This window comes from Vicugna pacos, chromosome 20, assembly GCF_048564905.1.
Source record: "Vicugna pacos chromosome 20, VicPac4, whole genome shotgun sequence".
Classification (NCBI taxonomy): Eukaryota; Metazoa; Chordata; class Mammalia; order Artiodactyla; family Camelidae; genus Vicugna; species Vicugna pacos.
Window position 1 is genome coordinate 34,885,199 of NC_133006.1, and position 144,179 is coordinate 35,029,377.

Genomic DNA, 144,179 nt, shown 5'->3' on the forward strand with positions numbered 1-144,179 from the left:
ATGGAGTGTATCCGGCCATGGCCACTGGTGGGTTCTGACCTGGAGGAGCTGGGAAGGAGCCAGCATTGGTCAAAACTTTGTGTGCAAGCAGCAGAAATCGACTCAGGCACGTGTAAACACCAAAAGACATTTACTGTAAATATACAGGAGCATCAGAACAAGCCGGAGAGCAGAAATGTTGGCAGATCTTAGGGAGGGTTTAAATCAGACTGCGGCACTGTCCAGACCCTCCATGTGTCATCTCTGCCCCTGTGCTGACGTCAGCCCCATTCTCCTCTCTCCTCTCTGCAGACTGACTTATGCTGCATCTCTGGTCCAAGCAGCAGAATTTTAGCTGCCCCGTGGGGATCCAGAGTTTTTAGGTGATAGTGCCAGTGAAAAGTCCCCCAAAAAAGGAACCTTTGTGTATTAGGCAAATACCCCAATAGATGTCCCCTAGGCTTATACCCCCAATTTCCCCTTATTTATGTCTTAAATTCCACTATTAGTAAATCTTTTTTTTGTCAGACATCCTTTTTCAGGCATATTTAATACAGTGTTAAACAATTTAAAAGTAAATTGTTGGGGAAAAAAACAAAAAAAATGTATAATCTATCATCTAGTGGTAATGTTATAAATATCTGGTGTACAGTCATCTGTCCTCAGTTCTCTGTGTGTGTGTCTGTATATGTTTATTAACAACATGGCTACAATGTTATACATATATTGTTTCATAACTTGCTTTTCCCACTTAATTATCAGGGTATCACCTTGCCATCAGCATTTGTTCTGAAATAGAATTTTTAATATTTGTGTGGTCTTCCTTCCCATGGCAGTGCCACAAGTTAACCAATTGTCTATGTTTTAGACACTGTTTGGGCGTCCCTCTAGTCCATAAGCCAACCCAGGGAATTAACTGCCTTTGCTCCAAAGCTCTGATGTAGCTTTGACTCTGTCCGTCTGGTCAACATTTATCAGCCTAGAGTGGACCCAGCATCCAAGCTCAGCCAGGAAGATTCTCTCTCCTGGGAATTTGGAACTGGGGACTACAGATTCCCAGTTTTTTAGTGAGGTTATGCACACTTTTTGGTAGTTCTGGGGCAGCCACAACTTGCCATGGGGAAGGAGAAGCAGAAATAAACAGTTGACTAAGATACAGATGAAAAAAAAAGCAGGGGCAAGCGATGAAAGGAAAGTAACTTCATGAGTTCTCTGTGATCTTTTCATTTCCAGGTTTTAGTCTGGTAGCGGGTTGAATAGAGCCATCCATTTCATATTTCTGTCCTCTTGGAAGCTCAGAATATAGTCTTAAGAGAGTTGCAAAGTCATTAGTTAAGGATCTCAAGATGAAATTATTTTTCAATTTAAGGTGGGCCCTTAATCCAATGGGCTGCATCCTTATAAGAGGTGGGGCACAGGGACAGAGGAAAAGCCATGCGAGAACGAAAGCAAAGATCAGAGTGACGCTGCCACAAGCAAAGGGACACCTACACCTTGGGGCCACCAGAAGCTTCTGGAAAGACAAGCAGTGATTTTCCACTGGAGCCTCTGAAGGGAGCAAGGCCCTACTGACACCTTGATTGCAGAACTCCAGAACTGTGAAAGAGTCAGTCTCTCTTGCTGTAAGTCACCTGGCTTGTGGCGCTTTGTGAAGGAAGCCCAGGACGCTAGTACCAGCCCCTGCCCGAGGACCAGCTGCACTGTTGGTCTTTGACTCAGGCAAGAGGGGGCCCCCGTCTTGAACGCCTTGAGGTCCCTTCTTCTAACTCATGGGGGCTCAGGGATGTGCCCATCTGAAACCCAGACTTTCTTCTTCTGAGTCATAGTCAAGAAAACCAGGATCCCCGAGTTCCCAGCCCAAATGGCCCAAATGGCCCGAATGGCCCCGCCTGCTTGAGGGCCTCTGCGGGCCCGTTCCCTGGGTCTGTCCTCTAAAGGCATTTCCGCTTGCTGGCAAGAGCACCCCTAGGTCCAAAGACTAGATAGGGTGGTGGTTTGCAAGGGGTGAAGATGGACTTGAATGGCTGGGCTGGTGAGTCCAACCTGTGTGATGGTCAGCAAGGTCCCTCACGATGTAGGGCAGACCTGGAGGTGGACAGAGAAAAAGGGCTGGTCAGGCCAGGGGGCCGGGCCATGGGCCTGGCTCTCCACGGGCTGCATTTTCTGGCCCCAAACTCTGAGAAGTCTGCTGCTCCAGACTGTCCCGAAGGTACAGTCGGCAAGGTAGGAAGTCGGAACATTACACTTAACTGTTCAACACGACGTGGACAGCTTGGTGTATAACCATTAACCATTTAGTCATCCGGAACGTGGGCCTTCATTCGTCCTCTTGCCCCAAGCTACACATGTCAAAGGCAGGGCTGCCCAGTTATGCTCCTAAATTCGGTCCCATGCGACATGTTTATCCTTGTATCCCCAGCCCTTCCCCTTTGCTTAGGCTGGCTCGTCCTGGCTTCTGTTTCACTTATTTTTTTTTTTTTAATTTTGGTGACTCTCAGATGTGACCATTGTAAATTACACTACAGTGAATCCAAATGCATACATCTTTGTGCATGTCCTCAATTGGTATTAAGATAAAGTCCTGGAAAGGAAATGACTAAATCAGGGGGTGCTGAGATTAAGACTTTAATAAACCAAATTCTTCCCTACAGGCAGTGTAAGAGAGAATGCTGCTTCTCTCATCCCTGCCAATGATTAAAAGATATCTCCCAAGGTTCTTTTTTATCCTTTAACTTCAAATGCATTGAATTTTTAGTGAAAATAAGTTAGTTTGATTAATCTTCTGCTCAGTAGAACATTCTAGAAAATATTAGACTGGGCTTGGGGCTATGCAAGACTTGCTAAAAAGGTTTAAAAGGTGTGGACAGGTGTTCACAGGTGGCAGTACTGAGAGCAGCAAAGACAAACATCCCTCCTCTTCCAGCTTTGCTCGGGGCCAGCAGTGGCCTTCCACCTTGAGGATGTCAGAGTTCACACTCTTACCTGTTACTGCAGATACTTTTCAAACAGCATTTTGGAGGAAGAATTCCAGTGTCTGCTATATGGCCCCTTGTATATCTTATTTTTATTTCCTGGAGAGGTGGAAGGGGTATTGGTGGTAAAATGCTGGAAGGGTACCAATATCTTTCTGCTTCAGAACGTCAGAAGCGGCCCCGCCCGTCTTGTCACCCCATCACGAGGAAAAGAGTGATGACAGCACGAGGACCACGCGGCTCGTGGGAACAGCTGATGGGTGATGTGGGGAGAGGAGAGGGACTTTTTTGTTTTAAAGGAGTTGACAAAGGCTCTAACAGCATACAGGTCAGAAGGGGAAGGAGTCCTTATTTCAAGACCAGGAAGAGTTGAAAACCAAAGACATTAATCACTAAGTCCTTTCTGGGCAGTTAAGTTAAAACTCACCCTTATATTCTTCCTAAATTCTCTCTCTCTCGCTCTCACACACACACGCACGCGCACTCACACACACAGAGTCTCACACACACACACACACACACACACAAATGGACTGCACACAATTCTTCAGCCTCAGCCTGTGGAAACAAAATCAATATTGTGTTGCACATAAAGCACCTGTTTAATTTAAAATTGCGTTTTATACTCCATTTACCCCGCTGGAGTAGCCCACAGTCAGTCACTTCTCTCTGGCCATTTCCAGGCCGCGGCTCACCTTGCATTGCTCCCCTTGTCAGTGTTAACCTTGTGAAGGCGGCTTTGAAGCAGACAAGAAAAGCTCCAAGCGGGAGACGGTGCCCTGAGACCCCAGGTGGAAAAAGGAGCACGCGTACGCGCACACACACACACACACACACTCTTGGCTCTAGGCTGCCACATATTCTTTAGTGTTTTTTGTTCTCCCCGTTCATTGTAGCGGTTCTGTGTTGGGCACGTGGGTGATGATGTGAAAACTGCAGACATAAAACCCAAGGGATGCCCACGGAGCGTGTTCTCTGCCTCAGGGGCCTAGGTCTCACCTGCGAGATCGTCTGACCCTCGGTCCACTGAGTCAGTGCTCGCGTGGTGCCTCACGGCGTAATTCCCTCTTCGTGGAAGGAGAGGAACCCTTCAACACGACAGTAATTACCCGGAGCTAAAGCAGGCATTACAAACACCTGTCCTGTCCGGGGCATCCGTGTACTGATGGTTCAGAGGTTTCTAAAAGAGCTTGTTCATAGTTACTGCTTGTGGTGGCAACAAACCCAGCCCATAAATGCGTGTGGGTAAGAAATTTAAATTTCTTTCACTCTATTTCTATTCAGAGTCTCCACGTGTCCAGGTGCTTGGGACTAGTCTCGATCAGTTCAGGGTCCCTCCTTTCTTCATGTAAAGTCCAGGGTGACAGTGTCCTACCAAGATGCCAGGCAGGGTGTGGGTCCCCTGTATTCACACTGGTATCCACAGAGGTGCCCACTGCTGCCCTGGTCCCCAGATCCATCCACACAGTTGGCTGCATCCTCCATGTGACTCCGTTGTTCTGTCTTCTCTTCTTCTCAGGCTCTTCCACTCCCGCTCACGCAGAGGCGCTGAGAGCTCTGGGAGACTCCAGCTGCCCCCGGCCTCCCCCAGGTCCATGGGGCTCTGTGGCTGCTCCCTCCCCCCTCTAGAGGCTGCAGAGCATGCCATCTAGAGCCCCCGGCACAGCCCTCTGTACTCCAGTGTCTGCCTTCCCTGCAAGGCTCCCCGAGAGTGAGGCAGAGTCCCTCTCCTGTCCCTCGTCCCCTGAGGCTCCGGGCTCGCCTAGTAGATGCAGGGCCTTTTCTCAGTGACCCCATCTCTCTCCTCTGACTCTCCGCTTACCTCCAGCTTGGGGAATCCTTTCAGAACTACAGAAGCTGTCGCAGGCACTGTGAGCCTTGGCCAGATCACAGGGATCCTTCCCTTGTCCCTTGGTGCCCACCTGCTGGCTCTGTTTGCATTTGCTTTTAACATCCTGCCCTCGTGACCCTCTTCTTAGCCCCCCCTGGGGCTGTTGGAACCTCTATGCCTGAGCCTTAGCTCAGAGAGCCTGAGGGGTCTAGGAGTTTCTATCCAAACCTCCCTCGCCCAGGGTGGTCTCTAGCCAAAGACAAAGACAGTATCTCTGAGGCAGAACTCACGCTGTGGGAGCAGCCTGAGACCAGTGATCTCAGCAGTCAGGGCAGAAGGAGTGAGAGATCTCTGGGGCGTCTCCTGTAAGGGCACCGATCCCACTCTCACCACCTAATCACCTTCCAAAGGCCCCGCCTCCCAATACCATCACCCTGGGGATTCGGATTTCAACATACAAATTTGGGGAGGACACAGACATTCAGCCTACAGCACCAGCGGTGCCATGCTGGGCTAACGGCCCCATTTCTCTGCACCTCGGTCTTCTCACCTGTAAAACAGGGATGGTAACAGTACCCATTTTACTGGGTTGTAATGAAAATCAAAGGACATAAAGCCATGCTTTGAATCACGCCCCGCACACAGAACATTTCCAGTAAACGCCAGCTATTTTAGAAAGCATACACGGTCTCTGCATTGTTTCTGAGGCCAAGACTTGAAGTTCAGAGGCCTGGAAGACACTCCACGCTTCACCTGTGTCATTGCTTCTTGAGATGAGGAGCAGTCCAGCATGGAAGCAACAGGCAACGGGAAGCAGAGGCGGGCGAAAGGGGAGACACTGGTTAACATTGTCCTGCCGTGTATACTTAGAACCTTTCCTCTTGAAATGCATGGACTGTAGAAAAAGCCATCTAATTAGCCTGAGATAAGCTTTTTTTTTTTTTCAAATCAGAAGTCATAATGTTCAATGATCGTTTTTCAGGTTTTGAACGTGGTTTCTCTTGTGCTGTTTAGTTAAACTGAGAGTTCAACCAGCCCAAGTCTGAACTGGATCACAAGGAAAAGACACCATCAGATTAATCAAAACAGTGCAGAAATCGTTTACCTGGTGGGGGGGCGGGGAGGAGAAAGCAGGGGTTAGTTCTCTGTTCATTTCTACGTGACAATGAATCTTCCCCCAGACAAGGGGCTTTCTGGGACTCTGCAGACAGCAATTAGGTAGACTTCTCCTCCCACGGCAGGTGTGCATACAACGCTTAGACCTGGACTCACAAGAAACCTTTCCTCTCTGGTATAAAGCAACAGCGATGGAAATTCTCTGCTGATTGAAAACCAGATCTGAGACCCTCACCCGCCAGAACCTTCTTAGTTGTGAGAACCATCCAGTTCCACAACCAGCATCTTTGGGGCTGGGGGGACACCTTATTGACAAGGGCGTTAGGAGGAGAGCGGCTTGGATTCGGAATGAAATATTTATAATCCCTCCCCGGAGGCCGTGAGCTCAGCACCAGGAGCCCACGGGCTTTGGCCCTCCGGACCTATTTTTCTCATTCTCCCCTGGCAGGATAAAAATCTAAACTGTGCTTAAGAAACGGTGTTAACTGTGTTAGTTGACTGAATCTGGCATTTATAATGCAATTTAGCAAAGCTTTATATTGACAGCATGACATTTTTAAAGGGCCCTTTCTGATTAACAAGGTTCAGAATCGCTCCCTTGATTATGCGCGCAGAGCGAGGCTGAAACGCTGCAGGCTGTGGAAGGGGGACGGGGCTCCTCAGCCTCATCCTGCTCTGTTCCCCGTTTTGAGGGAGGATGGGGCTGGGGCTCCTTTTTTTTTTTTTTTTTTAAGGGCCGAAGAAAATGTTCTCTCGCTTTTCGGGGACTTTCTGTAAGAACAAGGCCTCCGTGGGTCAAGGGACGGCTGCAGATGTGTTTTTGGTGTCTGGAATGAATAAAGCTAAGATGTCCAGCCAGAGGCGGGCGGGAGGGAGACACAAGGCTCACCTTCCAAAGAGCGAAATGAGAGAGCGCTTAACGTATCTCAGCTCCACCCCGAGTCCCGTTCCCGTTATGGTATCTCCTGAATCTCCCCTAATCATCCAACAAACACCTATGGATCTCACAGAGGAAGGAAGGGAGACATGTGAGTGATCTTCTACAAATGCCACCCAGAGAGGGATATAAATGGTCCTGGCTGGTTCCCAGCAGAGCCAGACGTAAGTGTCCTCTCTCTTGAAGATGATGATCTTAGCAACCATCTGCGGAGCATCCACCTGCATGCCAAATGCCATGCTAAGAGCGATACCTTTTTTTTTTTAATTGTGGTCAAATATAAACCCCACAGAATCTTCATTTTTGCGTACATTTTTCAGGGCACAGGTCAATGGCATTTTACTACATTCACCCTGTTGTGCACCCGTCCCCATCTGTCTCCAGCACTCCTTTCATTTTGCAAAACTGAAACATCACACTCATTACATAGTAACTCCCCATCCTCCACCCCCCAGCCCCTGGCAAATACCGTTTTACTTTGTTTCTATCAGTTTGAATACTCTAAGGACCTTGTGTAAGTGGAATCATACAGTATGTGTCCTCTGGTGACTGGCTTATTTCTCTCAGCATAACATCCTCAAGGTTCATTTATGTTCTAGTGTGTGTCAGAATGACCTTCCTTTTTAAGCCTTTTTAAGGCTGGATAATACCCCATTGGATGGACATACCACATTTTATTTATCCATTCATCCACTGACGGATATCTGGTTCATTTCCACCTTTTGAGTATTGCAAATAACACTGCTGTGAGTATGGATGTACAAGTTTGTGCCATCTAGCTTACTTCTGATTCCCAGGATGATGCTGGAGCAGAATTATTGTCCCCATTTTCAGGTGGTAAAACTGATGCTCAGAGAAGTGACCTCCCTAAGACCCTTCTCCTAGTGAGTGGTGATGCTGAGATGTGAAGCCATATCCATCTGCCATCCTCCCCACCTCCACCCCCTGGTTCAGTTCAGCCCATGTGTTATGTCCACCAAGCATCTGTACTTCTGTTAGACAGTAAGTGTCCTTCAGGACAGTCTCTCTTCTTCATCATCAGTTGTGACATGTTTTCCTATTTATGGTGAGAATCCAGGAATAGATACTCAGAGTTCAGAGATACTGGATGCCCCCTCCTCCACATCACACAGGGAGGAACTGAGCAGTCGGAGAATTCCAGAGACAGGTCCTGTGTGTGCTGGTACCCTGAAATGCATCTCAGCAGAGGACTGAGAGAGGGCTCATCCTCGAAGCCACGAGTCAGTCCACTTGAGGTCCAGAGGGGAGAGACCAGACCCAGGAGGTGATGCAGGTACCTAATTCTCAGCCACTGCACCACACGCCACCAGCGGTGGGGAAAGGGTTATGGAGAGCCAGCCCCGGGTGTCCTAGGATACCTAGGCTCACACGTCAGTCTCTCTGGACCTTGGACTCTTCGCTGATATTTCAAGAAAAGCTATTTTTAACCTAAACGGAGAGTTTAACATGTCTGATTACTTGTGGGCGACTCCCAAATGATCTGCTTTGCAGAATCGGGCTTGCATAGGTTTTGTTTGAACAAAGGAAGAAGGAGGTTAGCGGGTGCCTAAGGGATGGAGAACTGGCTGAGTATGGGAGCCGCTGCTTCCCAGGTGACAGGAGAGGGGAGGGAAGGAGGCTCCACTCTGGTACCCCAAGTCCCCGCCAGTGGGAGCACTGGGCAATGGGGGCATTTTCCTGGGAGCCTGGGGCAGCAGCCATGGGGAGGGATCCTCAGGCCACTTTGGGGGCAGAGGATCACTCCGTCACTAAAGGGGGTAACTGGAGAGGCAGGAGACGGCAGGTGCTGGGTGAGACTGTTCGTGCCGCTGCAGGAGTGAGAGTGAGGTGGACGAAAGCCAGAGAGTTCAGGGCTCTTGCGCTGTTCCTTTGGGATCCTGGGTCCCCACTGTGGTTCAGCCTTTACAAATCAGATGACCTTTGCGATTCCTCCCACATCTAACATGCTATGACTCTAAGCAATATTAACAGTGCTCCACAGAGGAAAACCAAGAGTAAGGCAGGAAGTCAGTGAGAGCACATACTGTAAACACTGTGACGTCAGTCCTTGAAAACGAGTGTTTTACAACGCGTTGTTGCTGACGGAGCCGGGACACATGGCTTCGTGCTGCTGATTCCAGGACTAATGTGAGAGCCCTGGGCCCAGGCGCCGTATCTGAGCTCAGCCACCTCTCCCCATCCTGTCATCCTGATGCCTGGTACCCGATCCCCCAGGCACCAGAGCGCTCGTGTCAGAGCAGCGCCTGGCAGCATGTCACAATGAAAGGACCCATCAGCATTTCCATTCTAAATACCGCCTCTGGAAGGATTTATTATTGGTCCATGAAAATAAACTGAAGTCCTACTGGAAGACAGGACTTTGGCATGTAAGCAATTTGTTGGAGGGGTTTGATTTTGGAGTGTGTGTGTGTGTGTGTGTGTGTGTGTGTGTGTGTGTGTGATGTCAGACAAGGTTCAAATTTATTCTGATTTATTTGTAAGCTAACAGAAAACACCGTCAAAGGAAGAGTTGACAGCATACATTTCCCACCCCCCAGAAACAATAGCAAATGACATTCAAACAGCACAGCTGGACACCTTTCCACTTCCCAAACATCAAAGCCACCGCTCTCTCTGGCTCAGCCCCAATGAACTAACCAGTTGATTAAGTGACAAAGCTGCAGGCACATGGAACAGCCCAGGCACTCCCTCTGGGAGGGTTCCTGGGGTGGGCTAATGGCTCCTGGCTCTGCAGAGAGCGCGGCACCCGAACAGCCAGGCCACTGTTGCAGAAGCCTCCTCAGATACTCCTGCCAGCCGTAGCCCCTTCCTCCTGCCGGACTGGGGCGGGGGGCCCAGACCCAAACCGTACACCATCTCCAACACAGGAGCACAGGCTTCTACTGTCTGTGTCCCCAAGGGATTTCACTGAGGGAGAGGTCTGGACTGGCCATGGTTTTTTAAATTTGTTTTCAAAACTGAAAAATGTGACTTTCCTGATGCAGAGCTGGGAAGAGACTTCCACCAGGAACTTGCACAGACTGCTCCTTTCTTAGCCTCAGTTGGCAGGACCGAGAGCGGAGATGAGAAAGGAAGAAATCCCACCAGAAATGATGCCAGAGGATTGTCCATAGGCAGCTTGGTGAGGGGCTAACAGCTGACAGTCCTTTCTACGGGCAGGCACCCAGTCCTGTTCTCAGGGCTCCTGTGTATTAACTGGTGAGGCCCGACCAAAGCCTGGCGTGCCGGGAAGCACCACCACCCACTTCCGCTGAAAAGGAGCCTGAGGCCCTGAGAGGCGGAGTGGCTCGCCCCCAGATACACAGAAAGCACGGCGGGGAGCAGGTGTTCGAACTCAGGCAACTGACACCCACGCTCCATGCCAGCGAGCCCTGGCCTGCTCTGCTTTCGTGGCCACAGAGATGCCCAGAACCAGTGGCAGCCTGAGCAGATTGTACATGAGAAGCTAGCCTGACCCTTAGCTCTTTCCCTTGAAAATTAAACTGTCACTGACTTCGGCACTAAATGGAAGCGTGTGCATGTTGTTGGTGGGTGTGAGTGTGTGCACGTGTGACGGCCCGAGGGCAGGAGCCACGTGCCTGCCTGTATGTACCTCACGCTTAACACTGGCCGTTAGGACTGCAGAGAAAGGACGTCGGGGAGGACGCTCCGGTCCAGAAGTACGAGCTGACCTGTCCACAGCACACCACACCCGGCTTACTGGCAGCACTGCAGGGCCCGGTACCCAGCTCTCTGACCCCAGCCCAGGCTCTCCCGACTACAGACAAGCGCAGGTGCACCTCTGACAAGAGAAAGGTGGAGGCAGAGCTTGTCTGCATGTTAGGGAGGACCAGATGAGACCAGCCCGGGAAGGAATGAGCCTTAACTGACACTCTCTGGAGTTGGGAGTATCCAGTTTTCCAGCAAATTCTAATCCTCACAGAGGAAACACACTTGTTACTTTTGGCAGATGGAGGAGCATAAAGGAGGGGTCATGCTTCACTTGACTTGAGCCCCCATCATTACCTAGGATGGACCACCCATCCTCCTGCAGAGGTCCCTGTTTTTCACATAACAAACATTTTTGTTTTTAAAAGAGGTCTAATTAGGAGAAAATGACATCAACAAATATTGCCCGGGAAGTGCTCCAGGGCCGCCTAGAAGTCCCGCTCCTTCCCAGCTCCTTGGAGCCCAAGGATGAATACCCACTCCCACCCTAACCCAGGGATGAGCCTAGACAGGGAGCAGAGAAGCTTCTGGGCCTCAGCACCCAAGTCGCCAGCGGCAAAGCCCTCCTTCAGTTGGTGCTGGTGTGGATGAGACATGAGGGGTGCAAACCCGTGCTGGGCTTTCCAGAGTCCCTCACCAGCCCCCTTTCCCAGAGAGACCCGAAATCCAGGCTCCCACGGGGCAGAGGTCTTTACCTGTTCAGGTCATTGACGTCTATTGGCTCCCAGAAAAGCACCTGGCAGATGGTGAGTCCTTAAAAATATGAGCTAAATAGTTACCGACCGAAGGGATACTTCAAGGGCAGAACAGCTTCAGACACAGCCGACTTCAGATCTGATTGCCAGCAGTGAGCGTCTAGAAATTCACTTATCCTTCTCCACCCGGAGGACCTGGAGTCGGGAGGACCTGGCTCACTCCCTTGCGGGGAGGAATGTACCCTGATGCCGGTGATCTTGAAGCACCACGCGCCTTCGACCCCCACGCAGAACAGGAAGCCCACATGTCCGTGACTCTTGGCCCCAGCCAGAGTTGCTCAAGGAGATCACGTTCTTGTGATGAAACAGTTCATCTTCCAATCTAGTGGCCCTTGTGACAAATGATCCTCACTGGAAAGACCCTGTCCTCATCACTGCTGACCTTATAACTGGACATCACCTCCCCTCTCAGCTCTTCTGCCCTCTTTCCAGTGTGGGTGGTTCAAGGCCAGAGTCACCAAGGGGAACCAGGCTTCCCCTCGGTGGGGATCGCTTAGCTAAGTCATGGACTCTAAATCTGCAAAGCAGTTTGGTCAACTGTATACCAACAGGACATCCCACTTCCAAAAATATCTTGCCTTACAAGGTCAACTTACTCCCACTGTATCAACATTCACAATCTGTTCGCCCTAGTGTGGCTTCGAGAGAACTTGTATCAGTATAAATATTACTTTAGCTTTTAATTGCTAATTATATCAACATAAACTTAATTTATAGTGATAATCACAGCCATAATGTGCTGCTGCCAAACATCACCACTGACGCTTTGAGGCATCGTGTAAACTCAGCCATTAGCAATCACGTAAATGCTCCCATTACTCATTATGATACTGGCTAAAGAACTTCTCTAATTGACTTCTTCCCAAAGTCCACAGTAGGTAAGAACCGAAGACTAGACAACGTGGGTCAATTTATTACAACAAAGTCGTTTCTTACAACAGCCTGCGCTGGCAGATACGAGACTGCAAAGGAGGACCTCGGTCTGGCGCAAACACGGTCTCGGTTTTAAACTTAGCTCGGGTCTCATTATATCAGCTGAATCATAACATTCTCACTCAGACAAGTGCCTGAGTGCGCTGCTTCTACCTGCCTGTGTCAATATAAAAAGGGAAGTTTACTGCATCCTGTAAATTCATACCGCTTTTTTAATTTAAGAGGTTCAAAGTGCTTTACTAATTTCAAATATTGCTCCCTTTTTGGCGGCAGTTTAGTGGACATTTGTTTACGCCTCCTAAAAGTTTTTATACCACTTTCCCATCTTGAGGCTACAATACCCCAGTTTTGCTTGGGGAACTTACCCACCCAACACACTCAGCTGATACTGTCCTCATGAAGAGGACTCCATCTCAGGAGGGAAGCATGTGATCTAGGATTGTCCAATCAGCACATTCACCCACCCCCTGTCCACAGTGATTGGCCCGGGTGTGAGCACAGGGCCCGTGTCTGGCCAGGGAGGGCCAACGAGACAAGTGTAGCAAGTACCATTTCTCTTCCCTCCATTCGGTATGAGGCTCAGAAGAAGGCACTGAGGGCTTACAGCCTCGACCTGCTGACCCCAAGGGAGATGCTGTCTGAGAAAGAAGCAGCCTACTGAGAACACAGCTAAAACACCGAGAGTGGGAGGGAAACAAGCGCCCGTGACATGTGAGCTCCTGCATCACTGTGTGTCTGAAACCAGCCCTTTCCCTGCACTTTTCAGTTACACGAGTTGAGACTCCCTTTTCAGCTTAACCCAGTTTACCATCACTTGCAGCCAAAGCAATCCTACTTGGTTCAGGCAGCAGGTGGACATGGGGTATGATTTTATATGTTTCTAAGATGAAGAAATGGGAGCATAAAGAAAAAATGTCCAGTCAGTAATGAAGCTGTATAAACGAAACACAGACGGGTGAGCAGATCCAAAATATTCCAGAACCCAACGCACCCTGTAGATACAAAAGTTTTAACAAGATTCAAAAATCAGAAGCCAGAGTCGCAAGCCAAAACACCTGTGTCTTTTCCTTTTCACGTATTTCTGATTCTCCAGTTGTTTCGGTGCTAAAGCAAGCAAAATCTCTGGGGAGACAAACAGAAGCTTCAGGAGAGATGTAGGGAATTCAAGTGGCAAGAGGGGAGTGATTTGGGGTCAGTGAAATGATCAATTCTAAACCCAGGGAAGTTGGTGGGAGACTGAAGTAAAATTTGAGAAGCCCAGATATGTAAGATCGTCTTGCACTTGGGAAGCCTGGTTCCGTGTGCAGGGCCGAGCCAGTGTGAGGAAAATCAAATCCTCGGGGCTTTTGAAGATGCAGTTTTTCATCTCGGAATCCATATTCCTAGCACCCCACCTACTGCTCTCTGCCGTGCCGGAGCATGTTATCTGTCAGGGTCCCCCCAATTAGCACTTTGAATGCAATCACAACATTGGAGAGCGTGCCCTCATCTGCCAGGGGCGGGCTGGTTTCTGCAATTAAGCTGAAGTTCAGGTTTTGGCTAATAACAGGAGGGGAATGTGACAGTGAACGGAATGCTCACTCATTAACTCATGCTAATGGGCATGTAACCACCCAGCCACCAGCCCGCCAGCGTGAGAGCCAGGCGCTCGGTGTCACTCTGATCTCAGAGCATTCGCAGGTCTGTTTCAAAACATGACTGAGGTCTGGCGGTGATCTAATCGGGAGCGGTTTGAAGGGAAGAGAAAAGGATGATCTTGTTTTAAGTGCCAGTCTTAGTCTCAATATTTTATGAAATAGTCATTAATTTTCAATACAAAGCTGATGGTGCTATTATGAGGCCCACATGTTTATGCAGGAAACGTTGCCCGGATATCCCTGAGAGTTCAGTGAACGCAGGGGAAAACCATTATCTCTTATTTATGTAAGGCAAATGGTAATTACCACACCAGTCCAAGTTGTCTGAGAAGACAGGTCACTGGAAAGAAGAGGGCGGACTGAGCATGACACTGGGACAAAGAAAGTGCAGGGAATGAAGCCATTGTGTTCCCTGAAGAAACTCTAGAATCCCTTCCTCACTCATTCCTTGAGCACAGGTGTATGGAGTGTGCCCCTACTACGCGCCAGCCACTCCCACAGGCGTGTCCAGTAGTCCAGAAAGCAGGAGAACGCAGCGCAGGGGCAGAGTCCCTGCGTAGCCTGTGTGAGGCCCTGGGTTCAGTTCCCAGCACCTCCACCTGAAAAAGGAAAATGCCCATCCGTCCGTGGGGGGAAACACACGAAGATGGCGCATGGGTAAGACCGTTGTTGCCACGACTACAGGATGAACAGCTTAAAACACATTCTCTAAACACAGCGCGTCATCTGTCCCGAACGACAGTGTCTGTGAAAACCCATGGAGCGGTGTGAAGGGCCTGGCAGGTCTGCAGCGTGATGGGGGTCATCTGTCACGGGGGTCACGGGCTGGGGCTCCATTGCAGCCGCTGCAGATGTGCCCCTAAATGGATGCTTCCATTTTAACTATTAATAAGATGCAGACTAGTCCCACTTCCCTCTAGAGCACCATCTATTCAAAATTAATTTATTAAAAATGCATCCTAGTCATTAGTGCTAAGCAGATTTATGAAAAGCAGATCATTTAGGGTACATAAACGCGTGGGCCCTGGAGTTTCTAGCTGTGCCACATTTTCTATCCTTTATGCAGAATCCTGGCCCTGTGTGTTGATATCTGTCGACCACCACTTTGGAGGTTATTTATTTCTGCTGGTCCATTTCTTATGGTGACGCAGCTTTCCAGCATCTTCTGACAGGTGGTAGCTGACGCCAATCTGTATTAACTTCAGTTTATGCTGAAAATATCCCACTGAGTGAAGGCAATGTTCGGATTATGGTCTGGGTGTGTGTTGCCTGCAAGGGATAGTCTTAAATCTTCTCTTCCTTTTGAAATGAGGAGCATTTTGGCTCTTAATTTTCTGACTTGCACTTTTACTATTTTCTTTGCCTTTTTTTAAACTGTCAGCTGATTTAGTGACGGCTGGTAACATCGGTGACAAAATACATATTTTAAAGAAAGACCTTTAATAAGAACTCAGGTAAAATCTTACGTAGGTTTTCTCCGTTAGCCATTTTATCAGTGGGGGTCTGGATTGTGCTGGTAGAATAGAGAAGAAAAAACCTTTTTATTTTAAAGCCATAATCATAAAAAGAGTTAAGTTAAGGGGGCTAGCCCTTCAGGAAAATTGCACTTTCCTTGACATTGTATAATTTCAGTATTAAGAAGCATTTTAATACTTAAGATACTTAAGAAGTATCTTTAGTACTCAGAAGTATTAAGACACATGTAAGCCAGTTTCTAATTTTCAAAAGAAAATTAGGTTCATCTATTCGTCACTGAATTTCCGGGCTGAAAAGAGGTCACAGAAAGCACTTGGCCTGTCTGACAGCTGAGCATCCTGAGGACTAAGGAGTGAAACACGTGGCTCAGGGTCCCATAGCTGCAGTGGTACGTCCTGTGCACACACCCAGATCTTTCCAGTATACCAGCCTCCTAGCTCCCTGCTTACCATTCTTCGTGAGTCTAAACTTTCTATTGCCTTATCTTACTGCTTATCAATGGAGAAGAGAGAAATGCCGAGTTTTAGAGTTGGAAAGACTTATATACTGACAGACATCACGTAAGTATTTAGCCAGCCCCTGCTCTGCATCAGGCATTACACTGGATGCTGTGGAAGCTAACGTCAGTCATTCCCTGCTTTAAGTTTTCATAATTTGGGGAGTGTGTGTACGTGCGTGCATGTGTGTGTGTGTGTGTGTGTGTGTGTGTGTGTGTGCTAGTGTTGATGCCGGGGTGGGTGTAGGGGTCGGGAGGGACAGTTACCAGAGAAAAAAAGCAATCTTGTCATTTGCACTGTGTTATAAGGAATATGATACCAAGTCTGTCCGGGGGTAGGAGGGAGCCCGGGAGAGTAAGCACTCCGCCTGTGGTCTGCAACCCAGGCTTCAAAACCAGAGAGTCTTATTTTTAAAAAGCACAGCTTCCAGAGCACACCCCAGGGCCACTGAATTGGAATTTCCAGACCTGGAGACCCAAAGTTGCATTTTTAAAGTGCTTTCTACCTTGTTGTGCTGATCAGCCCAGTTTGCGGAGCATTGTTCTATTCTACCCAGGGGGACGGGGGCTGGTCAGGATTGACTTAGGAGAGCAGCATCTCTGGCACTAAAATTTCCCAGCTGGAGAAGGACTTTCCAGGCAGTCAGGGAGGGTGTAGCTCAGTCCAGAGTTCTTCGGACGGCCATTCTCTCCACCAGGCCATCTCTGACTTCCCAGATGGAACAAAAGCTGACAGGTCACTGTACCCACCACCGAGGTACTCAAGCTGCCCATTCCTTTGGGGAACACAGCAGTAGCAAACTGCAGCCTTTTGGAGCAGAGCTCCTGAGACCAAGGTGCGGGGGTGGGCAGTAGCTCCCTAAAATACTGGAGATCTCACTGGAATTAGAAACAGATCTCCCTGGAACCCACCCCAATTCCAATACAGTTGTTTGCATTCCATTGCTCATTCATGAGAAAATAAAGGACAAGAAATGAGTTTTCCCTAAACTTACTTAGTTTTTGAAACTCTGAGTAGGAGGATCTCTGCTACTTAGAGTATGCAAAGTAATACTTAATAACATTTTAAAGTATCCTTAATTGGAGAAATAAAAAGTTGTCAACCACATGTCAGTCCTTGAAATTTACAAAAGGTTTTACTGGTCTCTGAAACCCGGAAGTCTGGGAACAGTCACTCTATGTCTTCTAAATAGAAGCCTTTTTTTTTTTTTTTAACTCCGCTCTTTCATACACTCTTACATATATTCAATTCACACCACAGATAACCCTGAACCTTTTTAATTTGCTCCTTTTGGGGGGGGGTGCTAGCTTAACAAATTGTTACTCCTGTTCAGCTTATTTCATTCACTATATTGTCCTTCCTGAAATCAACCTGAATGCAGGCATATTTAAAATAACTTATTTAAACTTGCGTTAGAAACATCACCTAACCCCTAAAATCACTAAACAGAATTTTAAAGCGACTACAATTTTTTCCCACTCCTGGAGGGAGAAGGCTGTTATTCCTTCTCCCCAAACCAGTTTGCTCTGGGAGAGCTGCTGCTTCCCTTTTTTTTTTTTTTTTCCAGTCGTAATATTTGATGTCATTCCCTGCTCCAGAATTGCAGATCAGCCAGCAGAAGTACTTGTCTCCCTTGTGGCTAGGGGGCTCAATTTATGTGGAGATGAATAAGATTTATGGTGTGTAATAAACATTAGTAAAACGTGACAAAAGAGTGAAGATTTAAAGACACTTACTAATTTAAGATGACATTTTAAACATTCTCAGCCTTTCAAGCAATACATACTTCAGGTCTTTATACAGGTTTCCAGGCAGAATGCCTATTAGGAAATGAAAATCATCTGTGTACTTCTTCTCCCTCTTTGCGCGGTCCCCCACTTCATTTATCGCTCCCCAGTAGCGATCCTATCCATCAGTCTTTAGCGGTGCCTTTATGCTCAGCACCTAGATGTTAAACAAATTAGAATCTTAATATATGAAGTGTGACTATGAGGTCTAAAAGGAAATAGGGAAGAAAAATATTTGAAAGAAAAAAAAAAAAGGCTGGCCATGACTTAAGTCCTGGATGCCCTGTTAGATGTCCAAGTTTTAAAGGACTGAAATTGACAGAGTGCCAGTCTTTTGGAAAATGCTGCCAGGGCCCTTTTCCCTCTTACATGGGAAATTATACAAGTAAATCTACCTAGAAAACATGTCATGGATTTGGAAAGTTGGGGCTTGGCCAATTTTCACACATCTGGTTTGTCGGGCAGTCTCTGCTCATCAGCTAATAAGGACTTACGTGAACCCAGCTTATAGTCCAGGGCCAGCCTCTCCATCCACATTTGATCTCACCTGGACGCCGGCCTTCCGCTCTGGCCTGGCCCTCTCCATTCAGGGCCTCTTTTATTTCCAACACAAAATGGTCTCGTGTTGTTAAATGGTCTCTAATTTTTCTAATAGTCGACAGTAGAGTTTCTTGCTGGTTTTCAGTAACACGCTTTATTTTGCCTCCCTAATTTGCTCTCAGTTGAATCTGATTACATTTACTTGGGCAAAAGGGAGGGGCCATGGCTACCCAGAAAGCCATGGACTTGCAGTCGTCCTAATGATCTCATGGGGTGTTGTGTGTAATGCAAACCCCAGGTCCCCTCCACTCTGTGCAGATGCCAGTCTTGGTGACTGACACGTACTTAAGCACTCAGGGCTGTTTTCCAGTGTGTGATTTACTCTCCCCCTTTAATTACCCTGGAGATGGTGAGCCAAGAACATTAGAGGCTTGGTTTTTAGGGCAAAGAGTATTCCCTGGAGCAGGTCACAAGCAGCACCTTGGCTAATTCAGGGAGGAACTCCATACAGGTTCCAGGATGGCCCATCTCTGCATTTCTAGTAATTTCGAAAATAGAGACCTAGGAGAGGAGTTGCGGTAGTGAATTACGGTCAGCTACAGAAGAGAATTTAACTTACTCCAAGGTAGCCCATAATGTTCAACAGCCCATATTACAGGCAGCTATTTTCCTCTCTTCTCCAACAGCGGCATCCAGGACCCCACACATGGAGGGGCACAGGTGGTTCCCCCTCTTGCATTTGCTCCAGGGGCTGCCCAGGTCCCCCTCACACCTTTGCGGATAAATGAAAGTCTTGATGCCATCACTAGGTTCCTGTCATCAGCGCAGGCACTGTTCAAACTTGGGGACACAAGAAATAGTGTTTGCAATGATGATTTATTATAGCTGGGGGCTTTCACACACCCAAACACTTGCATCTTTTATATTAAGTGAGTTTTTTTTTTCACCTTTATAGATGCTACCTCTTACCAATGACCCTCATGTGGATCCATGCCTGGAATGATTTTTCCACCAGTGGGCCACGAGTTGTAGTTTGCCAGGCCTGCCTTCTTTTCGGAGCAGAAAGAGCCTTCCAACTTCATCATGGTCCCGCTCTCACATGTGAGCTAACCATGCCCGGAGAAGGCCTTTTCCTTGAAAATGGTAATTTCCATATATTAGAGATAGTTCTGTGCTATGATCTAGTACAATCTGGTATGTATGGGTTGCAAACAAAGCAACTGTTTTCCTTGAAGAAAACTTCAGCAGTTATAGGTGCTAGGGCTCGCCTCCCCTGTTGCCAAGCTCTCCAAACGGTCCTCATCCCTTGACACCCTCATCGGTACCTGGAGGCAGTGTGGCACGGTGGTTTTCAGCATCAGAAGGCAGGTTGTACGACCTTAAGAGAATCACTTAATATCTCTGGATCCATAAAATGGTGAGAGCATTAGGTCAGACAGTCTCCCAAGTTATTTTTGGTACTAAAAATCGGTGATTCAACACTAACAATGGTTGGCAGGCAACTCCGTACACGCTGTTCAGCGAACAGTATCTGTTTATCTCGGTGTTTGGGAAATTTCCCTCTGTTTTTCAAACCCTGCCCATCTTTACTCAATGACTCTTCGTTATGCATTTCTGACTGCTTTTTTCTTCCATTCATTCATGAGGTTGACTGGCTTCTTTTGCTTTTCTCTCAAAGCAAATGAAGCTATTCAAGCTTGTCCTTAAGCGGAGGTGCAAAAACTAGATCCTCAAAGCAAACATAATAAGGGCTATTGAGACGGAATTGTGAAAATCAACACTCAGATTAATAGACGCAATTTAACTAAACAAGCAGGGCTATTATGGAAATTCCCCAGAAACCAGGGTCTCTAAAGCTCAGGCAGAACCAGACTATGGACTGATGGGTTGGGCCCCTGGCCCCACGTCTAACTGCTGCCTGAAATGGTGACCTCCTCCGTGTATTTAGGAGTAAAATGCTATCATGTTAAACAGGCAAACAAAAACACCAAAGTGGAGGGCAGAGAGGAATGAAATAGGAATGGTAGCATGTTGATAATTATTGAAACAAGGTAAGGAGGAGGAACACATGGGGTCATTATTCTCTTTTTTTACTTTTCTGTATATTAAAATTTTTCCAATATAAAAAGTTAAAGAAATGTCAGCCCTGTAGCTGGTCTTACTCTGGAACTAAGAGGTTGCAGAAAGAAGGGTAGAAGGCTCTAGAAATCCATCTGGCTGAAGTCCCTGAAGGCACCCACGAGGGAGGATGCTGAGTATCCATCATTCAGCCATTAACACCTTTGAGAGTTCCATAACAGTCCCATAATGATTTTACTAACATCCCTGCTCCTCCTCAGAGAAATGCAATCATTGTCACAGCATACCCAAAGGTGGACCATAACCTTGATGAAATTAATTAGACAAAGCCCAGGAAATTCTTTTCTTCTGCTTCATATACGTTTGTTTGACCTCACCTTCTCCCACCAGGCAATAGTTTGTGGTATATTTATACAATGGAATGCTACTCAGCCATAAAAAAGGAATAAAATGATGCCATTTGCAGCAACATGGATGGACCTGGAGACTGTCATTCTAAGTGAAGGAAGCCAGAAAGAGAAGGAAAAATACCATATGATATCACTTACATGTGGAATCTAAAAAAAAAACAACAACAAAATTACTTACAAAACTGACTCATAGCATAGAAAACAAACTGATGGTGATCAGAGGGGGAAGGAGGTGGGAAGGGATAAATTGGGAGTTTGAGATTTGCAGATGAAAAATAAATTAAATAAAATAAAAAAGTGGAGGGCTGAGCGCACAGCTGTAACTTGTGGATTGACCTTGGACATACCCTGACAACCACAGCCCAAAGCCGCCACTCGCCCCAGGCCGCATCCCTCTGCTCTGGAGGTGGGCTGTTCCCCTTTCAGGCCCACACTCTTGATTCTGGAATCCTGACCCAGGCTGGCAGCTCCGAGCCACTTGGAGAGAGAAGCACAGGGTTGTGAATGACCTTGTCCCACCTTTACAACCACCTGGCCAGACCTTCAAGGCCCCACCTCTGAGCCCCAGGAAGTCCTGTGGACCCAGAAGGAAGCCCTGGCCTAGTCCCAGCCCCTTCTCAGCAGTCAGGAACAGCTCCCTGGGAGCAGGCAGTTGACGGCTGTCTCAATTCCTTCCTCTTTAATACTTTGTCACTCATATGTGTCTACAGGCATGTGTTTATCTATGAATAGAAGGTACATGCATTTATTCACTCATTGGTATATCAGATATCTATTAAGCACATTCTACATGACAGACCTGGACAAGCTCAGGGAGGACAATAGAGTATGAGATGCTTCTTTACCTTTAAGGTCTTTCCAGGCCAGGAATTCTGTTTATTTGTCTCAGCGCCCAGGGTGGTAGCTGACCCTTAGCGGTTATGCAGCGTGTCCCTGTTACTGTTAGTGAAAGTGGCCAGGGCCGCCCATGTGGAGCAACGGCCCCAGGACAAATCACACGTTACAAGAGTGCTTCGCTGCCCCCTTCGCTTCTTTCAGGAGGTAACTCTGATTAAATGAACAACAGGAAAACCTTGGGAAAGAAACAAAAGGAAATGTCCCAAAAGGGCAACTTGCAGCTGGAGGTGCAGGTGAAGGAAGCAGGGGGTGAGGTGGGGCGCGGAGAAGATGTCACTGGTGGGCTGGCGGGGAAAGTCCTCAGCGTGGGAACCTGTAAAGCCTCTGAACAGGTTTTCAAGTAGAACCTCCCCCTGTCCTTTTCCCATTCCCCTCGCCCCAAAGTAGTTCTAGCTGCCTGATTAAAAACATCACAGGGCACCGGCCAGGCACTAGGCCGGCACTGAGCAGCCCTGTACTCGCATATTGTACGCTAAGTACAACCCTGAGTAAGGACCCATGAGCCAGGAGAGGCCAGGAGGCTCTTCCCCTCTCTGCAGTGTCTTTATTCTCCAGTTCTCCAAGCAGAAAGCCAGAGCTGAGGATTAAAACACTATGACTGCGTCCTACACCTCCTACTGGAGAAAACTAGAGACAGAGGACAGAACGGCTGGAGGAGAGGAAACCCCCGGGACAAGGACGAAAGAGTGCCCTTGAGTAGCTGAGCGTCCTCGAGTTCTCTGCTAAATTTACTCTCTTGTACCATGGTTCCCCACGCCGCCCCGCAGGAGAGTCACGAGAACCAAGGAAATAATAGATGTGAAAAGCATTTCAACAGTTCCTGCCTTAACCTTTCATCTGTAAAACGGGCACAGTCATAGCACCTACCTTATAGGGTTATTGCAAAGATGAGAGTTAATGTATATATATAAAGTGTTCAGAATAGTGGCAAAGACAGAGTAAGCATTTATGTAAATGTTCACTATATTAAAAGTCAGATCTGGGCAGGACATAGATGGTACAAAAAGTTTAACTAAGAGTTACTCAATGTCGATACCATTTACAGAGGTGGTGGTGGGTTTCAGGAGTCAACGCGGGATGGGGAAATGAGCAAGGATGGAGCTGTCGAGGAGACGAGGCAGGGATCAGAGGACTGAGCGCACCGTTCTCTCCTCCCCTCTCTGATCTCCTGCCTATGTCTCCATCACCCAGACCAACCACAAGCAGAGGGCAGGTCCAGGTGATGCTGTCCGTGGGGCCAGCCTCGGGGGGCACAGAGCATGGATCTGATGGAGACAAAGCAAGAATAACCAGCATGGCTGTTCTTAGTAGTGATCTTGGCACTAGCATTAACCAGTGCAAACTCGTGTTATTGTTATTAACACTGGGCATCTCTAATAACGGGACTTGCTGCTTTTGTTATAGATTTGAGTTTTACTCTTAAATGGCTTTCTGTTTGAAGGATGTGTCGACGTCACTGTTTCATTTGGGCAGCTCTGTTGTCCAAGTTAAAGAGCAACCAGAGCCCAGAGCAACTGGGGTCTCGTCCTGAGCTGGAATCTCAAGTACTCGCCCGCCTGCAGCCCACCTCCCGTCCTGAGAAGCCTCAACTTCCTTTCATACAAAAGGGAGAGACGAGTTCTAACTCTTACAGCGCAGTTGTGAAAAAGAATACCCTGCCAGATCAGTACCAATACGAGGAACTGGCAGATATAAAATTCTAAAATATTTCTTAATATTATGCACGAGTTCTGACTTAACAAGCCTGGCATATTGTGGCTACCCTGTTAAAAAAAAATCCGCTGATCATTTTTCACAACTTATTTATTCTTGGTGCCTATTTCCCTTCCAAGGAAGGAAGGGGATAAAAGAACTTTAACATCTTTTTTCTTTATAGAGTGCTTTTTACATTATTCCTGAAATGCACTTCCACACAGAGAATATATTTCGGGGGTCTGCCTTCTGATTCTTTTTTTTTTAATCTAAATTATTTTCTATAGACTTTTTAAGCACTTTGTTCACCTACATGTGTATATTTCTGCTCTAATTGAAATTCCTAAATAGTCACTTTCTGAACTGTCAAAATTGTAAGGCTGTTGATGGGCGCAGCACTGGGGTTTCCATGGCAACTACTTTCATTGCCTAGGCGACGCTGGTCTGGTGATATCACCGCTGAACTGGCTCAACTCTTGAAAATTTGGCGGCTCCCAAAAATGTGCAAGTATGTCCTGAAACTTTAACGGGCTTTTATTTTTAATGGCTGGCACCAAGCTTGGATCTGCCAGGACTCAGGAAGCAGCAGCTCTGTTCTGAGCTTCATTGTGCAGCGGATGGGAGATTTGACAAGCATGCTCATACCACCAGATCCTATCTGGATGGTGATGTTTTATGCGACTAGCTTGCAAATAACATTACCATCAGTCATGGCGGCTGAGATGCAAGTAGAGTTAGGTGACAGAATCTTAGTTCGCTCATGAGATAATAAGATGCTTCTAAATATGTCACAGTTGGAGTTTAGATGGTCTCACAACCCTGTTTTTCTCTTTTCCTGCTTTCTCTTTTTGTTTATTCTTTCTCTCTTTCCCTCCTTCTTTCCTTCTTTCTCTTTTTTCTCTCGTCTGAAGAGACGAGGAACACTGAAAGCTGGAAATATCATGATTTGTTCATTTTGGATGTCTGTTCATTTAGGATGTAGTGTGTCATTCCTAAACTACCTCCTGTTAAACTGTTTGTGGGAAAGTTCCATTCAAAATAAATCATTTCTTTATAAGCAGTTTTATTGGTGCGTGGTCAAAAATTACCCAGGGAGAAGGAGATCATTTAGCTTGCCTTTTTTTTTTTCCCTGTCTATGGAACTCAAGTTTCTTCTAATTACATCCGGAGGATCATTTAAACAGGGTGGTCCATTTTAAAGCAGCCACATTTAAATCTACTTTGCATTAAATGAGCCCGCTTTTAGATGAGTTTGGCTGGCTCAAGAATACATCACAAAATGCAAATCTGATGATAAATAAAGCTTTGGCTACATCAAGGAAACGGGGAGCATTTCAAAAAATGATGTTAGCACTGACTGCTAAGTGAAATGGCATTCCTTGAACACTCCGCATATTTTAAACATTCAAATGTATGCCGCAGAATCAAATATGTCCATTTGATATGTGGCAATTCGTAAGTAACACAAAATAAGAAGATGAGGTGCGAGCTTTCCCTCACAAGTGAACACTAGTGAAAAGACAAGGGTGGGAAAGGGCTGTTGGAAGTCAAGAGAATGAGGAAATGGCTCTGCATACTCACTGGAGGAGTCATTTCAAAGTAACCCGCAGGCAGGATGCGGGGCGCCCTGTGCCAGTTACTCCGTATCTCCTTGGGACCTGCTGCTGCTGAGTTGTTGCCGCGCTCGGTTTGGCTCTCAGGAGAAGAGGGAGGTCCTGAAAAGGGGAGACTATAAGGTAGGACTCAAAATAATTTAATGGGCTTTTAAAACAAAATAGTTCAGACTGTACATACCAAAAAAAAAAAAAAAAGATTATTCCCTTTGAAGTATTTACCAGTGACCAAACTCAACCTCCAGTCCCTCTCCCATTCCCAGGGCTCAGAGGGTGGGGCTGAAATTCCAACCCTCTGATCACCTGCTTGGTTTCTCTGGCACCAGTCTGCATCCTGAAGTGATCTCAGCCCTGAAAAGAGCCACCTCATTAGCATAAACTCAGGTAGGGCAGAAAGGGGCTCGTTATGAATAAGAAAAGACACTCCCAACACTCAGGATATTCCGAGGGTTTCTGGAGCCCTGTGCTAAGGACAAAGACCACTGCGTTCTTTATTTTATCACCGTGGTCTACAGCAGGAGGCTTCCAGCTAGGGCACCAACAATACCCCTTAATCGCCCACCCGCAGGTGCGAGTGGCCCCCAACCTTAGAGGTGGGTCAGTTTCCCCTCCCTTGAACGTGGGCCGACCGTGTGACTGGCTTTGACTAGCGGAATGCAAAGAAAGTGACATTCCTGAACTTCTGAGCCCAGGTGTTAAAAGAGCTGGTGGCGTCTACTTTTTCTCTTGGGGAACGAACATTCCCTTTGGAAGTCAGCTGCCATGCTTTCAGAATCTCAGGTTAGATGTTTGGATGACCAGAGAACACACTGAAAGAGACCCTGGAGGATGAGCCACCTGCTGAATGCAGCCATGTCATGACTTCAACTATACCACGTGGAGCAGAAGAACCTCCCAGCTGATCTAAGCCAACTTGGAGCATGGGGACAAATCACACACTTCTGTAGTTTTAAGCCAATAAATTCAGGGCAGTTTGTTACAGAGCAGCAGATAATTGAAACATGGGCCTGTTGATAATCTGATAGTTTAGAATCTTAGCAACAGAACCTCATAAAATGTCCTTCCCAGAAGCACCTCAGTTGTGCAGAATTCTGTTACACAGAGAAGAGTGTTAAAGTGAGGCTCCACGTAGGAAAAATTTTGAGGACCATGTCTTATATTGAAAGGTTACAATCTTGAGCCTGGTTAATTCTGATCGTGCTCTCTCCAGTGTTTCTTTTCTCTGTCTTCCTGTCATCAGTTCTCTGCACTTTTCTGTATCCTGGTTTACTCACTTGGTGACCCTAATATAAGGACTAACTAAAAACTCATGAAACTTCTTCCTAAGCAGCTATGCAAAGACTTGCTTAGCCAAGTAGGCTTTTGCTACTCATTATAGTTACCATTTTCATTGCTTAATTTTGTAGAACCTATAACCAAAGCCCCAACTGTTGGTATTTTAAGAAAAAAGAAGAAATTTATATTTTTCTTAACAAGCTCAAGAGGAGAGAACATGGCTGGCAGGGCAGATCTACACCATGTGGTCATGCAGGGACCCAGGTTCCTTCCATCATGCTGCTCTGCCACCTCCCAGGGCATGGTCAGCGCTGGATTCCCGTGGTTCCTGGAGGATGGTTAAAGTCTTGGAGGAACTCGTACACAATATTTTAAACCAAAGTCTGGAAATGACCCACAAGCACTTCCATCCCCCACTGCAACCTATGTCACGTGGCCACATCTGGTAGTCAGTCACCTGCTGCGTAGCCATGTGCCCAGGGGCCATCTTATCACTACGGCAGCCACATACTCAGATTCTACATTTCTCATGGGGAAGAAGGAATGGGTTTTGGTTAAATAATTAGAAATATGTACCACAGATATCTTGCAGTCTTTGAAGACAATCTCAGAAAAAAATGGCATTTCAAAAAAAGAAGTGAACAGCAGCAGTATGATTGTAATAATTAGCTTGGCCACCAATGTAAAAGCATGACAGCTGACTTCCAAAGGGAATGTTCGTTCCCCAAGAGAAAAAGTAGACGCCACCAGCTCTTTTAACACCTGGGCTCAGAAGTTCAGGAATGTCACTTTCTTTGCATTCCGCTAGTCAAAGCCAGTCACACGGTCGGCCCACGTTCAAGGGAGGGGAAACTGACCCACCTCTAAGGTTGGGGGCCACTCGCACCTGCGGGTGGGCGATTAAGGGGTATTGTTGGTGCCCTAGCTGGAAGCCTCCTGCTGTAGACCACGGTGATAAAATAAAGAACGCAGTGGTCTTTGTCCTTAGCACAGGGCTCCAGAAACCCTCGGAATATCCTGAGTGTTGGGAGTGTCTTTTCTTATTCATAACGAGCCCCTTTCTGCCCTACCTGAGTTTATGCTAATGAGGTGGCTCTTTTCAGGGCTGAGATCACTTCAGGATGCAGACTGGTGCCAGAGAAACCAAGCAGGTGATCAGAGGGTTGGAATTTCAGCCCCACCCTCTGAGCCCTGGGAATGGGAGAGGGACTGGAGGTTGAGTTTGGTCACTGGTCAGTGATTTAATCAACCACACCTACTCATGAGACCTTGATTAAAAAAACAAAAAGCAAGGCGGCTAAGAGAGCTTCCTGGTTGGTGGACGCACTGCTGTGCTGAGAGAGCAGCACACACGGGTTCCACGAGAAGGCATGGAAGCTCCATCATTACATCCGCCCCCTTCCCAAGATCCTGCCCTGTGCGTGTCTTCATCCGAATGTTCGTTGTATGCTTTATAATAAAATGCTAATTGTGAATATAGCACTTTCATGAGTTTGGTGAGTCATTCTAGTGAATGCTTGAATCAGAAAGAATCAAGGAAGCCACGGAATTTATAGCCAAGATGGCAGAAGTGTTGGCAGCCTTCGGACCCCACTTGTGGCTGGTGCCTGAAGGAGGGGCAGCCTTGTTAGAGACTTTGCCCTTCCACTTGTAGGATCTGATGCAAACTCTGGTTAGTTAACGTCAGAATTGAATTGAATCGTGGACACCAGGTTGGTGTCGGAGAATTGGCGTTGGATTACAATGTCAGCCTGTGGCTGAAACAAAGGTCCCAGGATGCAGAGGGCTTGGGTTTAACTGCTCGTACTCTTACTCTCCACGTGGCTTCTCACGAAGACTCAATTTTCTCATCAGGTGATGGTTAAAGGATCATATCTACATCAGAGCTAATATGAAGGTTAAATATAAAGGAAAACACTTTGTGAATTGAGGAACACAAAGCAAACATTAGCTACTATTGTGGCCCAGACTCTAATGTATAATCAAAAATCTTATTTATAACACAACAAGAGCTTTGTGGCCCCATTTTTACCCTTTTTCACGTCAAGTGAGAGAAATGATGAATGTAGATTCCCAAAGCTAAAGATATAAATTTAGTTCCATGTGTCTTTTGTGTGCATGTCTGGGATTTTTTCAACCAAGTTTTTTCCACTCTGTTCCAGGCAGAAAGTTGACAATTTCTTCTCATGAATCATATTTCTGTGGCACACTTCCACACCCGGCAGAAAAATTATGTGAGGCCACGGTCTCTACTGGCCCGCACTCAAAGAAAACATGCACAGCCCAACTCCATGTGGTCTTTGAGTCATTCCTCAGATCCTGAACTCTCTCAGCCCTGGAATCGGAGTTGGTTAGTGGGAATCCCAGCTGGATGCTTTGCGCACAGTTGCTCTCCAGAGTCGGCAGAAAGGGATGGTGATGGAGTAATGTGAATAAGCACGTTCACTTGCTGCATCCACTCATGAAAATGAGGCTCTATCTCTGGAACAAAGATGAAATGAACTTGTGTGATTTTTTAACAGTTTAAGACTCTGGTTTAGTAGGATGCTACTTTCCCAGGAACTCAATGACCCAACCCAAAGACGGTCAAGGACAGGGAAGATTTTACAAGACAGTAGAATATACTGTGGACCAAAGTGTACCCAGGAATGTAGGGATTAGGAAAGATGAGAAAAACACCCAACACCTGAATTCAAACATGTATTGAGAACTTCCTTCCTTCACTGAAACACAGTCTGGGACCTCAAGGTTTCTATGCACGTACACACACACGCACACGCACATACAGAGACACACACTGTCTCTTTGAAGAGACAATATATATAATGAGTATATTGACACTTTACGTTATCATCATCAGGGTCTCACAAAGGAAAGCCAAGAATAGATCCTCAGTGCTCTATGCACTGGTTTCTCTTCATGGATGGAACCTGAGACCCAGGCACTGGACTTAACTTGCCAAAAACTCACCAAGTCTGACTTGATGTGCTGAGAAAAGCATTTCCCTCTTGTTAAATGACCTCGCCTCATCCTGGACCCGTAAAAAGAAAGCTTTCAGATCATTTGTCTCCATCACAAAACTTATAAAAATGAGGATTTAAAAAGAAAAACTTAAATTATTTTGGCCCATAAGTTTCAGATGGGGTTGTATATTTCCCTAAAGGGTCAAAAATAGAACATTTATTAAATGGCAAGTTATTCAAAAACCAGCACAGGCCCCAGTTGTCTTTCAAAAGCTCTGATTTACTGCATATTTCTCCCTTGAGAAAGGCCTTTTTAAAATGTTCATTTCCATTTTAAGAGACTGAGGGCTTTGATCTGTTGGGAGCATTCTTCTGTCCCTGCCTGGGGCCGGTAGGCTACTCCAGGCAGAGCTGGAGACTTGCTCTCAGGGCCTGTATTTTCCCCTGGCCTCCCCTGGCATCTAAACAGCATCTCCGGCATCTGCATTCCCCTTGGTTAACATGGAGGTCAGAGCCGGTGAGTCCCCACAGCAGGGGACGTGGGGCCACCTCTGCTCTTCACTCCTCTGGAAGGACCCCGCTGCCAGGACATCAGACAAAGGCAAGATAGGCTTGGCATCCCCTGACCCAGTGGCAGCTGCCAGGCCTTCCTTTAAATTATTCAGAATCCCGTAATCAATTTACCCTTGTTACTCCAATAAAGTCAAATCACAGCCTTTATGATATTAGAGTGCATTCTGCTTTTGAAAGACTTTTGTCTTCATTTCTTTAGCTTTGCACGGGGGCTGCTGATACGGGCACAGAGTCCGCTGGGCGTGCATTTTTTTTCTATTGTAGACGAGTGGGAAGATAAAGGGTGACGTGGGTCGCTTTCAGTATCAGAAACTCTCGCCTGGCTTTGTTTTCAAATGACACCACACTTGTGCCTGTGGGGCCACCTCCGGCCCTCACTGCACCTTAGCGCAAACTAGAGAGGCTCCCCTGAAAGGGCAGGTTCAAGTCCCTCCCAGGTTCTCATCTTGGTGAGCCACGAACACGCTAGGTTTTAGCTCCCACGCACCTTACAACTGTAGGCACAGTGTGCCTGCCCTCCTGGTTTCAGTGCCCTGCCCACACCTGCCCCAGACACACACACACACAGACACACACACACACACACAGAAATCACAAAGGCGGCACCAGATGTTCCTTCCAGTACTAAACAGTTCATTATTCTTGCCCCTCCTCCCTTCCTCTTCTCTTCTCCTTTCTCTACTCTTCCCCATCCCCTCTCTCTCCCATCCTCTCTCTGCAGCAATAGAGTGAAAGTGTATATAAGCTTTGCATGCAGTCAGCCTGAAGAGGCTCCTCCAATAATTCAGGGCTGGGCCACACTCAGAGGGAGCTGGCCCTCAGCACTTCATCACTGGGCTGTTCCGTTGAGTCTATTCCACACGCTAGATGACTGTTAGTAGGAACAGGCCCACAGGGATGCAGAGACAGAATGAACCCTTGATGGAGGCGGGCCCGCCTGCCCTCGGCTCCCGCTGCCACCTTTCACAGGTAAATGACATGCACAGCCGTAAAAAACCCACAGCTCTCCCATTTTCCCATAGCACATTTTGTTTGTTTGTCAGATTACACATTCAATCAATGGTGAGAAGCCAGTGCACTGTCCGAGGCGTCGCATAATCCGGTGTAAACCCTGGGCTCTACGGGCAGAAAGGAAACCAATCCGAACAGTTTTCTACAGGCTGTGACCCACTGCAGAGAGAAAGAAGCAGTAACAAGGGTTTTTTTTCCTCCAACTGGCTTTCTGTGGCAGGGAGGGAAAGAAATTGTGTTCCCCAGGAGAAAGTGGTTAATTTTATTTTATTTTATTTTATTTTTGTAGCTGCAGGCAGTCTGTGGATAAGTGGGTATTACAATCCTGGTACATCTCTAATTAATAAGATCAATTGCCACTGTATTTTCTTTTACAAACTCATTTAGATATGTCAGGGCTGCAATTATTTTGAGAATGATCTGGCTTTACGCTTATTCATCTTTCCTCTTCCTCAAGGAGAAAATAAAACTGTCAGCTTAAATGCCCTTTGAAGTCTGTTTTAGATCCTTGATTGAAAATTAAAAACAAAGTGACTAGCCCAGTGCCACTTACAGGGTCAGAGTTCCTGTCCTCACATTGGAGTGTGTGTGTGTGTGTGTGAGAGAGACTGCGTTAATTTCTGTTTTTAAAAGGGTCACATGTTGGCTTTCTAATAACACATTGCATCCCTTTGCCTTAATCTCTTTAGATGTACAAGAACCTTGAAGTTTTATATTATTTTAAAACTGAGAAGCACCGGGCAGTCATTATGCTTAACTGTTGTTTTTCAATTCGGAGAAGGATCTCTAGCCAAATAGACATTGTAAGTCTTGGTAGAAACCTGGAGAATGGTTTAGGAAGCTTCAGTCACCAAATTCCTGCCTCCTGCAGTAATTACCACCAACTGAATGTGCAGAAATCAGCCCCCACTCCAGAGGACCCAGATGTCACTCCACCGGGTGGAAGCGCCCGCCATCCCTTCTCCAAGTCTGTGTGCCCAGCCCCGACAGCTTCACCACCAAAAAACCCAAGAACCTGCCCGGTCGTTCCAGCCCTCTCTGCGAAGTCCCCCACGGACCCAGACACACAAACTCGGCCATCCCTGCAGTGCCAGAGGAATGCTTCTAGACACTCCATCTGGGAAGGGTGAACCCACACTGTTTCAAAGACGACTTAAACCTTTTCTTGGAGAAGACAGGCTGGCACGAGGCTACTCATCAAAGAAACTGTCCTGGACCGAAGCAGCCATCTCTCCCCAGCCATACCCTGCCCACTTCGCCCACCCTCGCCTTCTGTCTGATTTGTCTTTAAGGTTTTAACACCATCCCTCTGTTGACAAATGAATACTTCTCTGGAAAATGAGGTATTTCCAGAAGCTGGCAGACACGGACTGGAGCGCACAACTCTGGCTCCCTCAATCCATTATTTGAATGGGAGAGGCCTGGAGGTTTGTGCTAGCATTACGCTCAAGGTGATGATAAATGTGGTCTGGCCGGGGTGGTAATAAGGGACTTTCTAGCCAGGTCCTGTCTAGACCTCGGTTTGTTAGGGAGTGAAAACCACAAAGGGGGAAGCGGGGGCTACAGTTCCCTGCTCCTCAGAGAAACTGTCCTCTGGGAGATGGAGCCACATTTCAAGTCCGAACCCCCGTCCGGCCCCCCACAGTGGCTGCTGTAAATAACATTAGCCTGTCTTTCAGCGAGCTCCGGGAAGCTTAGACCCTGAACACGCTTTTTGTTGTCTGTAGTTGTGCATTAGGCTCAGTACTGTCAAGTCTAATTATTCTCATTAAGGCCTGAAAGTTTTAGGGATTAATTAAGCAGAGAGCAAGAGCTTATGCAGAACAGCAATATTTTCCCCCTCAAGGATTAGCCCGTCCTCCTGGTGGGGTTTTCCTTGAACGCCGTCCATTACTTAATAAGATAGCAAAGTGTGGAGCTCATATAATATGGATTAGAAATAGCCGACATTTCACATGTGCTATTCAGCCATGAAAATAAGTCCTAGCCCTTGTGCCCATAACCCAGAAGGCTCGCTAATGAGAACCAGGCAGCGGGGCTAATGAGAAATCCAATACATGCTGTCTCCTCCCCACTTCCTTTCAGTTTACTTTCCACGGAATCCAATGTGTGTAGGAGGAGTCTGGGTCCATGCTAGCATTCCTCTCTTTACTTAGTAGGAATCTTAGAAATTACCTAATTCTACCCGCTTTGCGATGGATGCTGAAACTGGGATTCAGTGATTTGCTCAAAGGCCCGGTAGTCACCGGTGGCAGGAAACTTCTGGGAGCATTGACATTCATCAGGTCGATTAGGATGGTGAGGGTCCTTTGCGCTGAGGGTTTCGTGTGACCCCCAAACTCAGCAGAAACAAGATGGTCTCACAGCAAAAAGGAGATGACCTTGAGGACCTAATTTGCATGTGAGCCCCAGGGAATGCTGGGACGCCTGAAAGTGCCACAAAGCGTCCTGTTTGATGAACAATTGCAAGGCTTTCTGAGGAAATGGGGGAAAATGGATGCAGAGTTAGGCCCTGGCGTTGCCAGATACAAAAAGGAGAGACAGACATGGGTAATCACCTTTGCCTTATCCCGTTAGCGTAGGTTTTCAGCAAGATAGATTTTCAGAGGGGTGTTTGTGCTGTTCATTTCTCACACCGCACATAAAGGCACCACTCTCACTTGATGATTTGATGCGGAGCATTCAGCTCCCCCACGCTCCCAAGTCCATTCACGCACTCCTTGGTCTCTTTAGATTGGCCCCTGATGCGTGCCTATGACTTGGACTGGAGCAGGGCCAGAATCCCTAGGGCTGGTCTGTGCTGAGCTCTGGCTTCTGCCCAGCAGAGGTGGAGGTACCATGCCTACCCCAGACCCCGCCATTCCCTGCTGGCTCCCCCTTTACCCCAACGTATCTCCACCAGCTGCACTCACAGGACTGCCCAGCATCCTGCAGGTGGCCAGAGCGAGCACACACCATAGACCACAGCTGGAATACCGCCAGGAAGAACCAGCTTGGCTGCCATGCTGGATCAGGAACCTCAGTGTACCCCCCTTTCTTGTTTCTGGGGAACTCGTTTTGGCTTCTCAAAGAAGGCAGCAGGAGAAGTGTAGCTTGCAGAGGCTGAATTCACTGGGCAGAACCAGGTCCCAAGAGGCCATGGGTGACAGCACAAATGGGAGCAGTGGCCACCACTGCTATCATCAGCTGGCACCACTCCCTGAACGTGACATGTCCCTCCAGCTCCTTTGCTCATAACGAGCTGTCATTTCCTCCCCAATTCTTCAGGGCACTTTGCTTTTAGTTCTTTTTGTTTTCTAAATGCTATATTTGCTTGCGTGTCTCTCTCTCTCTGAACTGTGAGTCCCAGAGGGTCTCACGGCCTCATTTATTTTTGCTTCCCCACGGGCTGTCTTCTGCACTGGATATTTGCATCCCTGCAAAATTCCTATGTTGAGCCCCTAAGCCCCAGGGTGACAGTGTTTGGAGGTGAGGTCTTTGGGAGCTAATTAGGGTTAGATGTTAGATGAGGTCACGAGGGTGGGTCCCCCATAATGGGGATTAGTGCCTTTATACAAAGCAGACAAGACAAGAGCCCTCTCCCTCTCTCTAACTGCACTCACCAAGGAAAGGCCACGTGAGGTAATCACCAGGAAGAAGGTTCTCACCAAGAACCAAATCAGCTGGCACTCCGACCTTAGATTTCCCAGCCCCCAGAACTGAGAGATAAATGTTTGTTGTTTAAGCCACTGAGTCTACAGTAATTTATTACAGCAACCTGAACTGCCTAAGACAGCCTGGAGCCGCGATCCTTACATCATAGGTGACAGCCAGCTTGCTGACGGACTGGCTGAAATCTCTCTCACCTGCACATAAACAGTGGCCCAACAATTAGTCAGTAAATCCATTTTCAGCTCCTACTGTGGGAAATGCGCTATGCTGAGTGGTGATAACTTCTTTGCAAAACTGAACCCAGGGTCCAAGCAGCTTCACACAGTATTAGGTTTTTTCAAATGAGTGTGTCATTATGCATGGAAGTCTAATTAATCTTATTTCCAGTGTGTGCACTGAATAACCTGAGAGAAGAAATCAATTACAGAAATTCCTGTTACTCATAATTGGGGGTCTTTTGTGTCTCAAGGTTGATGTTTGAAATCAAAACTGTTTAGCATGACAGGTGGAGAGATGGGAGGGATGTGGGCTTTTTAAAATTTTGAAGAAACTTAAGAGTAAGGGATATAGTTACTTGTGTATGTTAATAGGTTACTTCTGCATCTATTCAGCGTGAGCATAAAAGGTAAAAGAAATATTTTATAAATAATACGACTAATTGACAGGTCTTTTGTTATTTCTAAATCTTCTGACAGAGGCTGCTGACTTAGTATTTCTGTCCCAACTCTTCCAAAGGTGAAGCTGTGAATCAGGAGTGAAAGAAGGAACGTGACATAAAAGAATAAATGAAATATAGGGTGAGGAGTAACTAATATTTTATCTATTGCTTGTTAATTACAATAACGCCTTAGATGCTAGAAGTTTATGTCTTTCAGTTCCTTCCTTTCTTCCCCTTTCTTCTTTTCTTTCTTTCTTTCTTTCTTTCTTTCTTTCTTTCTTTCTCTTTCTTTCTTTCTTTCTTTCTTTCTTTCTTTCTTTCTTTCTTTCTCTTTCTTTCTTTCTTTCTTTCTTTCTTTCTTTCTTTCTTTCTTTCTTTCTTTCTTTCTTTCTTTCTTTCTTCCTTTCTTCCTTTCTTCCTTTCTTTCTCTTTCTCTCTTTCTTTCTTTCAATTAGTTCTGTTCAGTGAGCACCTGGTTGAAACGTGTAAGATGTGCTCAGTTGAACTTTGCCAATGACACCGTAGGATCGCTCGATTTAGCAAAGCTGGTCTTTTATGAGCCACTTTAAGCTCCCAACATGTGTGTGGAGAATCATGTACATTTGACCAACAGGTACATTTTCTTTTCTCTTTCAATCTGCATTTTCACCCATCTATTCTTGACCACGTGCCTTTGAGGATGAGCAGGGAGCCCGGATGTGAAAAAGACTCTGCAGCTCAGTGATCACAGGGACCAGCAAGCTGGGAGCAGCAGCCAGTGGGAGCCTGGGCAGCTAAATGCCAGGGGTACTTCCCCCTGTTGATAAAGCAACATCTTTATCGATGTGTGCTGATGCTTCCACCCACCTTCCCCATCCCACGCCCTCCCTCTCCTCCTGCCTCGTCAGCTCAGCCATCAGCCTGGGCTGGATAGGAGAGCACAGCAGGAGAGGACGACTGACCACCGCAGACCAAGTCCAGGAGGGCCAGGGTGGGTTTTGTGTTCAGCATGGTATCTCCAGGGCCTAGAATGCTGCCTGCACATAATAGGGGCTTAATAAAAGTTGCTGCTTTTGAATAAATGCATAAATGAATGAATGAATAAATATGAATAAAGTAACTCATCAAGGATCAAAGCACTAGTCCAGCACATCCCCAGTGTGGGTGTCCCCAGTATGGGCTCCCCCCCCACACACACCCTTGCCTGGCTGGCTAAACACTTCAGAGTTTTCTCCTGTGTCAAGTAGGACCCAGCAGAGGTAGGGAAATGGAAGCAATGTGATTGGATTTTTGGAAAGGAAACCAAACCTGGCAGAATCCAGGAGGTTGAATCAAACCAAGGAAAGATTAGAAGACAGGAGAGGTGAATTCTTACATCCAGGTGAGGGACGCAGTGAGGAAGATGGAGAGGCAAGTGGGAGGAATGACTGGACGGGGTGACCCCCTGGGCGTGGGGGCTGAGAGAGAGGACAGAGCTACAGGTTGTTCCAGATTTCTCTGGCTCAGAACTCGAGGACGGCGCCATTAACCCAAATCAGGAACAAGTTAAGGACAGATGAAAGGCACTCAGTGCTTCGTTCAAGTCTCAGCACTGGTGGAGCCCAAATCCCTCAACGTCAGATCAGAACCGTCTCCATCATCCAGCTGAGCGATGTGATTGAGACCTCTTGGTACATTTTCACTAAATCAGGCCATCAGAGGTAAGACCCTACTGATCTATAATTCATTAACTACACACCTCATGCTCACATTCCTTGTAGAAACAGGCACGGCCTTTGTAAGCACCCAGAACATACCGGGGAGGAACAGAGGGCAGAGCTAGAAGTCCCAGCTGTGGAGGGTTTGGGGTTTGTCTTCTGCCAAGTCTACTCCAGTCTGGTCAGAAAAGCAAACTTGGTGAATTCAGAGTGCAGGCGGACATCAGTTGCTTTTCAAAGGCGCTGTGAATTCCAACGTATTGTTCCATCCCGTTTCCATTCAGAGGCACAGCAAGAGGTATGAGGCCGCTGGGACATCAGGCACACGTGCGGGCCAGTCCTTTCGGGTGGGTCTCCGTCTTGTTTCTGCACCGCCCCACCTCCCCCTCCCCTCCCACCCATTTCATCATTTAATTTTCTTCCTCTTTTCATTTTGGTTCCGGACCTTTTTACCACCTGGGCGTGGCTGTGTGTAAAAGTCAATTTTTCTTTGGAAACGGCTATTTCCACGATGTGGGGCAACGTGGAAGAGCTTAGAGTGATCCAAGCTAATCTCAGTCCTGACACCGCTGTGGTGTAAAGGATGAATGGGGGGAGGGAGGGTGGCGGTGAGAAGGATGCACTGGACATGCTCCAATCATGCTGGGTGTGAGGATGCAGTAAGACCAAGGAGGGAGGCCCCGTCCTCAGTGAGGTTAAAGGCCAGTGGGTCGCGCTGTGCCTGACGCCAGCACTGAGAAGGAACTGTGGTCACTGCTGCGTCTGAGACAAGCGAGGTCAGGCGCAGAGCAGGGGTGGTCCCAGGGCCCACGCCTCATTGGGGTGGAATCCTCAGGTCTCCTGCCTCTGCCCTCTTTATCCCAACTGCCTGCCGCCTGAACGGGGGATGGTTTTATCAGATTTTGAAAAATCCTTACAATCTATTAAGCAGAAAAAAAATGTTTCAGAACTAGAAATCTAGCTTATTGACAGTTTCTAGTTTTTCTTTAATTTCAAGAGTGAGGTTGCAGAGAATAACTTGAAAATTTGACCTATTACCCAATACCCCTTGGCCGAGACAGTGAGTCTTTAACTCTAAACATCCTATTATGCCAACGGAAAGGAAGGAGGCTCTTAAACCAGTTCAGTAGATGGCGGATCCAAGTTTAGAAGGGCTGGAAGGACCGTGTCGAACTTTGGTTACTAGCCCCACCTCTTGTCCGGTATCTGCCTCACTCTGATCACTGCGTCTGTTTGCTCACACTGCGACCTAATGCCTTCCTCCAGTCTCAGGAATGGGTGGTTGGCGTATTGTCAAAAAGCTGTCCCCAAAGAACTTGTTCCAAATTTGCTGGGCAAGGAGAGCGGCAGGGGCCCGACTGCAGAGGGGATCACCCTTCCCCCTTTCTTCTGCCCAAGACACAGGACGGAGTGAGTGCACCTCCAGGCGAGCCCAGCCCAGGGTGAGCAGAAAGCACTGGGCTCAGGCTCCAAAGCGCCCCGCGCTGGGCTCTGCCCACACGGGGCCGTCCCCACGGGAGCGGCCGCTTTGATCAGGGGCAGCGTGCCGCCCACTGGAGGGGCAGAAGGCAAGCTACAAGTTGTGACAGGCTCTAAAGACAGTGGAGTCATCATAAGCCAGAGTGGAACCTTCCCAGGCGTGCAGCCTGGGAAAAAAACCCGGGTGCTGCCGGGTCAGCTCAGCCACACCAGCCAGGGGGGCGGTGAAAAGGAAAACACACAGGAAGGCAGGACGGCTTCCTGCTCTGTCGGGGAGAAAACCAGTGTCAGGCTGAGAGCTGGCCTGCAGAAAATGTCTGTGGAATGAACAGGCCTCGAGCAAAGCAGAGTCAGGTTTAGATCTAGGCCCGTAACTTTGCCTGTGTGGCCTTGGGCAAATCACTAAACCTCTCTGAGCCTCAGTTTCCTCATGAGTGATGATAACTGATTCAGACAGTCACTGTGAGGATGACATGAGATCACACACACACACACACACACACACACCCCCAGCCCAGTGTGCAGTAAACTTTGGTTTTCTCATCACAGCCTGCATCCAACTCCCACACTTTGGGAAGGCCATTTGGGGCAGGAATTCCTGCCAGAGAGACCTTCATTCATAGGTTAAATGCATGAAGCACAGGTCTGAATCGTACCTATCCATTCAGAAGCAAATCTAGAAATTATTAATTCCACAGGCTTCCCAGGTGTACGTGCCCCTCGTTGCAAAGACCTTATTCTGCTCTCCGGGTTTTTTTAACCAGCCTTGACCCCTGCAGCGCCGATGAGAGCCTTCGGAGCTTTCGACGCTCCCTCCTAAACCACCTTCCTCTCTGCTCTCGCTTTTCTGCGAGCCACCAGCTAAGACACCCATTCGGCCCTGTTGTCCTCTGCGCGCCTGGTTTACCTCTCATTCCCCTCCTTACCCGTGCCTTCCGGATCCAGTCTCCGGCTACATGTCCCTCTCGCTCACGTGGAAACGCTCCTCCTGTCAACCCTTGTTTATCCCCCTAATTGGAAGCCCCCGACCTAGCTCTCCCAGGGGACTCTTCCACCTTGACGCAGCCCCTCGATGAAGTCTTGAGGTTGTGTCTCATTTATGTTTCTGTGCGTGCACAGCCTGTGACTGACTGCCTTGCTTCTCTTCTTCCCTTTTAATCCTCCCACCGTTACACACACACACACACACACACACACACACAGAGAGCATCTGGTAAGTCCTGCTAGCCGTACTTGGCGATTCCTTGTTACCCGGACACTGCTTATCTTGCAGTGGGTCCCTGAAAAAGGGAAAAGCTTGATGTGTGTTCAGAGGAAGAAGTCAAATTCTCTGCATAGAAAACATCTAGAAAAAGCCAGAGAGTCTTTCTCCCCACCCCTCTGCCAGCCTCGGAACTCTTCAAACTCTGAGCTCCAAAGTGAGTTCTGTCTCTGCTTGTCTCCCGGAAACACAAGGAGGAGGCCCTGGGAAGTGGGGAGGAAAACATCTCAGGAAGTCAGAGAGGCGGCTGGCAGCCCCACCGCCTCCGCCCTAGGCCCCTGGCTTGCAGGGACAGATTTCCACATCTGCTCGGAAGGAAAGGAACTGCTGTTTAAAAGGAAGCATGTCCTCCACTGGTCTGTCAGCCAGACGTGACTGAGGAGAAGAGGCTCAGAGCCACAGGCTCTGCGGAAGACCAGCCGCCCTCCAGCGCCCACCCGAGGGGACAGGTCAGCTGCCACAGACCACCCCTCCAAGGCTGACCCGAAAGCCAAGCATCTCCTGGCGGCCGCCACGGTCCTGGGTGCGCACACACCTGACAGGAAGGCGGTTACCTAATGTCAGGTTGCGTCATGTGATCTAAACCTAAAATGGAAATGGTCACACTGCTCAGAAATGACAGATCTGTCACCAGCATTGGCCTTGGCTCTGCCACCGCTGTCACAGGGTGACACAGTGCTGAGCCTCACCCGTGGGTGGATCAAAGGGTTTTCTCTCCACTGCGGTTAGCAGAGGGCAAAGAGAGGTGTGGTGGGTTGAACGGTAGCCCTCAGCAAGATGTGTCCATGTCCTCATGCCTGCAGCTGCGATGTGGCCTTACTTGGAAAAAGGGTCTTTGTAGAGGATATGAAATTAAGGATCTTGAGATGAGAGCATCCTGCATTACCCAGTGGGCCCTAAATCAAATGACAAGTGTCCTTATAAGAGACACACACACACACACAGAAGAGGAGAAGGCCAGGAAGGCAGAGGCAGAGACTGTGATTGCGCCGCTAGCAGCCTGGGGCCGTCCAAGCTAGCAGAGGTAAGGACCAGTTCTCCCCACGAGCCTCCAGACAGGACAAGGCCCTGCAGCCCCGGGAAGTAGGGGCCGATTTGCCAGCTGAGAGCTTGGCCTTCCTCGATCCTCTTCTCACATCCACAAGCCGCCCTTTCCTCTGCCTCCTCCTCTGTGCACAGACACACAGATCCCCGAGTCTCCGGCAGAGTTGGGAAAAGCAGGGGACACTTCGAGGCAGGTGGACTCACAGAGTTAAAGCAGGAAGCAGTCCTTTTCAGGGGGGGGACACTATGCCTGCAGCACTGGGCCGGCCTCAGAATCAGGGATTGACAAAGAACAGCCTCTTTCTCTTCTCCTCCGTTGCCTCTCCCCTCGGATGACAAGCCCTGGTTCTGTCTGGACCCCTGTGCCGAGGTGACAGTGACAGGAGGGCTGCTGGGGAAGGCTGTGGGTGTGGGGGCTGCGCACCGGGCCTGGCCATGTGGTGAGTGGGAGCAAAATTTCAGCCACACTCTGTTCACCACGAAATATACGCAGGCCTGGGCTTTGGCAGCCCAAAGGAAGAGGCATCTTTTTTCAGTCTTCCCACTCAAGAGGACATCTTTTTAAGTCATAAAAAGATACGTTGGTGAAATCGAGTCCCCCTAAAACTGAGTTCCCCTGCCAAGGGTGTCATTAACCTCTGTGTCCAAAACTTTCTTTCTTTCCTTGTCCCACCCCCGCTTCCCTCAGGATTAAGGGGTATCAAAGAAAAGGGGAGACTGAAACTGAGCAGGACTCTGCAGGACCTTCCCGGGTACAAAAGCCCCTTCGTGTCCCTGTTTCTTATTTGTAGGAAAAAGGCTTTTAGTCTCCTAGGCCTTCCCTGAGTTCCAAAGTTCAGACTCAAGCAGTTACTAGTTAGGGAAGTGAGAGAATGCAGAAACAAAAGCAGTCAAGCAAGAAAAGTGGTAATAACAGCTCAACAATAAAACAGAATCCCAGTTCCTCCTCAAGGAATATACATAACAACCTGACACATATCTTCGAGTTGTTCAGCAGAAATGAAACCCCTGCCCAGGCAGAGGATGGTGACCACACATACAAGCACGTGGATCCCAGACTGGCTGGAACCCGAAGGTTGATGATTAAGATTCCTCAACATTACCCTGTTACCTTACCACCAACCAGGCAGAAGAAGGCCATGCACCCCGCAATCCTCAACCCAAATGTTGCCTTTAAAAACCCTCCCTGAAAGCCCCGGGGGAGTCCGAGTCTTTTCAGCATGCGCTGCCTGTTCCCCCTGCCTGGCCTTGTAATAAACGCTGTACTTTCTTTCACAACCCGGTGTCAACAGACTGACTTCACTGCTTGGTGGGCAATTAGACCCAAGTTCGGTTCAGTAACACTGGGTGAGTTAAAAAAAAAGTTTTGGAAATGGATCCTGGTGATGGTTGTACAACAATGTGAACGTAACTGATGCCATTGAACCATACCCTTAAAAATGGTTCAAGTGGCGAATTTTATGCGAGATATATTTCACCCTGATTTAGAAAGACTAATGATGTAATATATCAAAAATCACTGAATCGTACACGTAAATGAATGAATTACATGGCATGCGAATTGTATCTCAATGAAGCTATTTTTTAAATGCAAACAAATTTTTTTTCAGAATTTTTTTTAAACACATTTTTTAAAAACCCACATTTTGCAAAAACAAAAACAAAAAAACCTAAGGCTCCAATTAAACTGTGTCTGTGAAAAAAATTTTAAAGACACTGCGTGTGCTAGCAGAGCACCTCAACAGCAGACTCGCACTCTCGCACTGCCTTTAACTGCCCTGCCCTCCTGCCCGTGTCTGCTTCCTTCATGTTGCCTTTGAGATTTGAGCTCAGCTTAGGGTGACTGTTCCATGCAGGAGATGGTGCATGGCTGCAGGCAGGACCCCTGGCTCTGCAGCTCTGATTCCCCGCCACCCAACTCATCAGTCAGGCTGCCCACCTCTCACACCCTGACCTTTCAAGCTGAATTTTCCTTCTTTACTGTGCCCTAAAACCCCGTGTGCAGGCTCTCTGCCTTTCCTCTCTCACTTAGCACATCCTACATTTTCTAAACCATCTCTTCTATCCTTGCTTTTCCCTTAAACCTTCAGCTTTTCACTGCATCACATCTTTAACATGCTGAGAGCTTCAAGCAGGGTCATGGACTGTTCTGACGGAAGGAATCATTAAAATAGCAACAATTTACAATACACGCTGGGTATTTGTACACATGAAATACAGGTAGACACAAAAACAGAAACAACTTGTCAATTCATCTCCTCCGACTACGCTGGAAAGGATAATCTCGAATTCCTGACACACTGCGTTTGCTGTAAAGGCATCATGGAAGAGGACTGGAAATACTCGCCGAGCAATGACAGAGAAACTAGGTCGTAAAAACATCTTACAGATAAATAAGTATCTATTGTTCGTGGGGAGGTGCCACGCCCAGATCAGGGCATATATTGTGATTAGATTTAATACCAGTGTAAACATACTGCAACCTGTCATTTTCTCAGCTGGATGTGTGCTTCGCTCACGTTAGATAGTCAGCAAAGACTGGCTGAAAAGCACAGAAGTCTGGAGGAAAGCAACTCGGGGCAAAGAGAAGAAGGCAAAAATAAAACCAGTCTCAAAAATACAACATCCTACCGCACATAACAGGTAGTGTTGGGGAAGAAGATGTTAAGAGATTTAGAAGAAGAAAACAGACATGCTAAGAGCGGTTGCAAGCATGTTTTATCTTATTCCGATTTTTAGAAAGTCAGCAATTTGCATACCGCACCTGTATTAATCAGATAGTTGATTGAGCAGAGGCTTCTCATCCCTTGCCTCCCTCAAACTGTCTAGGATGACGCTGGGGGAATTGAGCCTGATGTTCAAACAAGTAGCGGGGAGGAGAGTCTGGAGTCTCCACTCAGTGAAATAATTTAGCACTTTTATTAGGAAATCATTATATTTACCAAAGGAAAACCTCATTTTGACTGCAAACACAGAAAAATCAAGCCCGTAATCTCAAAGGCTGCAGGAGGAAGATTACTCAAGGACACCTCTGTCCCCAGAGACAAGCTGAACAGGTAAATCCAAATCGATTATTCAGAGCTGTAGGCAGATTATACAACCTCTCTGCTTCTGCTCGTTGTTCTGAATGACTGTCTTCTGGCACCGCTGGCTGCCTAATGCAGAAGCTATTCTGAACTACCAAATACTACTTACTGACCAGTGTCCTTCGTATCCAGGGTGCCAGTGTGACTTGGTTTTGGCCAAGGAGACACGAGGAAGTTTGCTAAGAATGAGGGTTGGGTTATGGAAGGCTTTGACCCCTGATAAAAGAGACAGGTAAGGGAAAAGAGCGAGCTCTCCCACTCTCCCATCCCTTCCCCGTGTTTCTGCCCTGCACATGGTTTTGATGCTGTGAGCTACAAAAGCCACTTTACAACCACAAGATGGCGAAGACAGGCGACAAAAGTCAACAACTCAGGGTAACAGAGTGAACAGATAGAAAACACCTGGCTCCCTAAAGACTCAACTGAGCAACTGAACCTTAACACCAGCCTCCCCCTCCCTCCAGATTTAAGTGGAAAAGCAGATGTCTGTGGATTTAAGGTTCTATTTGGGGTTTCTGTTACTTGCAGCCGAAAGAACACACCATGTCACAGGGGTCCCCACAGGCCTAATGCAGAAGCTAGAACCTGGGTGTCTGATGAGCTACTGTTGCAAGTTGCCTGCAGGCATCTGCTTGCACTTTGGGAAAGTTGCTGACAGGTACCTAGGAATGATGACCGAGGTGGAAGGGGCAGCCTGGGAACTGTGGCCTTGGCCTATGGAGAGAGGGCCAGCAGGCAGGAGCAGTTAAAAAGCCAAGGGGTTTCAAGAGAAAGGGGGCACAGCAGAACTGCCCTTGGCCTCCATTACGAAGTAGACACCAGGGGGAGGCCTGCTCCCCATGACTCCGAGGAACTCGGCTTGGCTCGGGTCCAGCTAGGACGGGAAGCGTAGCACTGTTTGGTCAGCAGGAGGGCTTCAGCTTTGCAAGTCCCAGGAGATGGCACCCTGGGCAGAGAATGGCCCCAGTGATGCACTGTTCTCCTGGGCCCGCAAAAGCGCTGGACTTCTGCAAGGGAGCAGAACTGGAAGAGGGCTGCTCAGCAAACACTAGGAGCAGAACTGCGGAGTCACGTGGTACGTATCAGCTAGCTTTCAGCAGACACTGCCGCGTAGTTTGTCAAGGCGTTGCACCGGTTTGCGCTGTATGACGCTATATACGAGATGTCAGACCCTGTACCCCACATCCTTGTCAACACTTAGTATGGTCAGTCTTTTTAATTTTAGCCATTATGGTAGATGTGTAGCAAAGTCACAGTACAGCTTAAATTTGCATTTCCCTAAAAACTAATTTAATACTTTTGCATGTGTATGTATACTAGCCATTTGTATGTTTTCTTTTTGAAGCACCTCTTCATGACTTCTGCCCATTTCTCTCTTGGGTCGTCTGTTTCTTTCTTATTAATAGTATTTCTTTATCTACTCTGGATAGGAGACTTCTGTCAGACAGATACATTGCAAATATCTTTTCCCACTCCCTGGCCTGATTTTCAGTATCTTATTGTTTTCTTTTCATGAATAGAAGTTCTTGTTTTTTTTAATGTATTTAAATAAATCGATTGCTTATTTTATGGTTATTACTGTTTTGTGTCCTGTTTGAGAAACAATTGCTCATCTTAAGGCTATGAAGATAGACTCCTATTTTTCATCTAGAAGTTGAATTATTTTAGCTTTCATGTTTAGATCTTTAATTTTCTTGGAACTGATGTCACTTATATGGTGTAAGAGAGGAATCAAGATTTTTGACATATGAATATTTACTTGACTCAGATCATTACGAAAAAAACATCTTTTAACCAACACACTGCTGTGTTAACTCTCTCATTAATCAAGTATGAATTTATATAAAGGACTCTGTTTTTGATACTTTCTTCTAATACACTGCTTGATGTTCTATTTTGTATGAGTAGTAAGCTCTCTTACTACTGCTGCAGCTTTGTAATACCTCTTAATATAATGAACCCTCCAATTTTATTTTTCTTATTCAAGGAGTACTTGGCTATTATCCTTTGCATTTCCATATAAATTTTTATAATCAACATGTTGCTTTCCCCCCAAAAGAAAAAAAAATTCTAAATTCTAAATATTTAGATCAGTTGGCTTCTTTATAATATTGAATCTTCTAATCCATGAATATGGTCCATTCCTCCTTTATTCAGACCTTATTTAATTTCTCTTATAATGTTTTCCTGCACATTTTTCATTGTGTTTATTCTAGATACTTGGTGTTTTGGGGATGATACTGTAAATGATATGGATTTTATTTCTCTTGCAATTGTTGCTAGTACAGTAGTCTCCCTTTACCCAAGGTTAAACTTCTGTGATTTCAGTAACCTGTGGTCAACCATGGTCTGAAAATATTAAATGGTAATTTCCAGAAATAAACAATGCATAAGTTTTAAATTGTGTGCTGTTCCGAGTAGCATGATGAAATCCCTCACTGTTCCCCTCCATCTTCCCAGGACCCGAATCATCCCTTTGTTCAGTGTATCCACACTATATATGCTACTTGTCTCCTTACTGCCTGTATCAGAAAAAAACATAGTCTATGATGAGGTTCAGGCATCCAGTGGGGGTCCTGGACCACATCTGCTGCAGATAACGGGGGACTACTGTATCTAGGAATACAACTGATTGTTGTATATTGATGTACTCAGTGGCATCACTGAATTTATTTAATTCTAATAGATTTTCTATAAAGTCTTTTGTCTTTTTATGAAGGTACAATCATGTCATCTACGAATATCAATAGTATTTATATCTTCCTTCTGAAACCTCCTTGCTTGTATTTTTTCTTGCCCGTAATTCTAGTAGAACACTGAAGAAAAGTGATTCAGGTATTTTTTCTCATCCTTAATCTCAAAGGATGGCTTAACTCTTTTACCTTTAAAATGTTGTTTACCTTAAAAAGATGTTTTGCAGTAGATTTTTTGGTATATAACACTTTATCAGACTAACGAAATGACTTCTATTTTTATTTTGATAAGTAAGGATTTTATCAAAAATGCACATTGAATTTTATCAAATGCTTCTTCTACATCTATTGAGATGGCCACATCTTTTTTCTATTTTTATTATTCCATATTGTCTATCTTATAATTTATTCAATTTATATTTCTCCTTTGTTCTGTTAATATGATAAACTATAATTACTGTCTTTTGATTATTAAACCATTCCTATATCTCTGGAATTAACCCAAACTGTTTCTCATTTGTACTTTTTATACATCATTGGATTTGACTTGCAAATATTTTCATTAAGAATTTTAAATCTACATTCATGCAAGAGATTCATCTGTAATTTTTCTGTCTCATGATGCCCTTGTATTATTTTGAATTATATCTGTCTTTATAAAACAAGTTTTAAAATGTCTTTTTGTTTTCTCATCCTCTGGAAGAAATATATAAGATCAGTGTGATTGATTTATTAAAGTTTGGGAAGATTCATTGGTGAAACCATCTGGACCTGGAGCTGTCTTGAGGAAAAGAATTTTAGTAATGGATTTGACTTTAATAGATATTAGACTCTCCAGAATTCCTATTTCTCACTGTTTTCATTTTGATAAGATTTGCTTTTATAAATTATCAAATGTATTAGCATAAAGATGTTCATAATATTTCATTTTCCTTTACTGTAAGGAGAATCTGTAATGATGCCCCTTTTTCATTCTTATTGTTGATAATTTATATTCTTTCTCTCAGTCTCTTATCACACACACATGCATGCACACATGTGTGCGCACACACCCCCCACAAATACATAGTCTTCCCAGGAGCTTATTAATATAATAGCCTTTTCAAAAAACCAACTTTTGATTTTGTTCATTGTCATACATTTGACATCGATTTTATGAGATCTTTATCTCTGTTCTGTAAGGGTTTAGTTGTGTTTTGTTTTCCTAACTTCTTCATACAAATACTTAATCACTATTTTTCAGCATCTTTTCCTTTCTAATGTATTTGAAGCTATATAATTCCACTTTAATAGGCTGTATTTTATTATGATTTCATTCATTTTTAACTTTGATTTCTAGCTTAATTCCACTGTAACGAAAGACTATGATTTCAGTCCTTTACAGTGTGTTGACATTTTCTTTATGACCCAGCATAGAATCAGGTGTTGAAGTATTTCACACCCACTGGAAAAGAATGTATGTTCTTCCCTCGTTGGGTGAGACTTTTCTATAAAATGATACGTCGAATTGTTGGATCCATCATTCAGTCGTTCTACAGCCTTACTGATTTTGGTTGCTTGTTTATCATTCACTTACCTTTAAAATCTCCCACTGTGAACACAGAATTTTAAAGACATCCTTTTACTATTTTTGACTTTCATTGTTTCTTTTGAGAAGTCTGGTATTAGTCTTAGTGTTGCTCCTTTGTCTTTTTTTTTTTTTTTTTTTTTGAACCTGGCTACTTTTAGGATTTCTCACGTCTTTCATTTTCACAGACATGTATCAGACCACAATACATCCAGCTGCCCTTGTCTTGTCCTTACCCTGTTAGGTTTTACTAAGCTTCCTGAATCTTTGGCTGGATTATCTGTTTTTCAGTTTAGGGAAATTCTCAGTTATTATCTCTTCCAGTTTAGCTTCTGTTTCATTCTATCCTCTTCTTCTGGGATTCTAATTATAATTTGGGACTCCAATTTCATGTATCTTAGGCCTTTTCTGTCTGCCTCACAGCCTGGAAAAGACTCAGAGGCCCCAGCTCCCCAGGTGAACAGTGTCCATTGGCACATCTGTGGACTATCTGATCAGGTACACTCCTTGGAAAGCTCTTCCATGAAGTTTCTCTCTGCATCACCCAATCCCCACCCTCCATCCTTCTCCTTAAACACATTCTTAAGTGTTTCCTTGTGCCAACAGGTGACCATTCTGCTCTCTCTTTCATTGGCCCCACAACCTGCTTTGAAAGCTGTGTCCGGGGGGGCTTCCTGAACAGTCCGGGAGGATCCTGGGTCAAGTGTTTGCCTTTGGCAGCTCTGGGCTGTCTAAGCAGCATGCGAGAAAAAGTAATATAATTAGTAGGGAGATGAGATAATTTCACTCTGGAATTTAATACCTGAACCGTTTTCTCCATGGGAGGGTAAGACAGCCGGAATCCCTTGAAATCTTTGGAAAGACTTCATCTTGGTCTTTAAATGATGCAAATCGTATACTTTTTAAAGTGTTGCCTTAACCACCCGCTTCCCCAAACAAAAGAAAACAAAAGAAAGAAGTAAATCCCATGTACTTTGTATAAACCCCTTGTGTTCACCTCATAATCACCTGATGAGACAGATTTATCATCTTCATTTTAGAGCGGAGCAAACAGGCTCAGATAACACGGGCAGTAAATGGAACAGGCAGGGACTGAACCTGCGACTGTCCGTCTCTTTTCAAGTCTGGGCACGTGCAGGGGTCCGAACATCTCGCCTCCCTACTCTTCTCCGGTACCCTCCTCCTCTCCATTTCTTTCTCCCCACAATACATTCAGTAGATCTAATGAAAAATCAGGTGACACAGGACCAGGGTGCCATCGGCTGCAGGAGTGCCCACACAGCTGTGCCTCGGGTGGCGCAGCACAGGAAGAGGTCGGCTCTGCTCACCTCGCAGTGCGGTGCTGACGGCTCTGCGCGGACTTGTGGCGGCTGCGAGGCCCAGCTTCCCCCCGCGTCCTCTCCCCCTTTCACTCCTCGGTGATTCAGTGAGGCCTCTGCATCCGTGATCTTCGACGGCCTTTCTTTTTTCTCAGGCAACAATGAGCCTTCGGTGGGGGCAAGGGCTGAGACACTCGTTTAATGAAAATGGAGACACTCAAAAACCAAAACAGAACAACAAGTACAAGGAGGGTGGAGAAAGGGTCACAGATGCTGTTAAGCCAGCAAGCTCTGGACCAGGGGCTGGTTTTCCATGTGTGCTCAGAAGCCATTGGAAGTGCGTGGACGTGTGTTTGTGTGCATTTCATTGGCTGTGAGCAGACAGGACTGAGGAAGGGGTTGAGTGGGTTTGACAGGGTAGGTGGGGAAGGGGAAGGGGTCCTCGGGTTGGGAGATGGAAACAGGGGGCGGGGGGGGAAGGGGGCATCTCGGTGGCAGCGCTGGGAGCTGCTCCGGAGCCCGCTGACTGACATATGATTCTGGGCAGGCCGTCACCCGTGTGCTCATCATCCTGCCACTCAGCCTTAAGAGATGTTCTGTGTTTATTCGTCCGGAAGGCCTCGCTCAGGCTGGCCTCTGCCTCATTGGGCAGGCCGTCGCAGCCATCAGCCGTCACATTCCGGAGGCCTGTCACACGGCCCAACACCCACCACAGTTCCCGGGAACTTGAGAGACACCAAGCTCCTTCTCCGCGTGCCCAGGATGCATGGAGAAGTCGGCGCCTCTCAGCCCCTCTCTGGTGCCCTCCCAGCTCCCGCCAGCTGCCTGCCCCCAAACCCATTAGCCCCCTGCCAGAACAGACACCCAGCAGCCAAGGGATTCTGTTTTCCACTCTTGTTGCCTCCAAGTCAGGTGTGAGGGTTGGGGGCGGAGGGGTGAGGCTGCTAATCAGTTAGGAAACCCTGATTGCATCTTAATAACAAATGCAAAGCACCCAAGAGCAGCAATTTGCAGTAATGGGAAAAATCAGCAGGTCCCTGGGGTTTGACAGGAAGTAAACACTCTCTAGGCTCAAATTGGGGGGAGGAAAAATCATTTGTGAGCGCTGGCGGCGCTGAGAGCTGCAGTCCTAAGAGGGGAGATCCTGGAGTAAAAAGAGACGACACTGGACTGCAGGAGGCGAGGCTGTCGGGAGTGGTCTCTCCCTCCTGGCAAGTCACCTCCACCCTCCCTGCATCCCTCCCAGCCTCCCTGCCTCCCTGCCAGAGGATTCCGATGTGAGACTGTCACACTCTCCCCCAGTCCCTCTGTCAAACGCCTACCAGAAATAAACAGAAAAGACCATTACTAACAAAATATGGCCAAATGTATTCAAATCAAAGCACCCCAGGCTGGGGGCGACCAGGAAAGGCCTCACTTTCCTCCTCCAGCCTCCACGACTGTACACACCTCACCTCAAGTCAGGAGGGGCTGGGACCTCCCATAAAATCTCTCTATCCTGCCGGGAGATTCCTTTCTTTTACAACCTCCTTGGGCTGGAAGGGAGCAGTTACTCTCGCTAAAAGGTGGAATGTTTTTCACAGGGTCAATTTTTCTTTCTCTTTGGAAATGTTCCCAGCACTGAACACACATATTTTTCTTACATGTAATTTGATTTGGATGGTTTCTTGACCTGCATCCAAATCAAGCTGCGGGTAATTATTACTGTCACTACTGTTATTAATACTGATATTTATCATAATCTCACAAATGCCGGGGACAGCCCTTCACCTTGCTTTTACTTGGTTGAAAGCAAAATGCAACATGCTGCGCCCGCCCCCCCAAGTTTACCCTCTTGCATTCACTGTACCCGGCTCCCACGACACGAGTCATTAGCCCAGTTACCAGTGATCTGCAGGCAGCTCTAACTCGGAACTGCACTCAGCGGCAGAGACGTGGGTTAGCGGGGGAAGTGACAAGAAGTCGAACTTATCTCACTGTAACGAGACAACACCTCATTGTTAGGGCTTCTCACTAAATTCTTCGTGAAGTAGTGAGCTCCCAGTACCCAGAAATATTCAGGTAGAAGCCACGGACATCATCTTTTACATATGCTACTTGGGGAAGTAATGATTTGGACCTTGGTTTTCAAATTTCAGGTCCATCGGAATCACTTGGAAGGCTTGTTTGCAGACCGATGGGTCCCGCCCCTAGAGTCGCTATCCCGTAAGTCTGAGGAGGACCCCAAGAACTGGCATTTCTAACAAGTTCCCAGGTGATGCTCTGATGCCACTCGTCCAAGGAGACACTTTGAGAACCACTGAACAAGGGGAAAGGCCAGGTTCGATCATTTAAAGCTTTCTTCGGAGTCTAAGAGTTTATGAAGTTACAAAGAATGTTAAATAAGAATTAAGAAGTGACCAGGAGTTGCTGCTCCGGGTGAAGGGATAAGATGTGACAGTTCTCTTACAAACTTAACATGGATGTTTAGCAGAAGGACAGCGCTGTCGTGTCTCCACAGATACGCTGATTTATCCCACCGGCGCTGAGATGTTGGCTCAGCCTGTTGCTGGGAATTTTCCACCGCCGCATTTAGCTCAGGTGGATAACGACACATACACAAAGATAAAGCCCTGGTTTTTCCTCTCCCTGGAATAATTGTGCACCTCTGGCTTCAGTGCCTTAACGAAAATAAAAGAACCCAAAAAGTCCTTTTCCCTGACATGCGATGAGCACCACACGGTAATACCGCCTGATCTTGTGACTGCCATTACTCTGCTTCTTCCGGGAGCCGTGAAATCCCCCGCAGCCACGTTTCATGTCAGCCGCTTCTGAGTCCCGCGCGCAGCCGCGAAGGGCAGTAAGGAGAGAAGGGCAGTCCCGGTAAACACCCCACAAAACAGGACCGTGTGCGAGCGCTTTCTGGCTGCAGAGCATCTTCCACATCTGTTATCATGTTCAACCCCCACAAAACCACGCAGAGCTGATAGGACAGGTGTCATCAGCTCCATTTTACTGATTAGGAAGTTGACGCTGAGGGTTTCTGAATTGCCCGAGGGCCGCTCACTCAGTTCACAAAAAAACATCGCTGAAGAAAAATTCAGGTGTTCTGACTCCTGGAGCAATCTTTTCAACTACCTCACCAAGCTGTGCTTGAAACAAAGCAGTCGGCAGAGGTGGGGCAGTGAAGAGGACCAGGAAAATGGTAAATTTGCAGCAGTAGACAGGGCTAGAGCATCTGGTCACCAGCTCTCCTTCCTCCTTATCTTCAGTCTGCCTGGCAGACAGCCTCACCTACCTAGCCATCCGTCCATGCATGCACCCATCCACCTACCCACCCATCCATCCACTCACCCATTCATCCATTCATCCATCCATTCATCCATCCACACATCCACCTACCCACCCATCCATCCACTCACCCATTCATCCATCCATCTATCCATTCATTTATCCACCAATCCATCCGTTCACTCATCCACCTACCCACCCATCCATCCACCAGCCTCACCTACCTAGCCATCCGTCCATGCATCCTCCCATCCACCTACCCACCCATCCATCCACTCACCCATTCATCTATCCATCCATCCACCAATCCATCCATCCATCCATCCATCCATCCATCCATCCATCCATCCATTCATCCATCCACACATCCACCTACCCACCCACCCATCCATTCACTTTATTTAAAAGATGAAGAAACAGGCCCAGAGAAGTGAAGTGCTCTGCTCAAGATCACACCGCTAGTTACTAGCAGAGTCAGGTCTAGAACTAAAAGTAGAACTCACCTCCTGACTCTTGATGCAGACCCCACCCTCTGTGAGAACGGCAGTGCCATATTTGAGCAGATTCGCTGATGTGCTTTTTCCCTATGTTTTCTGTTACCCTGTCTCTTCTTTTTATTCTAGAATTAGCTTCATATTGAATGCCTGAGTGAAGGAGAGAGATATAAGAACAAAGTCACTCCTAGGGTATGTGGGGTGCCAGGGAGATATTTTTGTACGGGGTGGGGAACTGTCCATATAGATCAGTTTGAGGCATCAAAAACCATCCTGGCGCCAGAATGGTGGTTCCAATCTTTGACAGCCCTGACAAAGAGTCACTGCTCCATCCAGTAGAAGTGATCTGCACCAAGCTACCGTCTAGGAAAGAACCCAGCCCTGGGGGCCTTGGATGGTCCTATAAGTGCAACATCTGGGGTTCATCAGGTATCTGGTAGACCCTCACATGGAGTAACCAGTCAGCGCTCCAAAGGAGAGAAATGGGAATGGGGCACACATACCTTTCAGAAGCTAGAGGAAGATTTGCAAAGGTTTGAAGACGACAATTCAAAGAACAGGGGGTTCCCTGAGGCAAAGGGCCTGGGAAAGGGGTCCCATTTTCCCAGGTCTAAGGGCAGTACCACACCAGACCACAGAGGAAGGAAAAAACTCAATACAAGCTTGGAGTCTCAGGGAATTAAAAATACATGATGATATAAAAGCAAGGTTTCCCCACCCCGTGACTTGACAGACTCTCTGGGCTGGAGGAATGAGGAAGAGAAAAGCTGAAAGGGAAGGAAAGAAAGGGGAGATGCTCTAGGGTCCTGAATTCCGCCTAGCCAAATAAAAGAGCGAGGGGAGGGTGTTCCACGGGACTGCTCCCCGGACCTGGGGCAAGCCACGACCTGCAGCAATTCTCACCACTCCCTCCACCTGATTCTGCCACACCTGACAAGGTGAGGAGCTGCAGAAGAAATGTCTCTGAAGTGCGTCTAAGTGGGTGGGCTTGAGGCAGCTCTCAGAAGCCCTCCCCAGTGTGGACTGTACCAGTGATGTGATTTCTGTGCTCCCAAGAATGGTGCAGGCATGGCGGAGACAGAGAAAGGCAGACAGAGAGAGACAGAGAGACAGAGAAATCTGTCTGTAATCAGATACAGAAGAGTCCCAGCAGAGACCCGGATGAGGAAGGGCACCCCAGCAGAGGTCAGAAACGGGAACACCAGGCTAAGATGACCCTCCTGCTCCCCGACCCTCTAATGTCATGCCTCCTAGAGGATGGAGGTAGCCATGGAAAGGCGGATCCTGATTCCTCTAAGACTAGGCTTTTACCATTTGGCTGAATGGAGGCTCAAAAGAGAAATTAAATTGTTAGCAAACTGAAATTTTAAAACTATATATTTTTACATATCTCACTTTTTGATTTGGCATTATACCTAATACAAGAGGCTCAAGTGAAGAGTGATGAGAAAATACAGGGGATGCAAGCAGACAAGGGTCCTGGGCAGCCGTTTTGTCTCTGAGACACAGGCGATGGGTGCACAGAAGAAAATGGATTCCAGGAATTCCTCGGGGTTCCATTTGTCTCTTGGGATTCTCTGTCCTGGTCCCTTGTGTGTCCTGGGGGCCTATGACGTGGAGGAGGCCGCAGAGAAGTGACTGTCCTCTCCTTCCTCCCACCCTCACGACAGCCTCATACAAATGGATGTGGAAAGCCTGTAAAAATGCTTCCGAGCATCTCTCCTCAGGGTTACAAGCAGCTCGAGTTGATCTCGGAGGCTGTGGGGTCACTGGCTTTATTCTAGTCTCGACGGGGGAAGCAGGAATGCCTGGGCCCACCAGCCCACCTTGACCTCCACTCACAGAAGCCCTGCTTCTTGTCCCCAAGCAGGGTCACGGGAAGTCCTGCACAGGACGTGCCATCACTGTTGACCAGCAAGCCCAGGGGACTCTCTCCTGAAGCACCCGCTGAAGTCATTTCACAGCCTGACATGAATCATGTCACCAGTGCTATTTTCAGCAGTGAGGACACCTCTCATTTTCTCATGAAATAGCCCAGATCATCTGAGGACACTCCTTGCAGTGAGCCAGCTGGCCCTCATCCCTGTGTCACCCAATTCTCTGGGTCCCCTCCAGGGTGATAGCCGTCACTTTCACAGCAACAAAGACACTGAACTGGTTAGGAGGATTAAAAAAAATCTTTGTAATCTGCTAAGTAACACCCAGATCCCTTGTCCTCTCTAAGAGAGGACGAAAGCAACTAATACCCCGACAGGTTTCCCCTGGGCTTACCGAAAAGCCGTATTTTAAAAACAGTAACAGTGCAATATGAACCAGCCACACGTATCAGTATTTCATCTACGTGCAGGGAATATGTCTCCAAAGTAAGATTTGGGGGAAAAGCGTTGCAATGTAAGAGCAATTAGGCCAGAGCACCTGTTCACTATGTAAATGTAAACTGGACGTGGAAAAGTACGGTGAGTCGTATCATACCCAGAAGCCCGTCAAGTCACCTGTGGTTACTTCTTTAGCTGTTACTGGTGCTGCCCCCAACGCCCAGCACCGCCCGAGGTGCAGTGAGATATATAAAAATCAAAAGAACATGCAAACTGCCTTCACCCTCACGTAAATGACAGCCTTAACCAGAGACTCAATTTTTTACCTACCTGCGACAATTGGAGAACAATACAAAACGTTCCTCTAATCGGTAAGTGCAAGAAGCACAGAGGCTGACATGTGTTAAGTCCCAGGCCGGCTAGTAAGCATTTTTCATATGTTATCTCGTTACATCTTTAGAAGACAGGCAAGTGCTGTTGTTAGGCTGAGTGGAATGAAACAGAGATTGAGAGGTCTGAACTGGCCAGAAGTGATGCCGTGAGAAAGGCAGGGCTGGAAGGCGGGTCTGCTTGACCTCAGAGCTTAAGCTCTCCCCAGTTCTGCGCACGTGTCAATGAGAGGACCAGAGAGGATGTGCCGTGGTTGTTCGGAGAAGACAGTCACAGAGGGCCACAGGGTAAAGGTGCAGCACAGTGTACCGGGAATGCCCCAAACCTGGCCAGAACCGGGACCAAAGTCAAGAGGAAACTCTGGCAGCTAGGCTCTGGGTGATGTGGGGGAGCTGTGCACTCTGAGCAGCTCCATTCCCAGATCTGAAAAGGGAAGCAACCCATGCAATGTCACACCGATCCCTCAGCTGTGAAAGGTGGTAATTAAACAAGATGCTGTCCAACTCTTGTCTCGGGGAGAGGGTCAGAGGAGGACACGGGACAGCTCAGGGCACAACTCGAATGCTGGAAGCATATCTCCGTTGTAGGAACCTCTTTGATTGGCTGTATTTGTGCACCCTGAGTATCATCAGATTGGCACAGACTCTGACACCCAAAACCTCTTGAGATGGGCACATTGCACTTGCTCTGTGAAGGGACGCTAAGGGTCCATGCTTTCCTATTTAAGGTCTGAAACTATCTTAAAGTAACCCAGATCTCAGTGATACGTGAAATAAAGTAAAGTGCTGCATCTCAATGTGTGGAACTGGAATCTGAGAACCTCTCCTCTCCTAGGGAAGTAAGAGCAGAGGCGAGAAAGGCAGATAAAGATGGGAGTGGGAGGTGAAAGTCATCTTTTGGGAGGGTGAGCAGCGTGAATCCAGGAGACCAATTTCTTTTTATCATAAACTTATTTATTTGGTGGGACAAACATCTAAGGAAATGTTTCTGGGAACTTTCAGACAAATTTCTAAGTAAAATTCTAAAATTCTCTAGAGGACTATGTGTCTAATATAAAAGAAGTTCTCATTTTATTCTTAACATCGTTAACAGTGCACAGTATATGTGTTATCCATCTGCATGCATTTGCCTATGTAGTCTCCACTATGCCCCTCGTCTGCAGGTGAGGAACTAGGGGGACAAGAAGCCCAGTAATTTACCCGAAGTCAAATGGCCAGGGAACACTGAAGCCAGGGTTCAAACCCGAATCCACCTGAACCCAAAGCCTTAGCTCTTGACTGGCTCCAATGGCAGTGTGATTACCAAGTCACTTTTCTCCCTCTATGCATAATTAGATGTGTCCACAATGAAACGAGGTTGGTTTGCACAAGTGACTCCTCTGCATAGTGGGATGTTCAGTTTTACATACAACTCAGTGTTTGTTCTTCAGAGTTTCCTTTCAAGCCACAAGACTACCACCAGTACCAACAGCAAAAAATCCAGAATGAAGTATTTAAGCAAGAGTTAGAAGGTAGGTGTTTAGAGTCAACAGCTAGTCTTTTTTTTTTTTAGGTACACTTTATACATAGTGAAAGGTGCAGATCATAAATGTACCTCAATGAATTTTGGCAAAACTATACACCTATATAAAAATCACCCAGTCAAGGCACAGAATATTTCTATCACCCAAGAAATTTCCATTTTCCCATCTCACAGGCAACCCTATTCTGATTTCTAACACCATAGATTAGTTTGGCTATTACAGAACTTCACGTAATTGGAATCACACAGTGTGTATCCTTTTGTGTCTTACTTCGTAGGCTCAGCATGTTTTTGAAATTTATGTTTTTGTTCATATCTATTGTTCAACATTTTTACTGCTGAGTGGTAGTCCCTTGTCAGAACATAATACAATTTGCTCATACATTCTCCTGCTGATGGACATTTGGACTGTATCCAATTTTTGGCTATTATGAATAAAGCTGACATATCCTTCTTGTACAAGTCTTTCATGGGCAAATGCTTTCATTTTCTCTTGAGTTTATCTCTAACTGTGGAATGATAAGTTACTGGGGAAACGTATGTTTAATTTAGATGAGATTAGGCACATTCAGGGTGGTATGGCCACCGACAACATATGTTTAATTTAAATGACACTGCCAAAAAGTTTTATAAAGTGATTTTTATGAGACTTCTAGTTGCTCCACATCTTTGTCTACATTTGATGTTATCAGATTTTTATTTTAGCCATTCTAGTAAAATGCTATCTCACTGTGGTTTTACTTCGTACTTCTCCAATAACTAATGATGCTGAACATTTTTTCATGTGTTTGTTTTCCATCTCTGTATCTTCTTTGATGGTGTGTCTGTTCAAATCTTTACTCAATTTCATTGTTGTTGGATTGCTTGTTTTCTTGAGTTCTGAGAGTTTTTTTATATGTTCTGGATAAACCTTTTATCAGATATGTGATTTGTAAATGTTTTCTCTAAGTATATGGCTTGTCTTCTTTTTTTTTTTTTCATTCTCTCAGCTGTGTTTTCCTAAGAACAGAAGTTCTTCATTTTGATGAAGTCCAATTTGTCATTTTTTTCTTGTATGGGTTGGGTTTCTTTTGCTGTAACTTAAAAAATCTTTTCCTAAACCAAAGTCGCAAAGGTTTCATTCTGTTTTCTTCTAAGAATTTAATCGTTTTAGGGTTTTCATTTAGGTGTATGATCCATTTTGAGTTGATTTTTGTCTACAGTGTGACGACCAAAGTTAATTTTTAATTTTGCATGTGAATATCCAGTTATTCCAGTAATTTTGTTGAAAAAGCTCCTTTCTCCACCTAATTTGCTTGGCACTTCAGTAAAAAATTGAGTGACCATATATGTGTGGGCCTATTTCTGTACCCCATTCTATTCCATTGATCTATTTGTCTATTATAATGCAATATCTTCACTTTTATAGCTTTACAGTAAATCTTGAAGTCAGATGGTTTTCCAACTTTGTCCTTTTTTAAAGGTTTTTTTTTTTTTTTTGGCTACTCTAAGTCATTTGCATTTACATATAAACTTTAGAACTAGTTTGTCAATTTCTATTAAAAAAAGTCTTCTGGGATTTTGAATGGGAATGCATTGAATCTATCTGTAGACAACTGACATCTTAACAATATTGAATTCTTGATTCAAGAAAGAAAGTTCTTGAATATAGTATATCTCTTCATTAATTTAAGTCTTCTTAAATAACTCTTAGCTTTTTAAAAAATTATTTTGTTTAATCCATTTCCAAGTATTTTCCCCCTTAACAGAGGCACTGAAGATTGAATCCAGAACCTCATACATGCCAAGCACATGCTCTGCCACTAAGCTTTTCACCCACTGTGTTGGTGCTATTGTGAATTTTTAAATTTTATTTTAAATAAATTTTTAAATTTTATTTTAATTTGTTTGCTATTAGTATATAAGAATAAAAATGATTTTTATATATTGACCTGTATCCTGCAAGTCTGATAAACTTATTCGTTATTTCTAGCATTACTTTGTAGATTCCTTAGGATTTTCTATGTGTACAATCATGTCATTTCTATTTCAGGACAGATCATTTCTTCTTTTCTGATCTTTATGTCTTTCCTTTCTTTTTCTTGCCTTATTACAGTGGCCAGAACCTTCAGTACAATGTTGAATAGAAGTGATAAAAGCAGGTGTTTTTGTCCTGTTGCTCATCATAAATAAAATGTGTTCAACAGGTCTTCATTAAGTCTGATGTTAGTGGTAGGATTTTTGTTTTTGTCCTTCTCCGGATTTTAGAGGGTGTTTTTTTTCAGAGTTTTTAATCTATAAATGGCTGTTGAATTTTGTCAGATGCTTTTTTGTCATCTCATTACCTATTTTTATTTTTATTTAAACCAAGATTCCAAATATCTCTGCCTATTTGGTGTTTATCTCCTTGTTTTCTGGTATGTGTGGTCTCCTACACAAACTGATGACTCCAACACAGCATGAAGCTGGAATCACACAACATGAATGAAATCTGGTATTTCCTAACAGCAGTACTTTTGTGTGGTAGCTTCTATTTTCACTCAAATACTGCTCATTGTAGGAGTGCTTTTAATTTTGAGCCAAATCATTCCAGAATAACATATTTAAGTCTTAGAAGTAGTTACTGCAGAGTTTCTTTCACCTACCACATTTCTTGAGACAAATGTAGCCAAAAGCCTCAGAACTTGGCTTGTTTATCAGAATCGACTCACAATCTGAAAAAGAAATGCAGAAATATTGCAGGTCCTCCCACTGCATCAAAAGCCATGCAGCCAGGAAAGATTGGAAAGGAAATGAAGCACTGAGATGTGCTGTTGGGCAGCCAAGGACCATGTTATCTATGCATCAACCTGATCAAACCGTGGTCATTAAGGAGCATTAAGGAGCAGTTTGGGGGGGAAAAAAAGTTATAATTTTACCAGCGGAGATTTGGCTAGGAAAAACAACTACCTAAACCCAAGGATTGCTAAAAACTTCTTATTCTATTCCCTGAACAACGGTCACTCGACCTCTAAAGGAGATGGCCATCATATTATCAGAGGTGACAATGCTTGAAGCTAAGCCTCGTCCGGATTAAGAGTTACTTTTTTCTTTCTGTGGCTTCATACTTTATACCTCTCTTTTCCTTTTCCTTGTTTTCTCTACTTTCAAACTTTTCTGTCAACCAAACATACCAAGCACCTAGAAAGCAACTTTTGTTGCTGACTACCAAAGAGGATATGCTCAAACTAGACTTGCTCTTCACGATCAACTTGGTAATGTTCTTATAACAGTAACACTCTCAAGTCTCAGAATAGTCTGAAACAAGCTTCCTTAGAAATTACCTTCGGGGCCAAGTCACTCATGAAAGCAAGACTTCATACTTGAAGCCTGAACGTTGCATCCAGTGAGAAAACCACGCAAAACTAAAGGGAACTGGGGTCAAATAAGTTTAGGAATTGTGACGTATTATTACATCCTCCGGGAAATTCACAAGACACATCTGCATATCAAAAGCCCTCAATATGCTCTTTAACCTAGCATAACTCTCAATCTTTTTTGACCATGGAAACAATTGTTTTGGTTTGGTTTGGTTTCATTTGGTTAACTAAGTAATACCTTTCAACTCTCATTCCATAGACCACACTTTGACACTGTCACTTAACCTTCTGTGTTCATTGGTACCCTATATACACTCAGCTGTGCCTCTTACAAAAGGGAAATGAGCAAGTCTCAGGGCAACGTTCTATGCTGGATTATCACAATCATCCTTTAGGACCCTTCAATCTGGCATTGTCATCATGGCTTCTTGGATGGTGGGCATCCTTTGGAAAAGGATCATATTTAGATCTCTGGCTTGACTTGATAGCTGAAGGAAGGTGAGGGTGAAGGAGGGTCCAGATAGAGTGAAAGCATCAGTGAAGAAAGGAGAAAAGGGGAAGAGGGGGAAGACATTCAAGAGCTGTATAGAGAAAGCACACTGCCTTTGAGGGAGACTGGGCAATCTACATGTGTGGTTCAGTCCTGAGGGATGAGGTGGGACTTTATCTATGATGAGGCCACCAGTTTTTATTGAAGCTAATTAACGTGGCTTAACTCCCACTTTGTTATGTTCAAGTCATTCCTATTATGGGCAATGAGATCCTGTTTCTTCTTTTGCCTCTCCTGCCATCTCTTCTTTCGGGGTCTTGGGTTGGTTTAGTTGAGCTTTTATTATTAAGACAACTTATCTTCTTTAATGTAAAACTTCTTGATTCATTCCAGTATGTTTTCATTTTTTTCCTGTATCTCAGAATATGCTTCCTCTGTATGTCTGACCATGGGCAGCTGCCAACCTCATGACACCCTCACAACAAGCCAGGGCAAGCGCCCGGGGTTTTGGGAGATGCTCCCTGTGTTCTTCTTGCTGCTGGCAGATGGGCAGTGACTCACAGAGCCAGCCCTTGAGAGAAAGGAATTGGTTCTGCCAGCTGGTGCTTAAGAGAAAAAGAAGGAAAATGCAAGGCTCCCAGAGATCTGCTGGCAACACCAAGGCCAGCCTTGGACATCCTCCCCGCGTCACCACACCCTTCCCTGCCTCCACTTCCGCCTAGCCTCACGCCTTAGGAAATCTGGAGTGTCCCTGTCAGGGCATGCGTGGAAGGAAGTTCACATTTTTGATGCAGCCAAGGAATTCTCTTCCCACTCTTCCCCAGAGTTCTGCGAGATACTTGCTGCATTTGGTATTTACTGTTGGAAAGAAGAGCTACAGTCACGGTGACCACTTTGCTCTCCACGCCCAGCCCGTTCTACCAGTCAGAAGGACACGTTTATGAGGTGTGAGCCTGAAGATGGAAATGAGAGCAGTTTGGGTTCATAACCTGTGGAATCGATCAAGCTAGTCTATGTTGTCAGCTGGGGACCCAACAGAGAACAGTGCCTGGCAGTTAGAAGGTCTGCCTTTCGTTACGAAGGGGTGGCAGGTGGGTGGTCTAGCCAGGAGACCCCACGCTCTTTGCACAGGTCTTGAGTGACTTTCAGCCTTCACCGAGGTGGCAGGCCAAGGGCCTCTGGAGAATCAGACAGCCCTTCAGAAGAAGAGTGGCTCCACTGGCTGGAGGGCAGGTGTCCTGACCTGAGGTGGGGGGTCTCCAGTCTCCGCCCAAGCGCAGACGTGCTTGCTTCAAGTGGGTGCCCCTCATGTGGGCTGGCTGCTGCCACGGGACAGACAGGAAAGGGATGGAGAGAGAAAGAACTCTTCCACCTTCACCTTCAGCATCCCTAGCCATCCCCAGGATCTAATCTATTGAATGGCCACTTTCATTCCTACCTTCTCACTGTTGATTATGTCACCCGGTGGAGAAGGGGCTGGATTTTCCAGAAAATTTTTCTGTCAAGTCATGATTCCCCAAAGCTCAGAGTCCAGGACCAGAAATGTGTGTGTGTCATCCACAAGCCTTCTTAAAAGAAAGCCTGGCCCTTGAAGGCTGTGTTTCGAGGACCAAACTAAATCCAAACTGAAAAGTGAATTTGTGCACCTGTTTGAGGTTTAGAAGGTCAGTGATTCCATCTCCTTCCTCTGGAGCCTGCACAGGGCTCCCAGCTCCCCTCTCATCTGCGGGTGAGAGGCACTGGTTTATGCTGACGGCAGCGTGTAAAATTAAGTGAGTGGCTGGTTATTCCGACTCTAGCACGTCACAGTCCTTCTTATACAGAGCAGGTGTGCACAGAGTTTAATCTGTTATTTGTTTTCTTTTTAATCTCAGGGGGGATCTGGACGAGGTTAACTCCCAGTTTTTCAGGTTATCGAGTTTGTCTGCTGCCAGCTGAGCTGGGCCTCGGGTGGAGAGTCACTGGAAGCAGACGGATGCAGGCGGACTGTCCCAGGGAGAGGGCTCATCTGGACTAGGGGTTCAGGAACAGAAGGGGAGAGACAAAGCGCCAAGGGACTGGGTGTCAGCCCTTGTTGACAGATCTGGTATGGAACCGCAGAGCAAAAAATAAAGAATCATTCCAGGGTTTCAAAGTCTAGCGTAGCTTCATACAACCGAAATGCAATGCAATCCACATGAATAATTACAAATTTTCGGGTAGCCATATTAAAAAAGCAAAAAAGAAATAGATGAATAGTATTATTATTTTGATAATTTTTAATTTAACCTAATATGTCCCAAATATCATGATTTAAAGTTAATATTTCACTGACTGTTTTTGTTTTTCATACTAAGTTTTCCAAACCTGGTGTGTCTTTCCCACTTACAGCACACCACGTCACAGATGAGGCACATTTCCCACAAGGCCGGCGGCCCCAGCAAAGCCTGAGGGGATCAAGAGGATGTCAGGGGAGATGCATGGAAAGGGGTCCTTCGTTCCAAGAGGAATTCGACAAGCTTGTGCCATGTTAGGTTTTGGATCATTCCGGGATGCCCGAGAGATGGCCAGAGGGAAACTGAAGATAGAGGACTGGTGGTTGGGGTGGGGGAGCTACGGAAGATTGACTGGTCAAGGCAGATGTGCGGTAATAAAATTCCCCTGCTACTATATTCTGAACTACTTGCTGCACGAATGCCTAGACATTGTTCTGCATTAAGATTTAGCCCCTTGACACACGCCCATAAGAAGAAAGGGCTAGGCCCATCTCTGGTGAGCAGGCTGCCCCCAAAGCTTTTGAAACATGAAGTACCGGAGAGATTACTGCACTCTGCCAGCTCTGAGTCATTCCCCAGTACCCATCAAAGATTCAGATACAAGTGCTTTTTGTTAAATACATGTATGTTAAAATATCAAAAAAAAAGTACAGAAATGTATACATCAGAAAATAAATGTATTCTCAGTTAATTTTTCTATTTTTCTTATAAAATAAGGATGCATCACACTGCATCATACCATGCTATTTTCTCTTAAGTGTATGTTGTGGACCCAAACCTCCATCTCATCCTTTTTAATGCATGCACACTACTCTACTGTGCGACTGTTTCACCATTGATTTATCTGATCTCTCGTTGATGGAAATTTATGTTGCTTCAGACTTTTTTTTTGCTATTACCAAATGCTACAATGGCTGTCCTCCTACATACATCTCTGTACAACTGCCAGTTTTATTCCCTAGGAATACATTTTGAAAGTGATTATAATTATCAGTATGAATATTTTTAAGTTCTCAGTGAAAATGGCTAAATTGCTCCATAAGGCTTACACACATTTACCTTCCCTTTATCTATCTCTGTTTCCACAACTCCAGGGTAATATTGGTGATTTTTATTCTCTTCAATTTTGTCAATCTGATGGTTGGAAAAAAAATCATATTACATTTTACATTTTAATTTCTTTGATTACTAGTGATAAGCAGTCTTTAAATACATATGGAACATTTGTATTTCTTCATCTGTGAACTGCCTGTTCCAATTTTTTGCCCATTTCTATACTGGAGTTATGCCTTTGTCTTACTAACTTAACGATACTTATATTTTGTCTATAATACAACTTGATGATTTTTTTTCCCCAGTTGTCTGCTCTTGATTTTGTTTGTGGTGCCTTTGCTTAACATTTCCATTGCACATAAAAATCAGGCTAAAATAATCACGTGGAGAAGCTGGAGGTGGGAACTGGAAGAAGGGATAACAATGGGAAGAAATAACTCAGTGCTTTCCTTTAGTGATAAAACTGGCCTAAAGGCAATATTTAGGAGCAATGGAAATCTCTTAACTCTCTGTACATCTGGTGTAAGTCTCATTTTATTAAAAACAAAGTACAAGTTTGTATTTTATTTTAGTAAATAACTGAATCTCTAAACTGTAATAAGATAGAAAAATAAAGAAGGATATTTTCTCTTCCAGCCTTAATTCTCATTTTTCTTTAGAGACATGCCCACTGGGAAATAGAAACAAAGGTCTTGGAAAAGTAATTTTGCTGCTTTAGAAGCAATGGTAATAACCATTTGGAAATACTCTGCAGTTTAAACAAGGTTCTCCACATTATCCTTTTTCTCACAGACGGGGCTGCTGGGCCAGGTTAACATCGCATTTACTCCAGAAACATCTTTAAGCACCTACCCTGCGCTAAGTGCTTCTAAAAAGGGAAGAATTTCTTGCCAACTGGCAGCGGGACAAGAGCATGAAGCAGCTGGGCATTACTCTTAACGGTGCCCGAACCCAATAAATATAGGAAAATCAATTAGCACAGCCCTGTCTTGAAGGCCTTACAGGCTCACAGGGAGTAAGGGATATTGAACAGGGATATTGAACACACTTGGGCCATGCAGTGCCTCCCACCCACTAGGGGTGGGTACAGTGTGGTGGGAGGTTGGTTCTCCCTCAAGGATCCAAGCAGTTTTTGGACGAGGCAATCCTCAAGCCAAAGATGGAGAGAACTTATGTAGTTAAGCTATCCAGAAACTAAGAAAGCAGACTTCAAATAGTTCAGAGGAGAGAGAGATGTGAGCACAAAGACCCGGGATTCTTGAAGCACTTGCCATCTTCACGATGCCCTGCTAAGGGAGCAGTCTGAGATACAAAAATGCAAGCAGCGAGAACAGGTGACGCACAGACCATCAGGTGGTGAGGGCTGCGGGAACCGGCGTGTTGGTGCCCATGGCTCCAGCATGGGCCAGCCTCCGATGTGACTCCTTTTAAAGATAAGATGACTTTTCAAGCTATAATAATAACTATGGCTCTCACTTATATGGCCCTTTTTACTTTCCAGGGTCTGTTCCAAGCACCTTACGTATAATATCTCATTTAAACCTCACAGAAACCTTAGACCTCCCTTTTTCAGGTAAGAAAATTGAGGCACACAGAGTTTTAGCTACTCACCCAAGGCTGTTTGGAGGTGATGGGAGTCAAAATTTGAACCTGAGCTGGAATGTGAACCCAGCCACTCAGACTTCATCATCTGTGTCCCTGATCACTGTCCTCCAAGCTGGTATGTTTACTGAGTATTCAGTACGTTGCAGGTCAATGTATTTACTATGTATGCATGATCTCAACTGCCATAAACCTGGCAGGCTGTGACGCTGACAGCACGATTTCCCCCCTTTAATAGCATGAGAGGTTCTTTGTTGCCAAGAGGTTCTTTGTTGTCACCAAGTAAGAAGTGGCAGGGCCAGGACTCAGACCCAGGGAGAATGACCCTGGAGAGAGCCAGAGCTCCTAGGCACCACCACGGAAGTAAGCAGCGCAGGAGGAGCAGGTGGTGGTCCTGAGGCACTTGGTACCGGACTCACCGCATCTACTGTTACAGTTCTCTCTGGAGCCCCCCAAACAAGTGAATATTCAAAGGATGACCTGCAAACATTTGAGGAAGTTTGCAGGAAATGGAGGTGACAGGCTTAGCTGGAAGGAAACTGGGAAGAATCCTTGGTACCAAGGATTCTTGAGAAAAGGCAGGAAAAAAAAAATGGTCAGGAAATTTAGAGGGGAATTCTGTGTTGGATGTGGAGTTGGTCTAAGTTGCCTCTTCTATTTGCTCATTGAATCTTAATCGTCTTCAAACAAACTCAGTTCCCTTTAAGAACATTCATAGATGACAGAATCAAGATGTGGGAAGTTCAGGAGAAGCTGTTTGTCCAGCATTCTCTTAACTAGCACTTGCATGTTTTACCAGTTCTTTGGTCCGTGGGGTTCATAATCACGTTCCTAATGAAATAAAAGTGGCGTCAGTATTTTAAAAGATAGATTGGATTATGTTCTGTGTAATTCACTGTTCAGAGCATTTTGTAGCGTTCTAATCCTTTTTGACATGTTGTGCTCCATGAATGATAACTAATAACTCACCTATAACCAGAAGACATGATTAACCAGGATAACCCACCTCCTAACCATGACAAATAGCAAATGTTCTGGAACAGTCTCTGAACGGGAGGCCTGAGCAGCGTGATCTGTGAAGCAGTTTCCAGGGGAACCCAGAGGCAGCGACCCCCTGCTCACTTCCTCCACTGGCCGAGCCCAGGTCCCAGAGACCCGGGTTGACTTGCCAGCCCCGGGGTTTATGCACTTCTGCTTGTAAGTCTGACCGCCAGGAGCGCTCCTGATGGGCGCGTTCTCCAGGGTGCAGAAGGTCCGTTCTTACCCAGGACTGTCTGATGGTCTGGGCGTGAGCGCCGAGAGACAGATGACGGCTCCAGCTTCAAAGGTAATCCCCACCGACCCCAACGAGATGCCCCACACAGCACTGTCCCACGGACGGGAGGTCACTGGGTTTACTTAGGGAGCTGCTCACACCAGGGACAGCGCTGTGAGGCAGCGTGCCCACAGCCAGCCAGGGCGGCGTGCTCCACGCCCCGACTCCCCACCCTCTGCTGCCTGGCTGCTCTCATCGCTGACTGTTAACTTTGAGGAGTCACCTTGCTAGGGCTAGCTGGTCACCCCGCTCCTAGGGCTGGCCTGACAAATCTGCCTGCAGCCCATGTCCCAGAGGAAAGCAGAGGAGGCTGACTGCTGGGCTGGGGCCACAGTGGGCTTGCTGCCGGGTCCTCTGCCCTGGGCCTTTTCTCCACTTCTGTCTTGTCACTGGACCTCTTCTCTCTCGCAGGAGGTCTCCTGTCCCCTGGCTTCCTCCAGAGCCTCTCTGCAGAGCATCACCAGAGGGCTCTGCACATCAGCTGTGCTCCAGGCAAGCTCCACGGACCAGAAGGGAAAGCCTGCGCCCCGGTCCTAGGCCTCTGCTCTCTGGGTGGTCCTGAGGCCGTGCGGCTTGTTTCCTCAGCTGCAACCCGGGAGGGGTAATCGCTCCCTGGCTGCGATGGGGGGAAAATGAGACTGAAAGGGAGAATGGGTATGAAAGGCCTTTGGAAATGGAGAAACACCCTACGAGGTAAAACAGGAGGCAGACACGCAACCTTAAAAAGGAAGGAATCCCGACTCACACTACAGCAGACAAGAACCCTGACGTTACGCTAGTCAGCCACCAACTCAGGCCATGAGTAAGGAGATACACGCCTGGGTGAGCAGAGAAATATTCCAGAGGAATATTCCAATACTGCAGAATTCCCTCATGCAAGCCTCTTGTAGGTTTCAGAGGTGCCAAGTGACACGGTGGGAAAGAAGTAATGGGTGTCGGAAATTAAAAATATAATTTAAAACCCCTCCATTCCTTATTCTTCAACCACTGGGATTTTTAAAGATAAGCTAGTATTGTGTTAAATGCAAGAAATTCCATGACACTCCACTTCTGGGTATAAACCCCAAAGAGTTGAAAACAGGAACTCTCACAGATAGCTGTACACCCATGTTCATAGCACCGTTATTCACAACAACCAAAAGGTGGAAGCGACCCAAGTATCCATCAACAGATGAATTAAAAAAACAAAATGTGGTCTGTCCATACAAAGAAACACTGTTCAGGTTTTTAAGGAAAGGAAATTTTGATGCGACGACATGAATGAACTTTGAGGATACTGTGCTTTGTGAAATATAAGCCAGTCACAGAGCACAAATACTACACGATTCCACTCACAGGAGCTGCCTAGAATTTAACCAGACCTTGCTTTATTGATCTTTATTGTGTTTTTGCAAATTAAAGGTCTAGGACAACCCTGCATTGAGCAAGTCTACTGGCACCATTTTTTCAACAGCATTTGCTCACTTCCAGTCTCTGTGTCACATCTTGGTAATTCTCTCCCTATTTTTAACTTTTTCATTATTATTGTATTTGTTACAGTGATCTGGGGTCAGTGAACTTTGATGTCACTACTACAACTCGCTGAAGGCTCAGATGATGGTCAGCATTTTTTAGCGATAAAGTATTTTTAAATTAAGGTGTGTACATTGCTTTTTTAAGACTACAGTACAGTGTAAAAGTAAGTTTTATATGTACCAGGAAACCAAAAGATTTATGTGACTTGCTTTACGGCAGTGGTCTGGAACCAAACCAGCAGCATCTCCGAGGTCTGCCTGTAGTCAAATTCACAGAAACAGAAGGTAAAATGGTGCTTTCCAAGGGCTAGCGAGAGAGAGGGTTATTGTTTAATGGGTACAAAATGTCTGTTTTGCAGAAATGAAAGGAATTCTGGAGATCTATTATACAACAATGCGAACATACTTACCACCACTGAACTGTACCCTTAAAAATGACAAAGGTGGCAAACTTCATGTTATGTTCATTTTACCACAACTGCAATAGGAGACGTGGGCCCTGCACATCACGAGCTCTCAGAAGCCACCTGATTTTAGAGGCGTTTCTGAGACTTGAGTATACAAAACATTCAACCCATATTTATGGAATTTAAGACTATGTTGTGCTCCCATGACTCTGAGGGGCTTCAATAAAGGAAAAGGTCTCTGTCCGGAGAAGAGACTTGGATGGGACAATGAGGCTGCTGACCACATCATCTTTCATACACTTCGAAGAATCTCAGTTGAACAGGTGCTCAGTTTCCAGACTTCCTACCTCTGCTTCTGCTGCCCCCGACGGTGGGCTCTCAGCCTCCACTGCAGCAGCCCGGCCCTTCCAAGTGTCTCTTCCCGGGGGCGGCTGCCTCGCCTTCCTTCTCTGCTCACTCTGCATGTTCTGCCTGGGTCATTAGACTTTCTTTTACAGCATTTGCCATCTCTATGCTAATGAATCTCCAGCCCAGATTCCTCTTCTGAACCATAGATTTGTATACCCAAGTGCCTACTGAGTATTCCCATCTGAAAGCCTCTGAGTATCTCCTTCTATCCCAAACCTACGTACCCCAGCCCTTCCGGCGTTTCAGTGAATACCACCACCATCCTCCCAGGTACAGAAGCCACAGAAGTCAACCATAGCTTTCCCTCCCTCACCCCTACATGTAAGTCCTATTGTTTCTATCTTGCAACTATCTTTGGAGTCCCTTCTGCCACTTCCCCACTGTCACCGTGGCCTGGATGGATACAATGGCCTCACATCACACTGCTCCAGCCATAACCCCCTGTACTGGGTCGAGGTACCACAGATGGCATACTGCCATGGGGTCCTTGAAGAATCCCTACTCAAAGAGGTTCTTGGCAGGGTCATCAGCAACCAGCAAGGGATGGAGAGGTACCCTGGGGCTAGCAACAGTGGGGAGCCTTGGGTGGCTGGACCTAAAAGGAGCTGACACCGTATATAACCTAGAGAGAGAGCCACAGCAGGGAGAAAGGTCTGCCAGGCAGGATCCGTGGCTGCAGCAGGGAAAACAGCCAGTGCCTCTCTGAGGCACAGCAGGGAGGGAGCTGGGGAACAGATACCCCAGTTTCTCTCTCCTTCTACCCTCCCATCTCCTGCTCCTGCCTCCTATGGGCTGAACGTGCCTGGAAATCATAGGGCAGAGAAGCCTGCTGTTGCAGCCCCAAACGTGCCAGGCTACTAGACCACAGAGCGGGATGGAGAAGGCAGCAAGTGGGTCTGGAGGGGCAGATGGAAAATATCCAGCATACCCTCTAATTCAATTTACACACTGCAACTCAAGCATCTTTCTATGGCACAAATCTGATTTTGTCACCCCTTCACTAAAGGTATTCAATGGCTCCACATTGCCCCAGGACAATGTCTGAACCTCTCAGCACCACCCCTGCCTAAATCTCCAGGCCCACACCCATCAAACCCACCACTGCCCATGCCCCTGACCCTGACTGCTCTTCCTCTTTCTCTCCATTCCAGCCGTTCTGAATTGATGGGTAATGCCCTCTTGGGTCTCTGTACCCCTTTCCCTGCCAATTTATTCCACTGGCCAGTTCTCACTTCAGTTGTGGCCTCCTCCAGGCAGCCTGCCCTAACCATCCAAGACGGGGTTGGGTGTCCCTCTTGTGACTCATCTCTCTCTCTCGTCACCCCTACTGTAGCACTCTGTGCTCACTCAGCAAACACTATTGTTTTTGCCTATCTCACATCCATTCCTCCCACAGATCAGAAATACATTGAAAGCAAAGGCCGACAGCCCCAGCACCTGCACAGTGCCTGGCACGCAGGCTCTCGGCACATATTTGCTTAGTCAGTGAAAGAATACTCACAAAAATCCTGTGACGCTGATACTCTCATCTCATTTTTTTTATATGTGGGGACACTGGGGTCTGGAGATGTTTAGTGACTTGTCCAAAGTCACAAGGCTGGCTCAAGATGACGTCCAGACTAAAGAACCTGTGAGTTCTGCCTCTCGAGTGGGTGTCCATTCCACCTCCCTGGGTTGCCTGCCAAGGATGCCCCAGAGCTGCCAGAGAAAAGTGCTGCTTTGCCCTGATACGCCCAGAAGTCTAGGCTCCTCTGCACACAAACGGGTCCTCCCTCCCTAGAGAGCATATAAGTTTCCTTCTTTGGCTGGTTTCTCTGGCAACAAGGCAAGAAGTAAGAACTGATGTGGGGAAACAGTGTCAGAGAGTTTGAGAAGGCAAGTTCTGAGGCCAAACGCTTTCGCTGGAAAGATGAGAGAGAGAGTCACTGGAACCCAGTATCCCCGCCCCAGCCAACGCGCTAGTCCAGCATCACGCCTGACCAGCACTGGAACGCTTCTCACACTAGCCCGACCTGTGCGGGAGCCCAGTCCCTCTTACAGCAGATACACCTGCTTTGACGTCCAGGGTTGTGAGACGGCAAGGGGACATTGGGAAGCAAAAGGCCTATCGCCCAGTTTTTGTGAGCAGTTCCTGGATTTCTGCTCCCCCCTCCCGCCCACTTCTCCCCCTTCTTCCCGCTGAATGGAGAGTGTTTAATAGAGTGACTGCAGGCTTTCATCCAAAGGAACAAACAGCTAGCAAGCCTGGCTCTCGAAACACTAGGCGGATGTCAACATGGGAGCCTCGGAGAAATTCTTCTTGAAGAGCACTTTAGTCAAGAACACGGGGACGCGGCGAGAGCGCAGAGCCAGCTGAAGTGAATGCGCCTCTCGGTGTGTAATGAGACCCGCGGCCTGGCCTGCGCTCCCCGCTCCCAAACGGGGGCTCCGAGTACTTTCAAAGTGCACAGAAGCCTCCCGGCACACCCGCGAAAAAGAAAAGGGGTCATTATGTCTATTTTATGAAGAAGGGGTGCAGAGAAAGGCACCAGCACTTTGCCCCGGTTCACAGCCGGGGTGGGTGGGGGCTGACTGCCCCCAGTTCCCACCTGGGGAGGCTCTTCCCGGCCCAGATGGGGGGCACCTGGTCACAGGGCTTTGTCCCAAGTACCTGACTCTCCCAAGAAGCTCACGGGTGTAGGCGTTTCCAAACATAAGTCCTTTTTGGTGTGAGGCAAAGTGGAAAATATATTTAAAAATAAATGAATGGACTCTTACAGCAAAAGCTTGCGGCTCCGTCAGCTGAACTGGGGCAGCTTCGGGTGTGTGAGGCCCTCGGAGCAGGAGGCTGTAAACTTAGGTTGCCCTCCTGCCTGGGGGATCTCCAAGGACTTCACATATGGAGCCTTTTTAAAAAGTGAAATTCTAAAGCAAATTGTGCTTAGGGCTTGAAAGCACGGAGTGTCCTTAATGGAAAAAGCTCCGTAATAGCCTGATGCTGCAGAGTGAGGACCTCGGAGAGGGAGCCGGGTCTCAGCCAGCGGTGTCCCAGTGCCTAGTGGGTTCGTGGCAGAGAAAGGGAGGGAGAGAGGAAAGAAGGTTGGAAGGAAAGTGGGGGGAGAGAGAGAAAGAAGAAGAAGAAGAAGAGGCGGGGGCGGAGGGGAGGGCAGGGGGGCGGGAAGGAGACAAGAGGAGGAGGAAAGGAGGGATGGAGAAAGGAGGACCAGAGAGAAGAGGGGAGGGAGGGGGATGAAGGGCAAGAGGGAGGAAAGGAGAGGAAGTCCCAGAAGAGGAAGGTGCAAAGAATGCAAGACAGCGGGGTCCCAGCTGGCTGCAGACCACCACCCCCACCCCCCGAGAGCCGTACCACCCGCTGGTGATGCTGGAAGCCAGTCTGTCTCCTCTGATCACCACCACCTCAGAGCCACCCCCTGCCCTGCCCTGCCCTGCCCGAGAGGCTGAGCCCACGGATGGCTCACCAGCCTCCTTGTCATCTGGCTTTCTTGTGGGCCCACAGGATGGGACAGGAATACAGAGAAGCTGAGGTATTCACTGCCCTGGCTGTCTCCCTGCTTTGGCAGTGACCTCGTGGCCGAGGCAGCTGCATCACATCCCTGGCCGGGGCTAGCTCCTGGCCCCTGCCCCGCACTCACAGCCTCTGACCATGCCATCCCGCTCTGGCCCTCCAGGCCCAGGACCGGTCACGGCTTCCCACCACCATTCGCCCCCAAAGCTGCGGCTCCCCGCCCCTCTGCAGCCCTACCCGCACCTCTGTAAACAGTACCCTTCCTTAAATGCTCTTCTGTTAAAGCCTCTGAGTGGGCGTGAATTTCCTGCCCAGGTCCTGACAGATGGGACAGTTACTTAACTTGCCTGAGTGGTGACTCCTTTGCCTCTAAAATGAGGAAGGTGACACTATGTGGGCAGGGCTGTTCCGAGGCTAAGAGGAGTGACGTCTATAGGCATCTACTACTTGCCTGGGCTAGATTACAGATTTCCCACGCAGGAATTCCCTTTCTCTGCCTTTCACAACAAGCACCTGGGCTTTCTGAAAGGGATGAGGGCAGTGATGAACCTGCAGCTCACTGCCAGGGTCCAGCCTCTCTGAGCTACCCAGCGACCCAATCTGGCAGCCTGGTGGCCTTTGAAGATGCTTTTATCAGCTCACAGCTGGGGGAGAAGCGTATGTTTCACGGGTGTGATACAGGCTTGGGTAACCATCTCCAGCCAAGGGGAAACCGGCATGTGTGTGCGTTCTAACTTAGCGAGGAAGGCCACAGAGGCCTGCTGGGCCTGGGATGTCTTCCTCGAGGCCGGAATACAAGAATCCACACTCTCCCTACTGGGCAAGGCCTCCCTTTTGGGGTGGTACTTCATGAAGCGTTAGGCTCTGCGTTCCTAACCAGCCAGCTCTGCTCTTGATCACCAAAGCATCTTAACCACCCGTCATCACTGTGAAGGGTTCATTCAAGCTCCAAAGAAAATCCAACTTGTTCTCTCCATCATGCATTTTTTCCAAAAGTACAGAGGATTCACTGTATGTCATCACGGCGGGGCCAACAAGAAGGGAAAGCAAATACAAAATGTGCTCTAATCCTGCAGAAGCCCCGAGTTAGAGCAGGGAGCTAGACCCGGCACGTCACCCCATGCTGTCACTCACCGGCTCCCTCTGGGTACAAAAGCTGCAGATGGGACAGGGGACGTGTGCGGTGGCGCTTCACCAGAGGGTGAAGGCAAAGTGCAGAAAGGTGGCCGCAGTTGTCTTAATGGAAACAGAAGAACAGGGGAACTTGGGATGGGGTTTTCCAAGGTTACAGAAGTCCTGGTCAGCAGAGTGTGGGCTGACTGGTACCCAGGCTGTCCTGAGCCTGGTGGTTTGTTGATTGCTTTCATTCCGTCATCCTGGTAGCTGTCCCATCAGCCTGCTTTGGCTCCATGTTTGATTTTCTTTCCCCACCACCCTTATATTTGCTATTGTTTTTAATTCTCATCATTGCTGCTCCAACTGAAATCTACCATGCTCAATTTACAAAGGACAGCCATCATTCATGTGGAAATGTATCCAATGACTTTTGAAATCCAGCCCATTATTCAGGATTCTGTGACCTCCTGTCATGCTTCCTGGTACTGTAAACACTGAGACTTGGCAGAAGAAAACTAACAAAAAGCGGAAAAAATTATGGGATTATGGTCTTCTGTTCTGTTTTAAAACACTGACTGTGTAGGGTTTTTCAACAGAGTTTTATGGACTGAATCTTCTAGGCAGGGAAACACATTTCTATCCGTTTCTGTATTAATGACATATTCATATTTACACAAACCTGATGAAGTTAGGAATGTCAGAACTACATAGTTTCTTTAACTCATCCAACAAATTTTAGTAGGCACCTACTACATGCCAGCCACTGTTCTTAGCACCAGGAATAAAATGGTGAATGAAACGAAGACCCCTTCTCTTGGCAATTATAATCTAGTGAGAAAAAAAGATGAAGGATGAGCATGTGTCTGATGTCAGGTAGCAACACGCGCTAAGAAGGGAAAATAAAGCCGGATAAGTGGGCAGAGAAGGCCTGGGTGCTATTTTAGATCAAGTTGTCAGGGACGGCCTCCTGATACAGGAAAAGAATTTGGAATGTGGAGTTTTGGAGTCAGAGTGTCCCAGGCAGAGGGAACAGTCAGTGGAAAAGTCCTGGAGCAGCAAAGCCTGGCAGGTCAGAGGACAAGGAAGAGCCAGGAGGTGAGTGTGGCTCCATGGAGGGAGGAGGAGGTGAGCGGCGGGAGTGGAACTCAGCAAGGCTGTCGGAGGGCACATCCCGCAGGATCCACAGACCACGGGAAGAACTCCGGTTATCTTTCAGGGTGAGCTGGGAGTCTCCTTGGAGGGTTCCGTGTGGATTCTGAGCAGATCGTGATACACTCTAAGTTTGAGAAGACCCTCTCTGCCTGCTGTGTGGAGAACAGACTTAGGGCAGAAACAGACAGGCCAGCCGGGGCCACTGCCACAGTCCAGGCAAGAACGGGCAGACCCTCAACCAGATGTGATGTATTTGCTGTTTGGCTTATAATCTTCCTTGCCTTCCATGAGCTGGGATTTTTTTCCCTCCTTGGTGAAATAAAGCTTCCTTCTTCAAAGCTAACCCCACGACAGGCTTTCTTAAATGGAATATAATGTCAGCTAAAATTACATTACCCATATATTCTCTTCATCCCATTCACCCCAACTTGACAAAAGAAATACAAGATTCTTTTTTGCTTTTCTCTGCATAAAAATCTTCCCAGCAGTTGGTCTCAAATTTTTGAGGCACTGGTACAAGATGAGATTAGAAACTGAGAGCTCTGCTTTATTAAATGTTCTTTTCTTCTAGTAAAATTGGGTTTAATCACTTCCCAACTATACATTTCAGACTTTCACAAGTCATCCTTCTAAAGGAATGCTTGTGGTGCTAATTTTCAGGGATTGACTCATACTCGGAATTACAGTATCTGAAAGTTGTCATCTCTATTAACAAAAGATTGTTACTGAATTTTCACCTTGAAATCAGTTTTCAAAAATGGAGACAGCAAAATATGGCATTGAACACATTGTATTATTCATTAATAATATTTAGTGCCCCTCTCTGCAGACAGTTCCTGCAGAACAGTTATTCCTCCCTTCCTGCTAACATCAGGCTTGACCATTTGATTTCCTCTGGCCCATGAAATGTGAATGAATGTGGGCCGTGCCATCTCTGCCAGGAGCTGTCAAAGCTAAGACACAGCCTCACCACTGCTCTCTTCCTCTGCCATGAGGCTGGTGTGTCCCACCTGGGGCTGCTTTTTCAGCCCAGGCTCTGGAATAGAAACAGCACTAGAGCAGAGCCAAAGTGGCCCATGAGCTGTAACTCAGAGAGAAAAAGATCTTTCTCTGTGATGACGCTGAGAGCTGGGGTTGTTTGTTACTGCAGCATAACTAAACCTCAGCTGACTGATAAACGCATATACCTATGTTTTGCCCATGTTTGCTTCAAAGAGGTGGAGCCATAAACTAGGGTCTGTTGCTTTCTTACAGATCATTATAACCTGATTTGAACTTGCAAAAAAGGACCTGGAGAAAACTTCTTGGCATTTTGAAGACTTCTTAAAGTCTCAAGTGATCTCTGTGTTCTCTCCAGTTTAGTTACACTTTGGGGATTTTTCTAATGCAGAAAATTTCCAGGATGGAGTTTCACTTGTGACCTTCCTCTTCAATGTCTTAACCTGGGGCCAGGGATATAGAAAACACTGTGCCTGCCAGCGGACCGGGGGACGTGGGGAGGTGGGCTGGCCCCTGTTATCCCAGCCTGCCTCCCAGATCTAGGGGTGAACACTGACAGCTACTACCAGTAGTTTATCATTTCAGGGAGTGTCCTGAAGTTACTTAGAGATCTTCCTAAATGTGAATACATATCAGGTACTTCGTAATTCCTCAGCTTAAAGGTCCTCAGTGGTTTGTTAATGCACTTAAAATGAAAGTCTAAAGTTCTTTTTTTTTTTCTTTTTGAGATTTTTTTGAGGGAGAGGTAGTTACTTTATTTATTTATCTACTTATTTATTTTTAGAGTGGGTACTAGGGATTGAACCCAGGACCCTGAACATGCTAAAGTTCTTCCCACAGTCAGCAAGGCTCAGCATGAACCCACCTGTCTGGCTCTCTCCTCCTTGGCTCTCTCTTCTCCATTCTTACTGGTCTCTTTTCAGTTTCCCAAACACATTAAAATCTTTCCTATGTTAGAGACTATGCAATTGCTGTCTCTTCCTCCTAGAACATTCCTGATTCTTCTCCTGTTTTATTTCCCAAAGCATAAAAGACCCCATCTGAATAGCTGGGGCCCTTGAGAAAGGGTGTTCCGAGCACCATGCTCGCGGCAGCCCACGTGCTCACCGGCTCTCAGGACAGACGGTAAAGCACAGAAGAGGGTCAGGGGAATCCCTCTGCACCCTTGCTCAGGTTTTCTCAAAACCCTGCCCTCAGATCACCGCCATGCCCACTCTTGGGAGAGGTCTGACCAATGCTGTTGCAAACCACCTTGTGAATCAGAGGTGCTAGCTCCAATTAATATCACGAATACCCCTCTTTGTTGTCCACTTTTTCTGTCCCTTCCCATTTCAATTTTTTCCCCACACTGCTGTCTAGTCCTGTCTATACAACCAAAATGAGAGATCTGTAACCAGAAGGCAAATCTTTTTATGATGGTGAGTCTCTTCCTTTGTAGGAAGATCGTAGCTTCCTTTAAGTGGTTGGAATTATCACCAGCACAGCTTCTCTTGCATAATAGGTCTACCCGAGGTGTAGCTATTTTAAGCCATACATTTGATTGTTGTCACTCTTTGTTCCCTAAAGCCCACATGGATCCTATTGTAAGTGTCTTTGTTTCCTTTATTTCTGCAGGTCCTCACTCCAAGGGAAAAAAGGATGAATTATTTTATTTCTTTCATTTAATTTTTCCAGGCGCCTGGGGAATGTGCTTAGAGAAATCCAAACAGAAGAAGAAAAAAGAGTGTCGTTGAAAGACGATCAGCCCAATGCCTTTACTTGGCTTCAGAGGGAAGAAAAAGGTTCTTCAGTGGGCGGTGGTCCATTTGAAAGGACAGAAGAGAAATCTCTTTTGTCTGTGACAGTCTCATTCACAGCCCATAATGCTTCTCTCTACATTCTGCAAGGGGGTACTCCACAAAGCAATATGCATATGGGCATGTACACACACACACACACACACACTCCCACCCGTGTGCAAGCCAAAGAATGTGGAAGGGCTTCCTCTGTGAGCTGGCAGTAAATCTCTACAGAGTGAGATACAGTCATAATGCCTGTAAGGAACTAAGCAAAGACTTCATTCCCAATTAGCATCCAAAACTTGGGGCGTCTTGTACACTTTTCTAACATTTTGCCATCATCAACATTCTCTCTATTTTATGTACTCTGAACCTTCCAATTCATTACAAACAATATAAAAATGTTACTAACAACGAACGATAGCATTTTGACGGCTTGTTATGCTACGTGCCAGATACTAAATAATTCGTGTGCATTTTATGATTAAATTTTTAAAAAGAGCCCTTTAGTTAGGTATGATTCTTGTTGTCGTTGTTGTATTATTATTATTATTATTATTACTACTATTATCATTTTCTAAATCATAAAACTAAGGCTTTGAGATTTAAATAACTTGTGTTTGGGTTTCAAGTCCCAATCATCTGACTCCAGGATCCAAGCTCTTAAATAGACACTGGTGTCGTCTCGCTATGGAAACCACGTGGAAGAGCAGAACGCAAAAGAGCAGAAAACTCACCATTTAAACAGGGCTAAAAGCAGGATGCCATTTTCCCTAGCAAACCCAGTCCCACCCAGCAGGCTCTCCCCCTCTCACTGCTCTATAAACTGGGACAATTTCCCAAGATCCTGTCCTCGTTTCTCTGCTGCTCTGTGGCTGTGTTACATCACTTGAGCCCTCATCCACAGGCACACTCTGTAAGTGGCTCTGTTTCATAGTGAAATCCTTTGGGAAAATCCCCTAAAACACACTGGCTGGAGCCCAAGAAGGAAACTTCGTAGACCAAATTCCACTCTAAATTAAAAAATATTTTAGTAAGGACCTACTATATTTATAGTAGGTGTGAATCTCCCCCTTCCCACTTACAAAACTGACAGAAATTCCGGATGAGATCTTGCCACCAAGACAGAGAGAATCTTCTCCATATCAGCACTGGGAACTGAAGAAACGCCGTGACAAACTGGAGAGGAAGAGCCTGTAGGCAGCCCGTCTGAAAAGATCTCAGGAAACACTCACTTAGAAAGAAGGCATCCCCTTCTTTCTACATCCCCAAAGACCAGGGCTGAAATCATTTCTGTTTGATACCCACGTAGCAGGGAGCACAGAACTCGGCTCTAAACACCAGAAAAACAGGAGACTGCTCCTTCGGGGGAGTGCCACACGACAGCGGGGCCCGGGATCAGCGCTAACGCGGCCGGACACCTGTGCCACCAGCCGCAGGAAGCCCGGCAGGCGTGGGGCTCCGGGCAGCCTCCCGGAAAATGCGACAAACTGTCTGGGCCGCCCACCCCGGGACAGACCCGTGTGCTCGGGGATGTGATCCTGACCAGCACGTGTATTAATTATTTCCGAGGCCTGGCAGTAACGCTGCGGGCTTCTGTGGCAGAAATACCCAGGCACCACTCGGCGCTCCGCAGGAAGAGGTGTGGGGACGGCGTGGGAGCTGTCCCACATGTGGCCCTGGCCCCTTCCAGCAACCACCTTCCCTTTCTTTAGCCACACTGAAATCATGACCAAAACTGAGGCGAAAAATGGGAAATGGAGAGATTCAGATCCGCCCTTGAAGGGCTCCCCAAACATACATGCACCACGGCAGACATCCCAGTGCACCACAATGCCATCACTCTCACCTCGTGTGGTTTTCTTCCATTTTCCTCTACCCCAAGGCAGTCCATCTCCTTGCGGCTCTTTCTATGGTGCACATTTGCCCGTTCCGACCTTGCTGGCCTCTGGGGATGCCTTCTCCCCGCCAGGAATGCTCTTAATTCCTCCCCACAAACTCACTTCCTAGCCCTTCTTCAGAACCTATTGGACCCTGAAATCTGCTTGGTACAGATAAACGGCTTGGTTGTCTGTCCTCTTCCCACTCACCCCTTCTCACCTCTGGTGGGTTAGTTAGGCTTTGGGAGGTAACTAACTAGAAAGAGCTTCGTTATTTCCTGGATGCTCCTCTCTGAAGATTGGCTGAGCCTATGCTGAATGCAAGGATGGTCTGGGAGGGACCAGTGAGTGTCAGAAGCCCCACTGTCCATTCGGATAGAGCTTGGAGCATCTCCACCTCTGGACCACTCTAGGCACTGGCAGGATGGCACAACCCTGAGCAGAGGGTGAGAGCATCAAACAGAAAGGTAGGGAGAGCAGAGAGAATGGGGACTCATCTGAGGCTGCTCTAAATCCATCAAAGGGTGACCAACAGGAAAGCAGAGAACTGTTTTACACCTTCTAGAACGCCATGTGTCGGGGACTGCCCATCAGCAAGATCATTTTCTTGCTTCCTACGTGTCTTTGAGACATGGCAGGATAACAGCAGAGTTCCAGGAGATGCTCAGCTGCTCCAGCCGTCCGTGGTCCCACCTGGCTCTCTAGCACACACACTTGCCCTGAACAAAGATCTGTTGCTTGCTTTATGTGGGTACGCCTTTTCTTCCCAGTGAATTTCTAGGTTTCTTGACGTCAGGGCTTGTAACTTAAGCATGTGCCTACTTTCATTATATAATCTCTAATAAGATGTAGTTTTGTAGTTTCTTGCTCTGTTATCGTATTATGTAAAGACAACAGGGTGGATTTTCATCAACTCTGCAGACGTTTTGTGTGGGAGGGTAGCTTAAAACCAAGCACATTTATCACCACAGAGTTCTGGAAGTCAGAGGTCTGAAGTGGTTCTTACAGGGCCAAGGTCAAGGTGTCGGCAGGGCCGCACTCCTGGAACCTCAGGGGGAGAATCTGTGGCCCTTTCCAGCTGCTAGAGGTGGCCCACTTTCCTTGGCTCCTGGCCCGTTTCTCCACCTTCAAAGCCAGCAGCATAGCATCCTCAGACCCCCGTCCCTAATGAGGATTCTTGTACACTGGGCACATCTGGATAATCCAGGATAATCTCCCCATCTCAAAATCCTTGACTTAATTCCACCTGTAAAACCCCTCCTGCCATATTCACAGGTTCCAGGAGGACAGACATCCCCAGGCCTGAAGGGACAGAAAAGAGAACGGTTTCCCAAGCCCAGAATGGGGCATGCTGGTGGGGAGGTCTCAGGGGGGCCCGGGGGTGGTAGAGGCCATAAATACCAGACTTCCATCCCTTCCTACTGGGCAGAGTGTTTTTGAGATGGTCTCGTGTAAAGCAGAAGCTACACCACACGCCTATAAACTTAGCTTTGGGGGTGTTGGGCGGAGAGAGCTCAGCCAAAGGAGGTGGCACTCTAACACAGGGGAGAAAGTAAGAGCCCGACTGCCGGGGTCCAAACCCCAGTGTCACCAGTGACTGGCTAGGTGACTTCAGGCCTCTGTGTCCCCCTCTGTAAAACAGGGATGATGATGAGAACGTCCAGCCCACCGGGCAGGGGTGAGAATTTAAGGAAATAGCGTTTGTGGAACACTCAGCGTGGCTAACAATGGGTGCTACTGTGACTCTTCTTTAAAGAGGCTGCAGATGGGTTTCAGTGGAAAGCCTCCACGCTGCGGACAGAGAAAACAAAGCGGTTTCTAAGGGAAGGTCCGAGGTCAAACACTCAGAACCACAGGTCCTGATTTTCAGACAACCTGTTTCCCACATTGGGCAACTCGAGGTGGACCTCCTCTGGAGTGCAGGGCAAGTAGGATTTACATATTTAACAGGCACATCTGGAAAGGCCAGCGAGTGCTCATAGTAGACCTGTCAAATCAAGCAGCAGTTCTGTGATGGATTTAAAATATGTTCACAAAGTCTTTGATGCCTTAGGGGAGGGTAAAGCTCAGTGGTAGAGCGTGTGCTTAGCATGCATGAGGTCCTGGGTTCAATCCCCAGTGCCTCCTTTAAAAGGGAATTTTTTTTTTTAAGGTGAAGGCTAACTTTCTTCTCCTTGAGTATTGGCTGGATTTAGGGACTCACTTCTAACGAACAGGATAAAGCAGAAGTGAAGGTGTGTGACTTTGGAGACCAAATCATAAAAGGCACTGCAGGGTCCTCCTTGCTCCTTCCCTGGGTCACCCACTCTGGGGGAAATAAATGGCCACATGGTGAGAACACTCAAGCAGCCTCTGGAGAGACTCACACAGGCCTCCTGCCAACAGCCATGTGAGAGCAGCATCTTGAAAGCAGATCTTCCAGCTCCAAGCAAACCTTCAGATGAAAACAGCACCTGTAGCAACCCAACTGCAGTCCCCTGAGAGGCTCTGAGCCAGGCCACCCAGCATGGCCACGCTCAGAACTCTGACCCTCAGAAACTGTGAGATGATAAATGCTAGTCGTATTAAACACCTAAGTTAGGGGCTATTTTCTTATGCAGGAATAGAAAACTACAAAGCTCTTTGGTTGATAAGATAGCAAACAAACACTCTGATTCCTTTACCAGGGGCATCTTGGAACGTGTTCCAGCATCACACATACATGACTGATTATACACAGCAGGCCGTGAGCCTGAATCCTTGGAGTCTGTAAAGGTATCTTCTACACGTGCACGTGTGCCGTCCAGAGAGCTGCGGGTACACCCAGGAAGTGCTATTTGTATAGTTCTCTTTCAGATACAGGAGTCATGCCTTGGGATGGTGCTGGCGTAGCAGCCCTGTTATAACATTTGGCCAGCAGACCCTTTGTCATCTTTGAAGGTCCTATCAGGGACTTCAGAAAATTTTCCTAATTCACTTTTAAATAAATCCCTAATTTAAAGGACCTAACTGCCATTCTCTGGGCAATATCTCACACACAGAGGCCCACAAACTTTCCAAAGAGTGCAGTGCATTTATCCAGCATTAATTAATTACTAATAAATAGTTAATAATGAATGCACCAGGCACCAATCTTCACAAAGATGAGGAGACACAGCCTGGGCCTTCAGGAAAATCACTATCTCATAGTCACTACACCCATGTAGAACTGCATTCCAAGGCCCTGGGAGGAGGTGGGGGGGACCGCGTGGGCTTTAAAGAAGAGAGAGTGTTTGCGCAGAGACGCAGTTCTAACTTTGGAAAGGATTTCTGCGGCAGGTTCAGGACCCCTACCCTTGCCCTGAGTGGAAAACCAGAGGAAAGCGGAGCGAGACGTTTCTGATCTGCGGTATTAGGTAACGCTTGGTGGAGTATTCGAGTTCAAGGAAAGCACCAAATAATAGCAACCATAAGCCAGGACGTCAATCTTAGCTTCAAGCACCACCTTGGTTCTCATGAAAGGTTCAAGTCACCTGGCAGCATGGGAAGAACACACATCTTCTCCTGGATGGGCCCTGTCCCAGGTCAGCCTGAACGGTACCCAACGCTGCTGCCCCAGCTCGGAGGCTGGCGGAACCCACATAACAGGTGGAATTCTGTATCAGTAAGAGACTTCCAGAGTGTTTACTCCTTGCCAGATTTATTTAGCAGGTATGGGATTGAAAGGATTTCCCCACAGGATACGGACACACGAGTGTGCGGCGAAAATGCTTTTTCAACAAACGCTCCCTCTAATCAGGTCTCGGTTTCCACATTCTAGCAGGACAGCGCTCGCTGCCCTTCACTGGCATTTCAGGCAAGAACAAACAGCCGCGCTGACAAACCAAGCCAGCTGAAACGTGGACATCCGTCTGTCACTCTGAAGAGCAGCTGTCGCTCTTCGCTCTTGCAAAACCCACAGCATATTTTAATATTATGTTAGATCTGTACATTGAAGATGAAACAACTTTAGGTGTCTGGGAGCCTAAAACATCTGAACGAGAAGGGAAAATACCTTCCCCCCACTGCTTTGTCTACCTGGGGCCATCCTTAGATGGTTTCCAGAAGCTTCTCAAGTTTATGCTGGGTCTAAAGAATGTGTTCATTAAGAATCTGCCATATCGGAGCTTAAAAATGCAGCTGAATGTTTACGGGTCTTTTGAAGGGCCTGCTGGGAGTGGGGACGAGGCCACCCCAGCAAGGTTCTTATCTAACGCTCTCTTTCTCTGCATCTACAGTGAGGCCAAAGCAACCAGATGAAGAGGGAAAAATCACCCCCTCATCTGGCCTGTTTGATGTCAAACATCTGGACGTTACATAATAAGCCACTGGGGTCTTTTTTTCTTGCTCTCCTTTTTTAAAAAAAGGCCTAACAATTAAATCTGGTTTTTAAACACGACATTTCATGTATTTTCCATGAGCTCTTTGAGGGGACTGGTCTTGATTATTCTTTTCCGTTAAAAATCGTACAGTAATGCTGAGAGAGGAAATCACTAAAATAAAGCTGAGAACCACGAAGGTAACCTCTGAGCCTTCCTCAGAGTCTTCAGACGTCCATTCCTCACGGGTAAGCCGCTCACGGCAGTACGGAAGATGCCCACGTGCTAATGGCCGTGGACGCCGGCAATCTGCACTTCGGGGAGCACTCGCTTCTGCACAGCGGCTCAATTTTGCACAAAGAGGAAAGATACCAACAACTCTGGAAATTGCTTTCTGTTTAGTTCGTTACAATTTTTCAAAGCACCTTGAGGCAAACCAGTGGACTAGAAAGTGTTCTGAGACCACAGCTGCCCATAAGATAGCCAAGTCCTCGGTCAAACACAAGATGTGTCCATGAGGAGTGAGTATCCTGGTCCTCTCTCTCTCTCCCTCTCCCCCCGCACAGAACCCGCGCCAGCCTCCTTTACTTTTCCAGGAACTGGTGAGTCTTTCTCATTAACTGAGGCTATTTTCCCTTCCCTGGCTACTGTCTTTCCTGCCTCCTGGTTACTCCTCCAGCTCCCTACTGCCACCCACTTACCCCTAAAAAGCGAGCATGTGAACAAAAATGGTGAAACATCATGTCTCAAGCACTGTGGCAGGCATCATCCCCACATTATTATGGAGAAACTGAGGCTCGAGAAGATTAAGTAACTTGCCTGCCAAGTGGCTGAGCTGGAATTTGAACATAGGTCTGTCAGTAGACATGGTAGTGTAAAACCATGGTTGAGAGCTTGGCCTTTGAAGTCTGCAGACCTGGGTGTAGGTCTGAACTCTGCCACTTAACTGTGTGACTTTGAGCAAATCACTAAATTTTTCTAAGCTATCACTTTCCATATCTGTAAAATGGAGATAATAATAAAAGTGTCTCCATAGGGTTTGTGATAATGAGAAAACGAAGGTAAAGTACTTGGTAGAGTGTGCTGGAAATTTTCAATAATTATTAGCTACCATTATTAGTATCCACTAGATTTGCTATATTTCACTCCATTGTACAACTTCCACAAGAACACTCTGCCTTTGGCTGTTAGGCTTTAAATAAAATATGCTAGTTATTCTAGATTTAGTGGCAAGTAACAAAAATCCAGTGAAGAGTTGCTTAAACCATAGGGATTTTTATTGTCTATTCAACAGGAAGTTTGAAAGTAGATGGTCCTAAGGTAGGTTTGGTGACATAATGATACCATCAGGGAATCAGGCTCATCTATTACTTTTCATGCTCACAACATGGCTGCCACAACTCCAGACATCACATATTCACGTGATAGAATGGAAGAGAGAATGACAATAATAACACTCTCTTCATATTACTCTCTCTTATCAGGAAGGAAAATGGTTTTCAATGGCTTCCAGGAGGCTTTACGTTACATACCCTTGGTCAAAAATGATTACATGTCTGCACATGTCTGGCAAAGAAAAATAGGATTGCCATGGCTGCCCGCAAACTTTTTCCATAAAGGGCCAGATAGTAAATTATTTAGTCTTGGCAAACTATGCAGTCTCTGCCACAACTAGTCAACGCTACTGTTGTAGCATGAAAGTGTCTACAGACAAGAGGGAGACAAATGAGTGTCTGTGCCCCAATAAAATTTTAGCAAGAGAGCCAGCAGTTAGATTTGGCCAATCCCTGTCTTGGACCAATCATGATTCATCTGTGTCCCTGAGTCCATGGCTGCCCAGATTAAACTTGGGTTCCAACAGCAAGGAAAAAGGAGAATGCCTATTGGGCAGGGTATGCCACAGGGACTGGTCCCAAAGACTCCTGGGAAAGAGGAGAGATGTGAAGTTGTGAGGAGCAGACCTGGACTGTCAGGAAGCTAGGGGTGTGTGTACAAGGGACCACAATGAGGGAGCCAGTCGTAGGCCCCTGCCCCCACAACTTTAGCCAGAGACCTGTTACTTTTATCTGTTCTACCTACAGGCAGACCTTGGAGATGCTGTGGGTTCCAGATCACTGCAATAAAGCGAATATTGCAATAAAGTGAGTCACAGGAATTCTGTGGTTTTCCAGTACCTATAAAAGTTATGTTTACACTACTGTAGCCTATTAAGTGTGCAACAGCAGTATGCCTAAAAAAAAACAATGCACATACCTTAATTTAAACATACTTTACTGCTAAAAAATACTAATCATTATCTGAGCCTTCAGTGAGCATAAGTTTTTGCAACAGCAGTGTCAAAAAAATCACCGATCACCATAACAAATATAGTAATAATGATAAAGTTTGAAATATTGCAAAAATTACCAGAAATGACACAGATACATTGAGTGAGCAAATGCTGTTGGAAAAATGGTGTGGATAGGATTGCTACAAACTTTTAATTTGTAAAAAAAACAAACAAACAAACAAACAAAGAAAAAACACCACAATATCAGCAAAGTACAATGAAGTCAAGAATGAGAAAAACAGGTCTGCTTGTATTGCATTTCTGTTTGGGGTGCTTTTAGAGGCGGGAGCAGAGGAAAATCTCCAATAAAAAATTAGAAACTCCTGGTCTAGAAATAAAGATCTAATCTTCCCATAAAACATCCCTTTATAATTATACCTCCCACGATTCCACTAAATAAACTCTGCCCCCATGAGACGCTCTATTCACGGCTCTATTCACGGAGGCCAAGTCCTTCTCCTGTTTCTCTGCTCATCATTTTCCTTCAACCTTCGCCCCACTCACCTGCAGGCTGGGATTCCCCTGTTAATTTTACTCAAATAGAAAGTATCCCCAACATACAAGACCCCTTGCCAGCCTAGCATACTCATTCAGTACTTACTATCAAGCAAAAGATATAGTCATTTTCTTTACATTTCATAAATCTAGTTGCACAGAAAGAATAGAAGTGAAAGGTGAATATACAGGTGAAATATAAAGGTGATTAGAAAAAATATACATATTTAGAAAAACACTGTAGACTTCCAAAAGCATTTTATCCCTTGAGTATATCCCTTGGAGTACATGCTCTCCAATAAGGTTGCCAGGACTCACCCTGTGGGGGACTTTTCTCTTTTGGAATTACATTTAGATCCAATTTTCAAGCCACAGAAGAAACCCAACCTTATTCAGTTAGAGTGTATTCTATTTCCTTTTTCTAAAAATGGTTTCTCTTACCTTGATCGCTGACTTCTTCACTGGAGTCCAGATGACTTCTGGATGGTTCCAAACATCATGTCCACCTTCAAGAGCAGCCGTCAGCACTGAAGGTATTAGCAGATGTGACTTGCATTCTGAAGGCCATTCCTCAGAAGACGCCCCCACTGTTCACAGCGATGGCCACTCCACAGCCATGACCGGACTCCTGAAAATATGACAGATCAAGGAAGCCCCCTCAGTGGTACAGTCAAGGGAAGTTCTTAGGCAGGAACAGTTAGAGTTGAGCCCTGAAGTCTGGTGAGGTTTGGTTAAGAATAGAAATAAAGATTCGGAGACGGAGAAGCACTTGAGTTCCACACCTAGACTCTGAAGTCTGGATTCAAATCCTGGATTTGCCACTGACTAGCTGTGGACCTCGCACTATTTATTTCACCTCTCTGGACCTCAGCCTCCTCATCTACGAAATGGGAATAATAAGACTACTGCTCTCTCAAGGCTGCTGCTGAGGATTAAATGAGTTAATACAGGTTCAACACTAAATATGATGGAAATGTTTGCTTTTGTCAGTATTAGGAGTTTCTGAAATCTCATTGACTGTCTTTCCTGGTCAGTCAAAGGGATTCATGAATTGCCTCATTTTTTAGATATTAAAAAGTGTAGTCCATATGCATGACTGGGACAATACCAGAAACTGACACATGGTAACTGACTATACTCAATTTAAAGAAAGAAGAAAAGAGGTGTAGTCCAATCAAATAAAAAACCTGACCTCTCATTTCAATCACTGTTTCTCGCCTTCCACCAACAACTGGAGGCAGGCCCAGGTTCGGGAACTCGTGGTGGGGAAGGGGACATGGTCTGTATTGTTTCTTCTTCTTGGACCCTCTGCCTTCTCCATTCACTGGCTGGTGACTCAGGTCACGCAGGGCCCAAGGAACAAAGTTTTTCAAGAAGGGCTCAGTTGTAATTAGGGGTTGGTGGCCAATATATAAATGCCTGCTCTTTCTCTTGTGGGGTACTTCTGTGGGTTATTCTGATACCCCCTCCCCCATGGTTGGAGGTCCCCTTTCATGGGCAGCCTCTGCTGGCAGTTTCTTCCCCCACAGGTCCTTGTTTGTACTGCTCACCCGTGCCTGGGGAAGCAGGTCCACTCTGCCAACAGGAAGACTAGTTAGTGCATGTGTGCCCTGCCAGCTCCTGGAAGTAGAGGCTGTTCCAAATACCTCCGTCTCTTGCCACTGTAAACACTTCTCTCTACTCTGAGGTCACATCAGTCCAAACTCCAGAACACACCTGTAAAGTTCTCCAGGTGGTTCTCTGGAGCCCTCCTCACTTATTTTAACATCGGTGGGAAAGCACAAGAGGTGCACACTTTCATTAAAAAAAGTCCCCTGCTGGCCTTTCCTGGGCCCTTCCTTCGGCTCCCATCACACAGCCTGGAGGTGAGGGATGGCACTGACTCTCCAGCAATCCCACAGTGATGGTCTGCACCTCGCTGCAGAAAGTGGGCAGCTATTAGGTTGGTATGTGAAACACCAGTCTCAGTGGAAAGTCCAGCATGTGTGAACAGGAGTCCCCCTCTATCGTCCTGCCAAGGGTGGGTGAATGCTAGGTTGCAGCAGACTGGGAGCATTGTGGGAAATTCCCTGCAAGGCAGCTTAGGTGGCCCAAGGGAAGAGCTTGACTACCAGAGGGGATGGAATTTGGGCTTCATGGTATAGACAATGGGAAGCCAAGGAGGACTTCTCTCTGCTTTTTCCCATGCAGAACACCCTCTGACCGCTCTCTTTCTGGGAGTTAGGTGGGCCTGATTTTTTATTTAAAATCAAAAAGGCGAGTGCCAAGCGTGTGCGTGCGTGTGTGTGTGTGTGTGTGTGTGTGTGTAGGGGGTTAGCCTGCAGCAGGGGACACGAGACCAGCCACAAGCCAAAGAGAAAAGTGAAGAAAGAAAAACAAATAAAAAGTCCAGTGAGCAGAGAGAAAAGCCGACCCTCCAGCCCGTACACTAAATGAGGACGCCTGGCGCCTGCAGCGAGGTCAAATGAGGTCAGAGGAGCTTATCTCTCTGTGCGCCTGAGACTGAGGGCATCCCGGGACAGCGGCGGGGCGGGAGGCTCCCCGGATCCACCTCCTCGTAAGCAGGTCAGGATCCCAGGACTCTCGGAAAAGGTGGAGGTTTAAGTCTTTTGCCCAAAAAAAGGGAGGCTGCAGACTGCTTCTTCTGGTGGGAGAGGCTCTCAAAAAGAGACAAAGAAGAATTGTCGAAGTGTCTGCAGGTCTCCTTCAGAATCAGTTCTCAGTATAAGGGCCCTAAAACAGAAAATAAATAAAACACTCCTGAAATCACCAGCATACCTGCTTCAATTACACGCCCCAAATCCTGATTCTCTGAGTTGGGGACAAAGAGAGACGTCGCCGGGACCATGAGGCGCAAACCTCCCACAGGAACCGGAGGTGCAGCCCACAGCGCCCGAGGCCCGGGGGTGCCAGCGTTCGTTAAACTTTTGCGGGAGGGATGCGCTGGCCCCAGCCGCCCGGTGCGGCTCGCGCGGACCCCGGCAGGGCACCAGCAGCGCGGCACTGCCACCTTGTGGGCACCGGCCGCCGGGCGCCGCGCCGAGGCTGCAGTCGGCGGGGCGGGCGGCCGAGGGCCGGGGCCCCGCGCGGCCGGCGCCGCCCGCAGGACCCCGCCGCCGAGCGGGAGCCTCTGGAGCCCAAGGGGGCGGGGCCGGGGGCGGGGCGCTCCGGCTCCGGTCACGTGGGTTAGCAACAGGCAGCAACCAATGGGAGCGCGAGTCAGATGGTGCGTGCGCTCGCCGTCCGCGGGAGAGGCGGGGCAGGGAGCGGAGGCATCCCTGCGCCCCGGGCTGAATCCGATCGGGAAGAAGGCTCCCTAAATGGGTGCGCCTTTCGGGCGGGGAGCCCCTGGCTGTGGAGGGGCGGGCAAGAGATTTAAAATAGCAGAGAGCTTTAAAATAGGACTTTTCCACTCGCACGCCCCAAAGCAGTGACCCTGGGGGGCTGTGGGCTGCAGCGGGATGGGAAGTGGAGAAAGAGCAGCGGGAGCCCTGCCGGGAGCCCTAGCCCGGGTGTCCCCCAGCACCACCACCCCCCCGCCGCGGGCACTAGCCACTTGTTGCGGTGCCAAAGCCTAGGGGCTGCAATTGCCACTTGGATGCACATAAGGGGATTAAAACAAAAGGAATAATGAAGTTCCTGGCAGTGGCCTGTTCTGCCAGTATCAGGTAGGGAAGACATGCACAATCGTTAGCCCCTCACGGAGACCAAGGCTTTGCCCCAAGAGGCCCAGGCAGAGGATAGTCAGGAATTGGGTCAAAAGGAAAAGTCAGCTTAGTCTTTGGTTTTAATTATTGTAAATGGAAAAGCCACATCCAAAAGGACATCTAATGACTTTTACGGTAATCTCACCATGTTGACATAAAGCAGCCCACCCCTGAACGCAGAGAAGACCACAACACAAAATGTCATTGGTGTATTCCGGGACACGGGCGGAACCAGGACCAACAGAGACAAGCATGGTTTCCGTCAGAGTCCCACTCTTCTGGTTTCATGGTCGGGCACACAGTTGATCTGGCTAATAGGGCATCTCTTTGTGTGTCTCTCACAGTGCCTTATAATGTCCTCCCAGAAGCTCTTTTACTAATTTTTTGTTTGGGAGTTCACCTCATGTTTTCTTCCTCTGAAACAAATTCAGGGCATAGATGGCCTCAGAAGGGCATCTAATCCATTGCCCTGCCTCAAGGCACTTTGAAAGACTATAAACTGCAAAACTGTTGTAAGGTGTTATGATAGAGACAAAAATATCTCAAAACCTGCAGGATCTAGCCAGTCCTGTTCTTAAAGTAACCTAGGGAAAGATGTTGTACAGTACTCTTTAATAACCTGCTACAAATGCTAACCACTCGGGGTAAGATATAAGAACTTTCTGATCCCATGTTTTATTTGCTTCTATTTAAGCTCATTCAGGGTCAGGCTACCCCAGAGGGCAGTTGAACATCTGCCCAGCAGCTTATGGGCAGGATGTGCACTTCCCTCTGTTAGGAACACAGATCCGTGGTGCCAGCTGCCACTGGGAACCTTGCCTGGTGCCCAGGCACCCTGGGGATTTGCCAGGGTGGCTCTGAGAAGGTGATCCACTCTGAGTCATGATTTTCTTCTTTTATCCCAACTCTGCTAGCTGAGTTCATTGATTCACTATGTGAACAGGCCTTGTGCACTTAGTTCGTGTAGAAATAAATCTACTGTACTTGATGGCTATATTTATGCAAATTTGATGTAGTTTTTAATATTTCAATGTTTTCTACTTGAGTCCTTGACCAGGAAAAGGTTTTGAAGATGTCTTGAGGATTCAATGAATATTTGTTGAGTTCTAAGTGCCAGGTCTTTGTTTAGGTACTGGGGATATAGCATTGCAGCAGGGAAATTGCATAATGAAACAAACTCATGAGGAAAGGAAGAATGGATGCACCTTTTTCCATTGGCCAGGAGTAAGTCAGCTGCCCCACACTGGCTGATTGCTGCTCTCTCTTATTCTGCTCCCTCAAATTCCTCCGATTCAGTCCTACATTCTTTGGGGCAACTTCTCTGATTGTGGAACAGTAAGGTCACCACATATTTAATATTATTAAATAATATGATGTGATTGGAAAATTCAAGGGCTAGGAATAAAAAAACCAAATACCTGGTTCCAGCCCTGGTTCTGCCACTTGATGAAATCCATATCTTTCTACGAATATCTTAAGCTCTGAATCTTGGTTCCCTCATCCCTAGAATGGGGTGATGCTTGCTTTGCAACTCCAGAGGGTCAAGACTCGAGGGCTTGGTTTTCTCATCTGTAAATTGAGGGGTTTGAACTAGACTGAAGGTTGGCATACTTTCTTTAGAAGTGGATTCCCTTTTTAAGATATAAATCTAATCTAAAACCTCAACAGAGAAAAGAGGTGACAACAGGCTTGCTCTAGTGGTCCTGAAAGAGAAGGCTCAGAGTCCCACACATCTCTTCCCCAACCTCAGAAGGCCCTTGAGGCACCTGTGTGGGATCCTAGGGGTGCACGGAGCACAGTTTGGAACCCCTCTCCTGGATGATTATGTTTAAGGTGTCTTCCAGCCCTAAAAGTCTATAAATCAGAATGTTCTAATATTGTGTGTTTCTATGATAAGATTTAACCCCTGTTTTCTTCCTTCATTTATTAATATGTGTGGGTGACTTTACTAAAACCAAAGTACATTGCATTCCTCTCTTTGTATTTGCAAAGCCAATCTTTCCATCACAAAATGCAATTAAACTTTGATGGAACATAGTATGCAGTAATGAGGAAAGCACCAAACTGGGAGTGAGACGTGTGTTCTAACCCTGGCCTTGCCTTTAACCAGCTCCCCAATCTTGCTCAAGTTGAGGAAACTTAGAAACCTTTCCAAATCAATAACATTAAGAGGTTGGGGGGCTTAGTAATCATAGGATTGCACATGATCATTTCTGGATTCCATGTCCTCATGAGTTCCTCTAAATTAAATAACTCTCTGAAATTCCACCCTGCCTAGAGGCCAAGTTGCTCCAGCGCACTCTCTCCTGTATATATACTCACCCTATTTGGAGAGGAAGGGGAGGGGAAGAAGACAAATTAGGTTGTAAATGACATCACCAGGACATCAAGCTACAAATATCCACTGAACGACTGTTGTGTTTGCACAGGTGGTTGGAGTTCACAGCATGCCTTGACCTCAACTCCCCAAGTGGGAGCCACATCTCCATCAATAAAAGGTCCTGCTGGGCACTGAACGCAGTATGGGCGTCCATGAAGACAAACCAAAAAATCCCAGAGTTTGGGGAATGTTTCAAGGAAACAGTCTGGGTTCAGGACCCAGGACCTGGGGTTGGACCAAAAGGAATGACCCTACAAGAGACAGACAGTTATGCATCATTGCCTCCAAGTGTGCACATCCTGGGAAAAGGCAACAGGCCCTGCCTGGGAAGCTTGGGAACTTCAGGGATGGACACAAGAACAACAGCTCTGGTCATGGCTGTGACTTGGTTATAAGTTAACTTTATGGGTCACCGAGTGTCTGGAAACAGACTATAAAAAGAAGAAAGGGTGGCCTGAGCAGCTTTGTGTTGAAAATGGCTGTGACCGGTTGCTTGTGGAAGGGGTGGAAGGGAGGTGTATTGACTGCAATAAAACTTGATGGGCTCAGCACTAGTCCGTTAAGGCTGGAATCGGAAGTAAACTTTGGACCCAAGTAATTGGTTTGAAGCTGTGCTTATGAGTGGGAGCGGAGGGGATTTTGTTCCAAGCAGTAAACAATATGGTACCCAACTGATGCACATGATCCGTCTTCTTTGTGACCTCTAATCCCACGATCCTGTCTGCAGGCAATTCTTTTAGGTTAATCTCACAATGCACAAAATTAGTTCAAGTTTGACTTTCACTATAATGGCTTTATTTAAAAAAAAACCAAAACTCCTTGTTCTTGGAACAGCAAAACATAAGATAAATAAAAACAAATAAAATAAATAAAAACATCAGCTTTCATGACTTGCTATTCTTCACTGTCTGTTCTGGAGGAAACAGTGCATTGCGTTTCATGTTAACTTCTCTCTGACCATCCAGCGTTAGCCTCCTTCAGTTAATCAACAATTATTTACTGAGCACAGACTTTCACATTATCGGGTGTCAGAGAGCGGACCATCCACAGTTGTAGGCAACAAGTAAACCAAGATTCAGCCAGAAATACATCAAAAAATACACATCTTTTTTTTTTCACTTTCTTTTTCCAAAGTTTAGGGGAGGCGTATTGCAAATTTGATTCCAAGCGCAAAGTAGAAAAGCACTGAACTGAGTTTCACAAGGCCAAAGAGCTCATCTCAAGTCTCATTATCTGTAGCTGTGTGGCAATCAGAACACAAACTCATATCTCTGAGCCTCCATTTGTTTATCTGAAAGATGAGGGAGGTTGAATTGGGTCATATTCCATATCACAAAGCTCAACTATAATAATCATTCATGTTTCCTGAGACAAGCCCTTTGCCTTCTTAATCAGCTATTCCTCATAACAACCCTATGATGTATGTATTATTTTCCCCACTTTTCAGATAAGAAAACTGGGTTCAGAGAGGTTTTGAAACTTGTCCAAGGTCACACAGTGAGTAAGTGACAACTCTGGCATTTGAACCTAGTCTTCTCGCAGATCCCCAGTGGCATCAACAATTTCATGTTGCTGAACTGCCTTAGGGTTCACCCAGGAAGGAGGGAAACCTCATTTTTAATTTATATCAGACTTGCACCTTGACTTCCTCAGAGCTGCCAATAAGGATCACCTCTACGTTGGTTCCCGCTCTCTCATCTTTAGAGAGGCACCCAGAAGTGGTTGCTGGAGCAGAAGCTAGTGGAAACAATCACCGGGGGAGGGGGGTACTTGGAGGGACAGCAGTGCCCAGCCCTCTGAGGACTGAAGACTGAGGAGACCTTTGACTGGTGAGTGTGCCCCAGCATTCAGAGTCCGTGAGGCTACAGGTGCCCGCAAGTGAACTAGGTAGGGGTGACGAGGGAGGCCCAGTGATGCCTGAGGAGACCTTCCTGTCAGTTACCCTCACACGCCCCACAGACCGGGCCTGGCTTCTCAGTCTCCTGGTAACCATGCAGCCGACACAATGCTGTGTTTGCAGCTGGGCCCAGCTAAGACATAGAAGCAGACCGTCCTTCTCAGGAAGCTGGGCGCCCCAGGATGGGGAACAGAGCGACCCAGTTTGGTTTTTGGTTCCCCCACCCCCAGGTCGCTGCTCCAGCATGGACACCTTGCAAAGCATCAGACGAAACATTACTTAGATCTTCCACCTGCCTCGTGACCAAGACTTGGACTCCCTGGAATAGAACGATCCCACTGAGTCGCCAAAGATCTCGGGGAATGTTTGGGTTCCCACAATGTTGAAAACGAAAGATGGCAATTTATACAAGGCGGGACAATGATGACTCAGAGACGGAGTACACACAGTCCCTGCTTGAAACTCACCGTCTCGTGGGGTCCACCAGGGCTTCCTGCCCCTTAGGACCTCTTGGGTTAATCGAGTTATCCCAAGACCAGAAAGAAAGGTACGTGAGAGGTAAGTATAATTTCTTTAAGTACACAAATTATTAACATGTATTTAATGGATTCAGTTGAAAATAATCAGCTGAAAAATGTCAGCCTCAAGAAACTGCACATTTTGCCTTGAAATACTGGGGCTGTCAGAAACAAAAGAAAATAATCTCATTCATTATCAAGAGAGAGGAAGTAGCTATGCACATTCTCAAGAATAACAGTGGAAGAGCTAATTCTCCTTTACTTGTTTATATTAGATTAATCTTGATCTGTATTGTGGATGTAAATTACACTTCCTCCAATAAATTCAGTTTTGCAGATAAAGAGGTACTGCTTTTCCGATCTATTTTTAGCAGCTTGAAAACTGCCCTGCATTTTGCTGACCACATATGTATCACATGAACCCCCTTCCAGCTCCCTGAGGTGATAATTACCACTTGGGAAATCCCTCTTGAGGAATGAGTGAATATTGCAGTGGAGAGATCCCTGGCTTCGATGTTAGGAGACTGAGCATTGATTCCAGCACTGCCTGTAACTAGATGTGAACTTACAGACAAATGACTTCAGTAGTTCCGTGTACGGTGAGGGAGTAAAATAAGATGGTATCTTTCTAAAATTCCTTCCAGCCCTAAAATTCTGTCTTTGCTCAACGCTCATGCACAAAAGCTGGGAGTCTCTCCTGCATGAGACTGTTGGGACGACTGGGAGGAATGGTAAGGGGACTGGGGACTAAGCGAGGGACCCTGGAAACAGGTACATTAAAAAAAAAGAGCCAGCAGCCAAGGCTGCTGCCTCATTCCCAGGAAATTCCCTGGGTAGATCCCAGGTGGAGGGAGTTGTTGCTGGCTTCATCCTGGAGCGCGCGTGGATGATTGGTGCAGTGGGATTCTATGGGATGTGACGCTGAGTAGACCTATTTATTGTCCTCTGATTTAGCCAGGAGAAATGGGAACAGCAATATCTTCTTCAAAAGACCGTTGTGAAAAGTGAATGATGTAACACGTAGAAACACTAGTCCGGGCTCACAGGAGACGGTCAGTACGTGATCCTGAATCTCCTAATAAAGCCAGTTAGGTCTTCAAATTTACTCGGTTGAATTTTGGGTTTTAGCAGTACTAACATAAATGGAGGGGGCTGGGCCAGGCCAAGTCCTTGTTCTCAGACACTTGTTCATGACGGTGTTGAGACGGGTAAATGAAACAACGGATAAAGCACTTAGAATGGCACCTGTCGCCAGCTAAGTGCTTAATCACTGTGAACTCAGTTGGCTCAACGAGACAAACTGAGCAGATGCACAGAAGCTTTGGTTGTCAGTGGTGGTTATATCAGGGCCATCCACACACTGCCATAGTTATAAGATTCCACTTTCCTCTCACTACCTAGAGTTACCAGTATCTCGGTGTAGATTTTCTGAGGAATACCTTTGTTTTCTTAAACCACAAAAAATGCCTATGTTAAGAGGAAAAAATATACAGCAGAAGATCATTGATCCAACATGCCCAAGACCTAATTTCCACGTGTGCAGACACTTAGGCAATCCTACTGAGCACTATTCCAGGGACCAGGGATACAGGGAACAAAGACACCCAAAGTGCCTGCCCTCATGGAGCTTGTGTGTGTATATATATATATACACACACACATATATGCCTATGGTGTAAACTAGCAATAAACGTACAGATATATACCAGGCTAAGAAGAAAAGTGAAGCGACAAAGCGGAGCGAGGGACGGTGTACTGTATTAGATCAAGTAGTCACACAGGCCGTCTTGATAACCCATTCCTATATTAACTTTATTTCCAGAATGTAGACCTATTAGCTCCAGTGAGTACAGTAATTGAATAAAGATATTTTACTAGGTAAAGAATGGCACATAATATGAGACATAAAGAATGGTAAGATATAAAGGAGTTAAAAAACATGCCCTAGAAAATTCTTTGTATAATACGCTCATATCGTTTGAATCCACCAAAGAATGTATTAAAAATCTGTCATTGCTCTGCATCCACTGAATACATCTAAGTTTACCTTAAAACAAAAATAATATGTTAAACAGAAAACCCCAGATATTTAGTGATAGAAACAAAATGAATATATGTCATTTTTCAGTCCTTTCCTGGAAAATGAAGATGTTCGATGCACACTCACTTCCTTAAAGAATGTCCTAAACAAACAAAAACGGATCACGTTATAATGAAAAATATATGAAATTTTCCTTCCCTGAGAAATCCTTGCTGGTGGCACGTGGAGGAATGGCAAATTCACTTACCTTCAGACCAGGCTGCTATGGTAGTCATGGAACCGAAGAGGAGGGAACAGCTCTTTTGCAAAGAACTCTCTGTATCATTGGTTGACTCTTGCCATCCTTCTCCTTCCAAACTTCCCTCTCAGCCTCTTTATCTGATGATCTGCTGCAGGGTAGTCAATGATCGCTGTTCTCTGAGATTTGCGGGCTTCTCACAAGATTAAATGGCCTCAAGTCAGGTCAGTTTTGATCCGCGCGTTACAACCCACATTACCTGCCCACACCGAGTCGCCAGCAGGTTGCTCACCCAGGGGGACCATCACCACACACCGTGTGCCTCAGCAAACTGTTCTTAGTATTTAGAAAAAGAAAAAATGGACGAGAGCTTTACGTTTCCATCCTTTGGAACGTTCCTGTGTTTGGACATCTATGAAAGCAATCGGCTATAGGAAGACTTCTATGGTGTTTATGATTAACGAAGCCCTCTCCGACGCTGTAACTCATTTAATCTTACAGCAGCCCTGTGAAGAGATGGGGGCTGGAATTGCCAGCTAGTCACCAGAACCATTTCCGTTGGTCCCCGGACACACCCACAGACTCCATTTCCCAGGCCCCTTGCACTTGGGTGTGATCAGGGACTGGTCCATAGAAACTTCCTGCGGGAGTTTCTCCACATTCTTTCTTTTCCACAGCAAACTGATGGAGATGGAGAAGTCACAAGATGGAGCTTGGGCCTCTAAATTTCCACACAGAGTGGAGTTACCTGAGGATTAGAAAAGATTTGTTTTGAAAAAGAAATTTTTTTTTATTGCATCACACTCATATGTGGGGGTTCTGTGAAAGGAGCTGGTGTTACTTTGACAATGCGTATTTTGCCAGTGTTTTATTATTAACACACCAGCGTCATATAGTTTATCTCCTGTGAGAAAGCCAAGAGCTAGTGTTATTTTTGTCACCACACCCCTTTTCAAATTGGACAGATGAAGGCTCAGAGAGGCCATACAATGCAGCCAAGGTCAGGAAGCTGTTAAGTGATGGAGTTAGGTATCTGATTTAGGTCTAGTCAGACCCAAACCTTGTGGTCTTTCCACTACACCATGATAATTTTGCAAGATTTGTGTACTTACGTCGATCTTAACCTTTAACCTTCTAGGTCATTCCTCAGGTAGTGTTGAGAGCGATTCTTGATTAGCATGCATTTGTTGCTCATGTTTTTCTGCGTCTGAATTGCAGAACTAAATCCTATGTGCAGCTACCTGCTCACTGCCCACAGGGCTGTGTAAATATTGTGATTCCATTGGTCTCTGGTAAGATGCCATCTATGTTCCGGCGAGGCAGTTTCCTGGACTTTATTTTTCTAAAAGCCAGTAGAAATAAATCAACCCTTTTATCCTCTCTCACTTTAACAGCAAATATTTTATTTAAATATTTAAATATGTTTCTACTTAAACATAAATACTATATACTATTTAGGTAAATATTTGCACATTATTTCCATAAATATATTTATTTAAATATATTCAGTGCCCACTAGGTGCAAAGCACCATGTATGACGCTGTGAGGGATTTAAAAATGAATAAACAAGGCACACAGCATAGCGGCCAAGAGGGTATAGACTCTGTAATAAGTGCCTGAATTAAAAGTCTGGTTCCACTATTTTCTAGCTGTGTGACCTTTGACAAGTTCCTTAACTTCTCTGTTCTTATGTTTCCCTGACCTGTGGCATGAAGGTAATATTAGTACCTACTCATGAACATGTCATGAGGATTAAATGGAACAATGCCTCAAAAACATTTAGAATGACACCTGACACCAAGTAAGTGCTCAATAGCTGTTAACTGTTATGATCAGATAAATGAAGGCGGTGTCCCCAAGCCTTGGCAAAGAACTATTATTATATTAGTGCCATCCACAAACTGAGATCGTTGTGAGATTCCATTTCCCTCTTACTACCTAAAAGTACCCATATTTTGGTGCAGTTTTTCTGAAACCATAAAAATCTCTTCCCATCATATACAAGTGAGAGTCCACTCTCAAATCTCTTCTGTCATCAGGCACTAAGTAAAGGAAAACATACATTATACACATTTTTTTAAAAAAATTTTCTGTGCCAGGCACTACATTAAGCCCTTTGCCTCTGGGTTTCTGGTTGTTCTGTTGTGTTTAAACCTCTCTGTAACTCAGTTTCCCATTTGTAAATGAAGCCCCCCAGACTTTGGAAAAGCTAGCATGTGAGCATCAGATCTGGGATTCAGAACTTGATCTGTCCTGCTCCAGAGCTGAGCAGTGAACCCTTATACCAATCCCCATCGCTGACCTGCTCGGCAATTCTCGGCTAGTCTGATTAAAGCCCCAGAATTCACAACCTTCCAAGAATACAGTCAAGAAAGACAAGATATCATTGTTTTAACCTGCCTTTGCATCTCGGAAGTGATGGGACCTTGATGTTAACAAGGCCACTTCTCTTCTAAGTGTAGGAGATCCTTGAAAAGGGTATTTTAATCATGGGTGTCATATTTTATGACTGTGTCTGTTTGTATTTAGAACCCTTGTTATCCCTGGTGTTTTTGCCCTGAGGACATCCCACTGAACAAAATTGCGTACATCTTTGTGGATTACCCTTTCTGCATCAATAAGTTATCTGCCTTTTTAAAATAATTTGCACTAAAATACCAAGTGCTTTTTCTAATGGGAAGAGACAGCTAGTGTTTTTTTTTATGCAAATAACTTCTCCCCACTTTCTCCCCAGCGCAGAGCTAAATCTGCAGCGGCAACGGAGGGCAGCTCAGTGCTTCCAGAAGCAATTTGAGCAGAGCAGTTGGGAGTGGCAATGTGACTTAACGGCCCCTGCTCGATGTTAGGGAAGGCTGAATGAGACATCGGGAAAAGAGGCAGGGATGTGTTAAGGGCACTTATTGTAACATTCATTGCTTTTGTTTTTAAGAAACTAGCTGCCACTCAGGTCGTTTTGTGTTTGTGTGTAAAGATTCGACTGTTAAATAAAATCATGAGCATAATGGATTGTATCACACGGTTTCATTTTTCTCCCGCAGGCAATATGTTAGGTTTTCTGTTTTTCAGCTTCCATAGTATTTGATAGAGATCAAGAATTCCATTTTAACGTATGCTTTCTGCCTGCACGTAAACATTATGTTACGAGTTTCTAAGTGTGTACCTTTAATTTCGTTACTTTTACCTGAAAAAAAAGCCAGATCTCCAATAAAAATTGGAATGTTTAAGTTAAAAAAAAGAAAAATTAGCACTGTATCCAGAAAGAAAACTGGAGTATTGCTACCTCCGGGCTAAAAATATATTTTTTCCTATAGGCCTTTTTTTTTTTTTAACAGAAAACTGACTTTGGAAGAAAAATATACAGAAAAAAAGACTATTGTAAGACTAATGAGATGTTTGAGAAATGAGCTCCGCAGGCAAAAGGCAGCCCACAGAAAGAATTATGCATGGCCTTAATTGTTGTTAGGATTATAATTAATAATTACAGTTAGTTCTTAAGCAGTAATTGCTTCGGTGTCACTTCCAGCAAAGCTCTGGCCAGAGAATCCAAGCACAGTGGGCTCCCCGCCTGCAAGCAGTTGGACAGCATGGCTCCTCTGTGGTGGGAATGGAGACAGGTTACCCTGGGAACCCTGACTCAGGGGAGGTTAAATTATTTGCAAACCATTCAATGATCCGCACATCACAAGATGTCCCGGAGCAATTTTCTCATGCATTCCACTCCCCAGCCTCCCATGCGTTTCACACCGTCCACGTGTCCACCCTGGGACTCTGCACATCCTTGTGAGCCCTGCAACCCGGCCTTGCAAGACACAGGGTTGCCGGCTGGGCAGCTGCAGCTCTTTCAACCCTGGCCCCCACCCCCACTCCCCACTCCCACCCTGTCCCCAACCCCCGGCATTCCGGACGCCTAGTAGGAACTTTCCCGGGATTCTTGATTCCACACGTCCTTGTCTCCTAAATGACCCCACTCTAATTTGGTGTTTCTCAAGGTGGGATCTGCTGAGTCCTCACATCCTGATCACAAGGACGAATGTCTAAACGCAGATTCCCAAACCCTGCTCCAGACCTATTGCCCTGCAGTCTCAATAGGTCCTGGGAAAAGGCACTTAATAGTCACCTTCCTGCTGCCCCCTGATTCTAATGCATGCTGGAGTTTAAGAATTATTCTGCTGATCAAATGACTCATTTAGCTGTCTGTCTCTCCCACTCTTGCTTTTTCTTCTTCAGCATCTCTTTTTTGATAGCTCACACGCATTCCCAAGAAACCAAGATGAAGACGAACAGCCTTTGGTCTGCCCCTACAAGCCCCCTTTCTGCTCCGTGTCCCCCTCTGAGTGCTTTCCCAGGAGCAGAACGGAGGGCGTTTCACGTTCCTCCCTTTCTCTCCCTCTCTCTCTCCCTTTAAAAGCAAATGCTTTCACGCTTTAAATGGTCATTCCTCTGTCTCAGGGGCCTCTCGTCTAGACCCTTAGGCATGATGACAGAGGACAAACCCGGGCTTTCCTTCTGCTCTTTGGAGGCTGGGTCCCTGGGCTCCACAGCACAGCTTTCTACCAGGGGCAGTGCCTGCCGCCCTTCCATTCCGTACCCACCACATGCCTCAGGCAGCCAGCCACGGCTCTCTCTCTCTCTCTCAGCCATTCCAGGGTATATCCCCGAAAGAAGGAATGGGATTTGTGTTAGGACCAGTGTGTGAGAACACCAAAACGTGTGACTGTGCCAATCTGATATCAACCCCTGTGTGGGGTCCTTTTGCACACGGATTGCAGGCAGACTAAGAAAGGTCTGGTGCTGGCAGAGAGAGTCGGGTTCTTCTGGACTCTTGGAGACGCCTGTGTGGGATGGACAGATGCCTTCTCTGCACTGAGTCCCCAGGGAGGTTTCTATCTATAAGTTATGAAGAGGGAAGAGCCAGCTGGCTGGCTGAAACTTCACACCCCCCTCCGAAGCCCCTTGGGTGAAATGGCCGTCAACTGACTTTGAAAAACAAAAAACACCTTTCAGCCTGCACTTGAGTTATGAATCTAAAGATCAGAATTGTTCCCCTTTCTCTTTGCTCCCAGGGCTACGGCTCAACTGGCTGCATGAAATGGAGTCGGAGGAAAGAGCTGTCTGCATTTTGGCACGTAAAGATGCCCTCAGCGCATTCCGTTTTGTTTCTGGAATTGCAATATCCAACCCCCCGAGAGAGATTTCTTTTTCCTTTATGGAATAGAATCCTTACTATTTTACCAGACTAGCCCCATGAGATAAAAATAAAGACGAAGACTGACGAAAAGGATTGAGGGTCTCAAATTTGACCTTCTATTTGGGACAAGATGAATTATGTAGGAGAGGTTTTTACAGTACTGTTTGCTGACCCAAATAGCAAACGAATAGCCTTCTTTCTTCCTCCCACTGCTTAAGCAAAAAACAGCTGTGCGCAGCATCTGGAAGAGTGGTTCTGACCTTGTTTTCTCCTATCTGATTCCCACTGGCTTTTATGTTTTCCATAAATGATTGAAGAAAAGTTCTCAGTTGGAAATAGCCATAAAATCTTCCATAAATCCTCAGTTAGCACCAGCTTCAGGCAGCTCATTGGATCCTCAGTCTGCCCAGTCCCAAGGCCTGTGAAGGCTGGCTGGCTGGCTGGCTGGCCGGCCGAGGGGGAAGGAGGACCTGAGTCTCATCAAAGACAGGTTCCCCTGGTCAGTGTGTTCTCCTCGGCCTCCTCGGGCAACCACAGAATCCATAGTTTCTCTTCTCAGCCACAGTCCCCGTGATGGTCCGTCTAAATTCCTTTCTGTCTCTGAGGCTCCGTTTCTCCATTTGTTAAGTGACAACAGGCGTAGTACATACCTCTGAACACTTAGGACAGTGCCTAGGACACAGTACAGGTTCGTTTTTATTGCTATGAATCATTCACGTAACATATAATAATGAAAATAGTAAACAGTTATTGAGAGACTATGACAGGCGTTCACTTAATTGATGTTGTTTAGTCCCCCAAACAACCCCAGGAGGGAGGTATTGTCCTTCCATTCCATGGAACAAAAAAAATTGAAGATTTGCAAATTTAAGTAATGGGCCCAGAGGCTCCCTACCTGTAAGCGGTGAAGGAGGGGCTTGGTTCACCAGGATCTGTGTTCTTTCCAGCATTCAACAGAATCCACTGTCCAGAATCTACTGTGCTTTCTGGATGCCGGGGATTCAAGCGAGGCCAGATAAGAAGGCTTGAAGCCCGCAGACTGCATGCGCCACTTGCCACAACTCTCAAATCCTTCCACGGCGGGTGACAATAAGGTCGTGGGAGGGACGTAATGGGAGAGCCACGCTCAGCTGCACATGACCTGCCTTGAAGACCGGCTCCCAGTCCTCGGTTTGTGCGGACTCAGCCTGCCTCTTAGTCTCCTGGTCACAGTTTGCATCCTCTCCCTGCTCTGGGTATCATGATACTCTCAGAGACAGCTCTACCCGGTGGTAACACAAGAGCTCTGCCCAGACCAATTGTCTACCAAACTGGCTCCGAAAATTCATGTTTTCCTTGGATGTGACCCTTCTCCGAAAGCCCGACTAGAGGGTTACTGCTCCCAGGAGCCCCATGTCTGAAAACTGCAGAGAAAGGAAGCCAACTCTCAATGAACATTCATGAAAACTGAGAAATCCACCCCAAAGTCATCGACTCAGACCCTGTTCAGCCTCTAGCTCGTGCCCTTCGTGGACCGCAAGAGCTGCCCTTCGAAGACTGAGCAAGATTTCGGGTCCTGTAACACTCTCATCCTGACCACATCTCCAGGGTCAGATTTGGTGATCATTTGACTCCAACTAATGACTACATTAGGGGATTTTGCAAATTCATAATTTCCAAAGGGCACATCAGCCGATATTCTATTATAATTTCTTAACTCCATTTCTTTCATTACGGAGTTATTTTTGTTCCCAAGTGGGTCATTAGCTTTTTCCCCATTTTGATACATTTAACTCATGTTATCAACTGCTACCGAAGGTTGTCTGAACAAGTTCTTGTTTTTACCCTGTCTTTCACCAGAACAAATCCTATCAACTCCGGTAGTGCTTAAAAGACTTTAAATTTGTTTCCTATGACATTTTCCAAAATTGTAATAAACGAAGAGTGTTTTGCATTTCCCACGGGGTGGTCTTAACCTCACCACGAAATTTAGGGCCAAATTGTATCCAGTCAAGGCTCTCTTAATAACCCAATGTCACGGTCCTCACTGAATCAAACCGTAGTTTATCTATCCCAAATATTTTTCTTCCTCCCTGCTGTTGCCTGCTATGTTTTCCTTTTGGCCAAGAGACGAAGTTTACCTTCCATTCTTTAGCAAAAGGGGCCACAGACTCAGGGATAGACAATTACACTGTCAGTTGTAAACACAATACAAGCTTCTGAAAATGATGGAAGGAAAGCACTTTAGGACCTCTTCCACTAAGCCCAGAGGCTTCTGAGGGGTACATAAAGGAAAGGACGACGTGAAGATAAGATCGTTTTCCACGTGATGGCCTAGGAACCAAACACTTCTAAATTAATACCATTTTTCAGAAAAGGGAAATGGGGAATGGGACTGAAAGGATGTCTATTGTGAAATGGTCTTTATACCAGGATTTCAACATGCTTTGCAAGTGTTTCATGGCAAGTAAACAGCGTTATCTCCTATCCTGCCATGAAGCTGAGGGACACTGATGGACCCCGGAAGATAAAAATGCAATGTGAAAATTCTGTCTTCCTTTCCTGTGCTACTTACCCCTTTGATCTTCATGGAGATGTGAACAGATCATGGAATTTGCCAATGTCTGCTTCAGTATGGATTGTGTCCTAGTCTTCCCAGTCCATCTAGGTGGGGTAGTGGGGAGGGCCAGGTAAGAAACCACCTTGGGGGCCGAGAAAGAAAAGAGCAATGTCCACAAACATGGGGATAATCAACTCAGGTTATGGAAGCCAATGAAAACGTTGTGAAGCCCAGATATAAATATTTTGCACCTTTCTGCCAGGCACTGTAGTTTATTACAGGAACCACGTTTTAGAAATTCACAGGCAAGTGTTATAAATTTGAGAACATAAGTTGGACCCCTTCCCATTCCAATAAGCAGTCGCAGGTGTGGTTTTCATGAAATTGTATATTTAGGGAGGGAGCGGGAGGAAGGGAGGGAGAGGATTACATGTTCTAAGCAAACTGTATTTGCATACACATTATGCATGTACCCAACACACACTTGTGCAAAGATGATTAAATATGTTCTGTGTTGGCAGCCTCTTACTGTGTTTCCTTAAAGCAGGAATACCAAATGGGTTCGTCTTGCATGCCAAATCCAATCAGCGTGTAATGCCTGTTTGAGATGCTATGTTGAGAAGGATTCAGAGGCTATATCTACATTCAATCAACTTTTTTTTTTTTTGCCTAAAATGTCCCATGCTCAATGTGGGGCTGCTATACTTTATTACTTGGGCAGGGTGGGGAGGGGGTGGGAGACAATCCCACAGAGTTCAATACACCTGATGCCTCCCAGAGTGGTACAGCCCAGCAGCCCTGAGTGCGAGGCCCTGGGAGCTGAGATGGATTTAGAAAGAGCGTGGATAAGGTATTGGTAGTGACCAATTAGCAGTGTCCACCAAGGGAGCAGTCCGGCGCGGGAGGGCAGCAGTGGGGAAAGGGCTGGCATATGCTGCGGTGTTTGTATCATGTATTTGTCATCCCTGGTGAAGAACCATCAGAAATACAGTCACCTTTCCGTATGCCCACTAATATCCTTTGTTCATCTGTGCAAGCCAGTGTGGTGTCACGGAAGTGTTTACAGTCGGAACAGAACAGTGCAAAAGGTAATAATGAAACAAAAGACGTGTCCGCCTTTAATACAGTGGAAGGAGAAGAGGGTCATTTGGGCACTCCTGAATGTTTTGCCATCATTTCTATCAAAGATCAGGGTATCTTGAAGTTCCTTGTCCTCAGAACTTAATTTTTTTCCTTCTGCCTCCAAGGACCTATTCACTTGGGTATCCTTTGGCTATTCGTACTGGAGCATCCATTGATGCCCACTGAATACGTGGAGGGAACCTCCAGGGGCCTTTGTGGGTCATTCTGCCGCCTTTGGCAGGGTCACCTCCCAGAGGGAATGAAGGCCTGTTCTCTGACAGAATCCCTGCTGAAGAGCCTACAGGCCCCAGGCGTCTCTCTTCTCTACAGTATTTGAGAGAAGTTCGTTCAGAGGTCAAAGCTGGGCTATGAAAGAGTTAAGGCCATGCACATTAGAATACTCCATCCGTCCCCCAAGCCTTCTGTAGGTCAGGATGAAAAGTGAAGCAGGCAGGTGCTTGCTTGAAAGAAAGGAAGGTAGGAACCCAACTCGATGGTCTCATAACCTGAACCCATTCGTTGCCACAAATACCGCGAGCTCCTCTGCTCTTTCCCAGGCCAACGGTAAAGGTGTCGATATGAAGAGGCCTGGCAAGTTGTTAAAAATTCTCTTCTTTTGCTTTGTTTTGTTTTGCTTAACTGGGTCATTCAAGTTCATGCTGTTTAGTCATGCAACAACCATTTAGCTCTAAGGGCTATTAGGAATTCTTCTCTATTCACTTAACGCGCATTTTTGAGGACTGTGAACAGACAGACTCGGGTACCAGCCTCAGGAAGTGCTCCCCACCAGTCTGAACAATTACAAGGCCCTCAGGTCACTGCCAGGCTGGGAGATGTCCAGGGGGCTGGGCAGGCAAGACGGAGGCACCTCACCGACTTAGGTGTAGGAAAGGCTTCTTAGAGGATGCAAGATGAACTGGGAATTGAAGAACAATTTCTCGTCTTCAGGGCTGGGTTAGGGTGAAAGGAAAACATGCTAAATGCCTTAGAAATGTACGGGTTAAATGTGCTTTTTCCTTTGAACCAGCAGCTCCATTTCTAGGATATCTCCTAAAGAACTAATCAGACAAGCGCACAGCTATGCAGGTACAAGAAGGTCCATCACAGCCCCCTTTATGATAGGAGAAAGAGAAGGGGAGAAAGAGAGGGAAGAAAGAGAAAAAGCAACCTGGATAGTCAACAATAAGAGACTTGTAACTAAATCAAGATACACTCAGAAGACGAGGGATAAATGGAACCATGCAAAGTCATCTTGTGGAACAATGTTTCTTGATATGTGAAAATGTTCACAATAGGTTTCTGGGGAAAAAAAATCAGGCTATAAAAAGATGTATCACTATTTAGGAGCTTACAATCCATGGATCGAAGGATGGTCCCTGGAGAACAGTATTAGCATCACCAGGAGTTTGTAAAAATGCCAACTTTCAGGCCCCACCCAGACCTACTCAGTCAAAATCTGCATTTTGACGAAAGGCTTAGGTGCTCTGAATGCGCACTGAAATTTGAGAAGCACCGGTCTGGACTACAGACTGTTGTTCGCCTGCAGTAAGGTTTCCACTGGTCCCTGGCCCTGTGAGAAAAATAAAGGCAGTGTGTGGAGTTTCTCACAAAGTTAATGTATATTTAATTTGTAGCAGTGTTCTTCATTCTGAGATTATCCTCTTGCTTTTATGGGGTTAAACTTCCTTTCTTTTGTACGACGATGGTGATTTTTGGATAGTCGGCTTTGTTTGTTGTTTTGCTGCTGTTTCAGTGGCCGTACTTAGCAAAATAAACAGTTGGTATGGTAATCCTATGTGTTGTTTTTGAAATTTTACTAGGAAATCTGGGAATCATGATGAATGCTAACACACATCGCTTTCAAGTGAAATATTATGTGTGGGTGTGTAGTTTGGGTGTGTGTGTGTTTAGATTCCACGTAAACACCAGTTCCCTCTGGGAGGTAGGACTGCGGACATTTTCAGTGGGTCTTTTCCCCCTCTTCTTTCCTGAGTTATCCAAGTTTTCTGCATTTAGCACTAAAAAAAAAAAAGGATTAAAGTAAAAGCTGGAGGAGCCTACAAAAAGCAGGTGTGTGGCCTTGAAGGCTTAGGAGCCTGTTTATGTTTGGGGACCCTGGATGCCATGACGATGTACGTGGACCATGGACCCAGTCAGTCAGGTCCAAGGCCAAGGACTTAAAGTCCCTGAGTCTCAGGTTCCTTGTTTATCAGATGGGTTATGATCATAATAGTACCTAACTCTAGTGTGGTTCGGAGGCTTAAGGGAATTAGCATACGTCTTACTTTGCCCGGGCTACTGAAACAAATGACCACAAACCTCGGTGGTTTGAAACAACAGAAATTTAATCTTTCACCCTCCTGGAGGCCAGAAGCCCAAAATCAAGATGTCAGCGGGACCCTGCTCCCTCTGAAGTCCCTAGAGGAGATTTCATCCTGGCCTCTCCTGGCTTCTGGAGGCCCCACGTGTGCCTTGGCTTGTGGCCACATTGCTCCAATCATTGCCTCCATCTCCACACGGACTTCTTTCCTCTCTGTCACACAGAGACACCTGGAATTGGGTTTAGGGCATGCCTGGGTGATCCAGGATAGTCCCATCGCGAGATCCTCAGTTTAGTTATATCTGCAAAGCCCCTTTTTTCAGATTAAGGTCACATTTACAGATAACGGAATTGGGACATGGAGATATTTGGGGGTGGGGCACCATTCATCCTAAAACTGTTTGAATTGAAACTACAATCCATGAGTGACACAAAACAAATGTAGCTTTTGTCTCATTTCTGTTTTCTGGGAAGTTTGTGTTCCAGGACTTTCTCTAATGGCTCTGGCTTGAATAGAAGCCCCTTGCTTTCTAATTTTCAACCCAAGAAATTATGAATTACTAAAGATCTCCAGCTCAAAAACCGTAGCTGTTAAGGGTCTCAGCATTTCTGCTTTTTGAAAGTGGGAAGCGAGGTTGAGGAAGCAGCGCCAAGCCCTAACAGGAATGCTCTCTAGATTAAAGATTAAGGCAAAGTGGGCCTACAGAGTTGTTTGACTCTACAAAGTTCCATCTGTTGTTTTCTTTCTTGCCACAGTCACTAACAGTCATCTAACAAATAACTATTCCCCAGAGGGCACAGAAAAGACGGGTGGCCTCAGGCACAGGATAATTAGTTTCTCAGGACAGCCTTTTATAAGAGCATCCTCCAAGGGGCACAAGGAGGTGGTTTTAAAAAGAGGCGACCACCTCTCCCGGAGTGATGGTCCAGCCCTGCTGGCGGCTCCCAGCCCTGCTTCTCCAGACTCAGCCCAGCGGATTGCTACCATCACTGCCACATACCTCACCGCGGCTCCAAAAAGCTGAAAGAACTGTATTTCCTTGTTACCAACTTAGGTCCTCAGATGGGGTGAGGGCTTGGATATATATTTATATAAAGTGATGAGTCATGATGTAAGGGCAGGGATTGGCCTGCCGTAGGGGACTGGTTTGCGTTTTGTTGAGTGACTAAATGAATGAATGAATGAATGAATGCATTTATGACTTTGGGAGAGTCGAATTTTAGGATTCAACTTTAGAATTCATCAAGTAAGTTACGTACAGCCTTCAACTGTATGGGTCCCTCCCCATCCGCCTAAAGGGGTTTTCTCCAAATGGGAAACGAAACTGCTGGAAGCGCACATTACTTCTGCTCCTTGCCAGGGTGAGTCCTTCTGCCCTGTGAGGCATTTACAGGATCAGGGCTGAGGAGAGCATCTTACAATACAGCTTCTTGTGTGTCCATGTGAGGCACCTAATCACCCACTCGTGGGTCCTCCTCCTTGCAGGGAAGCCAGCATCACCTCCACATGGCACCCCGTTTATTTGAAAAACCATACGAGGAAGCTAAGAGACAGAATCCTTTCCTAAGCCAACTCAGGCAGCTTCCGATCTCAGAATTGCAAATCGGGGCTGCATATTCCCTTTGCACAGAGCGCGGTAGGCTTCCCTTTGCGCATGTTTGGGAATACGTTTGTAGCTCTCACGGACCATGCAGGAGAAGTAACTTGCTCAGTTACCTATTTCTAGTATCTCTTCCATTCCAACTCCCTGACACTTAGCCCATAAAGTGGCCCGCTCCATACGTACACATAAGGAGGGAACGCTGTCATTTGGATACTGCAGACTGAAAATACAGCTAGGCTCCTGAAAAATTCAGACATCTAAACCAAATCTGAAGTTGCCATTTGGAATAGCAAGAAAATTGCTTGAGTTCTTCCTTCGATCCGCAGTCACCTTGAATGAAGATTCAAATGTCGCCCCTGCTATGAGTTCTGTCTTTCACTGGTGAACTCTGGAGTTAAACTCATTCAGCAGTGAAGCCGTTTCCAGAGCTTCTATAAGTAGACATTTCCAAATAATTGGAACCAACAGCAATTCAGGAAGTTTCATTCTGCCCTGTGGAATGGTATATTCGGCTAATGGTACTAGACCCATTACAGTGGTAGTGTTTTTATTTCAGGCTACGGGCAGGCTATATAAGAATGTGAAAATCAATGCAAAAGGTTTGTCAGGGTGACATGTTTGTTAATGTTTTATTGATTATGCTATTGGTTGTAAATTTTCTAACTTAATAAAGCTCAAGATTTTTTGCAGTAAAAGACAGAGGTTATTTAATTAACTGGCAACTTAATGCAAACTACTAACATGATACATTGTGACTGCTTTAAAGTGACACCCAATTCATCACTCTCCAAGTGGGCATGATGTCATACACGCACACGAGAATAAGATGTCCCTGAAAGAATTAAGCAAGGGAAGGCTGATGTAAAAAGGAAAGGCATCTAGACATGCACTAAATACTAAAAGAATCTGACAATGTGCACTTAATACTAAAAGAAAAGCTGACTAAGCATACAGTTGTTTTATTTATAAATTCGGAATAGGCTCTCTAAAAGCTAAGCCAAATTACAAATGCCCATAATTCAGGTAGCATTTGGAAAAAGAAAATCCATGATACGCCATTTTCTGTATCCCAAGTGAAAGCACAGCGACCTAAGCCAGTGATCTTGTGAAATCACAATTATTTAACATCTCGAAGAAAATCACGTAAATCTGGTCCAGCAATGGCTTATGTTACTCTTTTCCAGACTGCTTGGTTTCTTCTGTATGTATTGTGGGTTCCCTGTGCTAAGGTCCTGTACTAGGAAGATGCTCTGTCCCTCACCACCACAAGTTCCAATTATCTCCTGATGTACATTGCGGAAACAGAAAGTTGTTAGACTCAAAGCATTTTCCGCTGAACCATTAGTAAATCAAGTCTGTCTCTCTTCAACTACAAATCCTTCAGGATGGGAAGCATAGGTCTCTGAGCTTTGTTTCCCTTGGTTTTCCCCCCTACTGTTAAGCCCTGACATACAATATTATATCTTTTGCAGCCTTCCTAGAATTACATGGTGATATTCAACCTGGAATGGAGGTGGTTCCTAATTTGCCACGATGAAAGTTAGCTCTCCCATCTGCCAAGATGTGACATTGCTTTTAAAGCTACGGAAAGCACTGTGCGGCTGGCAAATACCTACTCCAGCCCTGATCACTTTCCACGCTAATAGCTAAATGGGCATTAGTTCTTTAAATCTTCTTCCAAATGTCTTTCCTAGGAAATGATTTAAATAACTGTTTTGGAGTCACAGAAGCCTCTCGAATCGCTAGCTCTTCCAAGAAATTGTAAAGATTCTCATGGAACTGCTTCAATAAAGCATTTATTTCCTCTGAAGAATGGAAGAAGGGGAGGAATTACCATCTTGAGCATTCATTTCCCCAATTACCATCCACGGGTCTCCTCTCTACCTGCCAGGTTAATCACCAGCCTGTTTTATCACCCCGCCATATAAAAAGCCTCCTCATCTGGTAATTACCCTTTCTCGCTCTCTTTACCTCACTTAAAAAAAAATTATTTTTAACATGTCTTTTCAAGCCTTTTCAAACTTTCTAAGGGGGCCCTCGTGTGAATGTTTCAAAATTTTCTGCCATTCAAAATCTCACATAAGCGCTTCCAAATTCTCAACAGTAATTCGCAATTAATAAAAATTTCACTGAGGCATGAGTTCCTTTCCTTTCTACTAATTTAAAAATCTCCCACAGTGGCTTCCTAAAATATTTGGAAAGCAGTTCTTTAAATACATAGCCATGAAGCCAGATTCTCTCCGGGCTTGTCCTGATCTTGGTTGTGAGTTAGTGCTTCCTGGAAAAGGCCTTTTCTTTTCTTTCTATACTTAAAAAAAAATGTGTTGTGCCTTTTACATAAAGTTTTAAAACACTAAAATTTTAAAACATACCTTTCAGAAATTCAAATAGATGAGATGAAACTATATAAACATTAAAAGAATAAAATTGGGAACACAGGATCACAAATGTCCTTTCCTTGGATTGAAGAAGAGAGATGTGCTGTCCTGGGGGAAATGGCACAATAAAAGTCATTGTCAAGGTCCTAGTTTTATACTGGATGATAAGTTCCCATGTACTTATTAAGTAAACATGAATAAATGTATGAATGAATGAATGAGGACATACATGGAACCGATATTGAAAGCGAGCCGTAAACAAGAGTATCATTAACCCAAATCTGTGCATTTAAAGCATAGAGAAAGCAAAGTGCTAAAGAAAAAGAAATGCATATGAAGATTTAAATTTCTAGAACTAACAAATTACCCTCCAAAGTGGCAATACAACCATACAACCTGCATGGTGTTTATTTCTATTTCTCTTTAAATTCACCACCTCCTTATGAAACGTGTGCTCTTTTAGTTTTGACCTCAAGGTCCCTGATTAAGAATGATTGGAGCATATTTCTTATGCTTACTAGCCATGTTTACTTCCTCTTTTGTGAACTGACATGTATTTTGCCCTCTTCTCTACACTTGAGGAAACTGAGGTTTTATTAACTTGAGAAGACTTCACCTTCCAGCCTTGATAGAATTAAAACTGCTTTCAGACATTGAGAAACAGGCAGGACAAAACTGTTGATCCCTGAGAGAATGGATCCACAAGGTGAACCCTGAAACATAAATGGATTTGTGGGTGTCAACACACACAGAGACTCTGGCTACAATCTTTTGTCTGTTTCATATATGCACATAGAGTCCCCCAGTCTATACATCATGTCCCCTTACGCAGAAGCTTTCATTTTGATATTGTTAAATTTGTGAATGTTGCCTTTTCGGTTGGGTTTTCTGTGCCTCTTTCAGGGGCCTCCCCATCCATAAAGTTATAAACTAAGTCTTTTACCTTTCTTCATGTAATTTTAAAAATTATGCCTATAGAACATGCTGAAGGCATTTTTGCAACGAATGTGAAGCAAGGAGATTATTTTTCATTAAATGGAAAGGCAGTGCTTTTGAAACGATTTTTTTTAAAATCTAAGAAAAAGTGTCACTCTTGGAGGGCACTGGAGTCACAGAGTGTCAGAGCCCTAATGACCTAAGGAATATACTCTTCAACTTCCGGTGTTTCAGGTAAGGGAATTCGGGTCCAGACTCAATGACCTACTCAAGGCCACCCAGTTGGATGGTGGCAGAAGCAAAAATCAGGCCCCAGCTGCCTGCCTCCCAGCTCAGTCTCTCTCCTGTCCCACAGGCCTCTTCTAAAGACTTTTGTCAAGTATCACTTCCATGTCTTTCATGAATCCAGGCACACTTCTGAAACTAGTTGAAATTATTAGCCTGGTCTGCATGCCTGCACTGAGTGTGTGAGTGCATGAGTATGTGTTTGATACAAAAACTCTTTGAATTACACTACTTCACTTGAATCTGCATATTGAGGTCCAGGCCACCTAGCTGAAAATAATAAACTAAATTTGATTCCAAAAGAATAATTTACAGTAATTTGTTTCAAGTAGAATAAAAATACAATTCATGAAAACATCATGATTTTTTTTTAACTAATCAAGATAATTGCTCCACCACATTAAGAAAGAGCGGGAGGCCCTGGCCATCCTTGGCCGGGGAAATGAACAATAACAGATCACACTTCCATGTCAGCAGCTGGCTTGTTACATACTGAATAGACAAATGCATGACCTGCTTGGGGAAAATCCCCTCTAATTCCAGGGCAATCTACACAGCCCCAAGTGTGGAATTTAGAGTCTCTTGCTATTGCTGCATGAGGACAGAATGCTCAGTTTAAATCTTCAACTAGGAAAAAAAAAAACTGAGTTTTCCTGCTCAGAGAATAAAATATAAGGTTGAGGCTACCCTCCATGCAGGCCTCCCATATTGTCAGCAGGAGACAAAGTATTCCAATTTTTCAGGGCACCTGGAGGGAGGAAGAAGAGATGAGTTCCTCTGAGTGTGATGCTGTGTTGGGCAGAAGGGAGGAGGAAGAGTAAGTCAGGAGACAGTGTGGAACCGAGCTTACCCCAACAGACATAAGGATTCAGGGTTTCTGGAACTAGTCTATGTGTTTAGACCTTATATCATTCACAAAATAAAAGAAACTCTGACACTGAGTGGCTTTTCAAAAAAGAAGGGGCAAGGGGAGTTTGTTATTCTCGCACAGTAAGTCTGGAAACAGGCAGTCCAAAGCTGGTATGAAAGCTCAACCATGCTCTTTCTAGCTTTCCTCTTTGCCATTTCCTGCTTACAGCCTCATACTCACAATATGGCTGCTGAAACTCCGGGCATCACATTTGGGTTTAAGAGAGAACAAAGGAGGACGTGGTGGTGCCCAATGCATCAGTTTCTCTTATAAACCGTTCTTAGAAACCCCCAGTAGATGGACCTGGACTTGTCTATGGACTCAAACTGCTTCACATGACCATCTCCAGAGAGAAGGGACTCTAGAAACAAAGTACAAATATTTCATGTCTGCAGTCACTATGGTAGTGGCAGCAAGTGGAGGCAGGAGCTGGGTAACCCCTGTGCCTTCCATAGATTCATGCTATACAGATCTGAGATCTAAATAATTCCAAGGTTCACGGTCTCTTCTAGAAGCCACTGCACCACCATTATTCCATGGTCTGAAACCACATTTGAGAAAAGAAGACGTATCTCATGGCAAGCTGATGGAAGGGCAAAACGACTCAATTCCTGACTCATGAGAGAATGGAGGTCTTGGGTTAGATTTTCACCCACATTCTCAGTGAGGAAAAATTCACTATCCTCTCTGAGACTTACATCTTCATCTGTGAGATGTGATGAATGATTCCTATATAGCAAGTTTGTCCCTAGGCTTCTTTGGAATTCAGCAAAGGATGCATTATGTAAGAATGAAGAGCAAGAGCATTGTCTTCAGACAGCTGGGTTTGAACTGAACTTGGACACCTTCTCGCTGGGTGATCTCGGACAAGTTATTCAACCCCTAAATGCCTCATTTTTCTCACCTATAAAAGGGAGATAGTGATACTTACAATTCTTCATAGGATTGTAGTGAGAAATAAGTTAAAAAAAATACCGTGTGAAGTATTTAAAATAGCACTTGGCATGAGGTAAGTACTCAATAATCATCAGCCACTCTTACTTTTGGTGCACGTACCTGGCATGGATGAGATGTCATAGACTATCAGTAACTATTAGCTTTCCCTTTCCTGTGAACTAAGGAAAGGCAGAATTACAAGTCTGCTTGGTGAGTTCTAAGAGTTACTGAAATGAAAGAAGTTCTTCTGACTACAGCAGAGCATATGGGGCGATGCTGGGAGCAGACGCTGGGGGCAGCCAGAACCCCGCTGGGCCAGCTGGGCTGATGCTGGTTCTGCTGCACCTGCCTCACCCCCGTCAAGCACATTAGCCCTGCAGAGATAAAATAAACTCAAATTAAAGTTCCTATGCCTTGGCCAAACACGACGGCTTTCTAGCAAATGGAGAGCACCACCTTTCAGAGAAGTCATCAAGGAAGAAACAAAGTCTTCTCTAGGAAGTGAAGGCAGCCCATCTTGCCCCACAGAGTTGTCACGATTTTCCCTCTGGCGCCCCCCCACCTGGCAGTGAGGTCATCGTTGAGGCTCCACTGCCAGGAGGGACTGGGAAACAGAGGGCGGGCTTCCTCCACTGGACAGCACTCCCGGAGTGCACTGAAGAGGGGAAGACTGGCGTTCACTTCTGTGAGCCCAGGATAGGTCCTGTGCCATATATGATTGGGGACAGGTGATAGTAAGCTGTGTTCTGTCCCTCAGGGAGCTGGACCCCTTCTCCAAGCCTGGGGCATATCCTGTCCTCGCCTCCTTTGCACTCCTCGGGTCTGTGAAAGGGCAGCATTTGCCTTGGGAGGTGGTGATGGCTGTGCCTCAGGACCCCTGAGGAACTGTTGATACTGTCAGCAGAGAGTTGCCATGAGTTTCCCTCCGCCTTTGGAAGACACCTGCTCTGCCTTCTCACTGGTGAGAAAGAAAAAGAGAAATATTTCTCTTCAGTCCTAGATTTTCCATATTTAATCACCCCATTGTTCCCAGGGCATGCTCTGGCCCTGCAGTGGATGGGAAGGTAATTTAATCCTCTACAGCAAAATGGGGCAGCTCTTGCCAGAGAACTTGCTAAAAGATGCCAAACCATGAAACCAGAAGGGCAGGTGCTCCAGACTTCTGAGTAGGTGGGAGCAAGGGCTTCGCTACCATGTTCAACTCTTCCACCAAACAGCTGCTCTTGGGTATGACTTTGAACTCACAACTTCTTCCGGCTCTCTGTTTATCACGTGTTGCACTCACAGGCAGAAATAATCCATGTCGAGACTAATTATGAGTGATAATGAAGATCCACGCAATGCAGATTCTGTGCTGGGCACTTACTTTGCTTCACCTTTTGTTTGCATCGAGCACTTGCTTTTTCTTCATAAGCATCCTAGAGATGGGTACTAGTTTAATCTCCACATTAAGAATGAGAAAACTGAAGCCTGGAGGGGCACAGCAGCTGGCTCTCATTACAGAGCTGTGAAGTGGCAGAAACGATGTAGGCAACCAAGTTCTCGGCGTCCCAGGCTTTTGGGCTTCATCGCCACATGATGTTCCTCCCTGAGAACGCTGTACACATACCATCCTCCGCTCAGATCATAAGACACTGAGTCTGATGGCCAGCACCACCCATAATTCAGCTGCCAACATTTATTAGTATAAATAAAAAGTACTTCCTAAATAAAAGCACAGAAGGAGTGCTGTCACTTAGCACTTCATGAAGCCCACGGAAGGCCTCTGTTAACCAGACGATGAAATTCACTGTGTGAAATGTACAGGCAGTGGAATCTACAGAATTTAGAGGCGATTCTGATGTTCCTCTTCCGGTCATCTTAGAGAAGATCAGAGTGGCGCTGTGAACCATCCAGAGCGTCACACACAATCCTTGCCTCTTGGCAGGTGTTCTGCTCTGAAAACGTCGCCTTAGCCACGACTTTGAGTAACAAGTCTAAGTTCCTGTATGAAATCCTTTCACTAAGGGCTTTCAAACACTGATTCAATATCAATTAATATTTCCAGGATTCTCTGCTTCTCCCCAATACACTTTTCCAAGCGTCACCTTCAACAGCTGACTGCTCCCACTCTGGGCACTCCAAATTCTCCGGGTGGGACTTCTCCATCTAGGGCATGCTCTTTAGGATATGGTGGCAACGCAGGACATAATGAGGGTTAAAGCTTCTTTATCAGAGCTGGAGCTGGAGGGATCCTCTGATGGCAAGATCTGTGAATGCCACCACAATGGCAGTTCCTCGGTAGCACGACTGAATGTCTCTTTGACAGCCATACTAGATGCACTGACTGTTCAGTCAATGAACACACTATGTCATGTGGGTCTCAAGAGTACCTTGGCTAGAGTTCTCCTTGGGTCTCTGTTTGGGTGTCTCAGACCAACTCAGATGAACACAGCCACATCCCACCCTTGCCTTTCATGACCCAGAAGCGCTATCAATCAACAGGCAATAATCAGAGACCTTGTCTGTCTGTTTGTCTGGCAGCTTGAGTCTGTCTCTGTCTACAGTTTCGGAAATTCATCCCTTAGAGTAAATTTCCTGTTGCAGCCACAGCACCTTTGCCATCTCAAAGGTGAGCTGATTCTTTGCTGTCTCTGTTCTAATTTGTACTGTGCACATCCAAGCAAGGTTTGATCCGAAGACCATGCTACCTCTGCTGAAGACCTACTGGTTCTGCAGAGAAGGGATGTGTATAGATTTCCACAGCTTCAGGTGAGCAAAGGATGTCTTTGGCTGAGTGTTGCCCAACAGATTCACTCCCCTCCATTGCCCAATGTTCATCCGTTGTGATGGTTTCCTGTCTCTCCTGTGAATAAAAGACATTCCCTTAGGGACGGATGGGCTCTGACTGGCCAGCTGCTACTGTGCTACTTAACCACAGCACCAGAGGGAGGATCCAGACCCTGAAGATCTGACGGTCAAGGGTATCTGTAACAAATTCCTACAAACTCAATGGCTTAAAACAACATAAACTTATTTTATTGCTCTATAAGTCTGAAGTCTAAAGGGGGTTGGCAGAGCTTCCTTTTGAATACGCTAGGGGGGAGAATCTATTTTCTTGCCTTTTCTAGATCAGAAGCCGCCTGCATCCCCTGGCTCACCTTCACCTTCAGAGTGAGAAAGATAGCATCTTCAAATATCTCTTTCTCTTTCTCTCACCCTGACACTTATGCCTCCCTCTTCTAAGGACTACTGTGATTACATTGGACCAGAAAAATCCAGGGTAACCTCCCCATGGAGATTAATTATATCTGTAGAGTCCTTTTGCCATGGAAGGAAACATACTCACAGGTTCCACGGATTAGGATGCAGGGAGCTATTGATGGGGGGTCATTTTTCTGCCTGTTGCACTAGGAAAGAAGACAAGATGATGCAGTTGAAAAAATACATAATAGAAAGGGGTAGACTAATAACACCAGATTCTCAGACCATCAAGATGTTTTGCGGACTTGAAAAATCAACTCACGCCGTCATTTGCAGAAAAGGAAACTGAGGCCCAGAGAAGTGAAGTGCTCAGCAGACACAGCTGTTTAGGGGTCTGACAGGGCGCTTGACTCCCAGTCCAGTGAGCCCCCAGAACAGCCAAAATCTTCCAACCAGGTCTTCCATTCCACATTTCTCCTCCCTCTATTTAAAAGAAACGTGTTGCCAGATGTAGCCTCTAAGTTTCCTGGCTGCTTCTGGGACAGCAGGCTTCCCTTGAAGCCAAGAACCCCTTCCTGCAGGCCCCTCTGTCACGTGCTCTATAAACGTGCGTTGTGCAGTCATATTCTTTGAAGATTCTTTTCTTTCATCTCTGCTCAAAATAGCACCGGCCGTAGTGCTAGCCTCGGAAACTTCAGAGTGAGGACCCAGAGGAATGGGTAAATTTATCACCTGGTGAAATGACCTACATTCCACTTAATTGTTTTTGGCCTGACCATTACCCCAGGCATCAGAGTCAAAGGGAAGAAAAGAGATGGTTAGATCTCAGTGTATATAGATTTTACAACTCTGGTTGATCTTGAAAATGAATAATCGTCAGGAAGAAATCTAAAGATAAAAGATTCTTAACATAGAGTTAATTTTCCAAAAGACTCACTTCTGCTGATGTTTCAGGAAGAAGAAATTATCAAAATGATGACTTGTGCATTTCTCAGAGGTGGGTCATCTGATCCGGTTCAACTGCTCTTTTATTATGAAGTGTTGGGTCAGGTTTCATTTCATTACAGAAAGACTAAATCGGATGCCGTATCTTTTTTTTTTAATATGAGCAAAAGACTTCAGCTTCTCTCTACTGTACAAAATGCTTCATACTATCAGATATACTTGAAGAAACAAAGGCTTTTGTGAAAGCTGAAAGGAAGATGTCTTCAAAAGATATTTAAGATGTTTCTAAGGTCACCATCAAATGCATATTATCTCACTATTTTTTAACATTTCAGTTGTAAATCCTTTTGGCGAGCTTCAAAAAGACATTCACTTCCTTCTGATTTGATCATTTAGTACATTTGGCAGCTGTTGAGTTTCATTTCCTAACATGATTCCAATGGAGATGAACATAGCATGATTTGTTTAATATAATTTGTTGCTTGGGCTCCAGCATCCATGGTATTATCTGCCTAAATGTGCCAAGACGGGCTGGGTGGATAACTGGTAGTTTTTTTTTTTTCCTGATTTTTAAATTAACATAGGTTTTCTGCACCTTATAAAATGTAATCAATCTTGACAGAATTTACACATCTCACCAAAAGAAGGACACTTCTTTGAATCTCTCCAATCAGTACCCAGACCTCAAATTATTTTTTTTAACATTTTTTATTGATTTATAATCATTTTACAATGTTGTGTCAAATTCCAGTGTTCAGCACAATTTTTCAGTCATTCATGGACATATACACACTCATTGTCACATTTTTTTCTTTGTGAGCTACCATAACATTTTGTGTATATTTCCCTGTGCTATACAGTATAATCTTGTTTATTTATTCTACAATTTTGAAATCCCAGTCTATCCCTTCCCACCCTCTGCCCCCCTGGCAACCACAAGTCTGTATTCTCTGTCTATGAGTCTATTTCTGTCCTGTATTTACACTTTGTTTTTGTTTGTTTGTTTGTTTTTGTTTTTGTTTTTTAGATTCCACATATAAGCAATCTCATAAGGTATTTTTCTTTCTCTTTCTGGCTTACTTCACTTAGAATGACATTCTCTAGGAGCATCCATGTTGCTGCAAATGGCATTATGTTGTCGGTTTTTATGGCTGAGTAGTATTCCATTGTATAAATATACCACATCTTCTTTATCCAGTCACCTATTGATGGACATTTAGGCTGTTTCCATGTTTTGGCTATTGTAAATAGTGCTGCTATGAACATTGGAGTGCAGGTGTCATCCTGAAGTAGATTTCCTTCTGGATACAAGCCCAGGAGTGGGATTCCTGGGTCATATGGTAAGTCTATTCCTAGTCTTTTGAGGAATCTCCACACTGTTTTCCATAGTCAGACCTCAAATTATTATAATAAAAGTAAGATACATAAAATTCTAGGATCATGAATACATTTCAAAAGAAGGTATTCGGGGAAGCAATCTCCCTGTCCCAGTTACAGAGACCAAAGAAGCGAAACTTTGCTCACCTGACCACTACACGATTTACGCACAGACTGTCCAAGTCCCCCTAAATGAAATGGAATTTCATTCATTTCAGACTAAGTGGGTCCAAAACTGAACTCATCATCATTCCCCCAAATTCAGTTCTTCTCCCAGCACTTCCCACCTCAGCTGTCAAGCCCACCACACACCCAGCTCTGTGTCCCCAGATCCAACCACCCTAGCCAATCACCACCAGCCCCCTCCATTTTTATCTTCTAAAGACCTCTTGAATTCCTCAAGTCACTTTATCTCTGCCCTCCTGGCCAGAGTCACATTATGACCTCAGTGGGACCTGGGCACTTTTACTTTCATGGGCCCCTTCTGCATAAATATATATATATATATATTTTTTATTTTATTTTATTTGTGGAAGGAGGTAGTTAGGTTTATTTCTTTATTTTTAGAGGAAGTATTGGGGATTGAACCCGGGACCTTATATATGCTAAGAATATATATATATATATATATAAATAAAATTATGTCTTATGTCTGTTGATATAAAGACAAATATAATCCAAGCTGGATTCATTATCATATGCTCATCACTATTGTATTCATTTTTAAATTCTGATTTTAAGATAAAGTAAAATTACAGATTTTCACGGGACAATAAAATGCACTGTGGGCCCTGAGCTCTGTCCCTGCTGGGTCAGATGTCTAAACCGGACCTGCTCCTGGCCTTGGCCACTCACCTGGGCTTCTCAGAGGGCCGGTTACCTGGGCTCTGCAAAGCCACCCTTAACCATTCATTCTCCAGCTGTAGCCAGAGGACAGAAATAAATTGGCTCGCAACGCTTTCAGGCTTTGCATTGCTCTAAAACAAAAAATTGCACAGAGATACAATTTGCATAACATAAAAATAACCATTTTGAAATGGACAATCTAGTGGGGTTTAGTACACAGTTGACCCTTGAACAACAGGGGGGTTAATCCATGTATAATTTATAGTCGTTCCTCCATATCCACGGTTCCTCAACGTCAGCGGACTCCACCAGCCATGGACGGGGGTGGGGGGGGGCAGTACTGTAGTGTTTACTATGGAAACGTACCCCCGATCAGTGGACCTGCGCAAGTCAAATCTACGTTGTTTAAGGATAGCTGTAATTATAATCTCGTGAAAACATTACCACTATCCAATTCCAGAACATTGCCATCACCCCAAAAAGAAGCTGTATCACCTCTCAGTTCTTCCCTTTCCTCACCCTCTTGCGACCACTGACCTATTTTCTGTCTCTATGGATTTGCCTGTTCTGGACAAAGATGGAGTCACACAACACTTGGCCTTTTGCTCTACCTTCTGGAGGGGCTATTTACTCCAGCACATTGACTTTCAAAATTTCGTCCTTCAGTCACATCTAAATTCTTGGATGGGTAACTTGGGGAGGGAGGGCTAAGGATTTCTTTGCACACTCAGTTTTTTAATTCCAGAACAGCCTGTGATTTTATAACTATTTTTTAAAATACGTTTGACCAGTTCTTCAAAAGAAAATTTGGAATTGTGAACTTGTGCAACATGAAAACCTAAACAAGGCTTCATCAAGCCTCTTTCTGCTTCTCTCTGGACCCAAGCCATCTTCTGTTACATGGTTATTAAGTGGCCCCTCTGGTTCTGTCATTGATTTTCTCCTTTTTGTGTAGAAACCTGCTGTTGGCTTTTGAGCTTGTGGTAGTGAGTCTCCTTAAATTCTATTTTCCTGAATAGTATTGATTTGTAATTGATGAGCTTAGTTTCATATACATTCTTAATCTCCTTTATCAAGCAATATTTTCATTTTCTCATGGGCGAGTTCTTTATTTTTTATTTTATTTTATTTTATTTTATTTGTGGAAGGAGGTAGTTAGGTTTATTTCTTTATTTTTAGAGGAAGTATTGGGGATTGAACCCGGGACCTTATATATGCTAAGAATGCACTCTACCACTTGAACTACAGCCTCCCTCCCCCACCACCAGGGTGAGTTCTTTTATTCTGCTAGAGAGCCATATAGAAGGCTTTTCTGGAGAAAACTCAAGCTTTAAAATCCTCATCTCCCTTTTTTTTTTTTTTTTTTGGCCTTCTAGCATGCTGTCTTTGGACTTTCCATGTAAGCACCGTGAGAGAAGTACCTTTGTCTGCTTCATCCGCTGCACCACGTCCAGCGCTCAGACTGGCATGGAGCAGGTACTCAGGTGTTTGCTGATGAGTGGAGGAATAAGTGAACAAGCTTTCTTAAAATGAATTTTTCCATTTTTCCTAACCCATTTGTACTTTTGGCTGCTGTTCCCTTTTCCAGTTTTGAGCAGCCATTTAATGAATGCATTCGCTCTTTTGTGAGTTAGTTTCCCTCTCCCACCTGAATGCTGCACATCGTCACGCTCTCATCGCACTGACTCAGGGTTCTGACGCAGACAGATGCTTTTAGCACCTGTTCTTTTAAAAGCAGCTTAAACTACTTCTCTGGTTGCAGGTCTAACAGTATCCCTCTCTAGGAAACAGAGGCAAGCACATCCTACATCACATGGCAGTTTTTGCAAGATGAGTCTTAGAATAATAGTGTGACCAATAGGCCAACACTCAGTGCATCCCACAGTGTGGTCCACAGGTCTGGGCTGGTCCGTGAACTAAACGTCACTCATCTGCAGTAAGTACGGAAAGTCAGAGCAAGCCCTTAGAAAGTTTACATGCAATTTGACATTGCCACAGCATCCAAGTGCCTTTTTTTAAATTTTATAAAAGTATCAGCCCATGATACGTTGGAAATAAAAACCACTGATGCTTCACCGCAAGTAAAGAGAGAAACCTCAGTCGACTTCTCAGCCAGACCCAGCATAGAGGTGCTCAGTCTGTCTGCAGAGCATACTGTGAACTTGAGGACTGTCCACATAGCATGACTTTCTAGAAAACTTATAAACCTAAGGTAATAATTCCTGATGGGTGGGAACCATAAGCTCTTATATACATAACAAAGGGGGGAAAATCTGTTTATAGAATAATGGACATTACCCGGAAGTTATGCAGGGTGGTACAGTTTCAAAACCAGTTTCTCTTCCGTCTTTGCAGTCCAAAAACGTAGCTGCTTTGCAAGGAAAACCTCGTTTACTGGCCTAAATAGGCAGTTTTGCTAAAGAGGGAAATAATGGAGGAGACTGTACCGAGTCAGAATACACCTCATTGGCACTAAGGCGGATTGATGAGCAGGGAGACTTCTGAGTCCAGAGGAGAGTGACATGGAAACGAGACAGACAAATGGTCCTGGGATGTCTGAGAAACTGTAGGTGTGACACAGGTGTGTGTTCTCTGTGCAAGAGAAGATTGGGGTCTTCCAAGGCTGATGGCTGTTGTCAGTGCAGTTGACATAAATTTTGCTAATGTTAATGGAGACGTAGCAGTGAGACTTACCACAGCCATTTCCAGCTGTGGAGGTAGAGTGAAACAGAAAGCAATTGTAGGAAGAAGCAGTTTCTGATCTGCAAGATGGCTTGTTGGTGAAGTGGGGTCTCTGTGGGCCTGGGAGCTGGGACACTTTCTTCCCACAAGGACAGAACTCCTGGAGTTCCATTGTAGAATTAAGTGAACTCTCCATCCATAAAAACCAATGGCTCAACTCATTCTCAAACCCCAAAACTTCTGCAGGATATAGGATGTGCACCTGGCGACGGAGATTAAGGACGAGGTAGACAAAAGCTACGTGACTGGAGAAATTAAAGTTTCTCCCAACAATGATTGTTAGGCTATTTTGTTAAGGAGGTTTTAATCAATTCTGACCATTAGAGAAATTCAGTGATCCTAGAGTCACAGTCTTCATAAAGAGGTTCAGTGAACTGAGCAGAATACTTGGCAATATTGCCATCAGCAGAATGAGGGATTTTTTTTTCAACTAGACAACAATAACTTTGTAAATTTGAATATTGAGAAAGTACATAGTCACCTAGCCATGGGGCTGTGCCTGGGTGTGAGGCAGATACACAGCTGCTTCTAAATAGAAATTTCCAATAATTCCTCAAGATCAGACCTGACCTGATGAACAAATATGGCAAACAGTCCCAATACCATAGCAGATCATCGGGCAACAGGACAGAAGAAATCCGCTAAAAGTTACAGTTCAGCCGAGTTCCCCATCCAAAGAGTAGGATGTCTTGAGGACTGAGCTGTGTTAGGGGCTTGCAGGGCTTCCTGCCTTCCTGTGGCTTGGGGATGACATGAACACGAACCTCTTGCTAGAGAGAAAAGGCTCTGTGGGACAGACTCCTAAATTCTTGCTGACTAGGAAGGTATAGAGTTCTCGGATGTAATGACGAGGATGACTGCAGAAAGCGTCAGAAGGAAAAGTAACTCTAAGGAGATAGAATCAAAAAGAATGTTAAGAAGCTCATGAATGGAAAACACATGACGTGAGGAAGAAATACCCCAAGCTGCCAGCCTGGCACCTGGTACAAAATGCTCACTCCATGCATGCTCCTGGAGAAATGAAAAATGAATGAATGGAGAAGGTTTAATCCACCATATATATCAGGACTAACCTCTTTCCTAGAAGGTGAATCCAAAGCTTCAAAATGAGGCACCATAAACATACCATAATGTTTTATAAACTACTGCATTCCTATTATCTAGAAACAGTGCCTGGCACATAGCGGGTTCTCTCAAAATAGCTGATGAATAAATGGGTATGGAAATCCATGCACATGAAGCTGGAAAGGATCAGTGGAGTGTGTGAGTGGAGACACTGAGCATATGGTACAGGCTGCCCTGCCTGATGGAGGATGTTACTGATGATTTCCTAAGATCTGCCCATTATGAGTGATGGATTTAACCTCTCCAGACATCTGCCACAGACTGAGAACATCAAATGCATGGTTTCTTTGACGAATCTTGCTAATAATTTTATTTTCAGAAGGTAGTGGAAATTGTGTCCCTTAGAATTTCCTTTGATTAAAAAAGTAAGAACAATTTAGAATTGAATATGAAAGAGATAAGAGCCTTAAAAGAAAGTGGCCATATTGTCAAAGATTTAAGGGTATTAGTAGACATTGACTTCAGATATGCACTCCTAAAAAGGCAGACACAGTGATGCAAAATCTCATATGGACAAATAAACAAGATTTACCTGGAAAACTCTGAATAAAAAGAGCAATGAATGAGGAATATGTATATGAAATATTGAAACATACTCTAAAACATCAGCACCTGAAAAGCATGACACTGCATCAGAATAGACAGACAAATCAGTGGAACAAAATAGGGAGTCTAGAAATAAAGAGAGACACACCTACAAGTGGCATCTAAATGACTGAGGAGAAAGTGGATTATCAGATCAGTGGTGTTGGATCAACACAGAAGCCATCTTGAAAAAATAAAGTTGGAGCCATACTTTACACTTACACCTGAATAAATTCCAAATGTAAAAAATTAGCACCCCCAAGAAGTAGAAGAAAATATAAGGGAATTATTCAGTAATTTTAGATTGGGAAAGACTTTTCCAACTATGACATATGATTCAGAAGCCATAAAAAAAAAAAAGACAATAAATTCTGTCATGGAGAAATAAAATACACATTCTCCATGCAATAAATATTACAAACAGAGTCAAAAAGGCAAACAACAAATCAGGAAAAAATTTACTTCTTCCGTTACAGACCAATTTCAAATACGTATGTTGAAGTGAATTTCTTTAAAGATCATCAATTCGTTCAAAAAATGGGCAAAGAATATAAAAGTAGATAGAAGAGAGAAAAGTAAATACAAAAAAGACTTAAAAATACAAACTGTGTTCAACATCACTCATTTTAAAAATATAAATTAAAACTGCACCGAGATACTATTTTTTGGTCACTGAGATTGGCAAAGATCCAAAAGTCCAGTAATATACTGAGTTGCTGAAGTTTGAAGTAAAGGGAACTCATTTATCACTGGAGGGGGAGTAAATTGGAGGGCTGGGAAGGTCAATATGGTAATATCTATTAAAATTACAAATGTGCCTGCCCTTTGACCCAGCAATTCCATTTCCAAGCCTTTATCCTTAGTTATACCCTCATATGTGAAAAAGGATATATACAGAATTATTTCTTGCAACATCGTAAGAGCAAAAGATAAGGAACTACTGAAATGTCCATTAAAAAGGGACTCAGACAAGGCAATATTATTCAACTGCAAAAATAAAATAAAATAAAAGATCTCCAAAATGTACTGATAGGTGGGAAAAAGTCAAAGTATGAAACAGTGTATAAAAAGGAGGAGAAAGGATATATTTATCTTTTTTTTCAAGTACATGAACATCTCTGATTGGGTCATTAGAGCCAGTTTATATTCAAGAGGCGAGGAATTCTACTCTATCTTCTGCTGGGGTGAGTAGCGACGAATTTGCAGACATATTTAAAAAGCACAGTAAGTTCTTATATTCCTAGAATTCTGAGGGAGGTGAATGAACTACCGATTCAAATATTAAGTCAACCAATCATTTTTTTAAGCGAGGGAATACCTATGGGTTTCCAGGTTGCAACAGCTTGTTTTCATTAAAAGAAAAGAAAAAGTCGATTTTCTTCAGAATTTTTTTTTTCTTTTGCAATGTAGGCTTGATTTCAGCCTCCCTAGAGGGCCTAGGAGAGATTCTTTCTGGCTTCTTATGGGGATCCAAGCTAAACCAAGGAGGAAGAGGGGAGGAGAGACAGACAGAGGGAGAATTATGTTACATCTGTGTAGTTGGCTATGTGGTACTTGTTATGGCTTTCTTTCCACTCTTTTGTTATTTCTAATATTTCCTCAATAAGCAGAAACTACTTTTGTAACCAGAAAAAAAGTTATCCGAAAAATTTATAGGTCCTTTAAAATTTACATATTAGTTAAAATTCACATTTTTCAGATTCACCCTGCTTTCCAATGAAGGCCAATCCCTCGAAAAATATTGCATCTGCTGATGAAGTGCTAAGCTGAAGGCTGCTAGTTGGAAAATCTAAATGAGAACCATACTGGTCTCCATTTAAAAAAAGGAAGCTAGGGTGAGTGAGTAGAAACATAAGAGGAGGGAAAGGCTGAAGTGAGGGTAGCTGGAGAGTTTGCAGGGTCAGTGTCACCAGGGCAGAGAGGAGCTGAGAAGAGACCATCAGAAGAGGAACACAGGGAACCTTAGATGGTAACTATTGGATGCATTCAATACATTAAACATCTTTAAGTGGCCACGTTTGGCCATGCAGTGTGTTATGTACAGTTCTCAATTTCTTTATTAAAGTGTTAGTAATTTTGCATAATTTGTATATATATATATATTTTTTTCAGAACTTCCAAAGGTATTTAGCTAAAGAGGAGCCTCTGAAAAGCCTTCAGCTAGAGGAGGGCATCCCCAGCAGAGTCTTGGGACAGGAAACAGGATGGTCTGGGCTGAAAGTGTAAGAACGTCACTTGGCCAGAGCAGGAAGGGACGTGCAGGGAGGGGCATGGGGCCGTCATGGAGGCCCTTCTGCCCTGTAGGGCATGTGAACGTGATCTCTTAGAGCTGTAAGTGGGAGTGTCCTAGATTTGAACCTTAGGCTTCTCTCGGGGCTGCAGCTGGAGGACAGGCTGGAGTGGTCGAGATGGGAGACAGGGAGACAGATCCAAGTTTTATTTTACCATAAACCTCCTCCAGGTGATGGATGAGAATGGCAGGGTAAGGATGGTGGCAGTAGGGTGACAGAAACAGACAGGTGTGACAACTCTTCGGTGGACAGAATGAGCAAGATGTAGTGACTGCCTCAGTTGAGGTTAGGAGGGAGAAGAGTGTCAGAGTTGCTTCTTAGGCTTCTTTGAATGGATGCTGTTGACAAAAGAAAGACACAGCAATTAAGAAAAGAGGACTTCTGTGTGCCTCGCTTTTATTTTGGCTTCCTCCTTCTTTTTGGTGGCAAGAAACCTATGAGTTTGGGTTGCATTTGCAATATTTATGGGACAACCAAGTAGAAATGCTCAGTCGGTGGCTGGCTACCTGAGTGTACAGTCTGAGAAGCAATCTGGGCTGGAGGCAGAGAAATCATGAGGAAACAAGTGATCGAGAAGGGATGGGTTGGCCCCTGGGATGTCAGCACAGTAAGAAAGGCGAAGCATGGAGCCCTTGGAAGGTGATGTTTGGAGTTAGAGGTGTGACTCTAAGGTTCACAGCTTGCGTGACTGCGTGCATGATGATCTGGTTGTTTAAGGAAAGCACCTTTGGCTGCAAGAACAGAGACTCACTCAATTTATCTCAAGGAAAGGGGAGTTTATTGGAAAGGTCAGGTGGACTGGAGCTAGACCTGGAGACCTCAGGAGATGGAGCAGGTCTGGGGGTCTCTGTCTCTCTCTGCCCCTGTTTCTTCCTGCACATCCTCTTTACTGTCTCAAAACCAACCAGATTATTGCCTTTTTTCTAGAATTAACGAGCCCAAGATTAAAAACATTTATAAGCATCTTGAAACTCCAAGCAAAACATTGTATATATGTTAATTTACATATTTCTCAGGGGAGAGAGCCCATAGCTTTCCTAAGCTTGTTAGAATGGTCTAAGATCCAAAAGAAGCTCCCGAACCTTGTTAGCATCTCTCTCTCCAGAGAGAGGCAAGTGTTGGCTTGCCTCGACCCCAACTCAATCTCATGCCATCTTTTCACTTCTAGCTCTACTGCAAATGATAAGCTTCCTTTCATTTTCCTTAGTTCAGATTTTGAAGTTAGAGAAGGTGATTGGCCACCGAAGAACCCAAACCGCAGAGTCAGGTCTCAAAGTGATCAAACAACAAGGTCCTCCTGTAGGGAACAGGGGAGTGGAATGAGCCTTAGACGTATGCTAATACCTCTGTGCAGAGTAAGTATGTTACCACTCAGAAAAATTCAGTTCAATACCTTGTAATGGCCTATAATGAAAAAGAATATGAAAAGGAATATATATATATAACTGAATCACTATGCTGTACACCAGAAATTAACACAACATTGTAAATCAACTATACTTCAAAAAAAAAAGTAAGCGACCAGCACCGTCAGGGTTCAGACTCCACATCATGACCCTAACAGTGTATCCAGGCTCTAGGTAACTTTTTCAGTTCCCCTGTGAGCTCAGCCCGCACGAAATTCCAGAAATCAATTTTTGAATCATCTGTTTCCTTAAAATTCTCCCTTTTTATCACTCAAGCTGTCAGCTCCCATCTCCTCTATCCTCCAAGCCTGCATATCTCACCATCCACCCTTCCCTGGTCTCCACGCCATCAACCCCCCTACACACACACAACACACAATCAGCCTGAGACTCATTCTGGCACCCATCCTCATCCAAGTCCATGACCTCTGCTCAAAGGACACTTTGAGACATACATAAGTTTTGGTTACATTTTGGAAAGGACAGGGGTTTGTGACCCTGATGATGTGGCTTGCCAGAGAAGCTCGTCACATAAATCTGTGTCACCCCGCACATCACCAGTGATATCAACTTGCTTCCAAACCCAGCTGTGAATTTCCAAAGACCAGTACATTTCTGTCCCCGTAGGATGAAATTTCATCACGTCAGAAGTTGGGTACATTGTGTATGTGTATCATCAGAAAATAAAGCAGACAAAATCCCCAGGGTCACATGCTTGTCAAGAAGGGACTCAGACATAAGAAGAAATGACAGCAGCGTCCATCTGGAACCTCCCAGGTTAGACTGTAGCGGGGGCAGGAGGCAGAAGCGAGACCACGTCATGTCGGGGCGTAGGGGGCACTTAGATGGAGCCGGCCATGGGAAGCAGTAAGTCTGAAAAGACCAAGTTTAACATCCGGCAGAGCCAAATGCCCATGGCAGGGAAAGGAGATCCTGGGTGGAGCCACCCTTCCCCCTCGACGGCAAGGACGTGGGGCTGGAGCCGGGCTCCACGCGGCCCTGGGGCCAGGAGGCTGGTCCGCTTGGGCTCTGCACGGTTACTATTCCTTTCCTAGAGCCTGCCAGCCAGGCCAAGTGTGCATTTTGAGGCTAATGATCTATCAGAATGCCAAACTAAACTTCATTTTCTGTTTGACAGGCTTTTCCATTTCTGGCCCTCATGAAAGACTTGGCCGCCTCACCCGGAGTTCTTCTTACACGCGGCCGTAACAATTAACCAAAAGCACCTCTACGCCGTTGGGTATCAGAGCCCCCCTCCAAGGGGCCAGTGAGTCCCGTGGCAGGTCGAGGAGTCAGCGGAGGGGCACATCTGCTCGTTCCTCTTTCCAAAATAACCGCAGCTCTAAGCTCCTGCCCACGCTTGCCAGGAGAGCCCTGCCCCGGGGACTGGCTGTTGCCAGCAGTGACCGCACGTGACTCCCAGAGTAGCAATCCAGGGTGATCCCTGGGACGCCCACAACAGCTACATACATTGCGTTGTAATGCCTTTCAGACTTCTGTGGCTTGTGTATACTTAAATAAAAATTACGGCCCACTCTTGGAAAGCATAATGAAAACTTGGTCTTTTTTAACAACTCTAACTATTTAATTGGTCCAATAACATCTCTCCCTGAACCTTAGGCCATTACCCACCAAGTCACAGAGGGGACACAGGCCATGCGGTGACTCCCTCTGCCAGAAGGTGACATCACTCACGCCTCTCTAAGTAGGTCCTCCAGCCCCTCCCCAGCATTGAAACCCTTGGTGGTTTCCTTTCACAAACTCTCTTATCCAACATACTATCCACATTTTCATTGTCAGTCAATTAATCAAAAAGTCTACCAAAATAGGGAATCATTTAAAAAAATGCATACAAGCAAACTTTAATTTAACCTAAAAACAAATGTCCATTAATTTGCCAGATCATCCTGGAGCCAACGTGTCTGATTTCCCACTGCCCACAGTCAACTGGGGAAGAGAGAACTCGTGCACAACATGCTGGCAAATCAGAGTTCCTTGACTAATCATAGGATAGTCCTGGCTTAGAAGTCACCTGAGAGATTACCTCATTCAACTCCTTTAATGGAATTGAAAGTGATGTAACATTTTTTATCATTTTACAGATAAGGGAAATGAAGTCAGACCACGGATGTTAGCCAACCTAAAAAGCTGTATCTTAAGTGCCTCCGAAAAGGGATATCAATGATAAATAACAATCTGCTCCCTAGAACTCTAGAAAGATTCAGGAAGTTGAAGCCCTGAGCATCACTGAAGACTCAAGGGAGGCCAGACGCTGAAACTAGGAAAAGTAATTAGAAGTCATGAAAGAGGCAAGATCGTGCAGGCTGCTCCATCAGCTGGTCCAGCCAGGCAGTTGGTCCTCATCCTCACCCCTCAGGAGGTGCAGAGGTGTCTTATTTAGGGGATGAAATGAACATGATTGGCTCTAGAATCAAGCCCACCAAGTATGTTGAAGGATGGGGGGTGGCACCCTACTGACATCAGGGCAAGGAGTGAAAGTCCACACCAGAACCCCAGGACCCCACCATCACCTGGCCTCTCATTCCAAGGAGGCTGGCAGCCATACAGTTACCCTAAGACAGGAAACTGGAGTGTGACAAGAGGGAAGAGTGTGTGCAAAGGTCCAGGGGCTGAGCCAGAGCAGAGAGCCGTGAGTCCAGTGAGGTGAGCAGAGCCAAAATTGGAAAGTGGAACCTTATCTTCTAAGCCAGAAGGAGTTGTTGCTATGGGTTCTAAAGAAAATGACGTGATCACATCAACATTCTAACAGGATCATTCTGCCAGCCGAGTGGGACCCAAATAGTTACAGAGGTAAAATTGGGACCATGTGCCTGGGTACAGACGATGATGTCAGCTTCTCGAAAGGAAGCATCAAGGAGGAAGAGCAGGTTTGAGATGGGAAAGAACACACTGGAAAAGTTAAGACTGAAAACCAGAGTCAGGCAGCCTCTCATTCCAAATGGCAGGACTCCAAGCTCACAGTTTCGCCCCTTAAACTTGCCGGTTAATAGACCCAGGGAAGACCTGAGACAGTGACTGTAAAGGAATATTACAAGTTGAGCAGAGCGGTTGCTGTGATATTTTCAACCACTTGCCCATCTCTCACTAGGAAAGGTCATTTAACTTTGGGTTCGATGGATTTGCCAGGAAATACACCCGTGGGTTGTAAAGCTGTGGAATAGAGGTCAATTTTACAATTATGAAATAGCTAGCTTTTCCAGAAGCACCAGAAGTCGTCGGGCCATATCTTTAAAAGGCAACTACTGAAATGATACCCGCGCAGCCTGCAGCTGCAGGGGACACCAGTGATGATGATGTGGGGGCGCCCAGCTGAGCATGTGCAGTAAGCTTGGGAGAGGAGGGCGAGGATCCTCTACAGACATCGTCAGCGAGGACTGGGCATCAAAATTAACCCTGAGTATCTGCCAAGACACTCACTGTATCCTCCCACGGCCTAGCCAGCTCTTGAATCATCCATGGTATGTACAGAATTGACACTATCCTCAAGAGAACCAATTCTATTGTATTGCTTGGCACTCAAAATGACTTTAGCAGCGACCAAGTCAATGACAAAATCCAAATGCCATTCTGGACTTAAATAGTTATTATCCAGAAGGAGAGTTCAACGACTCATTTTCAGTTTGGAGGCAGAATATAAATTCCAGCCAAGCTCAGAATCAGCCCTGCCTCTGATTTAGGCCATACCTGAAGGGAACTGGGACCAGGGAGAGGTAATTCCCCAAGCGTGCAAAACTTAAAGGGACGCCAGGGAAAAAACAAACAAACAAAAAACCCTCAGTAATCAAGATAAATCATATCTTCATACAATATTTTAAAAGTTGAAAAAAAATCCATGATGACCCTGTATCAAAAGTTTATAAGCAAGTGCTGTGCTGAGTCATACTGGAGTCTGAGGCAAAAGCAAAATTTCGTGATATCAATTGTTCATTTATTTAAATTTTTGATATGTTGCTCACCGTGGACTTTTTTTTTTTGCATATAATTTTGATCTTTAAATATATGGCGTTAAAACATTTTGGGTGCTGACTTTTTTGTACACCTCCTGACATCTTTGGCCAGAGGCAAGCATCTTGTATGCCTTGATCCCAGCCTGACCACATGGACAAGAATTTAGAGTTTTACACATTTTTCTCTCACAGCTTCAGACAACCCTCACCCTCATTTCTGCGTGCACACACACACAATGGCATGGAGAAATTAAAAACCACTCTGGAGATGTAAGCAGACATCCTGTTCCCTTTGCAGAGGTGACAAAGGGCCTCCTTTAAAGAGCTCTCCTCATTCATCTTTTCAAGAGGGTTGTTGCTCACCCTTAACTGCATACCTGAGGTTGGTGTTGGTAACAGAGCTGTCCCCTGGGGTTGTGCTCGCACACAGAAAGGAGGAAAATCCATTTCAATCCCCAAAGGACAGAATTACTGGTGCAGAAGGTCACTAAACACTAGTCCTGCCCGATGGGCTTGGAGCAACATCCCTGTCTGCATTGCTTCGCTGCCCTTCCAGCAGCGGGAGGAGGGAAGCCTGGAGGCTCTCACTCTCACCGGGGAAGAGAAAGCTGTCCCTGGTCCAAGCCACAGGATAAATACTTTCAACAGCGGAGGGGAAGAGGCTGACGCCAGCGTGCACGATGTGGAGCCGCAGACTTATGTTTGCACCTAACGCTCTAGAGACATTGGCCAAGACCAGCTCAACCAACTGAAAATATTACTGCTGTAATTCTGTCAAGGTCGCTTGTCAGACTGGGTTACCCACTCCCCAAGGGCTTGTTGCCCAGATCAGCTTTACCAAGGGAACGTAAGTCATGGCTCTATCTCAGGGAAACCTCCCAGGCCTGTTTGCAGCTCTGTTCCTGCCCTTCCCGGCCTGGGGATCTGATTCAGGGCATCCGCGGTCCATGGCGGAGATGGGCTGAGCCAGGAGACCGTGCCAGTGGTCATGGCGGCCCTGAGCCCTTCCAGATGTCGGTGGACTGATGCCATTTCTGTCACCTTAGAGATTATTACAAATATTTTATTGGAAACTGCATAAATGGTAACAAGATCTGAGGCACAGAGGGTGGTTGACCGAGGGCAGCCGAGCTACCCCATAGAAGACGTGTGAGGACTGCGTACCTGTTCCCAGGGGCGCACATAGTCCCCACACCAGGGGAGGAATAGAATTTCACAGAAAGAGCCGGTCTTGGGAGTCAAATAGATCTGCAGACTCGAGTCTGAATCTTGGCTCCACCCGTGAGCTATGGGACCTGGGGACGTTATTTAACCTCTCCAAGGCTGAGTTACCTAATCTGTAAGGTGGGAGAAGCTAATGGATGAAAAGCACCTAGCATACACCCTGCGCTCCTTACAAGTGTCCAGCCTCCGTTCCCAAAAGAGACTCGCTAAATAAAGAATCTCTTTACTCACCATCCCTTAATTGGTCCTGTTTATGCCCAGAATCTCAGGGTGATTTTCACTTCCTGTCATCATGTTCAAGGCTCAGCTCAGCCCTCTCTTCACCAAGCACTGGCACTGGGGACAATGGGGTTGGATTTTCAGGAGAAACAAGTAGCCAGATTAGCACATCACATGCCCAGCAGCATGATGTTAGGCAGGGAGGCAGGGAGGAGAAAGAACAAAGGCATGTCTCTTCCCCTCTTTCTCCTCCTGGGCTCCGATCGAGTCTCGAGTTGCCAAGGAAGTGAGCCTGGCCAGCCACGGCCCGGTTAATCAGCTGAGCTAAGTCATGGGGAGGGTCATGAAGGAGACACAGGCTCTGAGGCTGAGGGGGACGGCTGGACACTTGAAAGGGATGATGTGGGAGCCCGATGGGTGTTGCCCCTAGTTGGGGTGATGAGGAGGGAGATCCAGGGCCAGTACAGAAAGTACAGCGAACTTTTATGTAAACCCAAAATTCAGGACTTGTTTGCCGGCAGTGAGAAAGATGATTTGAAATTACGAATGCCCTCCCAAATCTAAGAAACACGACCACCAACCTCCATAGGCCTCCTGGGAAAGATTATTGAGAGACTTAAAATCTGATGACTCAGGCCCTTTCTGGGATTAAGGGTCTCCAAGACAAGGAAGAAAGTCTGTCCCTACCTGTGATGCCCATGTGGGCTGGGCATGCCTTCTGCAGTGACAGCAGAAGTGTGTTAAAGAAAAAATCATTAATGACAGTTACTCAGTACAGGCAGCCTACTGCAAGGGGGTTTGCAGTAAGGTTTTGGCTCAACTCTGAGTCTAACAAAGACAATGGGGGTTTGTAGTGAAGAAGCCAGGCGGGGGTCAGGGGGTGGAAAATGACTAAGGGGAGACGTCAGGGGAGGGGAATTCTTGCTAGACCGACTCAACAGAATTCTTGCCCCAGGCAGGCCAGCCTGATATCAGCATGATGCCAAAGTTAGTCGGACACTAAAAGTGGGGAATTTTCAGTAAACTGACTTTATAGGATTCCTGCTCAAACAGAGGAGGAAGCCCAGGTCAGGCCTCGTCCGGGCGGGGGCTCCGAGGAGGCTGATTACAGCCTGGTCAAAGGCGAGAGGGTCTTTGTCACGCGTCTGGGCCCTGCTGAGGGTTTTGGCAAGGGGCGGACAAGATGTTTGTGAATGTAGCACTGGGTGGTGAAGAGTGACTCAAGATGAAAGAAATTTCAGTTAGCTAACTTCTTATTTGGGGAGCTTTTATTGGCAAGAGAGGCCTTTCCAGTGTTCATGGGCCTCTGCAGCGGGAGCAGCAACAAACAGCCAAGAGTCAGCCTCGGGCAACCTAAGCTGCATGTAGGGGAAGCGCAGTTGCCGGTCCAGCCCACCAGGTGGCAGAGCAAGCGCGGCAGGGCCATCCCAAGAGGGAAAGCATGGTGATGGCCAAGGCCAAGGGTGAGCTGCTCAGGACCTGCACGGAGTCGGGTCTGTGCGTGTTACCAGCCGTATTTGGTGGGGGGGGGAAGCCAACGTGAGAGATATTTATATTTCTATCAAGGCTGTCACTCACGCCTTTGGTTCTGTGCAGCCTGGGGAGGTAAGATGTCATACTCAAAACTTGCTGGCATTTGTGGAAAAATGAAAAGATGATGATAAGCCAGTTGGCAAAGATTGGTTCTGTTTGGGTAAATCGGAGCTGACACATGTAGGTGGGGCTCAGAGATCCCTGTAAGAGAAGGTGAGCTTGCTGACTCCTCCTCCGCCCCGTCTGATAGGAGAAACCCCTGCCTCTTTCCTTTGCATGGCTTGGTTCTTGGCCTATGGAAAGGATTCCACTGACAGCTGGCACTGCACCCACTGGCTCCTCATCTCCAGTGCCCTGCTTGTGGGCGCTCCTCCGAGAGCAATGGCAGACAAGGAAGCAGCTCCACTGCCCACGGCAGCCTACTGTGGGCCGCCTGCCTCCCTCACTCCCAGCAGCTCTGGGGAGCCCCAGACACAGAGGGAAAATGAATCCTGGGAGCAGGGCAACCTTGAGGCCAAGTGGAGAAGGAAGCAACTTGTCCTCCAAGCCCAGCCCAGTGGCAGACTCACGGGTACCTGGGTCACCTCCCCCAGCCCAACCCTGCCCCCTCCCGAGCCTGCCTTTCCCACCTTATCCACTCTCCACGGGAAGGAAAGCTATTTATTGAGCAGAACCGGATAATACCATACATACTCTAGAGCGGGCTTTGAAACAGCTATGGATGCATTTAGTTCTGAGAGCAAGCCTATGAGAATATCATTACATCCACTTAGTAGATGAGTACATTGAGGCACCAAGAGGTCAAGTGACTTCCCTGACATCAGAGAGCTAGTAAATGACAAATGACAGAGCCTGGATTTCGATTCCAATCTGCCTGACTCCAAAGACCATTTTCCTTCCAGAACAGTGTGTAGCCGGACACTATTGTGTTGTTTTATGTGGTGCCCCTCCCAGGACTGGGCGCATTTTTTTTTTAAAGGGAGCCTGCAAATGGCAAGACTAAAGACAGATACAACAGGTGATCTCTTGCCCCAAATGTCTGCAACCTCGCCCACATCAGACTAACTTTCTCAGAGTTTGGAGCTTACTTTTTTCTTCTTATTATTTGTAGATTATTTTTCCTTTTTGCTGCACTTGATCTGGCTTCTGGATAATTTCCTTGGTTTTCCTTCCATGTCATTATGGGGATTAGGAAATGGGATGTGTTACTGAATTTTCACAATTATAATTCAACACGTTCCAACAGGACTGATGAGCTAAAACATCAGTGGCATCTAAGCAACCGAGAACCATCCACCTGTGCCATGTCAGGGGACCACGGTGATGTCACTGTCACCGCCATTACGTGTGCTCACCCTGTACTCAGCATAATTGTCCAGAAAACTTTCCTTCATTTATTACAACGGTGGGATGTGTTTTTAAATAAATGACCGTTTTAAAGATCCTGCATTTGGAAACTTCCAATATTTATACTACTGTATTAATTTCTCAGTGCTGCTGTAAAAAGTACCACAAACAGCATGGCTTAAAACAACAGAAATTTATGCTCTCAAAATTCAAGAGGCCAAAAGTTCGAAATCAGAGTGTCAGCAGGGTGTGACCCCTGCCAAGTCTCCAGGAAAGACTGCTTCCTCGCCTCTTCTAGCCGTGGTGATTGCCAGCAACCCTCGTCATTCCTTGGCTTGTAAGCACATCACCCCAGTTACCAACTCCATCTTCACATGGCATTCTCTTTTGTGTCTGTTTCCAGATTGCCCTTTTCTCATGGACACCGACGTCGGATTTAGGGCCCACTGTAATCCAGCATGACCTTATCTTAAGTTGGTTACATCTACAAAGACCCTATTTCCAAATAAAGTCACGTGCACAGGTACCAGGGTTAGGATTTCAACTTTTCAGGGGGCACAATTCAACCCACGACAACCTCTTCCCAAACGCAGGGCAGAGAGCAGTCATCGATCATGGGAAGTTCTGCCGAGGACACGAGACTCCACAGCCCTTCTGCAAGCAGCCGTCCTGGCGACACCTCCAAGCCATCAGAGCCGGCACCTCAGGTGAAACCGACTCACCACCACGAGTCCCGCTGAAGGAACGACTCTGTAATGATGGCAGCAGCGGTAATGCGCTCGTGGGGAGAGCATCGCGGCCCCCTTCAAGCCCAGCACAGGTGGCTGCCGGTTCACCTTATGCAGTAAGTGGGTCCAGCTGAGTGGTCACCCTGGGCAGCCAGTCACCCTGTTGCCGGCCCATCTCCCTCTTGGCCTAGCAGCTACCATGATACGTGACCGTGGCCTTAGATTCACAGAGCAAAAGGTTCCACTGTTTTTTTCTGAGTCCACAATCCACATGCATTGTAGCATGGCCCAGTTCCAGCTTCCCTCCACCCCCTGGAAATTGGATATAGTGATACACCGCCATCTCACAGGGCTGGGGGGTGCAATTTAATTAATGTTTATAAAGCACTCTGAGGTCTTCGAACGAGAACTGCTGTGTAAGTGCAAAATTATTATTAGTTCTCAGCCCCCTGTCCCTTGACTTCTGACACGAGTTTTTGTTGTTCCTGGATGGGAGCCGTTTATGGGCTGTCCAGCTGGTTCTTTCGGGTACAGAGGCAAGTGCATACACATTTGCAGATTTTTTTCCCCTTTGAAAAAAGCATTCCAGCTCCATGGGATGTCTTGAAGCTTTTCAATGCCTGAATTTCTTCCTACTTGTCTCTCCTAAGTACGGTAATCTCCAGGGGGAGATTGTCAACAGGCTACTTTGCAAAGGCGCGAGGGGGGAAAATGGTCAATTTGAAGAAATAGCCCCTCTTATAATGAAGAATAAAACAGTATCTCCTCCTCATGCAGAATCTAAATGAATTGCTAAGTGAGGGCTGCCTCGCTTGCCCAGAGGGATTCTGTACATGTTTACGCATTGAAAGGAGAAAAGAAGAGATTTGCTTTCTGTGCCCGAGCTTCGCCTCCTTCCTTCACCCTAACTTCTCAGGCACCAGGGAAAATAAATACACCCCACCCGGATGATGCTTTCCTGCTAGTCTTTGTTGCCTAACTGTACGCTCACCTGGGATCCCATGGGGGGAATGAAATCAAGAAGTGGGAAAGGAAAAAGATACGTCTGCAAGTGAAATGCCTTGTCTCTGAAGGACAGGATGGGGCTCATGAGTATTTCATCAAGCTCTGGGGCAGCAAACGTGTCATAAGGCACCGTTTTCCTTCTCTCTAAAATGTATTCATGCTCATCCCCCGATTCCCACACACAAGCCATTAGGATCCCTTCAAGGTATCTTTTGGTTTAACTTAACGCTTGGTTAGCAGGGTCTGTTAGTCAACTGCTGGAAGGTTTTATTTTTAAAAATCGCTAAGGAGCGATTATGTAACATGTAGTCCGTTGGACAGAAGTATAAAGGCACGGAACCAACGAAAGAAGCAAACGTTTGCTATGTCACTGTGAACACAGAAAAAATAAGCCAAACGAGCACCGATGATGCATTCTGTGTTTCCTAAGTCTGCCAATCACTGATCAAATATGATATCAAATTGTCTAAGGGGAAAACCAGGAATATTCTGCTGGGACAGGAAAGTTGAGGCAGGACTAAGAGTAAGGAGGGGTAAAATCAGTTTTAACCATGCAAAGTCTATGAATGCAGGAGCATCAGAGCCTGCCAGCTGTGGTGACGGCTGTGAAACACAGGGACCTTCCTGTCATCCAAGATGATTGAGTTCTGCCTTTAGTTAGCGGTCAGGATGGAAGGGGCAGTTTCTTTCTTTCCATCCCATTACTTAAAAAGAGGACAGAAGAACTAAGTAAATAAAATTGGATAGATGAAGATCATCATTCTAAGTGCAGCGGGCCAGAAAGAGAAAGGAAAATGCCACATACCACTTATACGTGGAATCAAAAAATAACAACGAAAATGATAAGGACACAAATGAACTTATTATTTACAACTTAGATGACTGATCTCTTAAATATATGTGTGAGCATATCTGACTGTCCTTTATGATTGGATTACCGCATTCTGTTGATTCTTATTTTGTGGTTGGCTTTATTCCTTTGATAACTATGGAAGTTTAAAAAGCTAAAGCTCTAATCTGTTCTTAGAAACAATGATTAGTACATATATATAAACTAAAAAAAAAGTGCAGTATACTGTACATATGTATTTACATGCAATATAATGTGTATGTGCAGTCAAACTGTAATGACTCTACTTTATAAAACTGAAAAAGGAAAAAAAAATAGATAAAGAAATAGATAGATATATAGAGAGAGATCAGTTAGGATCGTAAGAAAACCCACGACTGAAAACTGAGAGGACAACATATAGGAACCAGTTTGTTTCCAGCCCTCCTTTTCCCTTCTACTGATGCTCTGCTTCTTTGGGCTTCCATCAGCCTCCAAGATGGTCTTCCTGCTTCCATCTCCTCCAGCTCTTTTATTTCATCCTTCACTTTGTTTCCCTGGTTATTGTCCCAGAAATAGATCTACTCACACAGCTTCTGAGCTCAGAATCCGTCCATGCCGCCCCATTGTGCACATTCTCTGCAGTAACTTGTCTGTCTTCCATTATTGCCTCCTGCCTCCTTGGCCTGCACTGTGGGTGCCCTGCGCCCACAAACACTCTCATACAATCCTCTGTTCAAGGATTCTCTCTCCCTTTTAGCATTAGAGACGAGCCTCTGGCATTCCCACCTCCCCTGGCCATTACTACCACTCAAAATTCTGCTTATCTTTCAAGTCCAAGTTCAAAAGGAATTAGCTCTATAAATCCTTCTAAGGTGCTCCCAGGTGAACTTGGATACTCCCAGTCTGTTTTCTGTGTTCCCACTATGTGTTGTATACTTCCCTAATGCTAAGTAAAACCAGCAGCCACACATAGAGCTCTGAGCTCATTACTCCCTCGGTTAGATGATCAGGGCCTTGAAAGGAAGGATTGTGTCTGGCTTTCTTGGAGTATGACACAGAGGGCCTACTACAACAGTGTTCTGTCCAGAGTAAAGGCTCAGCAAAGATACTCATGTTTAATTCCATCCATTCAACACACACACAGACACTACAAAAAAAGAATGTGGCAGAATTTTAATTTCTTATGTAATTTAAAGGTTAAAAATTAGACAATAAACCCATCTGGTCTTGAGAAGACAATAAACAGCAATCAAAGTCTCTGACCAAAGAACTGATTGATTGTGTCCTACTGACCAGTTAGGGCAAACCTGGCTCTGCAGACAATCAGTTGCAAAACTATGAGAGAACGTTGCTGAACTAAGCAAACAGCTCCTATCCTAAAGGTCTGGGGCCTCTGGCTGTTTTCACATAGGAAAGATGGAGTGTTAAACAATTATCCAGGTAATGTAGCCACATAAAGTTGCCAAGAAGAAAAGAGTCAGGGTGAGGTGGAAGCCCCATAAAAAAAGACCGGCAGGACCCCGAGGCAGGGCCACTACTCTCCTGACAGCATCATCCGATTCCCTGGCCCAGAGGCTTTATCTCTTTTTGCCTCTGAAACGGCTTTCTTCTAAGAAAGTGGAACTTACCCCTAAAATTCTATTGGTTCCCTGAGCTAACTCCTGATTTGTCCATTTGTAGTGCCTCATTTGCATGGAGCTCACTCCTGATTGGTCCATTTCTACAAAGCTTGTTCCTAGTCACCTTTGTTATACCTTATTTGCATATGATGTTACAAAATGTGGCAAAGTCTAGACTGGTAGCCTGTAAAAGCCTGTGTAAACCTACAGGCAGGGTCGAGCTTGGAGTGTTAACTCCTCTGGGCCCACTGGCATAATAAACCTGAGTTCTCCAACTCTCCAAGTGCTGCTTGATCTCCCACCCAGATCCAGGTTGCTGTCACAACTGAGCTGTAACACTGAGCTGTCACACACTTATCTACAACAAGGAAACCAGACTGAATTATTCTGAGACTCCCAACCCTGACTGCCGTGGGGTCGAGCACGCGAGCCTCAAGCATTCTCTGCGCCCATGGGCTGCCGCGGGGTACCTTCTGCAGCCCCAACAAAGCATCAGGCTCTTTTGGCTTCTGTGAGTGCAGCTCAGTACTTCCTATGACGAAACCTGCTAAGAATGATTATAAAAACAAAAACCGCAGGCCTTCTTTGGGGAGGATGTGGAGCTAATATTCACGTCAGTGTTCGTGTCTTGGGGCATCCCGAGGTGAAATTATTGTAACTGTAGATCTAATTTCATAGACAAAGCAGGTCCCTGAAAATAAAACTTTCCCTGGAGGTAGAGCAAAAAATAAATATGGTCCACGATCATCTACCTTCTTTGGAAATACCTTGGGAGGCGGCAATCAAGGCAGTGGAAAACTAGCTCACGCTCCTGGATACATTCAGCCCTCCTGACCTCTACCCTTCTCTCTCTCTCTCTCTCTCTCTCTCTCTCTCTCCCTCTCTCTCTCTCTTACTCACACACACATCCACACAGCTTTTCTTATACCAAAGACACTAGGTATGAATGCTGAGTCTACCTCATCTCAAGCCTGCAGTCCAAACTGATGAAGGGTCCCCCTTCCTTGGTCTCTCGTGTACTATAGTTCTAAGGGCCAAGAAACATTTCGTTTCACCTGGTATTAATCCTCCGAAAGCAACACGACTCTCCCATCAAGTCAATTCTGTTCCTTTTAACAAAAGCATT

At 45.8% G+C, this 144,179-nt stretch overlaps 1 long non-coding RNA gene across 9 annotated transcripts; it reads right to left on the reverse strand.

Moving 5' to 3' along the window:
• Positions 1 to 5,028: 5,028 nt before the first annotated feature.
• Positions 5,029 to 90,195, reverse strand: LOC116284460 (uncharacterized). 9 transcript variants are annotated; one of them, XR_012062346.1, is made up of 9 exons: positions 89,857 to 90,195; positions 87,520 to 87,706; positions 28,188 to 28,636; positions 24,849 to 24,982; positions 21,524 to 21,750; positions 19,159 to 19,322; positions 18,809 to 19,029; positions 17,649 to 17,806; positions 5,029 to 5,887 (listed from the first exon to the last, which is right to left on the reverse strand). It is a non-coding gene; the product is annotated as an uncharacterized lncRNA (long non-coding RNA). The 9 variants fall into 9 exon arrangements; XR_012062345.1 differs by lacking the exon at positions 5,029 to 5,887 and adding an exon at positions 14,800 to 15,402; XR_012062344.1 differs by lacking the exon at positions 5,029 to 5,887 and having other exon boundaries at positions 17,578 to 17,806.
• Positions 90,196 to 144,179: the final 53,984 nt, after the last annotated feature.